The 131507-nt window shown below is 39.0% G+C and overlaps 9 protein-coding genes across 9 annotated transcripts in view; 4 read left to right on the top strand and 5 right to left on the bottom strand.

Annotated features, from left to right (window-relative positions):
• Positions 1 to 10686: 10686 nt before the first annotated feature.
• Positions 10687 to 14590, bottom strand: LOC143030072 (uncharacterized). The gene is made up of 5 exons (XM_076193275.1): positions 14574 to 14590; positions 14326 to 14439; positions 13736 to 13789; positions 11471 to 11863; positions 10687 to 11227 (listed from the first exon to the last, which is right to left on the bottom strand). The coding sequence occupies exons 1-5, from the start codon at positions 14588 to 14590 to the stop codon at positions 10936 to 10938; spliced, it is 870 nt and encodes a 289-aa protein (XP_076049390.1). The 3' UTR covers positions 10687 to 10935.
• A 12895-nt stretch (positions 14591 to 27485) lies between these two features.
• Positions 27486 to 29447, bottom strand: LOC143029506 (uncharacterized). The gene has a single exon (XM_076192164.1). It carries the CDS (start codon positions 29295 to 29297, stop codon positions 27669 to 27671), a length of 1629 nt encoding a protein of 542 aa, XP_076048279.1. The 5' UTR covers positions 29298 to 29447; the 3' UTR covers positions 27486 to 27668.
• Positions 29448 to 47822: 18375 nt separating this feature from the next.
• Positions 47823 to 52359, top strand: LOC143029887 (uncharacterized). Its single transcript, XM_076193056.1, has one exon. The coding sequence runs from the start codon at positions 49116 to 49118 to the stop codon at positions 50151 to 50153; it is 1038 nt and encodes a 345-aa protein (XP_076049171.1). The 5' UTR covers positions 47823 to 49115; the 3' UTR covers positions 50154 to 52359.
• An 8951-nt stretch (positions 52360 to 61310) lies between these two features.
• LOC143030071 (uncharacterized) lies at positions 61311 to 62795 on the top strand. The gene is made up of 2 exons (XM_076193274.1): positions 61311 to 61438; positions 61877 to 62795. Exons 1-2 carry the CDS (start codon positions 61311 to 61313, stop codon positions 62793 to 62795), a joined length of 1047 nt encoding a protein of 348 aa, XP_076049389.1.
• Positions 62796 to 76738: 13943 nt separating this feature from the next.
• On the top strand, positions 76739 to 86498 carry LOC143029886 (uncharacterized). The gene is made up of 2 exons (XM_076193055.1): positions 76739 to 76846; positions 85015 to 86498. Exon 2 carries the CDS (start codon positions 85125 to 85127, stop codon positions 86493 to 86495), a length of 1371 nt encoding a protein of 456 aa, XP_076049170.1. The 5' UTR covers positions 76739 to 76846; positions 85015 to 85124; the 3' UTR covers positions 86496 to 86498.
• Positions 80227 to 82009, bottom strand: LOC143030070 (uncharacterized). The gene is made up of 3 exons (XM_076193273.1): positions 81771 to 82009; positions 81203 to 81428; positions 80227 to 81062 (listed from the first exon to the last, which is right to left on the bottom strand). Exons 1-3 carry the CDS (start codon positions 82007 to 82009, stop codon positions 80385 to 80387), a joined length of 1143 nt encoding a protein of 380 aa, XP_076049388.1. The 3' UTR covers positions 80227 to 80384.
• Positions 86499 to 88402: 1904 nt separating the features above from the next.
• On the top strand, positions 88403 to 95705 carry LOC143029885 (uncharacterized). Its single transcript, XM_076193054.1, has 2 exons — positions 88403 to 89797; positions 92427 to 95705. Exon 2 carries the CDS (start codon positions 92866 to 92868, stop codon positions 94156 to 94158), a length of 1293 nt encoding a protein of 430 aa, XP_076049169.1. The 5' UTR covers positions 88403 to 89797; positions 92427 to 92865; the 3' UTR covers positions 94159 to 95705.
• Positions 95706 to 114651: 18946 nt separating this feature from the next.
• Positions 114652 to 123274, bottom strand: LOC143029505 (uncharacterized). The gene is made up of 2 exons (XM_076192162.1): positions 123130 to 123274; positions 114652 to 118102 (listed from the first exon to the last, which is right to left on the bottom strand). The coding sequence occupies exon 2, from the start codon at positions 118063 to 118065 to the stop codon at positions 117271 to 117273; it is 795 nt and encodes a 264-aa protein (XP_076048277.1). The 5' UTR covers positions 118066 to 118102; positions 123130 to 123274; the 3' UTR covers positions 114652 to 117270.
• Positions 123275 to 131025: 7751 nt separating this feature from the next.
• Positions 131026 to 131507, bottom strand: part of LOC143030069 (uncharacterized) — a 9539-nt gene continuing 9057 nt past the window's right edge. Inside the window, exon 3 of the mRNA XM_076193272.1 lies at positions 131026 to 131194. Coding sequence (XP_076049387.1) covers positions 131026 to 131194 — 169 coding nt within the window. The remainder of the gene's footprint in view (positions 131195 to 131507) is intronic.

Here is a 131507-nt window from a genome sequence, read left to right as displayed (position 1 = left end):
ATTGAAGGAGAAAGAAATATGGATCCATTGGTGCTTGCGTATGCTGACGATATAGCTGTAGTTGCAAACAGTTGGGAAGATCTACAAACTGAAATGGACAAATGGAATGATGTGCTGAATCGATATAAGATGCAGATGAATGTTACAAAAACAGAAGTAATGTGTGTCGATAGAAGGCGAGTTCAGGGGAGAATCGAAGTTGAAGGACAACAATTAAAACGGGTCGAACATTTTAAGTATCTGGGAGTGGAATTCTGTGAAAATAACCATCAGGAGACTGAAATAAACAGCAAGATTACAAAATATAACAACACCCTAAATATTTTGTACCCACTATTAAAAGAAAAAAGCATCCCACTTCAGTGCAAGAAGACAATCTATGTCTCAGTGTTAAGACCTGTGTTAACATACGGCAGTCAAGCCTGGTCCCTGAACACAAAATTCAAATGCCGCATCCAAGCAGCCGAAATGAAAGCCCTGAAGAAGGCTTAGCTGAGCCGAAATCCGGATCGGAGATTATGACCCCCTACGCACTAGTTCTACAGAGTTTAGACCATGCAACACGGTGATTAGCGAGATCTTTAGAAAGTATCAGCAATATGTGTTGAAATATAAATATTTGTTATTGTGCATCTTGTGTTGTTTTTTATTGAATGTACAATGCAATGTATGGTAAGAATTTTGTCATTTCATTTATTGTATAATCTGTACTTAATTTGCATGTATAACAAAGTTCAGTTGCTAGGCCTGAGAGATTTCCCGCGCTAAAGGAGACGTTACTCCATTGCAGGTTAGTCATGGTGGAGCCACGGTGTGGAGAGGTTGATGTATATATTTTTGTCTGAACATAAACTTATTTGTGTCATGTGCATTGTGCCTTTGAAGAACAATAAACAGTTAAGTGCTTTTCTAAGCGTTTACATACCCATAACTTAACAGTATGCCCCTCCCAATTATATAGAGGCGGTATTTCTCATATTTGGCGAGTAATTTTAGAGTACAACCTACTTACTTTAACCCCATGCACAAGTATCCTTCAGTTTAGTTTTCTCGGGTAAAGGATCAACACAATTAATTTTCTCCGCATAGAACTGGAAATTATTAGCAACGTTGCACTGACGACCTCAATTCATTCCAATCTTCAATTGCAGCACTCCAACCCCTACCACAATGGGAACTCCTTCTAGCTCTAATCCATCATCCACATTAATCACAGGAGTTAGGAATGATCTAAGTTTACCGAAATGCAATGGTCAAAATATACCCATCTATTCCTTACCTAAACATACATTCTTCTTTCGGTGCAACCACAGCATCTACTTATCAGGATTATGTACTGTTAGGTTAAGAATGTTTTATAGATGTTCTTTTATACATAATTATTACTTATGTACCTTGCTAATTTGCTATCACAAATTGATATTAGTATTAAGTCGTCATAGTCTTATAATCGTGGTCCTGTCCTTATAAAATTATTAGGAACTGGGTTCCATGATTTAAATATTCCTGATAACAGCTACGGCAGCATCACCGAGCAGTATTGCATTGCACTATTGGTACTGCAGTATAAAATGGAAAATGCCACACTCAGAATTGTGGGACCTGGAGATAAAGAAATTGTAAAGAACTTGTGCTAGCAAGACTGGTGACACATTAAGCTTGTCTGTCAGCACAGGGAGATAAAAGGATTTGCAAAAGGAAAAGATAGAAGTTCAGAACTAAGAATGCCAAATTCAGAGGTTAGAACTGAATTACATTAAAGTATAACAAAGGTCAAATAAACTAATCAGAAATAAATTTGCATAGTTTAAATGTTATAAAGTCATTACGTACAAATTAAATAAGGTACAAGATCGATTAGGAAGTAGAGAGAATAAAAGAAAAAGTAGAAATGGGTAACACAATGAGTCTACTAACATAATCACAGGAGGAGTGGTTGATCAAGGGCTGTAGGCACGTGTGGAAATTGTGTTTGTAACTGAAACATACTAGGGTGTATTTTTGTTGTGTTGGATATATATATGAGAACTTGACGCTGCCTTCCAACATACATATATTTATACATATACATAAATATATGAATAAATTTGAAAACAGATGAGGACATGGGACGAAGAGTCAGCGTAGAAGCGTTGAAACACTTTTATTGCCTTGACGTTTCGATCAATGGGGTCAGCTTCAGAAAGCTAATAATACAAGACATGAACTAGTAATTGGTTGAATGATCGAAAACAGTTGTTTTAAATGGCAAAACTTCTAGATGGAAAAGTGTTACGAGTGGAGTTCCTCAGGGTTCCGTTCTTAGGCCACTTCTTTTCATAGTATATATAAATTATATAGACCACGGACTAAGATGATACAAAACTATGTGGAATGACAAATGATCACTTAAACCAATTAGATATTCAAGAAGATTTAGATAAATTACAGCAATGGTCTGAAAAGTGGCTAATGAAATTTAACACAAGTAAATGCAAGGTAATGTACATAGGTAAAAATAACAGTAAGTACGATTACAAGTTATTTGGAAATTCGTTAACAAAAGTGGATAGTGAAAAGAATCTCGGCGTAATTATCAGTAACGATCTCAAATAATCTAAGCAGTGTATTTCAACCTCTGAGAAAGCAAATAAGATTCTAGGACTGATTGCACGATCTTTTGACTTCAAAAGTCCATCTCATTAACAAGCTATATAAATCGTTAGTTCGTCCACATTTGGGATATGCTGTTTCCGTATGGTCATCGAATCTCTAGACATTGACGGATTGAAAAATGTACAACGGCGAGCCACAAAATTTATTCCAAATATCAAAAATAAATCATACGAAAATCGACTAAAACATATGAATCTGTTTTCCCTAAAAAAGCGTAGACTCAGAGATGACTTGATAAGGTCTTTAAGATTCTAAAGGGAATTGACAACATCAATAGTGACAAAATCTTAACACTGAATGAGAATCCGACAAGAAATAATGGTCTCAAACTGTCAGGAAATATATTCAATTTGGGAGTGAGTAGAAACAACTTCGCCAACCATATAGTTAATGAATGGAATGAACTTCCTGCAGAGGCAGTGCAATGTAGTTTAGTTCGAAGCTTTAAGATTCGTTAAACACCTAAACAAGATGCTGTAGTGACTGCCATTTATTATATATCATTTGTTTATTTGGTTGTTATCATTTGACTGTTTATTTATTATTTGCTTAAGTTTCATTTATTGTTAGTTAAATGTCAATTTATTATTATTTACTATTTACCTCTTTGTTTGCTATCTAACTATACCTATGCATTTATCTTATTTATTATTTATATTATAATTTTATTTATTTATCATTATTATATTTTTCGCGTCCGACCTAGTTATGGACCAAAAGGTCTCATGTCGGCATGCTCCACCTTTGTTTTATATGGGCATGAACTCGGAAAGGTAACCCGAGGGAGGGGGGATTGCGGGGAAACCAAAGTAAAGAAACGTCGCCGGATGGGTCAATTCATATTGTGGCCAATTGTCTTATCTTTTTTCGTCAAGAATACTTCTTTGTCGCGGCTAGTGCCGCTTAAATTGTTTTTATCGGCTTAAGAAACCTGCACAGCGAAGCTATAGCGGTAATCCCCTACCACACTCCTGGCCAAATGGCCACTTCCGGAAGGGAGTGTGTGGTTGGACATTCCGCATAAATCATCGGAAATTTAAAATTCCCGGCTCTGTGCAGGTGGCGCAAGCGTCTACAACCCCACCTCCCCCTCCCTATCCCCTCCCTTCTTACTCGGCTGCACGGATTGAGCCGTCACTTCAATGAGAAATGAAGGCTTCGCCTGTGGGAGGAGGGAGGGACCCTAAATCTGTGCAGGTTTCTTAAGCCGATAAAAACAATTTAAGCGGCACTAGCCGCGACAAAGAAGTATTATCGGCTGAGAAGAAACCTGCACAGCGAAGCTAAGCATGAGACGAGGATAGGTGGGAGGAGAAGGTGAAGCCCAAATTGTAGTCGAGGACAGGGCTCAAGCCGTTATTACGTGTGTCTCGTATGGGAGACTATTCATCTTATCATTCAGTAGAGGGGAGACAAAAAGCATCAAGTACTTATATCGATATCAATATCAATATATATATATATTCATTTGTTTATTTTTTATAAAAATAATATTGTACAATTTACATAGTGCATAAATTCTATGTAGAATATTGTATCTTGCTCAGCGGTTCCTGGGCCTTCCCCTACCCCTCGGTCGCCCTTTGCCCCCCTTCTTTTGCGAAGAGAGGGGTGGAGCCGTTCCCATGGCGACACATGGGACAGGGGTGATCGAGTGGTAGAGATACCGTGTCTTGAAGGAAGTTGCTGATGCCCAGCCCCCGAGGTCCTGCACCAGTTCCACAGAGTGGGTGCGGAGAAATGCCAGCGATGCCGCGAGGCCTCTGATGTTGTGGGCGTGGGGGGCATGGCCCGGGTCGGCCTTCTCTATAATGCGGCAAAGTAGACGCGCCAGGGACCTCGGGGTTAGGGGGTTCCGAGATTTCGAATTGTAGAAGAGATGATCCTCGGACACCCCTTCCGTGCGTTCCACGTAGTCTTTAAACGCACGGACCGGGCACAGCGGGTGTGGGTTTCCTTCCTCCAGGAAGGATGGTATTCTGATAGGGCCAATCATGTCGTCCGCCTGCTCATTCTTGGCTAGGAATGTAGGTGATGGAGCGAGAGTTAGGGCAGAGCAGTCCTCCTCCAGGTTGGAGAAGGACTGGTGGCGGGTGATCGCCGCCAGCTGTGACGCCCTATAACCCGTAGCCAGGGCGAGCAGAAAGACGGCACGTTGAAGGAAGTGTTCCCCCTCCATGATGGTCCCTTCGAACGTCAGGTACTGCAGAACACGATGCAAGGACCAGGCTAGGACCGGCTGACGTCTCGGCTCTCTCGAGGCGCGGATCCCCTTCATTAGAAGGTTTCGCTCCCTTTGTGGCACTCTGATGTTCATGCCGAAGCAGAGTGGATCAGCGAGGGCTGCGGAGTGAGCCGAGATCGTCGCCGGTGCCCTGTTGGTGGTGTCAGCTAGCCAAGACAGGAAGTCCAGAACTGTGCTAGCGGAGATGGTCACTATCGCGTGTCTCCGAAGGTTGGGAGGGTTGTTGGATCTGGATGACGGTCGGGACCGTAGCGAAGACGCGGTCTGTCGCTTCCTGGTCGAACAGACCACGGGAAAGGGGAGCTGCTCTCACCACGCCCCGGCGAGCTATCTCCGGGGCCGACCGCGTTGCAGACTGACGAGCTGCCAAACGAGCCGCGGTGAAGGCCCTCGCTGCTGGGGGTAGGGCTGATGACGCCATGTTGGCTGTACCCTCTGCCACGGTAGAGAGTGCCGCCAGGGTGTCTCTGCATACAGAAAACACGCGAATCAAATTAGTAGGGCGAGAAGGATCCCGATCCCCGGAGGGTGTAATAAAGTCACATCGCTCAATTGTAGAACGTATAACATATGCGAGGCCGAGGTCGTTTCCGAACGACCTCGTCCTCGGGCGCTAGTCAAGAGGCTCCGTCCTGGGTGAAGACGCTACCTGAGCGTCTCTCGCCAGGACAGGTCTGGACCCTCTGTATAGATTGAAATATCCCACTCACCTCAATTCTTCCCGCGGGAAGTCCTCAAAGCTCGTGGCGAGCGTCGTCAGCCAGTTCCTCATCATCGCGATTGCCGTGACGGTCGAGATGGTAGAGGCAAGGTCTTGTCTGGTCGAGGCCTCCGTCGTCAGCAACTTAGCCTCCGGTTCACTAAGTTGATGGGGGAGGGCGGGGTCCCTGCCCGAGTGCCATAAGCAATCGCGCAGGCCCTCCGGCGCGAAGGGTGGTGGCAGGACGACGGGGAATGATGAAGGGATATGCCGTCGAGGAGGAACCGTCTTGGGTTGGTCTTGGGCCCGCTCGAAGAGAGCAGGGATGTCTAAGGCCTTCTCCCCTTTCTCCTGCGGGAACCAGGCGTTTGGGGAGAGTGCTACCGCCGGCGAGTCCCCCGACCTGTCGACAAACATATGCCCATCAGGGTTTAAACGAGGGTTCTCCAGGAGAGCACCTAATGCGTCCAGAGTGTTAGAGGTGGAAATCCTGGAGGGCGTGGAGGCCGGGGCGGAGAGGGGTCGAATCTTATATAGAACCTTTGCCCCCTCCTCGTCGTTGGCCCACTTTAGGATAACGTCATCTCGCCTCCTCCAGCCCTCCGGTAGCGAGTAGTCGGGAGACCAGGCCACTAGCTTGTGGCCTTCTCCAAACGAGTACTCCCAGGACCGGGGAAGGTCACACCATGAGAAGGGGCGGAACTCAAAAGAGTCCGTCATGGTAGGAGGATAAGGTAAAGAAGAACTGTAGTGGTCCTCCACCCCGTCCAACCCGACGGACGTCTGATTGGGGGGTTCCTCCTGAGAGGGGCCTTCTAGTCCTATACCTGTCGCCGGCACGGAGGGGCGGAGGGAAGGACCAGGAGGGAGAGTGGGAGGGGGGGCTAGAGCCGTAGGTTCAATAGGAGGTTGCTCTGGAGAGGGGTGCGTTATGATTTGCGCGGCCTGAAAGGCCGGATAATGTGATAGGGCCGATTCAAGGACGGGGCCTATCAGGGACGGAAGGAGGGCAGCCACTTGGGCAGCCAGAGTTCCCTCTCCCCTCGTTTCGTCCTCCGGCTCCCTGCCCTTGTGGGATTTACGGCGAGGAAAAGGAGAGCGAGGAAGGGAGGGTGAGTTGGGGGGAGAGGCTGTGGAGGGTGGGGACAAGCTGAGCGTCCTGGACCTCGGTGAGGCAGACCTCTTTTTCGAGCGAGATTTCCTGCCGGGTTCACGCGAGTGAACTAGGGAGGAAGACGAGTTCGTGGGGGTGCTTGACAAAGCAAGCCGTAAGGGTTTTAAGGACCCTTGATGGTCGGATGTATGGGGCTGCCGAGAGGCCTGAGGACGCTCGGGGACACCATACTCCGCAACATCAGACTCGTCCCCTTGTACTCCGAGAGGCCCAGGTTGTGCACCAACGGAAGTCTCGGAGACATAGGGAGACGGATGGCGAGGGCGAACGAGGCCCAATTCCACGCCTAACGCCGGATCCGCCCACACTAGGGGGGGGGGGTCGTCAGCGGATTTCAATTTCCGAGCTCTGCGCCATGCCTCCCGAAGGAGTTCGAGGGCAGCTAGCTTGGAACGGGTTTTGGGAGGAGCAGCACGAATCTCCTCAACCCGCGCTTTGCACACAACGCCAGCTTGTGAGAAACAAGGGGTATGGCGGGAGCAGAGGTCGTGGGGGTGCTTGACAAAGCAAGCCGTAAGGGTTTTAAGGACCCTTGATGGTCGGATGTATGGGGCTGCCGAGAGGCCTGAGGACGCTCGGGGACACCATACTCCGCAACATCAGACTCGTCCCCTTGTACTCCGAGAGGCCCAGGTTGTGCACCAACGGAAGTCTCGGAGACATAGGGAGACGGATGGCGAGGGCGAACGAGGCCCAATTCCACGCCTAACGCCGGATCCGCCCACACTAGGGGGGGGGGGGTCGTCAGCGGATTTCAATTTCCGAGCTCTGCGCCATGCCTCCCGAAGGAGTTCGAGGGCAGCTAGCTTGGAACGGGTTTTGGGAGGAGCAGCACGAATCTCCTCAACCCGCGCTTTGCACACAACGCCAGCTTGTGAGAAACAAGGGGTATGGCGGGAGCAGAGGTCGTGGGGGTGCTTGACAAAGCAAGCCGTAAGGGTTTTAAGGACCCTTGATGGTCGGATGTATGGGGCTGCCGAGAGGCCTGAGGACGCTCGGGGACACCATACTCCGCAACATCAGACTCGTCCCCTTGTACTCCGAGAGGCCCAGGTTGTGCACCAACGGAAGTCTCGGAGACATAGGGAGACGGATGGCGAGGGCGAACGAGGCCCAATTCCACGCCTAACGCCGGATCCGCCCACACTAGGGGGGGGGGTCGTCAGCGGATTTCAATTTCCGAGCTCTGCGCCATGCCTCCCGAAGGAGTTCGAGGGCAGCTAGCTTGGAACGGGTTTTGGGAGGAGCAGCACGAATCTCCTCAACCCGCGCTTTGCACACAACGCCAGCTTGTGAGAAACAAGGGGTATGGCGGGAGCAGAGGTCGTGGGGGTGCTTGACAAAGCAAGCCGTAAGGGTTTTAAGGACCCTTGATGTTGCGGGGACACCATACTCCGCAACATCAGACTCGTCCCCTTGTACTCCGAGAGGCCCAGGTTGTGCACCAACGGAAGTCTCGGAGACATAGGGAGACGGATGGCGAGGGCGAACGAGGCCCAATTCCACGCCTAACGCCGGATCCGCCCACACTAGGGGGGGGGGGTCGTCAGCGGATTTCAATTTCCGAGCTCTGCGCCATGCCTCCCGAAGGAGTTCGAGGGCAGCTAGCTTGGAACGGGTTTTGGGAGGAGCAGCACGAATCTCCTCAACCCGCGCTTTGCACACAACGCCAGCTTGTGAGAAACAAGGGGTATGGCGGGAGCAGAGGTCGTAGTGGCCGTCTGACGAGATCCTGGCTGTGCAGCCGGATTCCACACACAAGCGTTTGGTCTGAAAATAGAATAATGGTAATCATAGACGGGGTGTCCCAAAGGTGTCTGGACACAACACCGAAGGGGAAAAACTGCAGGAGAACAGGTAGGTCTCCCTACGAGAACACGAGCACGAGCAGGAACCAGACTTACCTGCATGAAAAGAAGGTGGGTTGTTGAGTGACCGACTCGTCTGGTTCCGCGATGCTAAGTGACGGCTCAATCCGTGCAGCCGAGTAAGAAGGGAGGGGATAGGGAGGGGGAGGTGGGGTTGTAGACGCTTGCGCCACCTGCACAGAGCCGGGAATTTTAAATTTCCGATGATTTATGCGGAATGTCCAACCACACACTCCCTTCCGGAAGTGGCCATTTGGCCAGGAGTGTGGTAGGGGATTACCGCTATAGCTTCGCTGTGCAGGTTTCTTCTCAGCCGATAAATAAAGTGTTTGATATCTTTGCCAAGCTTATGAAGCCTTCCCTGTCGTTTGTGTTTTTGGAGGTGTTCATGTTGGCGGTTTAATTTTTTTTTTTTTTTTTCTAGTGTTTCTCTCTAGTCCTTTTTGAAGAACTTTGGCTTTATTCCAATTAGGTAGATGTCCAAATTTGTAAGCTTGGAGAACTAGGGAGTTTGAAGTGCAGTGCTCTTTAAGGTCGTTTTTATGTTTGTTTAAGCATTTTAAATGCCTCTGCTTGTCTCATTCTCACCATGATAAGCAGAAGCACAACCGTTGCAAGGTATGCGGTAAACAATACTGTTATAATTTTCTTGGTGTATTCTGCTTTTTATCATCTTAACATAGCGAGACCATTTAGTTGGAAGTATTCATTACCTAAAAAGGTGAAAGCACAAAGGAAAACAAGGGATAATACTTCTTTGTCGCGGCTAGTGCCGCTTAAATTGTTTTTATCGGCTTAAGAAACCTGCACAGCGAAGCTATAGCGGTAATCCCCTACCACACTCCTGGCCAAATGGCCACTTCCGGAAGGGAGTGTGTGGTTGGACATTCCGCATAAATCATCGGAAATTTAAAATTCCCGGCTCTGTGCAGGTGGCGCAAGCGTCTACAACCCCACCTCCCCCTCCCTATCCCCTCCCTTCTTACTCGGCTGCACGGATTGAGCCGTCACTTCAATGAGAAATGAAGGCTTCGCCTGTGGGAGGAGGGAGGGACCCTAAATCTGTGCAGGTTTCTTAAGCCGATAAAAACAATTTAAGCGGCACTAGCCGCGACAAAGAAGTATTATCGGCTGAGAAGAAACCTGCACAGCGAAGCTAAGCATGAGACGAGGATAGGTGGGAGGAGAAGGTGAAGCCCAAATTGTAGTCGAGGACAGGGCTCAAGCCGTTATTACGTGTGTCTCGTATGGGAGACTATTCATCTTATCATTCAGTAGAGGGGAGACAAAAAGCATCAAGTACTTATATCGATATCAATATCAATATATATATATATTCATTTGTTTATTTTTTATAAAAATAATATTGTACAATTTACATAGTGCATAAATTCTATGTAGAATATTGTATCTTGCTCAGCGGTTCCTGGGCCTTCCCCTACCCCTCGGTCGCCCTTTGCCCCCCTTCTTTTGCGAAGAGAGGGGTGGAGCCGTTCCCATGGCGACACATGGGACAGGGGTGATCGAGTGGTAGAGATACCGTGTCTTGAAGGAAGTTGCTGATGCCCAGCCCCCGAGGTCCTGCACCCGTTCCACAGAGTGGGTGCGGAGAAATGCCAGCGATGCCGCGAGGCCTCTGATGTTGTGGGCGTGGGGGGCATGGCCCGGGTCGGCCTTCTCTATAATGCGGCAAAGTAGACGCGCCAGGGACCTCGGGGTTAGGGGGTTCCGAGATTTCGAATTGTAGAAGAGATGATCCTCGGACACCCCTTCCGTGCGTTCCACGTAGTCTTTAAACGCACGGACCGGGCACAGCGGGTGTGGGTTTCCTTCCTCCAGGAAGGATGGTATTCTGATAGGGCCAATCATGTCGTCCGCCTGCTCATTCTTGGCTAGGAATGTAGGTGATGGAGCGAGAGTTAGGGCAGAGCAGTCCTCCTCCAGGTTGGAGAAGGACTGGTGGCGGGTGATCGCCGCCAGCTGTGACGCCCTATAACCCGTAGCCAGGGCGAGCAGAAAGATGGCACGTTGAAAGAAGTGTTCCCCCTCCATGATGGTCCCTTCGAACGTCAGGTACTGCAGAACACGATGCAAGGACCAGGCTAGGACCGGCTGACGTCTCGGCTCTCTCGAGGCGCGGATCCCCTTCATTAGAAGGTTTCGCTCCCTTTGTGGCACTCTGATGTTCATGCCGAAGCAGAGTGGATCAGAGAGGGCTGCGGAGTGAGCCGAGATCGTCGCCGGTGCCCTGTTGGTGGTGTCAGCTAGCCAAGACAGGAAGTCCAGAACTGTGCTAGCGGAGATGGTCACTATCGCGTGTCTCCGAAGGTTGGGAGGGTTGTTGGATCTGGATGACGGTCGGGACCGTAGCGAAGACGCGGTCTGTCGCTTCCTGGTCGAACAGACCACGGGAAAGGGGAGCTGCTCTCACCACGCCCCGGCGAGCTATCTCCGGGGCCGACCGCGTTGCAGACTGACGAGCTGCCAAACGAGCCGCGGTGAAGGCCCTCGCTGCTGGGGGTAGGGCTGATGACGCCATGTTGGCTGTACCCTCTGCCACGGTAGAGAGTGCCGCCAGGGTGTGTCTGCATACAGAAAACACGCGAATCAAATTAGTAGGGCGAGAAGGATCCCGATCCCCGGAGGGTGTAATAAAGTCACATCGCTCAATTGTAGAACGTATAACATATGCGAGGCCGAGGTCGTTTCCGAACGACCTCGTCCTCGGGCGCTAGTCAAGAGGCTCCGTCCTGGGTGAAGACGCTACCTGAGCGTCTCTCGCCAGGACAGGTCTGGACCCTCTGTATAGATTGAAATATCCCACTCACCTCAATTCTTCCCGCGGGAAGTCCTCAAAGCTCGTGGCGAGCGTCGTCAGCCAGTTCCTCATCATCGCGATTGCCGTGACGGTCGAGATGGTAGAGGCAAGGTCTTGTCTGGTCGAGGCCTCCGTCGTCAGCAACTTAGCCTCCGGTTCACTAAGTTGATGGGGGAGGGCGGGGTCCCTGCCCGAGTGCCATAAGCAATCGCGCAGGCCCTCCGGCGCGAAGGGTGGTGGCAGGACGACGGGGAATGATGAAGGGATATGCCGTCGAGGAGGAACCGTCTTGGGTTGGTCTTGGGCCCGCTCGAAGAGAGCAGGGATGTCTAAGGCCTTCTCCCCTTTCTCCTGCGGGAACCAGGCGTTTGGGGAGAGTGCTACCGCCGGCGAGTCCCCCGACCTGTCGACAAACATATGCCCATCAGGGTTTAAACGAGGGTTCTCCAGGAGAGCACCTAATGCTTCCAGAGTGTTAGAGGTGGAAATCCTGGAGGGCGTGGAGGCCGGGGCGGAGAGGGGTCGAATCTTATATAGAACCTTAGCCCCCTCCTCGTCGTTGGCCCACTTTAGGATAACGTCATCTCTCCTCCTCCAGCCCTCCGGTAGCGAGTAGTCGGGAGACCAGGCCACTAGCTTGTGGCCTTCTCCAAACGAGTACTCCCAGGACCGGGGAAGGTCACACCATGAGAAGGGGCGGAACTCAAAAGAGTCCGTCATGGTAGGAGGATAAGGTAAAGAAGAACTGTAGTGGTCCTCCACCCCGTCCAACCCGACGGACGTCTGATTGGGGGGTTCCTCCTGAGAGGGGCCTTCTAGTCCTATACCTGTCGCCGGCACGGAGGGGCGGAGGGAAGGACCAGGAGGGAGAGTGGGAGGGGGGGCTAGAGCCGTAGGTTCAATAGGAGGTTGCTCTGGAGAGGGGTGCGTTATGATTTGCGCGGCCTGAAAGGCCGGATAATGTGATAGGGCCGATTCAAGGACGGGGCCTATCAGGGACGGAAGGAGGGCAGCCACTTGGGCAGCCAGAGTTCCCTCTCCCCTCGTTTCGTCCTCCGGCTCCCTGCCCTTGTGGGATTTACGGCGAGGAAAAGGAGAGCGAGGAAGGGAGGGTGAGTTGGGGGGAGAGGCTGTGGAGGGTGGGGACAAGCTGAGCGTCCTGGACCTCGGTGAGGCAGACCTCTTTTTCGAGCGAGATTTCCTGCCGGGTTCACGCGAGTGAACTAGGGAGGAAGACGAGTTCGTGGGGGTGCTTGACAAAGCAAGCCGTAAGGGTTTTAAGGACCCTTGATGGTCGGATGTATGGGGCTGCCGAGAGGCCTGAGGACGCTCGGGGACACCATACTCCGCAACATCAGACTCGTCCCCTTGTACTCCGAGAGGCCCAGGTTGTGCACCAACGGAAGTCTCGGAGACATAGGGAGACGGATGGCGAGGGCGAACGAGGCCCAATTCCACGCCTAACGCCGGATCCGCCCACACTAGGGGGGGGGGGTCGTCAGCGGATATCAATTTCCGAGCTCTGCGCCATGCCTCCCGAAGGAGTTCGAGGGCAGCTAGCTTGGAACGGGTTTTGGGAGGAGCAGCACGAATCTCCTCAACCCGCGCTTTGCACACAACGCCAGCTTGTGAGAAACAAGGGGTATGGCGGGAGCAGAGGTCGTGGGGGTGCTTGACAAAGCAAGCCGTAAGGGTTTTAAGGACCCTTGATGGTCGGATGTATGGGGCTGCCGAGAGGCCTGAGGACGCTCGGGGACACCATACTCCGCAACATCAGACTCGTCCCCTTGTACTCCGAGAGGCCCAGGTTGTGCACCAACGGAAGTCTCGGAGACATAGGGAGACGGATGGCGAGGGCGAACGAGGCCCAATTCCACGCCTAACGCCGGATCCGCCCACACTAGGGGGGGGGGGTCGTCAGCGGATTTCAATTTCCGAGCTCTGCGCCATGCCTCCCGAAGGAGTTCGAGGGCAGCTAGCTTGGAACGGGTTTTGGGAGGAGCAGCACGAATCTCCTCAACCCGCGCTTTGCACACAACGCCAGCTTGTGAGAAACAAGGGGTATGGCGGGAGCAGAGGTCGTGGTGGCCGTCTGACGAGATCCTGGCTGTGCAGCCGGATTCCACACACAAGCGTTTGGTCTGAAAATAGAATAATGGTAATCATAGACGGGGTGTCCCAAAGGTGTCTGGACACAACACCGAAGGGGAAAAACTGCAGGAGAACAGGTAGGTCTCCCTACGAGAACACGAGCACGAGCAGGAACCAGACTTACCTGCATGAAAAGAAGGTGGGTTGTTGAGTGACCGACTCGTCTGGTTCCGCGATGCTAAGTGACGGCTCAATCCGTGCAGCCGAGTAAGAAGGGAGGGGATAGGGAGGGGGAGGTGGGGTTGTAGACGCTTGCGCCACCTGCACAGAGCCGGGAATTTTAAATTTCCGATGATTTATGCGGAATGTCCAACCACACACTCCCTTCCGGAAGTGGCCATTTGGCCAGGAGTGTGGTAGGGGATTACCGCTATAGCTTCGCTGTGCAGGTTTCTTCTCAGCCGATAATATGTCTTTGGAAACGGCAAAACCTCAGTGGGCAATTTGCTCACAGCTCTTTTTGTGGCCTCTAATGCACCTTCCATAGAAACGTTAGTAGATAAGGCTTTTATATCGCAGTTAACCAGTTTCTTGTCATGAAGTTCTTTATGATGTGGATGAGGTCAGAGGAGTTATTAAGGTGAGCATCGCTGGTCTCATAAATGCGATGAAAGGATTTCGCCAAACATTTTGTTAATTTGTGGTGTGTTTCCAATACCTGAGGTGATAGGTCTCATGGGAACCCTTGCCTTATGCGCTTTAGGGAGGCCATACATCATGGGTGGTCTACGTGCCTCCTCTAATAATCCTAACAAATTCTTACCTTTGGCATATTTCCGTAAGATTCTTCTAGCTTCTGTCTTGAACTTTTCAGCTTCAGTACCTTCACTGCAATTTAACCTTTTTCATAAGTTGTTTCATCATTCAGGAGGTGTAGCATTTTTGTTTCCAAATAATCACTTTTATTTCATATCTATCCACAGTGGCCATAGTAATAAGTGTTCGAACACATCTCCACTAACTCTCCAGCTATCCACATCCTTATATACTTATATATATATATATATATATATATATATATATATATATATATATATATACATACATATATGTATATATACTTATATATATGTATGTATATGTATATATATATATATATAAATATATACATATATGTATATATACTTATATATATGTATGTATATGTATATATATATATATATATATATATATATATATATATATATATATATATATATATATATATATATATTACAAAGGATTACAATGGCGGAGCATGCCGACAGGATACCTTTTGATCCATATCTAGGTCGGATGCGAAAAAAAATCATATTAATAATAAAATAATAAATAAAAACTATGATAATGTAAATAACAAATAAAATACATAAATAAATGCATAGGTATACAGTAGTTGAATAATAAACAAACAGGTAAATAGTGAATAATAATAAATTGACATATAACTAATAATAAATGAAAATCAGACAGACAAATGATAACAAAACAAAAACAAATAATATAAGATAAATTATAATCATTACAGCATCTTAGGTATTTATCTAAATGATTCTTAAAGCTTCGAACTGAACTACATTGCACTACCTGTGCAGGAAGTTTATTCCATTCATAAACTACACGGTTGGCAAAGTTGTTTCTACCTACTTCCAAATTGAATCTATTTCCGGAGAGTTTGAGACCATTGTTTCTTGTCCGATTCTCATTCAATGTAAAAATTTGGTCACTTTTGATGTTGTCAATTCCCTTTAGAATTTTAAAGACCTGTATCAAGTCACCTCTGAGTCTACGCTTTTTTAGGGAAAACAGATTCATATGTTTTAGTCGATTTTCGTATGATTTATTTTTGATATTTGGAATCAGTTTTGTGACTCGCCGTTGTACTTTTTCCAGTCTGTCAATGTCTTTAATGAGATTCGGTGACCATACGGAAACAGCATATTCCAAATGTGGACGAACTAACGATTTATATAGCTTGTTAATGAGTGATGGACTTTTGAAATCAAAAGATCGCGCAATCAGTCCTAGAATCTTATTTGCTTTCTCAGAGGCTGAAATACACTGCTTGGATGATTTGAGGTCGTTACTGATAATTACGCCGAGATCTTTTTCACTATCCACTTTTGTTAACGAATTTCCAAATAATTTGTTATCGTACTTACTGTTATTTTTACCTATGTGCATTACCTTGCATTTACTTGTATTAAATTTCATTAGCCACTTTTCAGACCATTGCTGTAATTTATCTAAATCTTCTTGAATATCTAATTGGTTTGAGTGATCATTTGCCACTCCGCACAGTTTTGTATCATCAGCAAATTTGGAAACAGTAGATTTTAGTCCATGGTCTATATCATTTATATATACTATGAATAGAAGTGGCCCAAGAACGGAACCCTGAGGAACTCCACTTGCAACACTTTTCCATCCAGAAGTTTTTCCATTTAAAACAACTCTCTGTTTTCGACCATTCAACCAATTACTAGTCCAACCTAATAGGCTACCACTTATTCCATGCAAAGCTAATTTAGTAAGTAGTCTTTCGTGTGGGACGGTATCAAAAGCTTTTGCAAAGTCTAGATATACTTAATCTATATTGTTTCTTTTGTCATAATTCGAGATAACTGTGTTGTAGAATTCGAGTAAGTTAGTCACGCAAGAACGTTTCCGTCTGAAACCATGCTGGCTATCATTTATCAAACGGTTACTTTCTAAATGATGTTCGATAGCATCTCTGATGATAGTTTCCATTATTTTTCCTACGATTGAAGTCAAACTTATAGGCCTATAGTTATTTGGTTTCTTTTTGTCACCTTTTTTAATATGGGAGTAACGTTAGCTAGCTTCCATTCTCTTGGGACATCTTCGGATATGATGGATTTCTTGAAAATAATTTCTAATGGAACAACAATCTCATTTTTCATTTCCTTTAAGATTCTTGGATGCCAACCGTCAGGCCCTGGTGTATTATTAACTTTGAGTTTGTCTATACACCTTTTAATTTTTTCTTTTGTTATATTTACCGTAGTAAGTTTACCCTAGACTTTTCACAGGTTTCAGTTTGGAATTCACTTTGAGGTGTTTCGTTTACGAATACCGAACTAAAATAATTGTTTAAGATATTACACATTCCTTCATTTGAATATTCAAGTTGACCGTCAGCAGATAATAGTGGACCAATGTGATTCCTAACAACCTTTTCATCTCTAATGTAACTATAGAATTCTTTGGAATTCTCTTTGGATTTGTTAGCCATGTTTATTTCGTATTGTCGTTTTTTTTATTGTCTTCTTTAAATCTCTCTGTATTGATACATAACTTTGATAGTCGTTAGATGCAACCGAGCACTTATATTTCTTATAAGCCTGTCTCTTTTTAGCAATACTTTTTTCAGTTTCTTTGTCGAGCCACTTTAGGCGAGCCTGATTTGGGGGACGTCTGTCCTTAAAAGGAATGTAAGTTTGAATCATCTTAGTGAGCGTATTTTGAAATATTTCCCACATCTGATCTACAGGTCTTTCGTTTAATTTTGCCTCCCAATCTGTAAGCTGAAGCTCCTGACGTAGTCCTATGAACTGAGCTTTACTGTATATATATGTATATATATATATATACAGTATATATATATATATATATATATATATGTATGTATATATATATCATATATATATATATATATATATATATAGAGAGAGAGAGAGAGAGAGAGAGAGAGAGAGAGAGAGAGAGAGAGAGAGAGAGAGAGAGAGAGAGAGAGAGAGAGAAAGAGAGAGAATAAATGACAAATGATAGTTTAGGTGGTGGAAGTAAAATGAAGATATTTTCGGAATAGACTTCATTCTTTCGTTACGACCAACTTGGTCTTCTTCAAGTTGGTCGTAACGTTAGAGTGAAATATATTCCGAAAACATCTTCGTTTTATTTCCACCATCCAAATTCACACACACACACACACACACCCTTTCACCGAATGGACGGCGAGAACTGGTGTTCCAAAGAAAAAGGAAAAAGTACGTGGATCTCAACATCCAGAGAAGTGTCTTTTGTATTTATAGGGAGGGGGAGTGCTCGTGGAATAGTGGGGAAGTGATAGGGAAGGAGAAGGGAAGGGATATTGAGGGAAATGGAAGGAAATGAGGAAGGGGAGGACTTGGTCCAAGAGTCAAGGCGGATTGTAAACAAACGCCGAACGGATGACTTGGATCTCGATGATGGGACTAACAAAATTGTAAAGTTCAGTTACATAGATAAAAGCAGTTCAATGGAAGGTGAGGATAATAATTTTCAAGGATTTAATGAGGGGGCGGCGGATACTAACCTCCCCCGACTGGCAAAACTGGAGGAAAAACTTGAACAAATGACTGAGCATTGGGAGATTAGGTTTGGCAAGATGTCAAAAATTGCCGAGAAGTTTGAAAAATTGGAAGAACTAGAGAAGGCGAACAAAAACTTAACTGATGAAATAGAAGAACTAAAAAGACAATTAAGAGAAGTAAAAGTGGAGAATGAAGAATTAAAAAGGAACAATAGAGACAATAAAGAAACAATAGCAAAAGAGGCAGAGGGGTGGAGGAAGATACAAGAAAATAGTAAAGTTGCATTCTCTGATATAATTAAACAGCAAATGAAAGAACAAACTGAAGACTCAGTTATCAAAGTGATGAGACAGAAGGAGAATATTGTAAGAGACTTAGCAGACAAAAAGAAATGTATAATTATATTAGGAATGGAAGAGAAACATAACCCAGATAGAACCACAAGAATCAAAGAGGAAAATGAAAAGGTAAAAAACTTACTAGAATTAGTTCAGGAAGATGAGCCAGAAATAATGAAACAAATCGAAGAGAAATTCAGACTCGGGAAATATAGTACAGACAAGACCAGACCAATTAAAATTAAATTCAGGTCACAAACGACGGCAGAGAATATCTTGTCCAAAACAGGGAAAGTAACAACAAGTGAACAATATAAAAAGGTATGGATAAAAAGGGAAATGAATAAAGAGGAAAGAGAGGAGGAAATAAGGAAAAGACATGAAGCTAAGAAAAAAAAAACGAGACCAGAACGGAGACAGAAAAACAAGAATTCTACTGGAGAGTAGTGAATATGAAATTGAAGCAATGGAAAATAACAGAGAGAAACACAAAAGAAACAGAGAATACAATGGAAATAACAGAAAGTTAAAAGTATCCTACACAAATATAGATGGATTAATAACAGGACTGAATGAACTGAACAAATATCTGAAAGAAAAAGATCCGGACATAATGGGAATTGTTGAAACAAAATTTAAAGGTCCACTACCACCCAACAGCATAGGACACAATGTATATAATTATTGGATTAGAAACAGAGAGAAAAAACAAGGGGGTGGAGTTATGTTCCTGACTAAGAAGGATATAAGCGTGAAGAGTGTCACATATGGGAACAATAGAGTAGAGATGATCATGATAGAAGTAGAAGATAGAGATAAGAAGAGCAGAAAGTTTGTAATAAACTACGTGCCCCCAAAAACAGCCTCGTGGGAAGAGAATGAACATAAAAGCATGTTAGAAGACACAAGAATAACACTAAACAAGATAATGGAAGATGGAGGAAGAATAGTTATGATGGGCGACTATAATTGCAAAGAAATATGCTGGGAAGAGATGACAGTAAAGGGTGGAGAAGACTCATGGGGAAGTGTTCTACTTGAGATGATTACTGACCACACAATGACACAATGGATCCAAGAGAACACTAGGTATAGAAATGAAGAAGAACCATCGAGACTAGACCTAATAATCACATCAGAACCTGAAATAGTGGAAAAGATAGAATACCAGGCACCAATAAGCAAAAGTGACCACATATTGATAGAACTAGAACTAAATGAGAAAAAATACATGAAAAGAAATGAACAATATAGAAAAGGAAGATTGATGTATGAAAAAGCAAATTTTGATAAAATAAGAGAATTCTTCCAACAAGAAAACTGGGAAAGAATACACAAAGAAGATACAACAGTAGAAGAGAAATGGAATTTTTTGACAAAAATCTATAAAAAAGGAGTAGAAAAGTATGTCCCAAGACAAAAACAAGAAAAAGAATATGTAAAGTGCTGGTACAATAAAAGTTGTAGGGAGATAAAAGACAAAAGAGACAAAGCCTGGGCCAAATTGAAGAAAAACAGAAGACCAGAAAAATGGAAAATATATACTTGTTATAGAAATGAATATGTACAAGCGTGCAAAGAGGAAAAGAGAAAATATGAAAAAGATGTCATAGAAAAGTGTAAAGATCAACCAAAACTATTCTACAGATTTGTAAACAACAAACTGAAAAACAAACAAGACTTGGAGAAATTAAGACAAGGAGTTGAATACACAGAGGAAATTGAAATGGCGGAAATTATGAACAAACATTTTAAATCTGTGTTTACAAGGGAGAACATACAACCTGAAGAGATTGAATGGAAAGAGAAAGTCCCCCCTATGAAAGAAATAGAAGTAACAAAGAATGAAATATTGAACCACTTGAGTAATCTTGATGTCAGAAAATCACATGGACCAGATGAAATAGCAAACTGGATTCTGAAAGAGTGCAGGAATGAACTGGCAGACATAATACATAGCATAATAAACAGTTCCTTGAAAGAAGGTAAAGTTCCAGAAGATTGGAAAAAAGCAAATATAGTACCTATATATAAAGGAGGAAATAAAGAAGACTCTAACAACTATAGGCCAGTCTCTCTAACAAGTACAATAGCAAAAATTTGTGAAAGAATTGTCAAAAATAGATGGGTAAAATATTTAGAAAAAAAAAAACAACGTACTAAATCCAAGACAATTTGGATTCAGACAAGGACGATCATGCGTCACCAATTTAATATGTTTCTATTCAAGGCTAATAGATATAATACAAGAAAGAGATGGATGGGCTGATTGTGCATTTCTAGACCTAAAAAAAGCTTTTGACAAAGTACCACATAAGAAGTTGCTTAAGAAATTAGAAACTGAAGGAGGAATACAGGGCAAACTGCTAAATTGGATGGAAGACTTTTTGCAAGAAAGAAAAATGAGAGTAGTGATAAGAGACCAACACTCAAAATGGGATGAAGTAATAAACGGTGTTCCACAAGGAACAGTTCTGGCCCCAATAATGTTTGCTATATATATTAATGATATGGATGAAGGAATTGAAAGCTATATGAGCTTCTTTGCAGATGATGCAAAACTATTGAAAAAAGTGAACACGGAAGAAGATTGTGAATCACTACAGAGAGATCTAAATAAAGTACAGGAATGGAGTAGGAAGTGGGAGATGGAGTTCAATACAAAGAAGTGTAGTATAATGGAATTTGGAAAAAGTAAAAACAGAATAACAGGATCATATAAATTGGGAGAAGGAATAAAAAAAGTAGAAAATGAAAAAGACCTGGGAGTCATTGTTATGAATAATATGTCACCTGAGAAACATATAAATAAGATTTTTGGAGAAACCTATAATTTGATAAGAACAATCAAAGTTGCATTTACATACCTGGATGAAGAAATGGTGAAGAAAATTCTAATCACCCTGATAAGACCAAGATTGGAATATGCAGCAACGATATGGTCACCAAGTACAAAAAAATGTATAAAAAAAATTGAAAGAATACAAAGAGCAATTACAAAATTGGCACCAACACTCTCAAAACTATCATATGAAGAGACTAGCAAAACTTGAACTACAGACACTAGAGCAAAGAAGAGAGAGAGGAGATTTGATAGCTATTTACAGAATCATGAAAGGCATAGAAATTACTGATAGAGAGAATCTGATAAAATGGGATGATAGAAATACAAGAGGACATGGAAAGAAAATAAAAAAAGACAGCTATAGAAGAGACCTGAAAAAGAACAGCTTTCCTCACAGAGTAATAGAGAGTTGGAACAAGTTAGATGAGAAAGTGGTGTGTGCAAAAACAATACATGAATTTAAAAATAGTTTAGATAAAACGAGATATGAAAACGGGACAACACGAACATAGCTCCCCTTCCCGTAGAATACAACTAGGAAAATACTCACACACACACACACACACACACACACACACACACACACACTTCAACGAATGGACGGCTTAGAAGACGTTCTGAAGAAAAGTGAAGTCTGTGGATCCCAACGCAAAGAGAAGTGCCTAGTGTTTTTGCAGGGTGGGGGGGAAATTGCTCGTGGAGTAGTGGGAACGTAGGGAAAGAGGAAAAGGGGAGGGATTACTGAGGGAAATGGAAGGAAATGAGGAGGGAGTAGACTTTGACCAGCCAGACAAGCGGAAGGTAAACAAAAGACTTAGCGAGGATCAAATGTCTAATAAAATATAAAGATTAGAAGTATAGAGAGGAGCAATACAGAAGAAAGTGACGAGAATATGTTCCAGGGATTTAAAGAGGGTGGGGGGGACACAACCCCCCCCCCCCCGACTGATAAGACTAGAGGAGAGAGTTGATAAGGTGATCGAGGACTTGGAGCGTAAGTTAGGTAACGTAGACTCCATTTTTCAAAGAATTGAAAGGTTGGAACAACTAGAGAAGGCTAACAGAAACTTAACTGAAGAAATAGAGGACCTAAAAAGACAGTTAGGAAATGTAAAGGAGGAGAATGAGAAATTGAAGAAGAATAGTAATGAAAACAGAGAGAAACTAGCTACAGAAGCTAAAAATTGGAGAATAACTCAAGAAGGGAATAAGGTTTCATTCACTGACATAGTCAAACAGCAATTGAAAGAACATAATGAAGACTCAGTTATTAAAGTGATGAGACAGAAGGAGAATATAGTAAGAGAATTAGCTGACAAAAAGAAATGTATAATTATATTAGGAATGGAAGAGAAACATAACCCAGATAGAACTGCAAGAATCAAGGAGGAAAATGAAAGAGTAAGCAGTTTATTAAAATTAGTCCAGGAAGATGAACCAGAAATTATAAAGGAAATTGAGGAAAAATTCAGACTCGGAAAATATAGTACAGATAAGACCAGACCAATTAAGATTAAATTCAGGTCACAAACAACAGCAGAGAAAATTCTATCCAAGACAGGGAAACTAGCAACAAATGATCAATATAAAAAGGTATGGATAAAAAGAGAAATGAATAAGGAGGAAAGAGAGGCAGAAAAGCAGAAAAGAATTGAAGCTAAGGCAAAAAACGAGGAAAGAACGGAGTCAGAGAAAGAGAGATTCTATTGGAGAGTAGTGAACATGAAAATAAAGCAGTTCGACATACTAAAGAAAAACATAAGGGAAACAGAGAATACAATGGAAGTGGCAGAAAACTAAGAGTGTCTTACACAAATATAGATGGATTGATAACAGGATTGAATGAACTGAATGATTATTTGAAAGAAAAAGAACCGGACATAATGGGAATTGTAGAAACAAAATTAAAAGGCCCACTACCACCCAACAGTGTAGGACATGATACATACAATTATTGGATTAGAAACAGAGAGAAAAAACAAGGGGGTGGAGTTATGTTCCTGACTAAGAAGGATATAAACGTGAAAGGTGTCATATATGGAAAGAATACAGTAGAGATGATTATGATAGAAGTGGAAGACCGAGATAAGAAGAGCAGAAAATTTGTGATCAATTATGTGCCTCCGAAAACAGCCTCATGGGAGGAGAGTGAACATAAAAGTATGTTAGAGGACACAAAGATAGCATTAACTAAAATAATGGAAGACGGAGGAAGAATAGTTATGATGGGCGACTTTAATTGCAAAGAAATCTGCTGGGAAGAAATGACAGTAAAGAGTGGTGATGACTCATGGGGAAATGCTCTACTTGAGATGATTACTGACCATTCAATGACACAATGGATACAAGAGAACACTAGGTATAGAAATGAAGAAGAACCATCGAGGCTAGACTTAATAATTACATCTGAACCTAGAATAGTGGACAAGATTGAATATAAAACACCAATAGGTAAAAGTGACCACATATTGATTGAACTGGAACTTAATGAAGAAAAATATATGAAAAGAAATGAACAATATAGAAAAGGAAGAATGATGTATGAAAAAACAAACTTTGATAAAATAAGAGAATTCTTCCAACAAGAAAACTGGGAAGAAATATACAAAGAAGAAACAACAGTGGAAGAGAAATGGAATATTTTGACAAAAATTTACAAAAAAGGAGTGGAAAAGTATGTCCCAAGACAAAAACAAGAAAAAGAATATGTAAAATGCTGGTACAACAAAAGTTGTAGGGAGTTAAAGGACAAAAGAGACAAAGCCTGGAACAGATGGAAAAAAGACAGAAGACCTGAAAAATGGAAAATATATACTGGTTATAGAAATGAATATGTACAAAAGTGCAGAGAGAAAAAAAGAAAATATGAAAAAGATGTTATAGAAAAGTGTAAAGATCAACCAAAACTATTCTACAGATTTGTAAACAATAAACTGAAAAACAAACAAGACTTAGAGAAATTAAGACAAGGAGGAGTTGAATACACTGAGGAAATGGAAATGGCAGAAATTATGAACAAACATTTTAAATCAGTGTTTACAAGGGAAAATATACAACCTGAAGAGATTGAGTGGAAGGAAAAAGTCCCCCCTATGGAAGAAATAGAAGTAACAAAGAATGAAATATTGACACACTTGGGTAATTTTGATGTCAGAAAATCGCATGGGCCAGATGAAATAGCAAACTGGATTCTGAAAGAATGCAGGAATGAACTGGCAGACAAAATACATAGCATAATAAGCAGTTCCTTAAAAGAAGGAAAAGTTCCAGAAGATTGGAAAAAAGCAAATATAGTACCTATATATAAAGGAGGAAATAAAGAAGAACCTACCAACTATAGACCAGTCTCTCTAACAAGTACAATAGCAAAAATATGTGAAAGAATTATCAAAAGTAGATGGGTAAAATACTTGGAAAAAAACAACGTACTAAATCCAAGGCAATTTGGATTCAGACAAGGACGATCATGCGTCACCAATTTAATATGTTTCTATTCAAGGCTAATAGATATAATACAAGAAAGAGATGGATGGGCTGATTGTGCATTTCTAGACCTAAAAAAAGCTTTTGACAAAGTACCACATAAGAAGTTGCTTAAGAAATTAGAATATGAAGGAGGAATACAAGGTAAATTGCTAAATTGGATGGAAGACTTTTTGCAAGAAAGAAAAATGAGAGTAGTGATAAGAGATCAGCACTCAAAATGGAATGAAGTAATAAGCGGTGTCCCGCAGGGAACAGTTCTGGCCCCAATAATGTTTGCTATATATATTAATGATATGGATGAAGGAATTGAAAGCTATATGAGCTTCTTTGCAGATGATGCAAAATTACTGAAAAGAGTGAAAACTGAAGAAGATTGTGAATCACTACAGAGAGATCTAAATAAAGTACAAGAATGGAGTAGGAAGTGGGAGATGGAGTTCAATACAAAAAAGTGTAGTATAATGGAATTTGGAAAAAGCAAAAACAGAATAACAGGATCATATAATTTGGGAAAAGAAGGAATAAAAAAAGTAGAAAATGAGAAGGACCTGGGAGTCATTGTTATGAATAATATGTCACCTGAGAAACATATAAATAAGATTTTTGGAGAAACTTATAATTTAATAAGAACAATCAAAGTGGCATTTACATACCTGGATGAAGAAATGGTGAGGAAAATCCTAATCACCCTGATAAGACCAAGATTGGAATATGCAGCAACGATATGGTCACCAAGTACAAAAAAATGTATAAAAAAACTTGAAAGAATACAAAGAGCAATTACAAAACTGGCACCAACACTCTCAAAACTATCATATGAAGAGAGACTACAAAAACTTAAACTACAGACACTAGAGCAAAGAAGAGAGAGAGGAGATTTGATAGCTATTTACAGAATCATGAAAGGCATAGAAATTACTGATAGAGAGAATCTGATAAAATGGGATGACAGAAATACAAGAGGACACGGAAAGAAAATAAAAAAAGACAGCTATAGAAGAGATTTTAAAAAGAACAGCTTTCCTCACAGAGCAATAGACAGTTGGAACAAGTTAGATGAGAAAGTGGTGTGTGCAAAAACAATACATGAATTTAAAAATAGTTTAGATAAAATGAGATATGAAGACGGGACCCCACGAGCATAGCTCCCCTTCCCGTAAAATACAACTAGGTAAATACAACTAGGTAAATACACACACACACATATATATATATATATATATATATATATATATATATATATATATATATATATATATATATTATATCATATATAAGAAACACATAACTCGTGTTCAGTTATGCAAAAGTGGCCATTGAGAAAGAAAAAACAAACGAAGCAAAACTTTCGTATATTACATCTTCAGTGTACTAAAGGTATAATAAGCAAAAGCGTTTTGTTTCATTTTTCCAGTAGTCACTTGCATATATATATAGACACACACACACACACACATATATGTATATATACACACATATATATATATATATATATATATATTATATATTACACATATATATATATATACATATATACATACATATATATGTATGTATATATATATATATTTATATATATGTATATGTATATATATATACACATATATATTGTTTGTCAATCGTGTTATGCTGATTAGTGAAGCGGCTGATAATCTGGAATTATTCAATCCATATATATTGTAATGCCAGCAGTAATGATATTTTACCGGGCACTCATAGAACTCGAAATTGCAAGTGTCAAACGCAAGCTAATACTAAAATATTTACCTGTGTTATCTTTGTTTATTTTATTAAGTATTTTTCTCATTAATCAACGTCAATGAATTTACCAATCTTTGTTTCCTGGCACCCTATGGCTAAAATCTGTCCATGAATGGTAAAAAATGGAAATTTTAATTATTGGCAAGTAAACAGAGTTGAAAGGAATCTTAATTTGGCATGAGAACACATCAAAATTGAAAATACATTTTCTTGAGGTAATTACACCAACACAACAAAAAGAAGACATAGTACAGTTCATTTGAATAAAAGTTTATTCCAGTTATATCGACACTTGTCTTATGATACTTTAAAAAAAAATCAATTGAGGTTGGCACTGAGGCAGACCCTGCACACCACGTTTGGCATGAAGGAGTGTCCCTTTTTGCTGTATTATTTGCATATCCTACAGATCATATGAATATGAGGCTAGGTATGATAGATTGGAGATTAAGAGACAGGAACCCACGAGCATTGCTCCTTTCCTATATACTACAATTAGGTAAATACAATTTGGTAAATACTGAGGTATAGACCACGATCACATTCACCTGTTCCCAGACAGGCTTGGGGACACTGGACTTCCACGGAGGTGTTGAAGTTGACCAGAGCTCTTGTAAGGAGAGATGTAACTGGTTCCTGGTTGCTAGCACCTTTCAGCACCTGGATCTTAAGTTTCTTTTAATGATAAGCCATTCACAGACACAGCCTTGTTAGAAACGTGCAATACAATATTACACTAGAAAGGTTTCTCTCTTACGTGGGTCATCACGTGACATTTGAAAGTACTTTATGAGAAAACTGCATAAAACAAATCACACTGGAAAGGTTTCATCCCTGTGTGGATCATACGCTGCTTGATATTACTCATTTGTGAGAAAGCTGCACTGTACAGATCACAGTGGAAAGGCTTAGATCACCCTTTTGTGAGAGAGTTGCATGTAACAGGAAACAGTGCTCCAGAGGCCATTCTTTGGTGTGGCCCATCACAAGATATTTGAGAGCATCATTTCATGAGGAAGCTGCATCACACAGGTCACACTGGGAATGCTTCTCTTGAGACTGGGTAAGCACGTGACGCTTGAGATGACCCTTCCGCGAGACAGCTGCATCGCACATGTCACACTAGAAAGGACTCTAATGAATGTGGATTATTATATTCAGTTCAATATATTTCGTTTGAAATGAGAATCGCACAGTTCACACTGAAAAGGTTTCTCTCCTTGTGGGGTAAGCATGTGGCGTTTGAGATAAATGTTTAGTGAGAAAGCTGCATCGCACAGGTCACAGTGAAAAGGTTTTTCACCAGTGTCACCACGCATCACATAGATCACTCTAGAAAGGCTTCTCTTCAGTGTGGGTATCCATGTGACGTTTGAGATGACTCTTGAGTGAGAAAGCTGCATTGCACAGGTCACACTGGAAAGGCCTTTCTCTTGTGTGTCTCATCACATGATATTTGAGAGCATCCTTTCGTGAGAAAGCTGCATCGCACAGGTCACAATGGAGAGGTTTCTCTCCTGTGTGGATAAGCACGTGGCGTCTGAGACTACCCTTTAGTGAAAATACTGCACCGCACAAGTCACACTGGAAAGATTTCTCTCCTGTATGAGTCATCACGTGAGATTTGAGATTACTCTTTCGTGAGAAGGCTGTATTGCACAGATCGCACTGGAAAAGTTTCTCTCCTGTGTGGGTAAGCATGTGACGTTTGAGGATACTCTTTTGTAGGAAAGCTGCATCGCACAGGTCACACTGGAAAGGCCTCTCACCCGAGTGGATAAGCGTGTGAAGTTTGAGACGACTCTTTTGGGAGAAAGCTGCTTCACATAGACCACAGTGTAATTTTTTCTCTCCGGTGTGTGTCATTATGTGATATTTGAGACGACTCTTTCGCGAGAACGCTGCATCGCACAGGTCACACTGGTAAGGCTTCTCTCCTGTGTGGGTAAGCTTGTGGCGTCTGAGGTCGTTCTTTAGTGAGAAAGCTGCATTGCAGAGGTCACAGAGGAAAGGCTTCTCTCCAGAGTGGATGTGCATGTGGGCTTTGAGACTACTCTTTTGTGGGAAAGATGCATCGCAGAGGTCACACTGAAAAGGCTTCTTTCCAGAATGGGTGTACATATGACCTTTGAGACTAGTCCTTTGTGAGAAAGATGCATCACAGAGATCACACTCGAAAGGCTTCTCTCCTGTGTGGGTGTATATGTGACCTTTGAGACTACTCCTTCGTGAGAAAGTTGCATTGCACAGGTCACACTGGACAGGCCTCTCATGAGTATGAGTCTTTATATGCAATTTGAGATCATAATTTCGTTTGAAAGCTCCATCACACATGTCACACCGAAAAGTTTTCTCTTCAGTGTGGATCACCATGTGAGCTTTGAGATTACCGTTTCGCGAGAAAGCTGCATCGCACAGATCACATTGGAAAGGCTTCTCGCCTGTGTGGATCATCATGTGAGGTTTGAGATGACGCTTATATGAAAAGGTGGCATCGCACAGGTCACACTTGAAAGTCCTTTCTCCAGTGTGGATCACCACATGAGATTCGAGATGACTCTTTCGTGAGAAAGTGGAATCACACAGGTCACACTGGAAAGGTTTCTCTCCAGTGTGGGTCATCACATGACCTTTGAGATGATCCTTTCGCGAGAAAGCGGCATCACACAGGTCACACTGGAATGGCTTCTCTCTAGTGTGGGTCATCACATGAGATCTGAGATTACTCTTTTGTGAAAAAGCTCCATCACACAGGTCACATTGGAATGGCCTCTCTCCAGTGTGTGTCATCACATGATATTTGAGATGACTCTTTTGTGAGAAAGCGGAATTACACAGATCACATTGGAAAGGCTTCTCTTTGGTATGAGTCATCACATGAGATTTGAGATCACCCTTTTGTGTGAAAGCGGCATCGCACATGTCACATTGGAAAGATTTCTCTCTGATATGGGTCATCATGTAATATTAAAAATCACTCATGATATAGCTATGCCACAGATGTCACACCGAAATCCTCTTGTTGTATGACTGATAGTCCTTCCAAAGAAATGATGATAGTTACTCATGTCCTGAAAGAAAATATTATAACGATAAGATATATATACATTTTAGATTATACAATAACAAGAGTTTGCACACTTTTTACACAAACCAATTCATACCTAAGTCCCTTTGTACATAAATCAATCACACAGCTGCTCCTTGTCTATCGTGTAGATGACCCCAAATAGACCCTTTGTGTTTACTATCCCCTAACATTAAATAAGAACACTAATATAGATGGCGCTACGATATGCCCCACCCTATAGTTTTAGTATGTGCACTGAAAAATCACCTAACAGCTACATGCATATTCACACCACAATGACCAGAGTGACTAAATTTTGCTCTCGCTTACTCTCGTTTTTTTTTTTTTTTTTTTTTTATCTGGTCACGAAATCTGAAAGGAGGAAATGGGTTAGCTGGCCACAGTGGTCGTATTTTGATATAGCTTCATAACATTCTACATTTGCGCTCACAAGGCCTGAATTTAATCAACATTTCGCTCATCTGACTCGAATGAGTGTTGCGAGTCAAATTGTTTAAGACACACCGGTAAATAGTGCACCTGTGCTCGTTTTAACAAAAGGAATGAATAAAATTGATCTAACAACCTGCTGGGGTACTATCCATATATTTTGTCACATTTAGTAAAATACCACTTCGACTAATAGGCATACTTAGTAATGTCGACAATTATAACGTACTAAGGCTCACACTTATATCAATTGTGCAATTCCAGTAAACATGGAGGTAGAGAGATGGTGTATAATGTAATGGGAAAACTAGATATTTAACGTTTTCGGTCCAAAGGTCATTGAAACACGGAAGATATATGCATAACCCAGTTATCTTTCAGGATGTTTGGGACATATCCCTAATTGGATGCAATACTCTTGCGAGATAATACTGAGAAAATCTCTATGGAACCTTTATTTTATATTAACATTATCTCAGTTTAAAAGGTGCCCCTGTCTATCAACCTAAACCGACACATTGTTGGTTGTTCTGTGAGTTTTAGTCTCATTTGAGTGTCTTCCACATTACTTCTCAAAAGGACGCTTATTATGTGACCACTTTCTAAATAATAATAATAATAATATACAGGTTGACCTTCAAAAAATCCGTCCATTGATAATCCGGTTCCTTCAGATTTCTGGAATGTATTTCGGAGCAAATTTTTATATTTACATTATATCAGCTTACACCTGCTTATTTCTTCTCATTTTATAATCTATTTGCTGCTATGTAGCTCCATTATGGGTTCAGCAAAGAAAAGAGGTGGCGCAAAACGTAAATATCGTCTGTTGCCGACCGCAGAGAAATTAGAAGTGATAAAAGAGTTTACAATGGCATGTCTGTGCAAACCCTGTGGTAGGGGAGAAAGACTACTGCCACCTAGTGTTCCCACTTGAGTCGTAAAAGGCGACAAAAAAAAAAAAAAAGGGACGGGGATAGGACCAGGCATCCTACTCTCTGTAGCCCCAAAGGGGTCATCCCCCCCCCCCAAAAAAAAAAATGCAAAGGCATAAGAGGGCTTGGGAGGAGTTTTCCAACCAGAACCTTAAAATGTGGGGATGAAATGGGTGGGGGTGGATTTATGCCTTTGACTTTGGCTACTTCCTTTGTAAAGGGGAAAATGCCATTGGTACATGTACAGTATATGTCAGTGCAAACCATTTGGGGATTGGCTTTTCATTTAGTGTTTAATTTTCTATCTTTAAAAGAAGTTATTACAGGTAGTAATTTTCTGTTAAATATATATACAGCATATACTTATATAACCATCCAAAATCCGGCATTTTTGAAAACCAGATTTTTAGATTTCAATATGTAGTACGTACATACCTATAGGCCTTTTCCCCCCTAAGAGATGGCAGTCAAAGCACCCACTTTTCACCCATTCCACACTCATTACTTTTTCCTTCTACCTTAGCTCCTTGAACCATACAGTAGTTATCACAAGTCTAAAGCTATTGCTGAAACAAATTGTCCTTTCTTTTTGACTGCTCATGAAGATACTGGTATCATCTCTGTGGTGGTCTACCATAAGCCTCCTTTTTTTCTATTCTTTGTCACTTCACCTCGCCAATTAAACCAAATTTTTCTTAAATTAATACCTTCACCAAATTCTGATTTTCATTACATAATTTTCTTTGCATTCTGTATACATGCTTACATGCTCCCCTTTCTCACCCAACATGAGCATCCATGTAAGATTTCTTCTTTCCAGTTCTTTATTCTATTCTATCATGTATCATACCCATCTCTATTGCTTGTGTCCTGTCTCTTCATATTGTTTATTCATTCACTCTTCCTTTGCCTTATTAATTACTTGATAATTTCCATTCTCCCAGTCTGTTTTTCCAGTTTCTGTGCTCCCTCATCATTTTTAGTACTGTATTTGTTTAGCATATGTGTGCTGGTAGCATGATCAGAAGCATGCTGGTCTTGCATTCACATAGTTGTGGGTTGAAATCTCGTGCTTCTCTCCAATTCCCAATAGTGACTGTTCCCTGCCCCAACAGTCCAGGGCCATATGGCAAAGGTAACAAATTTGGCCATATCCACACACCTCTTTGCATTGAATCCTCACCTTCCTTCTTCTGCTTCATGCTAAAACTTCCACAAAGGTCCACCACCCATCTTCCAATCATGGATGACAGATATCTATGTTTTTTTTATATTGTTCCTGTGATTCTGATACTGATATCTACAAGGGGATACATTAGCTTTAGTAGAAATAGCACCAAAAGCCCATGAATGAAAATATAAATGTTGATTTATAGCATCCTTGAGTGAAAAGTAAATTACCTTATAAACCTGTCTACCTATGTGGGGTTAGGCATACATAGCCATAACTTTTTGGCAATTTTGGCTTTGTAATCATACAATGAATCTTGATATTCCAAATTTTGTCTAGTTCATTTTCATTATCTCATAGTTCTTGCTTCAACCACTAATCTGAGTAATGTGTTTCAGCTGTTCACCACCCTAACACAAAGAGTTCTTTCTTTTACCTAACCTTACTCTCTTATAAATCTTCATGGGATGTCCTCTGGATGATTGATATTGTCTCAACACAAAAATATCCTCACACAATTTTTGATAATATACACTACACAAGATATTAAGTCTTAACCATATCTTTTCTTGCTCTTCATCTGTATGATAGAGTTGGCAGCCTTAGTTTCTTTAGACTTTCATCAAAAGTTTTTTAATGTGGGCACCATTCTTCTTGCACATCTTTGAACATTTTCAATTGCCTCCACATCCCTAACTAAATATGTGCCCCATATCTCATTAGCATCTCCTGAAATGGGTCTCACATTGGACATGTACAGAGACTTATACATTTCCTCCTTATCAACCCAACCATTTTGTTAGCTTTGTTCACTTTTTCAGCAATATCTTCAGAGAATTTGAACTTGTCAATAACAATACCTATATCTCTCATTAGTGATCTCCATTAACTTGCCATTCAAATTGTATCCTTCACATCCATTATTTTCCTGCATGCATAGTCATATATATTTTCATTTGTCTGGGTAAAACTGTATTTTAATATCATTGATGTCTTGTTGAAAATGGTCAGCATGTTGTCTATCATTTATCTACTTATATATTTTTCTATCATTATCAATACAAATAGCTGCCATTGTCAGTACTTGGCAAATCATAAATAAATACGACATATTATAAAGGTCTCAACACTGAACCCTGAGGAACCCCACTTCTAACTTCATGCCATTCTGACACTTGCCCATTTACCACCACCTACTGTTTTCTATCACCCAGAAAGGTTTTAAGCCATTTCAGTTAATTTTCTTTAAAACCATTTTTTTTTTTTTTTGCAATTAATATCTTATGCAATACTTTGTTAAAAGCCTTTATGAAGTCACAGTAAACTATATTCACTCCATCCCTTTCATTCATTGCTCTAGTCCAGTTATCTAGTACTGTGCCTTTATCAACTGATGGGATATTGATCTTCCAGGAAGAAATCCAAACAGCTGGCTACTCAACACTTTGTGTTCACATAGATGCTCTTGTAATTTTTTCTAATCAGTGACTCCATTAACCATACAACACTAGTTACGCTCATTTGTCTGTAATTCATTGGATCAAATTTATCTCCATGTTTAAATAATGCTGTAATATTGGCAATTTCACAATCTTGAGGTAATTCAACACTATTGAATATTCATATAAAATATTTAATGGTAAAACTAACTTATCCCCTTCCTTAATTAAACACGAATGTAATCAGTCTGGCACTGCTGACTTATTTTTCTTCATCTTCTTAATGCCTTGTTTTATCTTGACTTTTGAAAACTGAAGGGTTGATATTGCTGGTATATCCACTGGATTGAATAACTGGGACATCACCTACTGGTTCATCTGTAAACATACTGGTAAAGTGCCTTGCTAAAATATAAGTTTTTTCCTTATCTAATACTACCTTATTCACTTTCTCACCAACACTGTAAAGATATGGAATACCACACATTTCAACCAATTTATTTTGAACCTCTATGTACCAATGGCTTTTTCTCCCTTATAAGAGAAATAACCAGGTCAAAAGGCACATACCCACTCCATCCTTTCCTCCCTCTCATCTTAGCTCCGAGAGGGAATATCTGAGAAATATGGTAGGGGATACAAGGTTGGATAGAGTGAGAAATGAGGAGGTGAGGAGGAGAGGGGTGGAAAAGGAGATGACAGGGTTGATGAAAGAGTATTGGGATGGTTTGGACATTTGGAAAGAATGAGTGATGAAAGAGGGTTGGAAGGTAGAGGTAGGTGGAATGAACATAAAGGGACGACTGAGAATGAGATGAACAGATGGGGGTGAATGGGGTGTTGAGCAAGAGGGGAATAGCTGTTGAGAAAGGTAGAAGGCAGGAGATACAGGCGAGTGGAGAATGACTGCATATAGATGATACTGTGATGCAAGGAAGGGAGGGGGCAGGGGATGGAGGAATAGCAAGTGGTTATGTGTGAATGATATTTTGGCACAGCTAGAAAGGATGTCTTCCAATCTTCTCTTTTTCTGCATGAGGGCACTGAGATGGGGGATTGCTAAATAATGAAGCAGCCTTGCTGTAGATGTACAGTGTATTTTGAACATACTTCCCAAAAACCTTGGGGTTATCTTCAACTACTTTTGCTATATTTCTTTCCTTATTTTTCAAAGTCTTCCTTGTCTCTACTGTAATTAGATTACCGGTATTCATTTTTCTGTATTCCATTTTCATATCTAAAAATTCTGTCTAATTTCTGTCTAAATTTTCATTAATCTATCCCACAAACATTTCTTCCTTATATTTTTCATCCACAATATCTTATCCATAGGTTCTTGTTCTCTGCACTGCATTTTCTTTGAATTCCCTTACACAACTGCTTGGTTGTTTCTGGCACTGCAATATCAGTCATATGATGCTGCTACAAATATTCAAATGTGGCAAACATGGTAGGCCAAAACATTTATATTATGAATACAATTTTAGTGGTAAAGATAATCAAAAAGTATCCAAGATGTTAGTGTGGAAATAGTGAATGGGGTGAACTAGTAAGATAATCATAATAAAAACATTCAAAAGTGGTGTTAATAATTTCTTTAAAAGACCAGCGTTCTCTACAAACATGAGTACCTCATGTCCCAGGGAAAGGGCTTCCTTTCCAAGTATCTGTGAGATGCAGAATATTCCATCCTCACCACAACAACGGAATAGGTATTATTCTTGCAGGTCCACCAGACAGGGACACTACTAGAAAGTGTCATATTGTTAGGGGGACTAAGCAGTCATCATTGAATGATTGTGTTTTCCAGGACATGAAGTAACTATACATGAGATGTGTGTGGCCCGAGCAGAGAGGGGCGCCCTTGGACATGTTCATATGTCCACAGATGGAAAGCAAGAGGGGTTATCTCCCCCATCTTTGTGGAGGTTATCAGAGCCTCCCACCTATTCTGCCAACTGGCAAGAACTGCCACCCATATAGTTGAGTACATGTCATGAAATGGAATGGGGTTGGAAGGAGGAATTACAAAGGATTACAAAGGTGGAGCATGCCTACAGGAGACCTTAAGTCCATATCTAGGTCGGATGCGAAAAAAAATCATAATAATAATAAGATAATAAATAAAAACTAAAGAGTTGCTGCCTCTTTAGCCAACCTGTCGGCCTTCTCATTCCCTGAGATTCACACATATTCTGAGACTTACCAAAACCCAACTTAGTAGACTCTACTTCAAATTAGTTGGTAGAACTCGAAAGTTATACACATCTCAAAATAACACAGACAGTGAATATAATGATGTAAAAGTACAGGTAATAGCAGCATACAAACTTATGCTGGAGGCTCATAGGTTTAACTTCAGAAATTTGATAAAATCTTCCCAAGGGACATACATAAAGTCTAATACACAGATGGCTAGGTATGGAGATAGGTGACTGAAAGCCAAAAATACAGACTCATTTGTTAATTTAAGAGAAATAATGTGGCTAGAACAATTAAAAAAACAACTAGGTTGGTCGTGACAATGATCTTGTCTGCATCACCCATTAAAGCCCTTACACCATTTCAATTCCCCTATTAGATCTTTCTGCAGTATCCTGGGGTCTTCCCCTGAACTAATTTGGCATCCTATTTCAATGTTATCTATAAACTTAATACATACATATACCAAGGCCTTTTCCCCCTTCCAAGGGAGGTAGCCAAAAAGGGAAAGGCATAAAAACACTCCCACCCATTTCATCCCTAAATACACTCCACACCCCTCCCACCCTTCCTCTCATCTGAGCACCTCCTGGATGACGGGTCATCGCTGCACCCTGCCCACCGCCCTGGGTCAGAAGCAGTGTCGCAAGACACAGTACATCCACAGCAAGGCCGCTTCATTTAATCGGCGACCCCCCCTCTCCGTCCCCCTTTGCATATAAGGCGAGGACGGGGAGAAATCCCTTCGGGCTGCGTCAAAAATTACTCACACATACTACCCCACCCCCCATCCCCCCGCCCATTCCTCCTCATGCAGTCACAACATCATCCATATACAACCATTCTCCACTCACCTCTGTCTTCCGTCCTCTCCCTTCCTTCCTCAACAGACATTCCCCTCTTCCCCAAAGCCCCCTTCACCCCATCCATCCACCTCATCCTAGGACGTCCCCTCATGTTCACTCCCTCCACATCTGCCTTCCATACCTCTTTTACTAGTCTTTCTTCACTCATTCTTTCCATGTGTCCAAACCATCCTAATATTCTTTCATCAACCCTATCTCCCAAATCCTTTGTCACCCCTGTTCTCCTCCTCACCTCCTCATTTCTCACTCTATCTAGCCTAGTAACCCCCACCATACTTCTCAGACACCTCATCTCAAACACATTCAAACTCCTTCTCTCTTCTTCTCTTATGTTCCACGTTTCTGCCCCATACAGTGCTGTTGGCACAATCACTCCTTCATACAGTCTCCTCTTCGCATCCATTCCCAAATGTCTATTCCTCATTACACTCTTTAAACCACCAAGGCATTTACTCGCTTCTCTCAATCTACATTCTACCTCCACCTTCACTCCACCTTTTCCTGCTACACTTGCACCCAAGTATCTAAAACTATCCACTTCCTCCAGTCGCTCTCCCTTAATGTTCACTTAATAACATCACTAATAACACAACGTAACATTTTTTTTCAAAAGTTTTGTTTATTGTATTTTTTTTAGAGTTTATTAATCCATTTTTCCTACTGATTTCAAATATGCAATTATTTTTTCTGTAGAAATACATATAATTTCAATGTTACCATGTATATTTTGGAATTGTTATGTGGTCTGCTACTAAATGTTTATCTAATTTTCTCTTTCAGATCAATGACTGAACTATTTACCTGTTAAGATGGCTACTAGAGGATGTGAAAATTCTCCTGATACATTTTGCTATGTGTGTGGTTATTATATTGGGAAAAAACAAGTACTACATAAGATCGTGAGAGGTGCTAAAGTGTGGATAGCGTACAGACTCTATTTCGGAATGCCCATGGGTGACCAGGACAAGCCATGGGCACCTCATGTGATATGTGGAAGCTGCCGATCTACTCTAGAAGGATGGCTGAGAGGTAAAGGAAGGGCAATGCCTTTTGCCATTCCTAGAATATGGAGAGAGCCGAAGAACCATCACGACGACTGCTACTTTTGTATGATTGATGTGACGAAGTACAGGAAAGTGAAAGGAAGACAAGCTCTGCAGTATCCAGACATACCATCATCTAGAGCACCTGTCCCACATGATGATAGCTTACCAGTACCACAACCACCAGAAAATGCAAGTTTATTTTTATCATACTCTCTTTACTTTTAATTAACTTCAATATTAATTACTTAATATACATTCACTTTCCTAAAGATATATGGAATACTAATACTATTCGTCTTTGTTGAAGTTGCTATATTTAGTTATTTCTTTCTTTCCAGATGGAAGATGCAATGGAAATTTCATCTGAAGGGTCAGCAGGTAGCAGCAGCCATGAAATGGGAGACGAAGATTTCGCACCAAGAACGACTTCGGAGCCTCACTTTCCAAGTCAGAGTGAGCTAGATGACTTAACCAGAGACTTAGGTCTTACTAAGTCAGGAGCTAAGCTTCTTACATCAAGGATGAAAGAATGGAATCTACTAAGAGAAGACTGCAGGACATCTGTGTACCGGAAACGACATGAAGAATTTAAAATTTACTATGACTTTAGTGATGATATGTGTTATTGTAAGGATGTTACTGGTTTGTTTATAGCCCATGGACTCGAACATGATCCTGCAGAATGGCGACTGTTCATAGATAGCTCAACACGAATTCTCAAAGAAGTATTGCTCCAAAATGGAAATAAAAACCCATCTTTGCCTACTGCACACTCAGTACAGGAGAAAGAAAACTATCATAATGTCAAACAGCTTCTTGAAAAAATCAATTATGCTGAATTCAAATGGGATGTTTGTGGTGATTTCAAGATGCTAGCCTTTTTGCTTGGCTTACAAGGGGGATACACAAAGTATTCCTGTTTTCTTTGTTTATGGGACAGCAGGGCTGATGATGATCATTATAATAAAGTTCATTGGCCCCCAAGAGTTGAACTGCAGCCAGGAATGTTAAATGTTCTCAGACAGCCTCTAGTAGATTCGAAAAAAGTTTTATTACCCCCACTTCATATCAAGCTAGGGTTAATTAAACAGTTTGTGAAGGCTTTGGATTTTGGAGGCAAAACTTTCCAAGAAATTTGTCTCATGTTTCCCAAGCTATCTGAGGCTAAGCTCAAAGGTGGTATATTTGTTGGACCCCAGGTAAACAAAATGTTGAAGTCGGAGAAACTGGAAAGAGCGATGACGAAAGTTGAAAGAGAAGCTTGGTGTTCATTTCGTGATGTAGTTCGTGGATTCCTAGGAAATCACAAGGACCCTAATTATAAACAAATAGTGGCAAAGCTTATTGAGAACTTCAGGAAACTTGGTTGTCGTATGTCCTTGAAGATACATTTCTTGCATTCTCACCTAGATTTCTTCCCCAAAAACTTGGGGGCTGTCAGTGAGGAGCATGGCGAGAGATTTCATCAGGATATCGCAACTATGGAAAGAAGATATCAAGGACGATGGAATACTGCTATGATGGGAGATTACATATGGTCACTAGTCAGAAAAGACGAAAGCATGCATTCTAGAAAATCTTGATCGTCAAAGCACTTCTAATCATGAGAAGAGTCATCAAAACACTTGCAGTGCAAAGTTGTGTTGTTTATTTTGTTCTTACTAATATTGTAGCTCTTAAATACACTTCATATTATGAAAAAAATACTAGATGTTGTATAATTATCCTTAGAATGCTAAAGTAGATTGAATCAATTAACTACTGTAGAGAAAGGTTGCGTATATAACAATAAAATATAAAATCAAGAATAAATAAAGAAATATCGATGTTACGTCAAAACTAATGTGATATTTCGATTCAGTGACACGAAATACATATATAAACATGAAAAAATACAAATAAACAAAACATGTGTTACATTGTGTAATTCAATTGTTGTTTATATACAAAATGAACAATAAGGGACCAAAAACAGAGCCCTGGGGAATTCTACTAGTAACACTCCCTCATTTGGATTTTACACCATTAATGGTGACCTGTTATTTTCTATGACTAATCCATGCTCTAATCTATTCACTTTTCCTCCTATGCCATGGACTTTAACTTTCTTTAGTAATCTCTGGGGGCACCTTGTTGAATGCTTTGTTAAAGTCAAAGTAAATATCATAGATATCATTGTTATCTAACATTTTGTAGCCATTGGTATAAGAAGATAAAATATTAGTTACACATGACCTACCCTTGGTGAACCCATGCTGTGAGTCATGAATCAAATTATGTCTCTCAATGTGATCTCTGATTATATCAGCTGTTAGATAGATAGACTTTATTTGGCAATGAATCAATGTACATTTAGTGCAAATAATGACAAGAACACGTAGTTCAGAATAATAAATGCAAATTGCCGAGGATAACACAAAAAGCATGTACAGTACGCTTATTTCCATTGTGGTCCTCATCAGATTGTTATTCTACACTAAGTCACACTGACAACATACATAGGGGGTTAAGGGGACCAGAGACAATCATGAGTAATATCAGTCAGAACACATATGACACATAAACATTGTTATAGTTTAGCTAATATTACTAAAATGTTTGTACACATAGGAATATTGAGACCAAAAATTTGAGCACCATCACAAAAAGGAACATTGCAATAAGCAAAGGAACAACAAAATAATATTAAACTGTAACAAAACAGTATGAGTGAGTACTATATCAGAGTAGTACCATTAATGATATATTGAGACAAAAAATTTGAGCACCATCACAAAAAGGAACATTGCAATAAGCAAAGGAACAACATAATAATATTAAACTGTAACAAAACAGTATGAGTGAGTGCTATATCAGAGTAGTACCATTAATGATATACTGCATTATTCTACAGCTGTATCAACATGCATGAGTGAGTACTATATCAGAGTAGTACCATTAATGATATACTGTATTACAATATTCTACATCTGTAACAACATGTAGTTATAGTGAATGCAACACTGCAGCTAGGGTCACCTATTAATTAAATCTAACATTTAACCTGAATCTCGGGACAGAGTGGGCAATTAGTATGAGCACTTGGGAGTAGTACATTATAACCTGAAGCATCAGGGGTAGGGTACAGGGGACCAGTACTCGAATGAGTAAAACAACAAGGAGAATGATGAAAAAGGTCAGATCATAACTGTTCTCGGACCCTACCTGAGACATATGCCATATTATGACTGGTAAAACAAAGGTGGAAACCAATTTGTAAACATCAATCATTGTTATACTAAACTAAACTTCTGAAGAACAAAAAAGAGGGGAGAGGTCAGAACAGTTATGAGTGAACACAGATTTGGATGGTATTACTCATGGAATCAGGTATCCCTCACTAAGCTAGTAGTACACAAAATCAAGGCTGTTCTCTGTCCATAGCTGAGACATATAGTAACCCTTGACTTTTTTCTTGAAGGTAACCTTACTATTTGACTTCTTAATGGACACAGGTAGTGAGTTCCATAATTGAGCACCTGTGAAGTGAAAACTGTTTTTGGTGAAGGGACCTGCATGAGGTACAATAAGGGACTCTAGACTGTTCCGCGTTCGGTTCTCAGCTGATAATGTAAAATTACAGCTCACATATGAGGGAGCAGAATTATGAACGACATTGTAAACCTGGTTTAGTTTCAATTGCTGGACACGATATTTTACAGGTAACATTCCTACATTGCTAAATTCTTCAATACCAATATGACTACGTTGAGGTAAATTTAGTATGAATCTAATTATCTTATTTTGTGTAACCTGTAGCCGGGACTAGTTTTTTCTGCTCAGACTACTGTACCAAGAGCTACAAGCATAATCAAAGTGATGTTGTAACAAGGCTGAGACCAGAAGCTTCTTTGTTTCCAGATCAAAATTTCTGGCTTTTCTGTACAAAAATTTGACTTTATGTGAACACTTGGATACAATCTTATCCGTTATGGCATTCCCTGAGAGGGACTGATCTAAGGGTATTCCAAGATAGGTTACCTCTTGTTTTGACTCCAAGACATTATTGTTTCTAAAAATTTACCTACAATAGACATCAAACTTATTGGCCTGTAGATGTGCATAGACAATTTATCACCTTTTTGAAAACAGGAGTAACCCCAAGAAAACATGAGCCTGTCCCCAAGAAAGAGACATGAATCCAGTGTCTATGACTCACTAAATACTTCCTTTAACTGGTCACAGATTTCAAATTTACACTCTTTAAGCACTCTCCCAAAAATTTCCTCTGGGCCCAAGGATTTTGTAATTTTAAGTCTATCAATTTTTTTTGACTACTTCTTCCTTACTAATGCTGGTGTTAGTCTACTTCCCTCATCCCTACTAAAGATTGGGTCAGTCAGGTATCATATCTAACCTCACCTTTGTAAACAAATAATGATAACCCCTAGAGGAAAAATAGTAGAACTTCTATTGAAATTAAGGAGTTAGCAGTGAAGCATGAGATTGGTACACATGTAGGTGATCTTGCATCATTTTAAAAGATGGTCAGAGTAGACACCATGTGAGGATGGTTTCTGTGTCTGGAAAAGCTTAAACAAGTAAAACATTGTACATTTAACAAAGATTCCTTCCTCACATAGTGTCTACTCTGACCATTCTGTCAGCAATTGCCATTTGAAATGGTTTTATAAGATGCACAAGTCCAATGTTTGTACAATTTTTAAAAATAAAGATCAGTATAAAATGGCAGAAGTGGGTACAGGTATTAGTCATTTATCATGCAAGCATACCCAGGCTATGATGGAAAAACTCCTCCTAGTCTGGACAAACAAAAAACAAGGGCTGGTGATGAAATATCTGAGAATATCATTTGAGAGAAGGTGATGTGTCTCCATGCCAACTTAATGAAGACCACGCAGTCTACTGGCAACCTCACAGAGGAGTTTCGAGCTAGTATAGGCTGGTTTTAAATTTTCAAGGAGACTGGTATCCATAGTGTTGTAACACATGTGGAAGCAGCCAGTTCTAATGTGCCAACAGCAGAATTCATATGAGAGTTCAGAGAGTATGTCACAGAGGGGGGCTTCATTTTGCATAAAATTTCTAAATAAAAGATGGGTATCTTTTTCAAGACATACATTATAAGGGAGAAAAATAACCCAGGGCATAACTCCATGAAGAATTACCTGACTTTTCTTTTGTGTCATTGCAAGTGGTAATTGTAAAGTTAATCCTTTACTGGTCTACCACTCACAAAATCCTCAGGTGTTCAAGAAAGATGTCAGGATAACTTGAATGTAATGTGGCACTCAAATCCAGACATGGTTCACCATCTTTTTTTTTTTTCTTTTTTTTTTTTTTTTTTATTGGGTCACCGAGATGTTCACCCCTCGAATGAAGTTATACCTTTGAAAGCAGTCTTCCCATCAAGGATTTCTTATGATATATAATGCCCCTGTCTATCATTTTGGTTCTTGGTAGAACATGACTTTATTATGATAAAGTTTCTACCCCCTGATACCCTCCCCCCTTATCCAGCTCATGGACCAGCAAGTCATGTGTAACTTTAAGAAACTCTACACTAAGAGCATGTTTAGAAGATACTTTGACATGATGAATGTGACCAATTTGACTCTCAGAGACTTCCAAAAGGATCACTTCAACACTCTTCATTCCACCCAGATCATCATCAAATCCTGGGCCGTTGTGACCACCAGATCATTAAACTTTGCCTGGAGGAAGTTTTGGCTGGAATGTGCAGCTAATCATACTTTAAGTGCTTCCAGGAAGAACCTGTTGTTCCTGCCACAGCATCTCTGGGGACGTCCATGGGCCTGGAGATGAATGCCAATGATGTGGAGGAGCTCCTAGATGAGCACAAGACAGAGCTGACCACAAATGAGCTCCAACACCTCCTTGAGCAGAAAAAGCAAGAGGGTGATGATGTCTCTCCTACAGAGAAGAAAAACAGAACAACTTGCCTTCTAAGATCAAGAAACTCCTCAGCCATTGGTAAGCAGTGCAGGCCATTGTAGAAGAGATTCCCTAAAAAGGCAGTTTCAGACATATGTTTGACACTTCCAATGATAATGTTATAAGCCATTGCATGAACATTTAGAAGGGTCATCCATGTCTGGTTACACTTGAATGCTGGATTAAGCCCTCTACAAATAGCACCACTAAAGAATGGCTTTCAAAAAGCAATAGATGCCGGAACCCAACATGAACCTTCCTGACGTTCTTCTGGTTCAAAAACCTAGCTCCCTCTCCTCCAATTAAGCCCATCATCAAGCCTCCTTCTGGTGAATACACTTAAAACCCTTTTAACTTTCTGCCTTTTTTCTTTTACTTTAAAGTTTATCAATTTTATTAACTATCATTACTAATCCTTTATCAAACTAATGAAATTGGAATTATATAATTTGTATAACCAAAGCATATTTCAAAATACAAATTCCAGTTTGGGGGGTTCCAGAATGGATTATTTCTATTTCTATTGATTTAAAGGCAATTAATTAGTTTGTTAATTGAACTTTTTGTTAGTTGAAACACCTCCAAGAATTAACTAAATTCAAGTAACAAGGTACCACTGTATATCAACTGACTTGCTTTCTCCTGAAACACTGCCATTTTTCTTCAATACTACCTTCACAACATTTCTTCCCAATATATGTCCAATTTCTGTCTTTTTCGATCAAAATCTGCCTTTTTGTGGATGTCTTAAATGACAGCAATTTGTCTTTTAATGATCAAATAAATAATGTGGTTAGAATTGCTGGTGACAATTTAAGAAATATTCCATTTATTAAGAAAAATATTGATATAAGTTCTATGAAAAAGATTGTAATTAACTGTGTTGTTACTAGACTTTATTATTGTAATTCTACATACTGTAATCTACCACATATTCAACTTAAGATGTTACAAAATATTTTGATAGGGCGATTAATTAAAGGTATCTCATCTTGATAGCATTACATCTGTATTAATTGATTTGCACTGGCTTCCCACAAAAGCTAGAATTAAGTATAAAATATGTGTGATAACTCACCAAGTTCTACAAACTGGAAAACCATCATACTTTAGGAGTCTATTGAAGGTGGTCTACCTTACTGAGGAAGGCGTAAACACCCATCAAGCTGACTCAGGTCTAACACTATTTGAACCCCCAAGTTGTATCATGTGTTGGTTTTCGCTCTTTTAAGTCAGCCTCCCCAAGATTTTATAATAGTCTCTCACTCAATCTACAATGTACTGTCAGTATCCAAAGCTTCAAGAATAAACTCAAGATGTTCCTGTTCTCTGAATGTTACGATATGGAAGACCTCAACATCAAAGAGGATTACAAATTATAAGGAAGTAGATTTTTACTGATGTGAGGGTCCTGCAGAGCACCATTAGTGGAGTGGGACCAGATAAAAAAGAATTACAAGTAACAAGTAAACTTGTTGTTACTTTTTTTCTGCACATCAGTATTAATACAGGAAGAAATACAAATATGATCACTTCCTCCAAGGTGGTAACATAGTTCAATATCATTCAAAATTTCTTCATCATTACTATTTCCAACACCTAAACCCCTATGCCTGGTAGTTTTCTTTATTTGTTGTGTCAGAAACCCATCTTGTGTACACTCAATAAACTTATAGATACCATTTACTCCAGTACTGGTGATGTAATTTTTCCAATTAATTTCTGGAAAGTTGAAATCCTCCACAATTACCTTGACACTCATTCATTTCCTTGATTAATTTCAGAAACTTGTTGTTTTCTTCATGGTACTAATAGGAAACCTACATATCAAACTAAATAACAAGGATCTCACCCCATTTTTCACCTCAATTATATTTTCACCATACTTTTATTAACATAAATATCTTCCTCCCACTGTATTTACTAAATACTTTGTCTGTCAACTCATATTGTATTATGCAAAGTACTCTTTCAAACCTACCATGCTTTGGATGCAATTCCTGTACAACAATCACATGATAAACATGATTATTTTCCAATAATCTCCCTATCAGCTCATTTGTCAGTTGTAAATATATCTACATTACTGAACATTACATTCAAGTTATTTACACTATATACAATACATTGGACCTGATCTATTATTGACTGTGATCACTCACTGACTGAGCAGTTAGAGGAGTTTTCTTCTTCTGCAGTTTTACCTAGTACCTGCTGCAATGACCTCACCTTATCACATAAAAATTTCCTGAGTTCTTCTCCCCCTCATCCATGTTCCTTTCCCTAGCCTCTTCCATAAGATTCTTTTCTATTCTCTTTTCTTTGCTCATATTGAGTGAGATAGCCACTTTCTACTTCATCTTGTGTATTCTTAAATTTGTATGCATTCATTATTCTGGCCTTTATACCATTTTTCAATGTCACCAAAATTGGTCTTCCACTGTGATTTGGTTCCTCTTAGTCCTCACGAACTTGCACAGCCTTATATTTCTATCACAACTAACACTACAATTGGACAAAAGGAAAAGTTGAGTTTTGTCTGACTAGATGTTAGTTGTGATTTACAAATGTGTTACTACATTTCTCACCAGTGGTTATATTTCTATATTCATTCTATTTGTGTAATATTATCATAAAAAAAATTCACATCATCTCGCTACACATTTCCTTACCATAGTATCCTGTTTAATACTATAATCCTATTTTAAACTTCATTAGTAGCTTTCTTTATTAATTCACTTTCATTTACTTGACTCCTTGCAGCAATATAATTTCAATTTTGTGTTTGGATTCATATTACCTCCTGGTAAAATTCCACATACATGCAAGCACGAATATTTGACATGAAACTCCATTGGCTAATAGCTCCTAACCTAACCATTCCATAGAAAAAATAAAACTTTCAAGTGAAAAGATAAATAAAAAAGGTGAAATATGCATTTGTATGTTATTGAAACAGAACCCACTGCCTTTCACACTTTATCTTTATATCCAAAACATCTGTAAAACTAACTGTAATACCCACTATCAGAGAAAAGAAAAAATACAGATATTATGATTACTGGTATAAACCCACCAACCCTAATGTAAAACTACACTGTAACACTGAAGAGGATCACAGGCAATGATCATAATATCATCTCCAATTCATCATCTTGAAATTTCCTTTGTGTCCATCTCCACATTTGCCAACATAACCTTACTAAAATTCCACAAATATGCAAGCAGATATTTGACATGAAACTTTCATCAGCTCCTAACACTACCATTCTATAGGAAAAATAAATAAAATGCTAAAAAAGAAAGTGAAAAATGCATTTGCAGGTTACTGAAACAGAACCCACTGCCTTTCACAGTATGTCTTTATATCTATAACATTTATAAAATTAACTATAAATCCCACTATCAGAAGAAAAAAAATTGTACAATGATACATAGTATTATTTTATTTGACGCGTTTTTACCAGCGCATCAGAATATCAAACGCTATCAAAACTGTTTGATGTTCTTGCTTGGTTTTATCAAACGACTGGGACAGGCGTTTGATTAGGCGTAGTGTTCTCGCGGCGAGTAAATTAAAACAGGTCACCCCTTACTAAAACATGTGTTTCAGTTTTCTATATCAAATCACATATTAGGTTTTGAAAAGCCAGGAAAACAATGAGAATTTGTATTGACGCTTATGTAACGACTGGCAAGAATATTTAAGATTCTTGGGACATATATGTGATCCAAAAGTGTCATCGAATTTGAAAGTACAGCAGTCATACAAGGCAATTAGCAAACGCTCGTCAGTTGTTTGCATGTATTGATTGTGTGGGGTTATATTTCGTTTGTTCCTTGGTTTATGATGCCTGGTTTTATGGTGTTCCGGTCGCTAATGGCCACTATCAATTTCGGAAACCGAATGAAGGTTTCCCAATAGGCTCATGTAATGTTTATATTCTCATATGCTAGGCATAAAACGACAAGATACAAAACTACAAACTAGCGAACGCGTTCTAATGCAAGCGTATTCTCGTTTTATAGGGGTTACATATAATATTTGTGCATGAACTACTCCAAATACAATGAAAGCCTTATCTCACAATAGGTATCAGCTTCCTAAAATATAATCACATACATTATATTGGAAGGTTTCATAAATAGTGTCATTCAACATAAATCTAAATTGAAAAATCTTCCGTATTCTCTGATATATGAGTAAGATGGTCACAAAAATTTCACACAAATTTAAGTAGCTCACTTGAAGAGCTTGTCCAGCCATAACACATTGAGCAATTCCACCTGCTTGTGTTGGTAAGGAGGTGTGTGTGTGTTGGGACGGAGGGCGTAGATAAAGGTGATGACAAGTTGGGATAGGTTGGTAGAGTAATTTACTTATCACTCAAGGATGTCAGAAATCAATATTTCATAGTTTTAATGGGTTTTGGTGTTATTTCTACCAAAATTCAAAGGAGTGTCACTTGGAGAAAATATTAGCAGCAGTAATCAACTATAGATTCACATGAATCATACTTTCAAACATTGTTATCTTACATCCTTGAATAGTTGATGGGTTGTGGACTTCTGTGGAAATTTTACTCATGAGGAGGAAGATGAGGCACAGAGTTTGAACCCACAACTAAACAAATACCATACTAACCTATTTCCAATATCTTAAATGTAACAATGGATAGTACCTCTGCAATTTGTTATATCAATTTGGTTGATTATGTTTTGTCAAAATATCACATTTGCACCAGTTACCAGTGCATCTAATGATATGACTCACATAATTTATTTTAGTGATATGAACTAGATGATTCTTCCTAGAATAAGTCCTATTTAAATTTGGGTTTTGTGAACCCAAGCATAGAATACTATGGATTACATTTAAATACAACCACTGTGGCCAGATAACCCATTCCCTCCTTCTGTAATTTGGGAACAGGTGAAAAAGCTAGAGCAAAATTTAATTCACTTTGGTTGTCTTGATGTTAATATGCATTGGATAATTTTTAACACATTTCCAATTTTAAAAAAATGGAATGCAGCATATCAAATCACCATATCTTTTAGTATTTCTGCTTATTTTATGTTACAAAGGATTTTTTTGGTACAAAAGAACTTGTACATGAAATTCTGTGTGTAGAAAACATCCACACTCCTGTTATTACACAACCTCAAAATGTTGGATGTAGAGTTTATAATTATTATCTTTTTTTTTTTCCAGGACAAAGAGCAACCATCAACATTTCTTTTGAAGAACTATCATACAATAAAGAGGACCCGGTATGCCATCTGCAACCCAGCTATCTCAAAAATTATTTAAGATATCACATTATTACTCACACAGGAGAGAAGCTTTTTCAATGGGACATATGCAATGAGGCTTTCTGAAGATATGGTGACCTCAAACATCATGCAGTGACTCGCACAGGAGAGAAGTCATTCCAGTGTGATCTGTGTGATGCAACTTTCTTACAAAAGAGTAGCCTCAAAAGTTGTGTAGTCACTCACATCGGTGAGAAGCTATTCCAGTGTGATTTCTAGCAAAGAGTCATCCCAAACATCACATGATTACCCACTATTGAAAGAAGTCATTCCAGTGTGATCTGTGGGATTTTGCATTCTCACAAAAGTGTGATCTCCCACAGGATATCATGACCCATACTCATGAGAGGTCTTTCAAGTGCAACCTATGTGATTCAGCTTTCACATTAAAGAGTGGTCTTAAACGTCATATGCTTACCCACACAGGAGAGAAGCCTTTTCAATGTGACCTGTGTGATTCTGCTTTCTCACTAAAGGGTAATCTCAAAAAACATATAATGACCCATACACGTGAGAAGCCTTTCCAATGTGACCTGTGTGATGCAGCCTTCTCACGAAAGGGTAATCTTAAAGCTCACATGGTGACCCATACACGAGAGAAGCCTTTCCAGTGTGATCTATGTGATTCAGCTTTCTCACTAAAGTGTAATCTCAAAGTTCACATGATAACCCACACAGGAGAGAAGCCTTTTCAGTGTGACCTGTGTGATTCTGCTTTCTCATATCAGGGTGATCTAAAAAAGCATGTAATGACCCACACTCATGAGAGACCTTTTAAGTGTGGGTTGTGCGATGCAGCTTTCTCACAAAAGAGTATTCTTAAACGTCACATGGTTACCCACACAGGAGAGAAGTCTTTCAAGTGTGACTTGTGCAGCGCAGCTTTCTCACTAAAGGGTAATCTCAAAAATCATATAATGACCCATACACATGAAAGGCCTTTCCAGTGTGACCTGTGTGATGCAGCCCTCTCACGAAAGGGTAATCTCAAAGCTCACATAATGACCCATACAGGAGAGAAGCCTTTTCAATGTGATCTATGTGATTCAGCTTTCTCACTAAAGAGTAATCTCAAAGTTCACATGATGACCCACACAGGAGAGAAGCCTTTCCAGTGTGACCTGTGTGATTCTGCTTTCTCATATAAGGGTGATCTAAAAAAGCATGTAATGACCCACACTCATGAGAGGCCTTTCAAGTGTGGATTGTGTGATGCAGCTTTCTCACAAGAGAGTATTCTTAAACGTCACATGGTTATCCACACGGGAGAGAAGTCTTTCAAGTGTGACTTGTGCAGCGCAGCTTTCTTACGAAAAAGTAATCTCAAACGTCACGTGCTGACTCATGCTAATAAGAAACCCTTCTGATGTAAGACGTGTAATGCAGCCTTCTCACAAAAGTAATTTCAGAAGTCACATGTTTACCCACACATGAGAGAAGCCTTTCCGGTGTGATCTATGTAATACTGCTTTCTCAAGAAAGAATGTTCTCCAAAACCATGTGATGACCAATGTGATTCAATTTTCCCTTGAAACAGTAGTCTCAGACGTCATGTGGTAACTCACACAGGAAAGAAATCATTCCAATGTGAATTGTGTGATGCAGCCTCCTCACAAAAGAGTAATCTCAAACACCATGTACTTACCTATACAGAAGTCTTTCCAATGTGACCTGTGTGATGCAGATTTCTCACAAAAGGATAATCTAAAACAACATATTCATGAGAGACCTTTCAGAGGTGACCTTTGCCATACAGACTTCCCATGAAATAATTCCCTCGAACATCATGTGCTTACCTACACAGGAGAGAAGCCTTTCCAGTGAAACCTGTTACATGCAGCATTCTCACGAGATGCTTTCAAAAGTCATGTAATAATCCATTTCATAAGAAATACTGGAGATATGTAGGGAGATAGGCCACAGTGAATACACACTGTGTATATAATGCCTCTCTGTTTTAATGACCTGTGGATTGAAAATGTTAAAACACTCTCCCATTATACCAGTGCATCTCACTACCTCAAGATTTACTGGGATTGGACATTTGATAGCAATTTGTGCCCCATTATACCAGTGCATCTCACTACCTCAAGATTTACTGGGATTGGACATTTGATAGCAATTTGTGCCTGCTTATACCATGATTGCCGAGACTATTTAGAGGGTATTTCTGATAGATTTTTCCAATTAGACGAACAGGTATTTGTTAAATGTAACAATGAAAATTATGGATAGCACCTCTGCACTTTATTATATCAATTTGGTTGATTATGTTTTGTTAAAATAACATTACATTTGCACTACTTACCTGTCTAAAATGATGTGACTCACATTACTTATTTGAGTGAGATGAACTTCCTAGAGTTAGTCCTATTTAGATTCAGGTCACGTGAGCCCAAGCGTAGAATGTTATAGGGTTATATTGAAATATTACCACAATGGCCAGCTGGCCCTTTCCCATTGTTGTCTCTCTGTCACCTGTCTTGCCACTGTTAACTCATGTCACCACTGTTAGTCTTGTCACCACTGTAGCCACTGTAATTACACTTGTGATTCTCACTTATGGATATGGCAACTTCTTTTAATTATAATATTCTGTCTAAGAGAATGAAAATGCAGAGTTTTTCTTTATATTTCTTCTGTTGACCCTTATACGGCATATGCCCCACGATTCTATCACAAGAGCACATCTGCAAGATCCTAAATGAGCTTTTGCAGTGACGGAGTGATTTCCTTAGTCCAATGATCTTTATAATTAAGATCCTCCCCAAAGAGCATGATCTTACAATCATGAACCAATTCAATTGTTTCCTCCACCCTTTCATCAATCAGATTCTTTGTTTCAAGTCTATATGGCAATATTGTTTACTTAGAATAATCTCATGTCTCTGCATAAATCTCACTTAAGTTACAAAGGAATGCCATATCATCAGTACACTCAAGCTTCCAGCTCCTTTCTACAAACAAGGCAGAAAGGCAGACTCCGGCAGCTTACTCAGTTATATTATTACACAACATACCTATAAAATTCAACAAACTATCTTCTTCCCCTCTTTCTACCAGCCTGTTACAGTGCTCAGCAGCTACCACTTTGTTGTCCTGAACAACTCTTTTCTAGCCTCTTACAGGGCTTCAGCAAATGTTGGATTTTCTTTAAAGCCTTCATTCTTTTGATTACAATAAATTATGTTGAGGCAGCGACAACTAAGGAGGACAAAAGAATAAAAAAAGAAAAAGAAATATACCGTTGTTATTATAAGAATTTTTTATGTTTGACCCTAATGGATGTAGCTTTCTTATTTTCAAGAATGGTGATTTTCTGGGAAGATAATGTTGATATCTGTTAGGTATGTTTTATCAGGGTGTTAGTAATGGTGTCCCTGCATGTAAATCACACTTATAAGAAAATGAAATTGGACCTTCAACTGATTTTAATTTAGGACCTAATTCAGGACAAATAACAAATACAATGGTTTTATTTGGAAAAATAGGAAATGTAAATTTCCGTTATGTATCTAGCTTACAGACATATTCTTATCTTGTGAAACTTCACAAGAATTTTTCAATGCTTCACAGAACACAAAAAAACATAATCTTACAATACTTAATGGAGATGTTTTTATACATGCCTATATAACTGACCAAGGCTCCAGGTTGCACAGAATTTTTCCTCTACTGTTGTTTCCTCCTTGTGTATTCTTTCCCTGTCTGCTTTTTGAAAGAATTCTCTTATTTTATCAAAATTTGTTTTTTCATACATCAATCTTCCCTTCCTATATTGTTCATTTTGTTCATGTATTTTTCCTCATTTAGTTCCAGTTCAACCAATATGTGGTCACTTTTACTTATTGGTGTCTTATATTCAATCTTGTCTACTATTTCAGGTTCTGATGTGATTATTAGGTCCAGTTTCGATGGTTCTTCCTCATTTCTATACTTTGTATGCTCTTGAATCCATTGTGTCATTGTATGTTCTATAATCATATCAAGTAGTACATTTTCCCATAGGTCGTCTCCACTCTTTACTGTCATTTCTTCCCAGCAGATTTCTTTACAATTAAAGTCACCCATTATAACTATCCTTCCTCCATCTTCCATTATCTTATTTAGTGTTATCCTTGTGTCTTCTAACATACTTTTGTGTTCTTTCTCTTCCCACGAAGCCGTTTTAGGAGGCACATAATTTACTACAAACTTCCTGCTCTTCCCATCCTTATCCTCCAGTTCCATCATAATTATCTCTACTATATTTTTTTTATATGTGACATTCCTCACATTTATATCTTAGTCAGTAAAACAACTCCACCCTCTTGTTTTACCTCTCTGTTTCTAATCCAATAATTATATGCACCATATCCTACACTGTTAGGTGGTAGTGGACCTTTCAATTTTGTCTCTACAATTCCCATTATGTCCAGTTCTTTTTCCTTCAGGTAATCATTCAGCTCCTTCAAGCCTGTTATTGACCCATCTATATTTGTATAAGACACTTTTAATTTTCTGCTACTTCCATTGTGTTTTCTGTTTCCCTTCTGTTTTTCTCTGCTATGAACCATTTCTTCACTTATATATTCACTACTTTCCAATAGAATTTCTCTTTTTCTGACTCTGTTCTTTTCTCGTTTTTTCCTTACCTTCTATTATTTTTGTTTACTCCTGTCTTTCCTCTTTATTCATTTCTCTTTTTATCCATACCTGTTTATATTGTTCACTGTCTGGTAGTTTCCCTGTTTTTGCTTTAGATATTCTCTACTGTCGTTTGTGACCTGAATTTGATCTCAATTGGTCTGGTCTCATCTGAATTATATTTCCCTAGTCTATATATTTCTTCAATTTCTTTCCCTGTTTCTTGTCCATCCTCTTGAACTACTTCTAATATATTGTTTACCTTTTCCTTTTCCTCTTTTACTCATGTGGTCCTATTTAGATTATACTTCTCTTCCATCCCTAATGTAATTATACATTTCTTTTTGTCCGCTAAGTCTCTTACTACATTCTCCTCTTCTCTCATCACTTTAATAATTGTGTCCTTAGCTTGTTCTTTCATCTGTTGTTTCACTATATCTATCAATACAGCTTTGTTATTCTCTTGGACTTTTCTCCAACCCTGTGCTTCGTTTGTTATGAAATCTTTATTCCCTTTATTATTATTCTTTAATTCCTCATTCTCATCTTTTACTTCTTTTAACTGTCTTTTTGATTCTTCTATTTCTTTAGTTAGGTTTTGGTTCTCCTTCTTTAGTTCTTCCAATTTATCAACTCTCCGTAATCCGTGTGAGTTGGCTGAACCTAGCCTCCCAATGCTTGGTAATTTTTTCTAGTGTTTCCTCTAGACTTGTTAATCGGGGGAGGTTGGCTTCCCCCCTCATTAGATCCACGGAAATTATTATCTCCACTTTCTATTGTGCTGTTCTTATCTATATTTCTAAACTTAATGCTTTTACTGATATTTTCGACTTCGCCTGCGTCGTCTGCAGCCCTCTTGTTGACATTTCTCCTGGCGTCCGGGGGAACCCCTTCGTCACCTTCCTCATTTCCTTTCATTTCCTTCAGTAATCCCTTCCTTTCTTCTTTTTCTTCACCTTCCCACTACACCACGAGCTTTCCCCTTCCCTATTAATACAACAAAGATACTCCCTCGTTGAGATCGATGAAACTTGAAGTTTTCTTGGAGTTCCAAACTTCGTTATCACTTCGACCGACGTGTTTTTGTGTGTGTGTGTTTGTGCGCGTGTGTGTAAGGTCACATCATTACCCATAGATTGGTCATATATGACCTCTCATCCAGGAGGGTAATAGCTGTCGATCACGAGTCCAACATGTTATCAAAGACCATGGTGAAACACACACACACACACTTACGTCGAACAGACGGCGAGGATTGACGTCCTGAAGAAAAAGTGAAATTTTCGTTTATCTCAACGCAAAGGAAGTACCTATTGTATTTGCAGGGAAGGGGATTGCTCGTGGTGTAGGGGGAAAGTGAGGAAAAAGGAGAAGGGGAGGGATTACTGAGGGAAATGAGGAAGAAGAGGACTTGGTCCAGGCAGGCAGACGCCATGTAAACAAACGCGGACCGGATAAATTTAGTGACGAAGGGTCTAACAAAAATGTAAAGATTAGAAACATAGAAATGAGCAGCACAATAGAAGGTGAGGATAATAATTTCCATGGATTTAATGAGGGGGGGGGCGGATACCAACCTCCCCCGACTGGCAAGACTAGAGGAAAAACTTGAACAATTGACCGAACATTGGGAGAGTAGGTTCGGTAGAATGTTAGAAATTGCGCAAAGGGTTGAAAGATTGGAAGAACTAGAGAAGGCGAACAAAAACTTAACTGAGGAAATAGAAGAACTAAACAGACAGTTAAAAGAAGTAAAAGAGGAGAATGAAGAATTAAAGAGGAATGATAAAGAAAACAAAGAGGCCATAGGAAAAGAAGCTAAGGGTTGGAAGAGAATCCAAGAAAACAGTAAAGTTGCATTTACTGACATAATCAGACAGCAAATAAAAGAACAAACTGAAGACTCAGTTATTAAAGTGATGAGACAAAAGGAGAATATAGTAAGAGACTTAGCAGATAAAAAGAAATGTATAATTATATTAGGAATGGAAGAGAAACACAACCCAGATAGAACCACAAGAATCAAAGAGGAAAATGAAAAAGTAAGCAGTTTACTACAATTAGTTCAGGAAGATGAACCAGAAATAATGAAACAAATCGAAGAGAAGTTCAGGCTCGGAAAGTATAGTACAGATAAGACCAGACCAATTAAGATTAAATTCAGGTCACAAACGACGGCAGAGAATATCTTATCCAAAATAGGGAAACTAGCAACAAGTGAACAATATAAAAAGGTATGGATAAAAAGGGAAATGAATAAAGAGGAAAGAGAGGAAGAAAAAAAGAAAAGACTTGAAGCTAAGGAAAAAAACGAGAAAAGAACGGAGTCAGAAAAAGAGAGATTCTATTGGAGAGTAGTGAATATGAAACTAAAGAAAGTCGACATACAAGAGAAAAACAAAAGGGAAACAGAGAACACAATGGAAGTGGCAGAAAACTAAGAGTGTCTTACACAAATATAGATGGATTAATTACAGGATTGAATGAGCTGAATGATTATTTGAAGGAAAAAGAACCGGACATAATGGGAATTGTAGAAACAAAATTAAAAGGCCCACTACCACCCAACAGTGTAGGACATGATGCATATAATTATTGGATTAGAAACAGAGTGAAAAAGCAAGGGGGTGGTGTTATGTTCCTGACTAAGAAGGATATAAACGTGAAGGGTGTCACATATGGAAAGAATACAGTAGAGATGGTAATGATGGAAGATGAAGACAGATAAGAAGAGCAGAAAGTTTGTGATAAATTATGTGCCCCCGAAAACAGCCTCATGGGAAGAGAGTGAACATAAAAGTATGTTAGAGGACACAAAGATAGCATTAAACAAGTTAATGGAAGAGGGAGGAAGAATATTTATGATGGGCGACTTTAATTGCAAAGAAATCTGCTGGGAAGAAATGACAGTAAAGGGTGGAGACGGCTCATGGAGAAACGCTCTACTTGAGATGGTTACTGACCATACAATGACACAATGGATACAGGAGAACACTAGGTATAGAAATGAAGAAGAGCCATCGAGACTAGACCTAATAATTACATCTGAACCTAGAATAGTGGACAAAATTGAATATAAAACACCAATAAGTAAAAGTGACCACATATTGATTGAACTGGAACTTAATGAAGAAAAATATATGAAAAGAAATGAACAATATAGAAAAGGAAGAATGATGTATGAAAAAACAAACTTTGATAAAATAAGAGAATTCTTTCAAAAGGAAAACTGGGAAGAAATATACAAAGAAGAAACAACAGTAGAAGAGAAATGGAATATTTTGACGAAAATTTACAAAAAAGGAGTGGAAAAGTATGTCCCAAGACAAAAACAAGGAAAAGAATATGTAAAATGCTGGTACAACAAAAGTTGTAGGGAGTTAAAAGACAAAAGAGACAAAATTTGGACCAGATGGAAAAAAGACAGAAGACCTGAAAAATGGAAAATATATACCTGTTATAGAAATGAATATGTACAAACGTGCAGAGAGGAAAAGAGAAAATACGAAAAAGATGTCATAGAAAAATGTAAAGATCAACCAAAACTATTCTACAGATTTGTAAACAAACTGAAAAACAAACAAGATTTGGAGAAATTAAGACAAGAGAGAGTTGAATATACAGAGGAAATAGAAATTGCAGAAATTATGAACAAGCATTTTAAATCAGTGTTTACAAGGGAGAACATACAACCTGAAGAGAACGAATGGAAAGAGAAAGTCCCCCCTATGGAAGAAATAGAAGTAACAAAGAATGAAATATTAACACACTTGAGTAATCTTGATGTCAGAAAATAGCATGGACCAGATGAAATAGCAAACTGGATACTGAAAGAATGCAGGAATGAACTGGCAGACAAAATACATAGAACTAAACAGTTCCTTGAAAGAAGGAAAAGTTCCAGAAGATTGGAAAAAAGCAAATATAGTACCTATATATAAAGGAGGAAATAAAGAAGAACCTACCAACTATAGACCAGTCTCTCTAACAAGTACAATAGCAAAAATTTGTGAAAGAATGATCAAAAGTAGATGGGTAAAATATTTAGAAAAAAAACAAAGTGTTAAATCCAAGGCAATTTGGATTCAGACAAGGACGATCATGCGTCACCAATTTAATATGTTTCTATTCAAGGCTAATAGATATAATACAAGAAAGAGATGGATGGGCGGACTGTGCATTTCTAGACCTAAAGAAAGCTTTTGACAAAGTACCACATAAGAAGTTGCTTAAGAAATTAGAAACTGAAGGAGGAATACAGGGCAAACTACTAAATTAGATGGAAGACTTTTTGCAAGAAAGAAAAATGAGAGTAGTGATAAGAAACCAGCACTCAAAATGGGATGAAGTAATAAGCGGTGTTCCGCAGGGAACAGTTCTGGCCCCAATAATGTTTGCTATATATATTAATGATATGGATGAAGGAATTGAAAGCTATATGAGCTTCTTTGAAGGTGATGCAAAACTACTGAAAAGAGTGAAAACTGAAGAAGATTGTGAATCACTACAGAGAGATCTAAATAAGGTACAAGAATGGAGTAGAAAGTGGGAGATGGAGTTCAATACAAAAAAGTGTAGTATAATGGAATTTGGAAAAAGCAAAAACAGAATAACAGGAGCATACAAATTGGGAGAAGAAGGAATAAAAAAAGTAGAAAATGAGAAGGACTTGGGAGTCATTGTTATGAATAATATGTCACCTGAGAAACATATAAATAAGATTTTTGGAGAAACTTATAATTTAATAAGAACAATCAAAGTGGCATTTACATACCTGGATGAAGAAATGGTGAGGAAAATCCTAATCACCCTGATAAGACCAAGATTGGAATATGCAGCAACGATATGGTCACCAAGTACAAAAAAATGTATAAAAAAACTTGAAAGAATACAAAGAGCAATTACAAAATTGGCACCAACACTCTCAAAACTATCATATGAAGAGAGACTACAAAAACTTAAACTACAGACACTAGAGCAAAGAAGAGAGAGAGGAGATTTGATAGCTATTTACAGAATCATGAAAGGCATAGAAATTACTGATAGAGAGAATCTGATAAAATGGGATGACAGAAATATAAGAGGACACGGAAAGAAAATAAAAAAAGACAGCTATAGAAGAGATCTGAAAAAGAACAGCTTTCCTCACAGAGTAATAGAGAGTTGGAACAAGTTAGATGAGAAAGTGGTGTGTGCAAAAACAATACATGAATTTAAAAATAGTTTAGATAAAATGAGATATGAAGACGGGACACCACGAGCATAGCTCCCCTTCCCGTAAAATACAACTAGGTAAATACACACACTTCAACGAACGGACGGCTTAGAAGACGTTCTGAAGAAAAAGTGAAATTTCGTGGATCCCAAAGCAAAGGAAGTACCTATTGTATTTACAGGGTGGGGGGAAATTGCTCGTGGTGTAGGGAAAGTAAGGAAAAAGGAGAAGGGGAGGGATTACTGAGGGAAATGGAAGGAAATGAGGAAGGTGAGGACTTGGCCCAGGCAGGCAGACGAAATCTAAACAAACGAGGTCCGGACCAATTTAGCGATGATGAAATGTCTAACAAAAATGTAAAGATTAGAAGTATAGATAAGAGCAATACAGTAGAAGATGATGAGAATATTTTCCAGGGATTTAAAGAGGGTGGGGGGGACACAACCCCCCCCCCCCCGATTAACAAGACTAGAAGAGAAACTCGATAAGATGATCAAGCACTGGGAATTTAAGTTCGGTCATGTTAACAACATTGTGCAGAGAGTTGAAAATTTGGAAGAACTAGAGAAGGCGAACAAAAACTTAACTAAGGAAATTGAAGAATTAAAAAACAGTTAAAAGAAGTAAAAGAAGAGAATAAAGTCTTAAAGGAGAATAATAAGGAGAACAAGGAGGGTTGGAAAAAAATCCAAGAAAATAGCAAAGTTGCATTCACTGACATAATCAGACAGCAATTGAATGAACAAACTGAAGACTCAGTTATTAAAGTGATGAGACAGAAGGAGAATATAGTAAGAGCCTTAGCAGACAGAAAGAAATGTATAATTATATTAGGAATGGAAGAGAAACATAACCCAGATAGAACCACAAGAATCAAAGAGGAAAATGAAAAAGTAAGAAATTTACTAGAATGAGTTCAGGAAGATGAACCAGAAATAATGAAACAAATCGAAGAGAAATTCAGGCTCGGGAAATATAGTACAGACAAGACCAGACCAATTAAGATTAAATTCAGGTCTGTGGTGTGAGCGTGAGTGTGTATGGCGCGGACGGGGACGGACGGTTGGCACCCCCTCCCCCTCTTTCTGGGGGGGGGGAGGGGTCAAAGGGCACGGCGCTGGTATCCCCCTTCCCACCCGAATGTGGGGGGGTGGCCTCACGTTGGCTTGGGTGGCGCAGTGCCGAACAAGGACCGTGCGTGGGTGGTGGTGAATGCGAGTGTGAGTGGAGTGTACAGTACCCAGAAAGGGGGATATAGTAAGCTAGCATTAATGGTTAGGAGGTAGGGAATTAGGCTAGAGAAGTGGAGAGTGTGCCGCAAAGGAATGTAAGGGCCCACCCAGGAGCGACCGAAACCGAAGAACCGACGTCATCGACGCACAAGTAAGTACTTTTGAATCACAAGCTATCTAGGCACTGCAAAAATGACTACGCCCGCAAGTGGAAACGGGCCGTCAATGTCCGCACCTGAGAGTGAAAACGAACCGTTCAAGGTGAATAGTGTCACCTTAAGGCCGTTTGACGGGACAGGAGATGTCTCCGTGTGGCTAACAAAGGCAGCCTTGGTCGCGCGGCTAACGGGAGTGAAGGATGTGGCGAGTTACATCGCGCTAAATTTAGAGGGCGCGGCTTTATCCGTCTACATGGAGATGGCAACCGAAGATCAAAAGGAAGTGGAAAAGGTGAAGGAGAGGTTACAGGAAGTTTTTGGCGAGAGTCCCTTTGAAGCGTACCGCAAACTACGGCGAATGCGGTGGACAGGAGAACAGGTTGACGTGTTCGCAAATGACATTAGGCGATTGGCAGGCCTGATTAATCTCGAAGGCAACTCCCTGGAGATGGTAGTGAGGATGGCTTTCGTGAATGGGTTTCCGGATTACATATCGACTGGGCTGCAGGCAATGGAAAATGCAGCAAAGGCAGACATGAGCGAACTTATAGCCCGCGCCAGGCTCCTGACTAAGGCTAAGGATGAAGGGCCGATGGTGGCTGTGGCCAACGAACAGACACAAAGGAGAGTGCCCTCGGCGGGAGAGGGCGCGCGGGCGAGGACAGTGGCCACTGACCGAGAAGGGAGAACGGGTGAGCTCGGGGGTGACTACAACAGATGGCGCGGGCTGTCGAGGGTCCGTTGTTACGAGTGCCGGAGACTGGGTCACCTGGCAAGGGACTGTAAGGAGGTAGAGCTTATCTGTTACTCGTGCAATCAGCCAGGGCACATGGCCAGAAATTGCAGTCAGGGAAACGGGACATCGGCGGCCACTATGCAAGGGGCCGCCGAGGAAATGTAAGGACACCGTTCAGTCGTATGCCGATCGTGGATATTTGGGTGAGAGGGAGACGCGCGAGGGCGCTGATAGACTCTGGCTGTTCAACCACGATCGTGAGGACCGATATAGTTCAAGAGTTCAGACGGGGAGATGTGGCCCTGACGACAGTCGACGGGAGAGAGACGATATGCGATGGCGACCAGGAAATTGAAATGATAGTGGAGGGTATCCCGATACGACTAAGAGTGCTCGTCATTAGAACGATTCTGGAGGGAATTGACGTGGTGCTGGGAATGGACGGAATTACCCAGCTTGGAGAAGTCACGTTCATCGGTGGGCTCGTACGGATTGGAATGAGGCAGGACTCGGAAGAGAGGATGAAGAACCGACCGAGGCCGGGTGAGGACGTAGGAATGGCAATAGGAGCCGCGGAGGGCGGTGCTGGCCCGAAGCTCGACCCTGGGGAGAGGGCGACGCCGTGCACGATTGAGGACGAGGACTTCCGGGCGGAATTTGACGGCCGGAAGTGGGAAGTAGAGTGGTATCCGAAGGAAAGCTCGCCCGTCTTGAAGAACAAAGTCGACTGCTACACACGGACCCTCAGAGAGGGGGTGAGGGAGGACTTTGACCTCGAAGTGGAGCGATGGATCGAGGAAGGAATCTTGAGTCCCTGGGAGGAACCAGTGGAGGGGGAAATCCTGCCCTTGATGGCAGTGGTGCAGCCGACCAAGAGAAAGGTACGACCGGTGCTGGACTTCCGAGAGCTGAACCAGTTCGTGAAGTGTCATACTGGCGACGATTTTGTATATGTATGTAGTGAGACCCTACGCAGGTGGCGCCGAAGGAGGGGGGCGTCCGCCGTTGTAGACTTGCGGGCGGCTTACTTGCAAATTCACGTGACTAAGAAGCTATGGAAGTACCAGCTAGTAAAATACAAAGGGAGAATTTACTGCTTGACCAGACTAGGTTTTGGGCTCAGCTCGGCCCCGAGGATCATGACGAGAATCCTGAAGACGGTACTGGAGAAGACTGAAGCGATGAAGAAGGGCACTGACTCGTACCTAGACGACATACTGGTGGACGATGGCATAGTATCAACGTCGAACGTGGTGGAACATCTGGCTCGGTACGGATTGACAGCTAAGGAACCGGAGCCGTTGGAGGGAGGAGCGGTGTTGGGACTGCGACTGGAAAGGAACGCGGCAGGAACGCTGATGTTCAAGCGAGGGAACGAGATCCCGAAGGTGACGGACGAAATGTGTAAACGAGAACTTTTCTCCCTTTGCGGCAAATTAGTGGGCCACTACCCGATCGCCGGATGGCTTCGTACGGCATGTAGCTACATTAAGAGGAGGGTGGGATCGAAAGATTGGGGAGAGAAGGTTGATGAGGACACGCTAACCATGATACGCGACGTTGTCCAGAGGACGATGCACGATGATCCTGTGAGAGGACAGTGGAACGCGCCCCAGCAGAGCCATGGCGTAGTATGGTGCGACGCGAGTAGTATCGCAACCGGCGCCGTCTTGGAGATAGGGAACGTGATAGTCGAAGATGGAGCGTGGCAGCGGAAGAAGGACGACTACCACCATATTAACGTGTCAGAGTTGGACGCGGTCATAAAAGGAACAAATTTGGCGCTGAAATGGGGGCTGCGTGAGATCGAGATCAGGACGGACTCAGCCACGGTAGCGGGGTGGATGAGCTCGGTGCTGACGGCTGAAAAGAAAGTCCGCACGAAAGGAGCTGCAGAGATCCTGGTGAAGCGCCGCCTCGGGATCCTGAGAGAGTTAATCGACGAGTTCGGCATGAAGATAAGGGTGAGGAAGGTATCCTCGGAGGCGAACAAAGCGGACGCGCTTACCAGAGTAAAGAAGAGCTGGCAGAAAGCGAAGTAATAACAGGAAGAGAAGCACGAGATGTGCGCCGCTGGGTCCTTTCGTGCGAAAGAGTTGCACGAAACGCATCATCTAGGGGTCAATAGGTCATTGTTCCTGGCAAGGAAGGTTAACCCGAACATATCAAGGGAAGAGGTGCGGCATGCGGTGAGGGCGTGTGCCCGCTGTCAGTCCATAAACCCAGCCCCCAGACCGCATTCAGCGGGGGAGCTCTGCGTGGAAGAGAACTGGGGGCGGCTGGCAATTGACGTAACCCACTATCAAGGCACCAGATACTTATCGATGGTCGACTGCGGCCCAGGGCGGTTCGGCATTTGGCGAGAACTGAAGGCGGAGACTGGAGAAGAGATTGCGCGGGTGATGAACGAGGTATTTTTGGAGCGGGGCCCAGTGGATGAAGTCCTGATGGACAACGGCACGGCGTTTCGGTCGGAGGCACTGAAAGGTACATTGGACAAGTGGAACACAAGACGCTTCTTCCGGGCAGCGTACCGGCCGAGCGGAAATGGGATAGTAGAACGACACCATCGTACAATTAAGGCCATAGCTGAGAGGGCGCGAATACCGCCGACGGAGGCAGTTTTCTGGTATAATATCTCCCCCAGGTCAGGCCAAGACGACCGCTCGGTTCCGCAAAAGGCTGTGTTCAAATATGATTGGCGGCATCCGCTGCAGGGACCGAAACTGCCGGCCAATGCCGAAGAAGGCCCCGCCTCAGTGCAGGTGGGGGAGGAGGTATGGGTGAGACCAAGGGACAGGAAGTGCACGTCACAGTGGACGAGAGGGACAGTGACGGAGGTGAACTCCCGGAACAATGTTTCTGTTGAGGGAGTGCCGCGACATATCTTGGATATACGGCGGGTAGTGAGTGAAGGAGAAGATGAGGAGGAAGGCCACGGGGCGACAACAGAAGAGGATGGGGTGTCTCAGAGACCCCAGCGCGAAAGACGCCCGCCAAGGTGGCTACAGGACTACGATGTAGAGGAAGGAGAAGACGAGGAGTAGGTTGATCTCTAGATCAAGGTGGGGGTGTGTGAGCGTGAGTGTGTATGGCGCGGACGGGGACGGACGGTTGGCACCCCCTCCCCCTCTTTCTGGGGGGGGGGAGAGGGGGTCAAAGGGCACGAGCGCTGGTATCCCCCTTCCCACCCGAATGTGGGGGGATGGCCTCACGTTGGCTTGGGTGGCGCAGTGCCGAACAAGGACCGTGCGTGGGTGGTGGTGAATGCGAGTGTGAGTGGAGTGTACAGTACCCAGAAAGGGGGCTATGGTAAGCTATACCCGTTGCATTGAGAAATGGCCGTTAGGGCGGAGCAATGGGAGTCCCCCTGTGGTGCCACATATAATTATTTCATAATTTTATTTTATCTTATAATTCTATTTTATGATTTTATAATGTTGCCACATATAATTATATTATAATTTTTTGTCACACACCACCACTGAAGTAAAAATCAAAGCAATGTTTTCTATACAAAGGTTTCGTTTCCTCGAGTCTAGACATGGCATATCAGATGGAGAGAGCGACGTTGCGGCTACATCTAATCTCTGGCCCCGCCCCCCTCACACTGCATTCAGAAAACATTACATCCACACGCACGTTCTCGCCATGGATGCCCATGTGTGGCAACACCGGGAAATCTCCTAGCCACGCCTTAGCGGTCATTTCTCGTTGCGTTGACTATAGCATTAATGGTTAGGAGGTAGGGAATTAGGCTAGAGAAGTGGAGAGTGTGCCGCAAAGGAATGTAAGGGCCCACCCAGGAGCGACCGAAACCGAAGAACCGACGTCATCAACGCACAAGTAAGTACTTTTGAATCACAAGGTCACAAACTACGGCTGAGAATATCTTATCCAAAACAGGGAAACTAGCAACAAGTGAACAATATAAAAAGGTATGGATAAAAAGGGAAATGAATAAAGAGGAAAGAGAGGAGGAAATAAGGAATAGACATGAAGCTAAGAAAAAAAACGAGGCCAGAACGGAGACAGAAAAACAAGAATTCTACTGGAGAGTAGTGAATATGAAACTGAAGAAATGGAACATAAAAGAGAGAAACACAAAAGAAACAGAGAATACAATGGAAATAACAGAAAGTTAAGAGTATCCTACACAAATATAGATGGATTAATAACAGGACTGAATGAACTGAACAAATATCTGAAAGAAAAAGATCCGGACATAATGGGAATTGTTGAGACAAAATTAAAAGGCCCACTACCACCCAACAGTGTAGGACACAATGCATATAATTATTGGATTAGAAACAGAAAGATAAAACAAGGGGGTGGAGTTATGGTCCTGACTAAGAAGGATATAAACGTGAAGAGAGTCACATATGGGAACAATAGAGTAGAGATGATAATGATAGAAGTAGAAGATAGAGATAAGAAGAGCAGAAAGTTTGTAATAAACTACGTGCCCCCAAAAACAGCCTCATGGGAAGAGAATGAACATAAAAGCATGTTAGAAGACACAAGAGTAACATTAAACGAGATAATGGAAGATGGAGGAAGAATAGTTATGATGGGCGACTATAATTGCAAAGAAATATGCTGGGAAGAGATGACCGTAAAGGGTGGAGAAGACTCATGGGGAAGTGTTCTACTTGAGATGATTATTGACCACACAATGACACAATGGATCCAAGAGAACACTAGGTATAGAAATGAAGAAGAACCATCGAGACTAGACCTAATAATCACATCAGAACCTAAAATAGTGGAAAAGATAGAATACCAGGCACCAATAAGCAAAAGTGACCACATATTGATAGAACTAGAACTAAATGAAGAAAAATACATGAAAAGAAATGAACAATATAGAAAAGGAAGATTGATGTATGAAAAAACAAACTTTGATAAAATAAGAGAATTCATCCAAAATGAAAAAAGGGAAAGAAAACACAAATAACAAAAAACAGAATAAGAGAAATGGAATATTTTGACAAAAATCTATAAAAAAGGAGTAGAAAAGTATGTCCCAAGACAAAAACAAGAAAAAGAATATGTAAAATGCTGGTACAACAAAAGTTGTAGGGAGATACGAGACAAAAGAGACAAAGCTTGGACCAAATGGAAAAAAAACAGAAGACCAGAAAAATGGAAAATATATACTTGTTATAGAAATGAATATGTACAAGCGTGCAGAGAGGAAAAGAGAAAATATGAAAAAGATGTCATAGAAAAATGTAAAGATCAACCAAAACTATTCTACAGATTTGTAAACAACAAACTGAAAAACAAACAAGATTTGGAGAAATTAAGACAAGGAGGAGTTGAATACACAGAGGAAATTGAAATGGCGGAAAGTATGAACAAACATTTTAGATCGATGTTTACAAGGGAGAACATACAACCTGAAGAGATCGAATGGAAAGAGAAAGTCCCCCCTATGAAAGAAATAGAAGTAACAAAGAATGAAATATTGAACCACTTGAGTAATCTTGATGTCAGAAAATCACATGGACCAGATGAAATAGCAAACTGGATTTTGAAAGAATGCAGGAATGAACTGGCAGACATAATACATAGCATAATAAACAGTTCCTTGAAAGAAGGTAAAGTTCCAGAAGATTGGAAAAAAGCAAATATAGTACCTATATATAAAGGAGGAAATAAAGAAGACCCCTAACAACTATAGGCCAGTCTCTCTAACAAGTACAATAGCAAAAATTTGTGAAAGAATTGTCAAAAATAGATGGGTAAAATATTTAGAAAAAAACAATGTGCTCAATCCAAAGCAATTTGGATTCAGACAAGGACGATCATGCGTCACCAATTTAATATGTTTCTATTCAAGACTAATAGATATATTACCTAAAAAAAGCTTTTGACAAAGTACCACATAAGAAGTTGCTTAAGAAATTAGAATATGAAGGAGGAATACAGGGCAAACTACTAAATTGGATGGAAGACTTTTTGCAAGAAAGAAAAATGAGAGTAGTGATAAGAGATCAACACTCAAAATGGGATGAAGTAATAAGCGGTGTTCCACAAGGAACAGTTCTGGCCCCAATAATGTTTGCTATATATATTAATGATATGGATGAAGGAATTGAAAGCTATATGAGCTTTTTTGCAGATGATGCAAAACTATTGAAAAAAGTGAACACGGAAGAAGATTGTGAATCACTACAGAGAGATCTAAATAAAGTACAAGAATGGAGTAGGAAGTGGGAGATGGAGTTCAATACAAAAAAGTGTAGTATAATGGAATTTGGAAAAAGTAAAAACAGAATAACAGGATCATATAAATTGGGAGAAGAAGGAATAAAAAAAGTAGAAAATGAGAAGGACCTGGGAGTCATTATTATGAATAATATGTCACCTGAAAAACATATAAATAAGATATTTGGAGAAACCTATAATTTAATAAGAGCAATCAAAGTGGCATTTACATACCTGGATGAAGAAATGGTGAAGAAAATTCTAATCACTCTGATAAGACCAAGATTGGAATATGCAGCAACGATATGGTCACCAAGTGCAAAAAAAATGCATAAAAAAACTTGAAAGAATACAAAGAGCAATTACAAAATTGGCACCAACACTCTCAAAACTATCATATGAAGAGAGACTACAAAAACTTGAACTACAGACACTAGAGCAAAGAAGAGAGAGAGGAGATTTGATAGCTATTTACAGAATCATGAAAGGCATAGAAATTACTGATAGAGAGAATCTGATAAAATGGGATGACAGAAATACAAGAGGACATGGAAAGAAAATAAAAAAAGACAGCTATAGAAGAGATGTGAAAAAGAACAGTTTTCCTCACAGAGTAATAGACAGTTGGAACAAGTTAGATGAGAAAGTGGTGTGTGCAAAAACAATACATGAATTTAAAAATAGTTTAGATAAAATGAGATACGAAAACGGGACATCACGAGCATAGCTCCCCTTCCCGTAAAATACAACTAGGTAAATACAACTAGGTAAATACACACACACACACACTTCAACGAATGGACGGCTTAGAAGACGTTCTGAAGAAAAGTGAAGTCTGTGGATCCCAACGCAAAGAGAAGTGCCTAGTGTTTTTGCAGGGTGGGGGGGAAATTGCTCGTGGAGTAGTGGGAACGTAGGGAAAGAGGAAAAGGGGAGGGATTACTGAGGGAAATGGAAGGAAATGAGGAGGGAGTAGACTTTGACCAGCCAGACAAGCGGAAGGTAAACAAAAGACTTAGCGAGGATCAAATGTCTAATAAAAATGTAAAGATTAGAAGTATAGAGAGGAGCAATACAGAAGAAAGTGACGAGAATATGTTCCAGGGATTTAAAGAGGGTGGGGGGGACACAACCCCCCCCCCCGACTGATAAGACTAGAGGAGAGAGTTGATAAGGTGATCGAGGACTTGGAGCGTAAGTTAGGTAACGTAGACTCCATTTTTCAAAGAATTGAAAGGTTGGAACAACTAGAGAAGGCTAACAGAAACTTAACTGAAGAAATAGAGGACCTAAAAAGACAGTTAGGAAATGTAAAGGAGGAGAATGAGAAATTGAAGAAGAATAGTAATGAAAACAGAGAGAAACTAGCTACAGAAGCTAAAAATTGGAGAATAACTCAAGAAGGGAATAAGGTTTCATTCACTGACATAGTCAAACAGCAATTGAAAGAACATAATGAAGACTCAGTTATTAAAGTGATGAGACAGAAGGAGAATATAGTAAGAGAATTAGCTGACAAAAAGAAATGTATAATTATATTAGGAATGGAAGAGAAACATAACCCAGATAGAACTGCAAGAATCAAGGAGGAAAATGAAAGAGTAAGCAGTTTATTAAAATTAGTCCAGGAAGATGAACCAGAAATTATAAAGGAAATTGAGGAAAAATTCAGACTCGAAAAATATAGTACAGATAAGACCAGACCAATTAAGATTAAATTCAGGTCACAAACAACAGCAGAGAAAATTCTATCCAAGACAGGGAAACTAGCAACAAATGATCAATATAAAAAGGTATGGATAAAAAGAGAAATGAATAAGGAGGAAAGAGAGGCAGAAAAGCAGAAAAGAATTGAAGCTAAGGCAAAAAACGAGGAAAGAACGGAGTCAGAGAAAGAGAGATTCTATTGGAGAGTAGTGAACATGAAAATAAAGCAGTTCGACATACTAAAGAAAAACATAAGGGAAACAGAGAATACAATGGAAGTGGCAGAAAACTAAGAGTGTCTTACACAAATATAGATGGATTGATAACAGGATTGAATGAACTGAATGATTATTTGAAAGAAAAAGAACCGGACATAATGGGAATTGTAGAAACAAAATTAAAAGGCCCACTACCACCCAACAGTGTAGGACATGATACATACAATTATTGGATTAGAAACAGAGAGAAAAAACAAGGGGGTGGAGTTATGTTCCTGACTAGGAAGGATATAAACGTGAAAGGTGTCATATATGGAAAGAATACAGTAGAGATGATTATGATAGAAGTGGAAGACCGAGATAAGAAGAGCAGAAAATTTGTGATCAATTATGTGCCTCCGAAAACAGCCTCATGGGAGGAGAGTGAACATAAAAGTATGTTAGAGGACACAAAGATAGCATTAACTAAAATAATGGAAGACGGAGGAAGAATAGTTATGATGGGCGACTTTAATTGCAAAGAAATCTGCTGGGAAGAAATGACAGTAAAGAGTGGTGATGACTCATGGGGAAATGCTCTACTTGAGATGATTACTGACCATTCAATGACACAATGGATACAAGAGAACACTAGGTATAGAAATGAAGAAGAACCATCGAGGCTAGACTTAATAATTACATCTGAACCTAGAATAGTGGACAAGATTGAATATAAAACACCAATAGGTAAAAGTGACCACATATTGATTGAACTGGAACTTAATGAAGAAAAATATATGAAAAGAAATGAACAATATAGAAAAGGAAGAATGATGTATGAAAAAACAAACTTTGATAAAATAAGAGAATTCTTCCAACAAGAAAACTGGGAAGAAATATACAAAGAAGAAACAACAGTGGAAGAGAAATGGAATATTTTGACAAAAATTTACAAAAAAGGAGTGGAAAAGTATGTCCCAAGACAAAAACAAGAAAAAGAATATGTAAAATGCTGGTACAACAAAAGTTGTAGGGAGTTAAAGGACAAAAGAGACAAAGCCTGGAACAGATGGAAAAAAGACAGAAGACCTGAAAAATGGAAAATATATACTGGTTATAGAAATGAATATGTACAAAAGTGCAGAGAGGAAAAAAGAAAATATGAAAAAGATGTTATAGAAAAGTGTAAAGATCAACCAAAACTATTCTACAGATTTGTAAACAATAAACTGAAAAACAAACAAGACTTAGAGAAATTAAGACAAGGAGGAGTTGAATACACTGAGGAAATGGAAATGGCAGAAATTATGAACAAACATTTTAAATCAGTGTTTACAAGGGAAAATATACAACCTGAAGAGATTGAGTGGAAGGAAAAAGTCCCCCCTATGGAAGAAATAGAAGTAACAAAGAATGAAATATTGACACACTTGGGTAATTTTGATGTCAGAAAATCGCATGGGCCAGATGAAATAGCAAACTGGATTCTGAAAGAATGCAGGAATGAACTGGCAGACAAAATACATAGCATAATAAGCAGTTCCTTAAAAGAAGGAAAAGTTCCAGAAGATTGGAAAAAAGCAAATATAGTACCTATATATAAAGGAGGAAATAAAGAAGAACCTACCAACTATAGACCAGTCTCTCTAACAAGTACAATAGCAAAAATATGTGAAAGAATTATCAAAAGTAGATGGGTAAAATACTTGGAAAAAAACAACGTACTAAATCCAAGGCAATTTGGATTCAGACAAGGACGATCATGCGTCACCAATTTAATATGTTTCTATTCAAGGCTAATAGATATAATACAAGAAAGAGATGGATGGGCTGATTGTGCATTTCTAGACCTAAAAAAAGCTTTTGACAAAGTACCACATAAGAAGTTGCTTAAGAAATTAGAATATGAAGGAGGAATACAAGGTAAATTGCTAAATTGGATGGAAGACTTTTTGCAAGAAAGAAAAATGAGAGTAGTGATAAGAGATCAGCACTCAAAATGGAATGAAGTAATAAGCGGTGTCCCGCAGGGAACAGTTCTGGCCCCAATAATGTTTGCTATATATATTAATGATATGGATGAAGGAATTGAAAGCTATATGAGCTTCTTTGCAGATGATGCAAAATTACTGAAAAGAGTGAAAACTGAAGAAGATTGTGAATCACTACAGAGAGATCTAAATAAAGTACAAGAATGGAGTAGGAAGTGGGAGATGGAGTTCAATACAAAAAAGTGTAGTATAATGGAATTTGGAAAAAGCAAAAACAGAATAACAGGATCATATAATTTGGGAAAAGAAGGAATAAAAAAAGTAGAAAATGAGAAGGACCTGGGAGTCATTGTTATGAATAATATGTCACCTGAGAAACATATAAATAAGATTTTTGGAGAAACTTATAATTTAATAAGAACAATCAAAGTGGCATTTACATACCTGGATGAAGAAATGGTGAGGAAAATCCTAATCACCCTGATAAGACCAAGATTGGAATATGCAGCAACGATATGGTCACCAAGTACAAAAAAATGTATAAAAAAACTTGAAAGAATACAAAGAGCAATTACAAAACTGGCACCAACACTCTCAAAACTATCATATGAAGAGAGACTACAAAAACTTAAACTACAGACACTAGAGCAAAGAAGAGAGAGAGGAGATTTGATAGCTATTTACAGAATCATGAAAGGCATAGAAATTACTGATAGAGAGAATCTGATAAAATGGGATGACAGAAATACAAGAGGACACGGAAAGAAAATAAAAAAAGACAGCTATAGAAGAGATTTTAAAAAGAACAGCTTTCCTCACAGAGCAATAGACAGTTGGAACAAGTTAGATGAGAAAGTGGTGTGTGCAAAAACAATACATGAATTTAAAAATAGTTTAGATAAAATGAGATATGAAGACGGGACCCCACGAGCATAGCTCCCCTTCCCGTAAAATACAACTAGGTAAATACAACTAGGTAAATACACACACACACACTTCAGCGAATGGACGGCTTGGATGACGTTCTGAAGAAAACTGAAGTCTGTGGATCCCAACGCAAAGAGAAGTGCCTAGTGTTTTTACAGGGTGGGGGGGAAATTGCTCGTGGAGTAGTGGGAAAGTAGGGAAAGAGGAAAAGGGGAGGGATTACTGAGGGAAATGGAAGGAAATGAGGAGGGAGTAGACTTGGCCCAGCCAGACAAGCGAAAGGTAAACAAAAGACTGAGCGATGATGAAATGTCTAATAAAAATGTAAAGATTAGAAGTATAGAGAGGAGCAATACAGTAGAAAGTGACGAGAATATGTTCCAGGGATTTAAAGAGGGTGGGGGGGACACAACCCCCCCCCCCCGACTGATAAGACTAGAGGAGAGAGTTGATAAGGTGATCGAGGACTTGGAACGTAAGTTAGGTAATGTTGACTCAATTTTCCAGAGAATTGAAAGGTTGGAACAACTAGAGAAGGCAAACAGAAACTTAACTGAAGAAATAGAGGACCTAAAAAGACAGTTAGGAAATGTAAAGGAGGAGAATGAGAAATTGAAGAAGAATAGTAATGAAAACAGAGAGACAATAGCTAAAGAAGCTAAAAATTGGAGAACAACCCAAGAAGGGAATAAGGTGACATTCACTGACATAGTCAAACAGCAATTGAAAGAACATAATGAAGACTCAGTTATTAAAGTGATGAGACAGCAGGAGAATATAGTAAGAGAATTAGCTGACAAAAAGAAATGTATAATTATATTAGGAATGGAAGAGAAACATAACCCAGATAGAACCGCAAGAATCAAGGAGGAAAATGAAAGAGTAAGCAGTTTATTAAAATTAGTCCAGGAAGATGAACCAGAAATTATAAAGGAAATTGAGGAAAAATTCAGACTCGGAAAATATAGTACAGATAAGACCAGACCAATTAAGATTAAATTCAGGTCACAAACAACGGCAGAGAAAATTCTATCCAAAACAGGGAAACTAGCAACAAATGATCAGTATAAAAAGGTATGGATAAAAAGAGAAATGAATAAGGAGGAAAGAGAGGCAGAAAAGCAGAAAAGACTTGAAGCTAAGGCAAAAAACGAGGAAAGAACGGAGTCAGAGAAAGAGAGATTCTATTGGAGAGTAGTGAACATGAAAATAAAGCAGTTCGACATACTAAAGAAAAACATAAGGGAAACAGAGAACACAATGGAAGTGGCAGAAAACTAAGAGCGTCTTACACAAATATAGATGGATTGATAACAGGATTGAATGAACTGAATGATTATTTGAAAGAAAAAGAACCGGACATAATGGGAATTGTAGAAACAAAATTAAAAGGCCCACTACCACCCAACAGTGTAGGACATGATGCATACAATTATTGGATTAGAAACAGAGAGAAAAAACAAGGGGGTGGAGTTATGTTCCTGACTAAGAAGGATATAAACGTGAAAGGTGTCATATATGGAAAGAGTACAGTAGAGATGATTATGATAGAAGTGGAAGACCGAGATAAGAAGAGCAGAAAATTTGTGATCAATTATGTGCCTCCGAAAACAGCCTCATGGGAAGAGAGTGAACATAAAAGTATGTTAGAGGACACAAAGATAGCATTAACTAAAATAATGGAAGACGGAGGAAGAATAGTTATGATGGGCGACTTTAATTGCAAAGAAATCTGCTGGGAAGAAATGACAGTAAAGAGTGGTGATGACTCATGGGGAAATGCTCTACTTGAGATGATTACTGACCATTCAATGACACAATGGATACAAGAGAACACTAGGTATAGAAATGAAGAAGAACCATCAAGGCTAGACCTAATAATTACATCTGAACCTAGAATAGTGGACAAGATTGAATATAAAACACCAATAGGTAAAAGTGACCACATATTGATTGAACTGGAACTTAATGAAGAAAAATATATGAAAAGAAATGAACAATATAGAAAAGGAAGAATGATGTATGAAAAAACAAACTTTGATAAAATAAGAGAATTCTTCCAACAAGAAAACTGGGAAGAAATATACAAAGAAGAAACATCAGTGGAAGAGAAATGGAATATTTTGACAAAAATTTACAAAAAAGGAGTGGACAAGTATGTCCCAAGACAAAAACAAGAAAAAGAATATGTAAAATGCTGGTACAACAAAAGTTGTAGGGAGTTAAAAGACAAAAGAGACACAGCCTGGACCAGATGGAAAAAAGACAGAAGACCTGAAAAATGGAAAATATATACTGGTTATAGAAATGAATATGTACAAAAGTGCAGAGAGGAAAAAAGAAATTATGAAAAAGATGTTATAGAAAAATGTAAAGATCAACCAAAACTATTCTACAGATTTGTAAACAATAAACTGAAAAACAAACAAGATTTGGAGAAATTAAGACAAGGAGGAGTTGAATACACTGAGGAAATGGAAATGGCAGAAATTATGAACAAACATTTTAAATCAGTGTTTACAAGGGAAAATATACAACCTGAAGAGATTGAGTGGAAAGAAAAAGTCCCCCCTATGGAAGAAATAGAAGTAACAAAGAATGAAATATTGACACACTTGGGTAATTTTGATGTCAGAAAATTGCATGGGCCAGATGAAATAGCAAACTGGATTCTGAAAGAATGCAGGAATGAACTGGCAGACAAAATACATAGCATAATAAGCAGTTCCTTAAAAGAAGGAAAAGTTCCAGAAGATTGGAAAAAAGCAAATATAATACCTATATATAAAGGAGGAAATAAAGAAGAACCTACCAACTATAGACCAGTCTCTCTAACAAGTACAATAGCAAAAATTTGTGAAAGAATTATCAAAAGTAGATGGGTAAAATACTTGGAAAAAAACAACGTACTAAATCCAAGGCAATTTGGATTCAGACAAGGACGATCATGCGTCACCAATTTAATATGTTTCTATTCAAGGCTAATAGATATAATACAAGAAAGAGATGGATGGGCTGATTGTGCATTTCTAGACCTAAAAAAAGCTTTTGACAAAGTACCACATAAGAAGTTGCTTAAGAAATTAGAATATGAAGGAGGAATACAAGGTAAATTGCTAAATTGGATGGAAGACTTTTTGCAAGAAAGAAAAATGAGAGTAGTGATAAGAAACCAGCACTCAAAATGGAATGAAGTAATAAGCGGTGTCCCGCAGGGAACAGTTCTGGCCCCAATAATGTTTGCTATATATATTAATGATATGGATGAAGGAATTGAAAGCTATATGAGCTTCTTTGCAGATGATGCAAAACTACTGAAAAGAGTGAAAACTGAAGAAGATTGTGAATCACTACAGAGAGATCTAAATAAAGTACAAGAATGGAGTAGGAAGTGGGAGATGGAGTTCAATACAAAAAAGTGTAGTATAATGGAATTTGGAAAAAAGCAAAAACAGAATAACAGGATCATATAATTTGGGAAAAGAAGGAATAAAAAAAGTAGAAAATGAGAAGGACCTGGGAGTCATTGTTATGAATAATATGTCACCTGAGAAACATATAAATAAGATTTTTGGAGAAACTTATAATTTAATAAGAACAATCAAAGTGACATTTACATACCTGGATGAAGAAATGGTGAGGAAAATCCTAATCACCCTGATAAGACCAAGATTGGAATATGCAGCAACGATATGGTCACCAAGTACAAAAAAATGTATAAAAAAACTTGAAAGAATACAAAGAGCAATTACAAAATTGGCACCAACACTCTCAAAACTATCATATGAAGAGAGACTACAAAAACTTAAACTACAGACACTAGAGCAAAGAAGAGAGAGAGGAGATTTGATAGCTATTTACAGAATCTTGAAAGGCATAGAAATTACTGATAGAGAGAATCTGATCAAATGGGATGACAGAAATACAAGAGGACACGGAAAGAAAATAAAAAAAGACAGCTATAGAAGAGATTTGAAAAAGAACAGCTTTCCTCACAGAGTAATAGACAGTTGGAACAAGTTAGATGAGAAAGTGGTGTTTGCAAAAACAATACATGAATTTAAAAATAGTTTAGATAAAATGAGATATGAAGACGGGACCCCACGAGCATAGCTCCCCTTCCCGTAAAATACAACTAGGTAAATACAACTAGGTAAATACACACACACACACACACACACATATATATATATATATATATATATATATATATATATATATATATATATATATATATATATATATATATATATATTATGGGAAAGGTGGAGGAGGAAACACGGGTCTTTATCTGAATATCGGGTTTATTCCTGACCGGTTTCGCTTACAATAACTATTGTAAGCGAAACTGGTCAGGAATAAACCCTATATTCATATAAAGACCCGTGTTTCCTCCTCCACTTTTCCCATAATTTGTCCCAATATCTCTACATATATATATATATATATATATATATATATATATATATATATATATATATATATATATATATATATATATATATATATATAATATATATTATCATGTGTGTGTGAAATTCAAACAACAATCACACAAGTAAAGATTTTAGAATTAGCTTGTATTAGACATTTTGAATGTATAATTATATGAGTGCCTTGTAAAGGGTCAATACTGCGAACACTGCAATATATATGTATACAAAAAAAATCCATATTCTCAGCCACTTTATTCCTGAATATAACAAAACGATTGACAAGAACGAAATGGCTATCTAGAAGGCCCCTTACGATGCCACTCACTCATGTCAGTACCCAAAGGATATTTGAAAATAAATCTTGGAATTGTAACGATATACGACTCCATCGACTTTTGATACCTCGGGAAAAAAATTATATTGTTCTCAGTGCCAGTAAATTAAGAGAAGTCACCCCTTAATAAAATGTGTATTTGAGTTTTCTATATCAAACCTCAAGTTTTGTAAGACCATAAGTAAACATTGTCAATTCGTATCGACGCTTATGTAAAAGCTGGCAAGATTCTTGGGACATAAGGAATCCAGAAGTGTCATCGAATTTGAAAGTACAGCAGTCATACAGGTAATTAGCAAGTACTCGTCAGTTGTGTACATGTATTCATTGTGTGTCAGAGGGTATATTTCTTGTGTGTTCCTTGGCTTTATGGGGTTCCGGTCAAATATGGCCACTGCCAATTTCGGAGGCAGAATGAAGGCTTGGTAATAGGCTCATTTAACATTTACATTCTCGCAAATTTGTGAACACGTTTCTAATGCAACTTTATTCGCGGTCTATAGGGATTACATATAAAATTTGTGCTTCGATTACTCCAAATACAGTGAAAGCCCTGTCTCACAATAGGAATCGTTGCTTCCTAAAATACAATCAGATTACTATTATACTAGAAGGTTCATAAATAGCGTCATTAAACATAAATTAAAACTGACTTATGTTGTCTCAAATTTATGAATGAGATTGACACATTGCACGACTTCATCACACATTCAAGTAGCTCAATTGAAGTCCAACCATGTTCTTTTCATTATCTGCACTTCATGTATATTGATTCAGTGCCAAGTAAACTTATTATTATTATAATTATTATTATAACAACACAATGAGCAATTTCACCTGCTTGTATTGGTATGGAGGTGGGTGTGGGAGGACGGGGGGTGAGTCTAACGTAACCCCATGTATATTAAGGTGATGACTGGTTAGGATAGGTTGATAGAGTGATTTACTTCATACTGAAAGATGTTAGAAATCAATATTTCATAGCTTTGTAGTGGCGTTTAGTATCATTTCTACCTAAATTAATTAGGAGTGCCCATTGGAAGATATATCGCCAGCAGTAGGAATCAACATTAGATTCACATGAATCATACTTTCAAACAATCTTACATCACTGAATAGTGGACGGGTGGTGGGCCTATATGGAAATTTTACCATAGAGAAGGAGTCGGATGAGGCCCACACCAGGAGGCTCTTTGCTGCAGCCAAAGCCATCGCTTTTGCTCTATCATGCACTTGTACTTCTGGGAAAGATAACCGTCACTGCTCGGAGTAGGAGGCAAGTGCGGGGTATGAACCCACAACTAAACAAATACGAGACCAGCAGTGCACAAGTACTACATAGCTAAACTAGAAAGAACAACAAAAGAGTGTGGGATGAATGAAAGGTATATAATTTGACTCGGATACCCTGTTTTTATGGGAGAAAGGGCCTATTGGTTTGTATGTATGTACTATATTAAGTTCATTTATAATATCTGAGCAGTGTAGTGGGACTTAACAGACCATTAATAAGAAAAGATCTGGATCACAATACCACAATCATTGACAGAGAAAGAGATCACCGAAGGTTGCTACTCCTTGAAGCACTCTATATCCAAGCAAAGCAGCCATCAATCAACATCCAGGTGGAAGACCTACAGATCTTGCCATCTATGAAAAGAGTGAGTGCTAAGAGGCCAACGAACCCCATCGCATCGCTTAATCGGAGAGCCCACCGCGAATTAAAACAACGCACGCTCATTGGCTACCATTAACCAATGAGCATCCAAATTTTCCACGATATAGTGTCCATGATCCGCACATCCCATATATAATCAGCGCAGAACACTTGACACAACAATAATAATAATAATAATATCGCATGTAGCCCATTAACTGACAGGCTACAAGAATATACAAACAGCTCAAACCTAACCTGGGGTAAAACAGGAGTTCTCATGCCTTACCTGGGGCTAATCAGGAACGCCCTCTACACGCGGGAAGTGAAATCTACTCACTTCCCGTAAGTTACACACACACACCTCTCACGAACATAGCCACGTCCCACGCATAAAACATCTACACTTACTTTTTCTTCGACTAAAATTCGCTTCCTTTCTAACTTTCTCTTATACTACATCTTCTCATTTCAATTTACCTCCCACTAAAGATTTTTCCGTTTTTCCACCTTTCTCTCCAACTACGTCTCCTACCATTTTCTGAACTTCTGGTGATATAATCTGCTCTACCTCCCGCCATTGACGCCGCCGTCCAAGCTCCCAGTCCAGTTCTCCCGAGCCACGACCACCAACAAGCCCCTAATCGCTCGCAATTCGCCCGGTGGCAATAGCCCTCTTTTATACGCTACTGTCTTTTCATTTTCTTACAGACATTCTTCCCCTCCCACAAAAACTATCCCGCGCAAGCGGGTGGTCTTTCCTAGGAATCCAGAATCCAGAATTCGCCCTTGAAGATGGAACAAGAGAGTTTCGAAACGTCGGCCAAGATAAGAGATCTCCTAAGCAAACTTACAGAAAATTATAAGTCAAATGTTCGTCGTATAGAGACTATACGCAAGAAGATAATCAAAAATGAATCTTCAATAGCTTTTAACCTCATCTGCCTACAAGAAAATATCCTACCTGGCTATATATATATATATATATATATATATATATATATATATATATATGTAATATATATATGTATATTATATATGTATATATATGTGTCAAACTGTCCGGAAATAGATTCAATTTGGAAGTGGGTAGAAACAACTTCGCCAACCGTGTAGTTAATGAATAGAATAAACTTTCTGCAGAGGCAGTGCAATGTAGTTCAGTTCAAATCTTTAAGAATCATTTAGATAAACACCTAAGCAAGATACTGCAATGATTATCATTTATTGTATATTTGTTTTTGTTTTATCATTTGTCTGTTTGATTCTCATTTATTATTAGTTATCTGTCTATTATTATTTTCTATTTACCTGTTTGTTTATTATTTAACTATACCTATGCATTTATTTATGTATCTTATTTGTTATTTACATTATTATAGTTTTTATTTATTCATTTATTATTACTATGATTTTTTTTCGCATCCGACCTAGATATGAACCAAAAGGTCTCCTGTCGGCATGCTCCGCCTTTGTAATCCTTTGTGTGTATATATATGTTACGCGTAATGTGGATAATTGCCTAATGTTCACATTAGGCAGAAAATTGCCTAATGTTTACATTAGGCAAGCAGTTTGCATAAAGTTTACAATTTGTTAACATTAGGCAAAAAATGCCTATTGTTCACATTATGCCGCCCAATTTTGCCCGATGTGAATTGGACTGCCTAATCTAAACAATGAAAATTAATCGAACAGACAACCTAATCTAAACAATGAAAATTAATCGAACAGACAACCCACAGAAGCCACAAATAATGTAATTTAAAGAATTCCAACGTATTTGAACACATGCAAAACACAATGAAAACAAACTGCCTAATCTAAACGATGAAAATTAATCAAACAGACAACCTAATCTAAACAATGAAAATTAATCGAACAGAAAATCCACAGAAGCTACAAATAATGCAATTTAAATAATTCCAATGTATTTGAACACATGCAAAACACAATGAAAACAATTTGCCAGTTTGTTTTCAATCACAAATTTTTACATGATCTGCCCGGGTGACAGCGCGAGTTGCACTTGAGCTTTTTTCTAAGGCAGCTGCACCGTTGTGAAGTACACTGTGTCGTACACTGGCACTTTACATAGCCTTGCCCACCAGTGCCTCTTGCTGTCGCAGTTCTGATTGATAGGCAGATATCGGGAACCTCTACAGGCTTTCACAGGGGCTGTTTGATTGCACATAGATCAGGTGCTGTAAATTTTGGCCCAATAATGCCCTCCCGACAACCTACAGTGTGAAGTCCATCATTTTCCTTAAGGACGACCACTAACAGATTTTTAGGATCTGTTGGACCGCGATCGACATCTGGAACCCTCAGCGTAGCACACTGACCAACAGACAATGGTTTGAGCAGGTATTTGCCGCGTCTTGTCATCCGTGTTGCTGTCTTGGATTGCCCTAGAGTAGCTGAAACAGGGATCTTTTGGAAATTCGTAGCTACTGTTTCTGTCTCTGCATCTGCTTCTGTCACTACCCCTGTCTCTGCTTCTATTTCTGTCTCTGCTCCTGCTACTGCCCCTGTCTCTGCTTCTACTTCTGCTTCTGTCGCTGTCGCTGTCTCTGCTTCTATTTCTGTCTCTGCTCCTGCTACTGCCCCTGTCTCTGCTTCTACCTCTGTCTCTCCTTCTACTGCTCCTGTCTCTGTTGCGGCCGCTGCTCTTGTCACTGCTTCTGCCGCTGCTCCTGTTTCTGCTTCTGCTTCGGCACCTGTCTCTACTTCTGCCGCTGCTCCTGTCTCTGATTCAAGAAATGACTCAAGATCTTCCTCAGTAAAAACATTACAGAGGCTGTACTTGGCAGGATAGATGACCCTAATCCAACCTGCGGATCTTGTCTAAATGTAATTTTGAATGGGCTGTGGCCAGTTGTTTCATGGTGGCTGATATTATCTTGCCACTGAACAAATTTGAGACCTACTGACCATTTTCTGCTGTTGTTTTCCCTCATCCAAATAGTCAGGTTGTCCTGTATCACTCCATTTAGACGTTCAACAGCACCTTGGCTTTGAGGATGACGTCCAGTCACCAACTTCAGCTCTGGCCATAGCACTGAAAGTTCGGCAATTATGGCATTGACAAACTCCCGTCCATTGTCAGACTGTAAAATAGCAGGTGCTCCAAATGTCAGTAAAATATCTAGCAGATTTGCTGCAACCTCTTCTGCTCTTTTTGATGTAAGTCGCCGCAACGCACAAAATTTGCTGAAATGATTTGCATGTCATGATATACTTGAAGTCTCCATCAGGTAATGTTTGAAAATTAATAAGATCTGCCTGGCATCTTGAAAGGATACCATGACTGCGTACTGGTTTTACTACCAAACCCTTTGGAATTTTTCTAGCTTTCTTTCGATGGCAGTGCTCACAGAATGAAATGTAGAGGTAGCATACTTCTTGTGTGATGTTTGACCATTTCTTTTTCACTTCCACAATTTTTTTTTTTTTTTTTTTTTTTTTTTTTTTTTTTTATTACCACCTCCATGGCCAATTGCTTCATGGTCTGTTTTAACAATACCAAACACTTCTTCTAGAGATGCCACAAACTTGAACTCATGTTCATTTTTATCTTTTCTTTTCCGAATGAGTCGGTCAGCATTGCCAACACGCAGGACTTCATAGCGTTTCTTGAGGTTATAGTCAAATGCAGAATGAGCTCCATAAGAATTTATTCTTAGCAAATCCCGGATGTACTTATGACGTTGGATGGTGGGCTGGATGACTGCATTCTCAGCCTTGCCTTCCAGTGTTTGACGCAGCTTACGTTCAAAGGCAGCTTGATCCATAGTGCATAAACACAAACTGAAACAAACAAGACAAGATAAAGAAAATACCTAGTCTGGAAATAGGACAGTGATTAGTTATTCAATTCATATTAGATAATGGCAAGCAGTAAAAGAAATAAGCATTTTAAGAACAATAAGAACAATGAGAACGACTTGGGCGCCAGAGCACACACCTGCTCTCTGCTGCTGTGGCTGCCAGACTACCGGCCAGCCGGCTCAGCGCCGCGACCGTCCATTGGGTAAAACACACGCACAAACTTCAGCTGGCGCGGCCTCGTCATTCAGTCAACATTAGGCAAAATACCCTTGCCTAATATGAAAATCTTGCTTAAAGTGAACATTAGGCAAGTGTTTTGCCTATTGTGAACATTGCGCAAATTAAGTTGCCTAATGTACATATTAGGCAATTTTCCGGCCTAATGTTCACATTAGGCAATTATCCACATTATGCGTAACATATATATATATATATATATATATAGATATATATATATAGATAGATACTAGACCACCCGTGACCCGTTGGGTCAAATAAAATCTTAAATGGCTCCTCTTTTTAAAGCAGGTTACTATTAGCTTAAAACTTACCAGTTGTGTGCGGTCCTCGTGCTCTCTCGAAGGAAAGTAAACTGGATATAGGCAGTCTCAAGAAATTAAATAAGGAGAGCCTCCTTAATTATGCTTATGTTATGTCACGTCTCGTCATCCCACTCCCAATCCCAATCCCACTCCCACTCATTACCATTCAGGGAGTCCCATGGGACTTGAGTGAGTAGCAACGTTTTTAAATATAAACTTTATGATAGATATACCATGTCACTATCACCGTATAGTATAAATCACGGAAAATAAGTTTCTATATCAAATTGAGTATAATTTAGAGCTCTTACCTCTATTTAGTAGACGAAGGCAGTGACTTGATTAGTTATAAGAAGTGAAATGCTGAAGATTGTGACGTCATATCGTTGCTTGGAAAAATACACATCATATGATTCATACGGTTCGTAATATTTTAATAAACTCATTATGCCTCATAGATGCTAATTCAGGAGTTGACTATACTTTTAGATACTGAATATGAAAATTTTAGATATTAATGGTCATAAAATATGTAATCGGAAAATTGTGACGTCATGTCGTTGCTTGGAACACTACGTAATATTTTAATATACTCATTATACCTCATAGATGCTAATTCAGGAGTTGGCTATACTTTTAAATAATGAATATTAAAATTTTGAATATTAATAGTCAGAAAATATGTAATCGGAAAATTGGAAATTAAAAAATTGGCAAATTGGAAAATTAGCAGTCGTGACGTCACGCCCTCAGAGCTGGGGTTCCTTAGGACCCAGAGAGCTGATGTCGTGACGTCATATCTCTTCTGATTGGCTAGTCCTCAGTCGTGACGTCATATCTCTTCTGATCTCTTCTTATGATTGGCTGGTCCTCAGTCGTGACATCATATCTCTTCTTCTGATTGGCTGGTCCTCAGTCGTGACGTAATATCTCTTCTTCTGATTGGCTGGGTGACGGTTTCAAGCAAGCAAGCGTGATGACAAACAAGATTATCAGACTTTTATAAGTACAGACGCTCCTCTACTTACGTTCATTCGTTTTACGTTTTTTCGATTTTACGTTTGAACCGATTGTAAAAAAAAATGGTAAAAAAAAAAAAAATAGTGAATTTTTTTAGTTTAGCGCGCTCTCCGTAGTTCAAACGATACTTACGCATGACGCTGCGTCCATTGTTTACATGGCACAAACGACAGAATGAACGTGCCTTGCCTCTCTTCCTCCTCCCCCTCCTCCTCCACCATCTCAATTTATGTTGCTTGAATTTGATATATTTGAAATTAATGTTACAGTAAACTCGCGCTTATCCGAACGCGTTTTAACCGAATAATCGCATTAACCGAACATTTTCTCAATACGGTAGCCATCGCTTCAACCGAACGTATTTGGATCTCAACCGAACATTCAAACACCCCGCTGCCTCTTCCGCCACCCCCGCGCCACCCGCAAGCTTCACTAAGTGCTCACACGGTGGCAGCACACTCCATGTTTACACCTCATCGGCCGTTTATACTCTATAGAATATGTTTATGAACTATTATAAACATTTCCATGTGTATGTTAAGTTTACAGGTACGGATATTGCAGCTGACATCACCGCATAACTATCTACGGGAATGAAACATACAAAGTAGGATTAGCAGAAGGCTTTTCCTCTTACACGGGGGTCAGCCAAAAAGAAGAAGACATAGAAACACCTCCCACCCATTCCATTTCCTATATATTCCACTCCCCTCCACCCCACTCCCTCCCTCTTATCTTGGCACCTCCTGGATGACGGGTCATCCCTGCATCCTGTCCACTGCTCTGAATCAGAAGCAGTGTCGCAAGACACAGCACATCCACAGCAAGGCCGCTTCATAAATTCGGCGACCCTCCCCTCTCCGTCTCCCATGCAGAAAAGGAGAAGACAGGGAGAAATCCCTTCGGGCTGCATCAATTTTTTTCTCATATATATTTCTTCACCCCCCCATCCCCCACCCACTCCCCCTCATGCATCACAGCATCATCTATACACAACCCCTCTCCATTCACCCCTATCTTCAGTCCTCTCCCGCCCTTCCTCCAGACATTCCTCTCTCTCTCTCTCTCTCTCTCTCTCTCTCTCTCTCTCTCTCTCACACACACCCACACACACACACACACACACACACACATATATATATATATATATATATATATATATATATATATATATATATATATATTTCAGGGATGTCACTACCGAATAGGGAGATGTTCCAGGCTTCCTAAAAGATGGTCGGGCTTGTGTAAACAATGTGTTTCAGTGACTTCTGGGTTGAAAAGCTTAAAACACTAGCTATTCCATTATACACATTTGATAGCAGTTCATGCCTGCTTACGTTATGATCGTTGTTATTACAAAATATCAAAGAATTATATATGGATCTTATAATTACATTTTTCAGGACAAGGATAACTATCAAAATTTCTTAGGAAGAACTATCACCAGATTCCGTATGTTTCTTATACGGTCTGGCGTAATATCTGAAGTACAGCTACCTCATGAGTCAAATACATGATGACACACACTGGAGAAAAGCCTTTCCAATGGGACCTATGTGATAAATCTTTCACAAGAAATGGTGACCTCAAACATTCCGCAGTGACCTACACAGGAGAGAAGCCTTTTCAGTGTGACCTGTGCGATTCTGCTTTCTCGCGTAAAAGTGATCTGAAAAGACATATAACGACCCACACTTGTGAAAAGCCTTTCAGGTGTGACCTGTGCGATTCAGCTTTCTCACAAAAGGGTAATTTCAAAGTTCATATGATGACCCACACAGGAGAGAAGCCTTTTCATTGTGGCCTGTGCGATTCTGCTTTCTTGCGTAAAGGTGATCTCAAAAAACATTTAATGACCCATTCTAATGAGAGGCCTTTCAGGTGTGAACTGTGCGATTCAGCTTTCTCCCAAAAGGGTAATCTCAACGTTCACATGATGACCCACACAGGAGAGAAGCCTTTTCAGTGTGACCTGTGTAATTCTGCTTTCTCGGGTAAAAGGAATCTAAAAAATCATATAATGACCCATATGACCCACACTCCTGAGAAGCCCTTCCAATGTGACCTGTGTGATGCAGCCTTCTCACGAAAGAGTAATCTGAAATATCATGTTATGACCCACACTGGAGAGAACTGTTTCCAGTGTGATCTGTGTGATTCTACTTTCTCACAAAAGGGTGTATTTTCCCGACATATGATGACCCATACTGGCGAGAGGCCTTTCAAATGCGACCTGTGCGATTCAGCTTTCATAAAAAAGAGTCGTCTTGAATGTCACATGTTAACCCACACAAGAGAGAAGCCTTTTCAGTGTGACCTGTGCGATTCTGCTTTCTCGCGTAAAAGTGATCTCAAAAGACATATAACGACCCATTCTAGTGAGAAGCCTTTCAGGTGTGACCTGTGCGATTCAACTTTCTCACAAAAGGGTAATCTCAAAGTTCACATGACGACCCACACAGGAGAGAAGCCTTTTCAATGTGACCTGTGTGATTCTACTTTCTCACAAAAGGGTAATCTCAAAGTTCACATGATGACCCACACAGGAGAGAAGCCTTTTCAATGTGACATGTGTGATTCTGCTTTCACAAGTAAGGGTGTTCTAAAAAAACATATAATGAGTCACACTCAAGAGAGGCCTTTCAAGTGTGACCTGTGCAGTGCAGTTTTCTCACAAAGGAATCTTCTCAAACGCCATACGGTTACCCACACAGGAGAGAAGCCTTTCAAGTGTGACCTGTGCGGTGCAGTTTTCTCACAAAAGAGTAATCTCAAATGTCACATGGTTATCCACACAGGAGAGAAGCCTTTCCAGTGTGACCTGTGTGATTCTGCTTTCATGCGAAAGGGTGATTTAAAAAATCACACAAAGACACATACGTGAGGGGTCTTTCAAATGTGACCTGTGCAATAGAACTTTCTCACGAAGGAGTAATCTCAAAGCTCGCATAGTGACCCACACAAGAATGAAGACTTTCTAGTGTAAACTGTGCGACACAGCTTTCCCACAAAAAGATAATTTGAACAAATTCGTGAGAGGATTTGCAGCTTTCGCATGAAATATTTCTCTCAAACGTCACGTGCTTACCCACACAGGAGAGGAGCATTTCCAGCGAAACCTACATGCAGCTTTCTCACGAGATTCTTTTCAAAAGTCGCGTGATAACCCATTTCATAAGACTGGAACTGTGTGAATGCGACACACTGTTTGTTTATATAATGCCTCTGTTTTAATGACCTGTGGGTTAAGAATACTAGCTCTCCCATTATATCGGTGCATATCACTGGGTCCACATATACTGTGATTGCACATTTCATAAAAGTCCGTTTGAAAGTGGCAGTACGACGTCTCGCTTGTTACAGCTTTTTCAAGTAATAGACGAAAATAAACATCGACAAAACGCCAAAAAATAAAGCCGACGTTTATCGGATTCCGTGTTCGGGGATGTGAAAAATCCTACATTGAGGAAACATCACGCGATTTAAAAACCCGGATACGAGCTTACCGATACGATGTCCGCCATATCATCACCAACGCGTGTGATGCACATAGGAACAGCAGCAACCACTTGATGGACTGGGAAGATGCAGAACTTCTAGTACATGAACCCGACAAGATCAGTAGAAAATGTTTGGAAGCAGCCATCATACAAGGAAGTAACACAATTGAACAAAACAAGGGCATGTTCAATATCTCACCCCACCTAATTCTTTTAATACCCATTGCCGGGCGCGCCCTTGCATGTTGTCCACACGCCTGAATTGATGTCAGTAGCGTGTGGAGTGCGGTACGACAAGCATGGCGCCTAGCATTTTCAAGAAGATATTGTACACCGTGATAATTGCTTTGTGTCTAAAGAATAAGAAACGAATATGGTATAAAGATTGGCTGCTGTGGGCTCACGACATTAACTTGCGTTTGGCAGGGTCGAAGCTCCAGCTATCGGGCCTTAGTGATTTCGCTCGACGAGTACTCGGGCAACTTGACCGTTTGCCCGTCAAATATGCCCGTTAACGGGCATGCCCGCCAATCAGGCCCGCTCGTCTGGTCAGGCCTTTAAACAACGAAACTCACATCACTTATTTGAGTGAGATCAAGTTCCTAGAGTAAGTCGTGTTCAGATTCAGGTCACGTGAGCCCAAACGTATAATGTTATGGAGTTATATTGAAATATTATCACGGTGGCCACCTGGCCTATCCCCCCCCCCTTCCAAATCTTGTGACCAGATAAAACAACTAGACCAAAATCTAAGTAATGTTGGTCATTGTGATTTGTGAAAATATTGATATGTAAGTAACGGCGCTGTGGCAATGTCATACACACACCAGTAAAGTAGTTTTGTTGGACGATTTATAAGGATGGATATCAAGATGTAAAATTTGTCATCTTATTGTATATTAATTGAAACGATAATGCATTCTTAAATTCAATGCTCAAGGTGTAGCAGAAATTGAGGCTACTTTTATCTTATTGCTGTCACTTCTGTGTCAATCATGCATTTTTTAAGGGATGTGGCTCATGAAAATTATGTTTTGAGACAAAACTACCAGCCATGTCTTTGTCGTAATTTAAATGATACTGATACCATAGGAGACAGAATGTATAGACATGGAAATTATGTTGGTAAACGGATCATACGAGCTTATGTATTAAGTCAAGTAATACATATGATTACATTCATGATAGAGTGGCCAGTACAGTTTCCAGTGTAATTGTAATTTCCCCATTTTTAATTTTTTTTTTTTTTTTTTTTTTTTTTTTTTTTTTTTTGCAAAATTAATGGATTTTGTATCACTAGTAGTATCACCTTAATTGATTTGATAGTTCTAATAGTGGATTTATACACAATGTATAAGGTTTATTGTTTGAGGTCCCCTCCTATATAAGTAGGTCATAGAGTTAGTGGAACGCTACTTGGTATATACAAAATATGAATAATATTATTAAATAGATAAAAATAAAGAATATTGTTTACTACAACGCCTAAACTCATATTTTACCGGCCATGATAACTTAATCATTCATTTGCTCTTTTATTTGTTTCTGGGGTCGTGACTCGAACCAAAGCCCAGACAGTTCCTGGTCCACTCCCAAACCCACTGCGACACGGAGCAACATATCAAAAATTCACCGACCACATGAAACTCACTAGGAGGGGCACGACTGTGCTACAATCCCAACCTCAACTGCACATGAAATATCATAAGATAACTGCGTTTGACTGGAATAATTTTGACTTAATTGGTGTGTGCCATGTCTTTTTATGTTTAAATTATGACTAGGTAAATATAAAGTAATTATTAACTTGATAGTAAGTGTATTAAAACAGTCATACATATCCTTTGCATAGACACGATAGGGAAAAAACAAGATAAAAGAAAATAATTATAAAGATAAAAAGGCATAGCACATTTTAAGTGAATAATCTTTTATTCAATTGATAAGTGCTATGTCTGTTATTTTCATACTTTGTTTTAGCTTATTATTGGTATCGTTTTCCATCGTATCTATATCATTGAAAGTGTAAAGGCAGGCAGGAAACCAAATTTGGTAATTTCATACACCTTGATTTACAAGACAGTATACACATGTACGGTCTTTCACCCAATGTATTTTGTGTGTGCGTGTGAAAAATCAAACAACAATCACAGATTTTAGAATCACCTTATAATAGATATTTTGAATGTCTAATTCTATGAATGTTCGGTAGAGTATCATCACTAAGAACACTGAAGTACATACAGTATGTAAGCAAAAATTCCATATTCTCATCCGCTTCATTCATAAAGGTAACATACTGACAAGAACGAAAAAGTTAACTGGAAGGCCCCTCACGATACCACTTATGTCAGTACCCAAAGGAGATTTGAAAATATATCTTGGAGTTGTAGTAATATTTGAATCTCCATCGGCTTTTGGCACTTAAGGATTTTTTTTCCAGGGAAAAAATAACGGCCCCTCAATATTGTTCTCGCGACGAATAAATTAAGACAGGTCATCCCTTAATAAAACATGTGTTTCAGTTTTCTGTATCAAATCGCATATTAGGTTTTGAGAGACCGGGATAAAACTATGTCAATTTGTATTGACGCTTATGTAACAACTGGCAAGAATATTTAAGATTCTTGGGACGTATATGGGATCCAGAAGTGTCATCGAATTTGAAAGTACAGCAGTTATACAGGTAATTAGCAAACGCTCGTCAGTTGTTTGCATGTACTCATTGTGTCAGAGGTTATATTTCGTATGTTCCTTGGTTAATATTGCCTGGCTTTATGGTGTTCCGGTCGCTATTGGCCACTGCCAATTTCGGAAACTGAATAAAGGCTTGCCAATAGGCTCATGTAATGCTTATATTTTCACATGCTAGGCATACAACGACCAAATACAAAGCTACAAATTAGCGAACGCGTCCTAATTCAACTGTATTCTCGTTTTATAGGGGTTACATATAATATTTGTAGCTAGGTCAATATGAAAATGGAATTCCTGATATTTGAGCTGAAGTAGTTCTCATGGGATGGAAAAAGTCGCTATGAGTATAATGCAATTTGATTTATCCATCTAGCTGTCCTAGTTCTCGAGATATTGCATTTTGAATGGAATTAAATCGGGCCTATTTTGTCCGAGGAAATCGGGCCGAAACGTGCGGTCTGACTGATCGCCGATCAAACGTAAACAATGACGGTTTTTACTGACAGGCACAATTTTATATAAAAAATTAGCATATGGTTGCATTATTTGACCTATTTTCTATAAGATGTGTGATTTCCATGTAATTTGATCATATAATTACGTTTTTATCCTCTGCAAAATTACCCACCACAGCTACGAATACCGTAAAATTACATGAAAATCACACATTTTAAAGAAAATAATTTGAATAATTCAATTATATGCAAGGTATTACGCTAATAACCCAATAGTAACTAACTTAATAGTGTAGTTTGATCCATACCACCAGTGATCATAGATAGCGGGCAGGACGAATCGTAGCTGTGGTCCGTAATATTACGGAGGATGAAAACGTAACTTCTCTTCGATCAAATTACATGAAAATCACACATTTTAAAGGAAATATTTAAAATAATTCAACTATAAGTCTATTACACTAATAACATAATAGTAAGAGACTTAATAGAGTGAAGTTTGGTCCATATCACCAGTGAAAGATAAGATGGCGGGATGGATGTTGATGTTGTTATCCGATAATCCGACCCGATAGAAAAAAAAAACTAATTTTAACAACCAATTTCTCAGCTCTACCGTAACATACTGACTTTATTTTGGTATTAGAATAATCCACGATACTAGTAGTTTTGGTTAATTATGGTCAGTTGCCCGCACAATAAATTTGTTAGCTCATTTTTTACGTTGAAACATATACCAATTTTTTATATACTGCTGAATGCAGGCCGCCATGTTTATCTAATGTTTTTATTGACCGACATGTAACTGATGATGTGAATGTTTGAAATTTATTACGATCGTAGTAAATACACTCACGCAACATTTTTATTAATTAAATTTCCCGCGGTATGTAAATTTGGCCGTTTGAACGGCGTGCGCATAAAATGACGCGCTATTGTGCTCGTCATCGACGGTGGCGCCTCTGGTGGTGTTTGACCTACCTAATATTTGTGCATGAACTACTCCAAATACAATGAAAGCCTTGTCCCACAATAGGAAACAGCTTTCTAAAATATAATCACGTACATTATATTGGAAGGTTTCATAAATAGTTTGATTAAACATAAATCTAAATTGAAACATCTTACTAAAATTATTCTCTAATTTACGAGTAAGATGGCCATCAAAATTTCACACAAATTCAAGTAGCTTATTTGAAGAACTTGTCCAACCATAACGCATTGAGCAATTCCACCTGCTTGTGTTGGTAAGGTGTGTGTGTGTGATGGGGTGGTGGGGGGCGTGAGTCTAACCTAACCCCACATAGATAAAGGTGATGGCAAGTAAGGATAGGTTGATAGAGTAATTTACTTATCATTCAAGGATGTCATAAATCAATATTTCATAGTTTTAATGGATTTTGGTTTTATTTCTACCAAAATTGATTCGAAGGAGTGTCCCTTGGAGAAGATATCAGCAGCAGCAATCAACTTCAGATTCACATGAACCATATGTTCAAACATTGTTATCTTACATCCTTGAATAGTTGATGGGTTGTGGACTTCTGTGGAAATTTTACCCATGAGGAGGAAGGTGAGGCATAGAGTTTGAACCCACAACTACACAAATACCATACTAACTTATTTCCAATTTCTCAAATGTAACAATGGATAGTACCTCTGCAATTTGTTATATCAATCTGGTTGATTACATTTTGTTAAAACATCACATTTGTACCAATTAACAGTGCATCTTAAATGATGTGACTTGCATAATTTAATGATTCTTCCTAGAATAAGTCATGTTTAAATTCTGGTCATGTGAGCCCAAGCATAGAATACTATGCATTACATTTAAATACAACCACTGTGGCCAGCTAGCCCATTCCCACCTTCCTTAATTTATAAACAGGTGAAAAAGCTAGAACAAATTTTAAGTCACTCTGGTCGTGCTGATGTTAATATGCATTGGATCATTTTTAAGCGCATTTCCAATTTAAAAAAATGGAATGCAGCATATCAAATCACCATATCTTTTAGTATTTCTGCTTATTTTATGTTACAAAGGATCTATTTGGTACAAAAGAACTTGTGCATGAAATTATTTGTGTAGAAAACATCCACACTTCTGTTATTACACAACCTAAAAAAGTTGGATGTAGAATTTACAAAAAAAATTTCCAGGACAAAGGCAACCATCATTATTTCTTTGGAAGAACTATCACCAGATTCCATATATTTATCATACGACAAAGAGGATCCGGTGTGACATCTGCAACTCAGTCCTCTCACAAATAATTTTAGATATCTCATTATTAATCAAACAATGGGACAGATGCATTGAGGCTTTCTGAAAATATGGTGACCTCAAACATCATGTAGTGACTTACACTGGGGAGAAGCCATTTCAGTGTGATCTGTGTGATGCAACTTTCTTACAAAAGAGTAGCCTCAAAAGTTGTGTAGTCACTCACATCGGTGAGAAGCTATTCCAGTGTGATCTGTGTGCTTTTTCAGCAGTCATCCCAAACATCATATGGTTACCCACTACTGAAAGAAGTCATTCCAGTGTGATTTGTGCGATTTTGCATTCTCACAAAAGTGTGATCTCCTACAGGATACGATGGCCCATACTCGTGAGAGGCCTTTTAAGTGCGACCTATGTGATTCAGCTTTCACATTAAAGAAAAGTCTTAAATGCCATATACTAACCCACACAGGAGAGAAGCCTTTTCAGTGTGACCTGTGCGATTCTGCTTTCTTGCGAAAGGCTGATTTAAAAAATCATATAATGACTCATACGCGTGAGAGGCCTTTCCAATGTGAATTGTGTGATGCAGCCTTCTCACGAAAGAGTCATCTTGGAAGTCATGTGCTTACCCACACTGGAGAAAAGCCTTTCCAGTGTGACCTGTGCAATTCAGCTTTTTCAATAAAGTGTAATCTGAAAGCTCACATGCTGACCCACACAGGAGAGAAGCCTTTCCAGTGTAACCTGTGCGATGCAGCTTTCTCACAAAAAGGTCATCTCAAATATCACGTGATGATTCACACAGGAGAGAAGCCTTTTCAGTGTGACCTGTGCGATTCTGCTTTCTCACGAAAGGATAATCTCAAAAACCATATTAAGATCCATACTCATGAGAAGCCTTTCAGGTGCGACGTCTGCGATTCAGTTTTTACATTAAAGAGTGGTCTTAAATATCACATGCTTACCCACACAGGAGAGAAGCCTTTTCAGTGTGACCTGTGCAATGCAGCTTTCTCACTAAAGGGTAGTCTCAAAGCTCACATTGTGACCCACACAGGATATAAGCCTTTCCAGTGTGACCTTTGTGATGCAGCTTTCTCTCAAAACTGTCACCTCAAATATCACATGGTGATTCACACAGGAGAGAATCCTTTTCATTGTGACCTATGTGATTCTGCTTTCTCACGAAAGGGTGATCTCAAACAACATATGATGACACATACTCGTGAGAGGCCTTTTCAATGTGACCTGTGTGATGCAGCTTTCTCAAAAAAGATTTATCTGAAATACCATGTAATAACTCACACTGGAGAGAATCCGTTTCAATGTGACCAGTGCAATGCAACTTTCACACGAAACGGTAGTCTCAAACGTCACATGGTGACTCACACTGGAAATAAACCATTCCAATGTGAGATGTGTGTTGCAGCCTTCTCACAAAAAAGTAGTCTCAGAAATCACATGCTTACCCACACAGGAGAGAAGCTTTTCCAGTGTGATATATGCAATGCAGCTTTCTCAAGAAAGAGTCATCTAAAAAATCATATGATGACTCACACAGGAGAAAAGCCTTTCCAGTGTGACCTGTGCAATGCAGCTTTCTCAAGAAAGAGTATTCTTAAATGTCACATACTCACCCACACTGGAGTAGCTGTTCCTGTATAACATGTGCAATGGAATTTTCCCACAAAATACAAGTCTCAAATGCCACATGGTGACTCACACTGAAAAGAAACCATTCCAGTGTGAAATGTGTGTGATGCAGCCTGTCTTTGGATATACAGAGTGGAAAGTCAGTGAAGAAACCACTAAGTTTGACTTTGTGACGAACCACCAAATCATAAAATATCATTTTGTATTTAGAATGATTATGCATACCCTTTTATCACCCACAACACCACAGACTAGGTGGATGTATAAATAAACAAAGTCTGCTGAGAACTGGTGATAGTGACATTGATTCTATCTAGAGATATAAATCCCAACCCAGGCCCACCCAATTTTCCATGTGTTGTCTGCAAAAAGGACATTAGAGCTAATAGCCATGCCATCAAATGTGACCTCTGCTTTGAATGAACTCACACAAGGTGCAGTGATGTAAGTAGGGAGGAGCATGATGCCAGTGATGTGATATCATTCACATTTACAGGATGTATGGCAAGTCAGTTACAACAGCTGGAACCTGGTGACATCCACGAAGACGTCCCATCACCCGTTTGGGAATCAACTCTTCCTACACATGGAAACAGAGCCCACAACAAGTCACACTATAGAAATGACACCATCCCCCACGAGTTTGAGTATTTCAAAATACTGGGTCTTCTTTTTGTACACTTGACCAAGAGAAGTATACTCCCAAAATTAGATGAACTTTGTATCATCACGAGACATTCCAATGCAGTGGTCATTGGGTCACCAAAACCTGGTTGGATGGCTCGATAGAGGATACCAAGGTGGAGATACCAGGTTACATTGTGCATCTTAAAGACAGACAACGTTCTGGTGATGGTGTATGCATGTTCATTTGTAGAGACCTGGCCTTCAACCCATGTGCTGAGGTCATGAATAACATTAACACAGAAACAGTGTGGATTGAACTTCTGCCAATATCTCGCCTGTTACTGACTGCAGTATGCTATAGACTACCAAAACAAATGGACTTTTATGATTGTCTGGAGAGTGCCTGTAACAGTGATCTCAACAAGTAGAGTATGAAACCATAATCTTCGGTGATTTCAATACCAATACTTTAAAGTTAGAAATTCCTTTGATCAAAGTATTACATAACTTTATGGATGTAAATGGGCTAGTCAATTGATTAATGTATGTACCAGGTTATCTAGAACCAGTAGTTCCATCTTAGATTCAGTTATGGTATCCAATCCTAGCAAAATTTGTCAGCATGGTGTGATAAAAGTAGAGATTAGTGATAATTTGCTTGTTTATTGTTCAAGAAAATGGAAAAGATGTATTGTTAATGAGCATATTACTGTGGAAGCATGCTCACTGAAGAATTACCCTAAAGAAGATTGTGTTTACAAGCTTGAAAATGTTAGCTGATCACATATTGTGAATTGTAATAAGTGGATGTAGCCTGGAATGGTTTTAAGGGAACTGTTATAGATGTTAGTGATTGAATAGCTCCTCTTAGAATTTCTAGGATCAAACAAAAGACTGAGCCATGTATGTCTATCGAGATTTTGGATTTGATAGGTCTAAAAACAAATCTGATCATAAGAAATTCCTGCATTTTAGGAGTGAGATTAAACATTTAAAGAACAATGCAAAACAAAAATCAGAAAAAAAAAATATATGACAAACCTTAAAAGAGTTGGGTAATCTGGTGTGTTAATAATCTATAGTGGCAAATCACTTCAATGAAATCTTCACCATAGCTTTTAATCTGGTTGAAGCACTTTCAAATAGTTTAGGTAAATATGGATTTCATTTTGTTAAAGCCTTTTTAGTAAACTCAACATCAGTGAAAGAATGTTTAGTTCAGTTCATGTTTCCCATGATGAGGGGGGTCAATATTTTAGAAGACTTGAGTCCTAGTAATGTTATGGGTACAGACATACCAGCACATTTTGTGAAGGACGGTCCCTGTATAAATGCCCATCCTATAAAACATCTTTTAAATCGTTTAATCAGTTCAGGTATAGTACCAGATAACATAAAATTAGCCAGTGGTGTCACTACATAAAAAAGATTATCAAAACTGATGTGGGTAATTATAGGCTAGTGTCTGTTTTAAGCACTATATCGAAGGTCTTTTAATGCATTGTATAAAAACAAATGAATGGTTTCCTTGTGGAAAATTATCTGTATGAACTGCAATCAAGTTTTTGTACAAGATACTCAATTGATGTTTGATTTACATGATTACGTCAGACTAGAATGTAATAAGGGTAGATATACTGGTATGGGTATTTAAGATCTGCAAAAGGCATTTAATACTGAATCATGAAATCTTTCTTCAGAAAATGACTGCACTTGGTATGAATGAGCAGTGTTACAATCAACTGGTTCAAACCTTATTTATCTGATAGAAAACAAATTGTTAATATAAACAATTTCAATTCCTGTGAAAGCAATATCACCTGTGGTGTACCTCAGGGCTCAGTTTTGGGACAGCTTTTATTTCTGATATATGTGAGCAATATGTCAGCTGTTGTGAATTGTAAAATGCAATTTTATGCAGCTGACTCCATTTTGATTATTTCAGGTAGGGATACATCAGAGATAGAGGAGGTCCTAGGGCCTGAGCTTGCTGATAAACAAGAATGACTAATTAATAATAAATTGTTATTACACCTTGGTAAAACAGAATCTATAATGTATGGATCTAGTTGCAAACTGAAGCAGTGTGATGGTCTAAAAGTCAAAAGTGATAGATAAAAACTAAGAAACAGGTTACCTACTTAGGAGTGACATTAGACCAATTTCTGTCTGGAGAGGTCATAGTTGATAGAATACTCACTAGAAGTACTAACAAAAAAATTTTGTATAGAAATGCAAAAAAAAAAAAAAAAAAATTACTAGTGTATGCACTTATTCAAAGCCATTTTGATTGTGCTTGTAGCTTGTGGTATGGTAGGCTCTCTAAAAAAGATATCAGTCTAGACTTCAGGTGGCTCAAACTAGAACCATGAAATTTATGTTAGAGTTGCCTTGTAGGAGCTGATGAATTTGAAAAAGTGGGTATGTTGTCTGTTGCATACTATGTTAAACAACCGAAATTAAATCCTATACACAACATCTACAACAATAATGCTCTGAAGTACATAAAAACCAACTTCCAGCCAGTATAATTGCACAAAAAAACAGTTCAGGCTGCTACCAAAGCAGACACTTTGGCTCCTTCAGTAAAAACAGATTTTACCACACTAATACTGTTCTATGGAATGGCCTACCTTCAGGGATCAGGTTGAAAAAAAAAATCTGTTCTCAATTGTCAGCCAGAAGTCAGGAGTCTTTTATATATTATTAGGTTTATTATATGTCATGAGGCTACTTTTAATGCTTAAACATTTTTTTTTTTTATATTTACTGTTCTACTCGTATATGTATCAAGTTTTCATGTGACTGCTGTTATTATCAATATTATTCATGTTTATCTATTATTATTGTATTTTAGTATTATCATTATTTCTAGTATTGCTATGTGTATTTTGATACCTTTTGTGCCATTAGTTTTTCTTACTTTATATAATTGAGGTTGAATGCTTTAAATGGCCTTTCCCTATTACATTTCTATATGCATCAAGTTTTTATATGTATGCAGTTATTTAGTATCAGTTTTATTCATGTTTCAGTATTATTATTGTATTATTTTATATATTATCAATATATTTTGTTTAATGCCTTAATCGCCTCTAGTTTTTCTGTCTCTACATAATTGAATACTGTAAATTATTATTTTTAAGTTTATTGTGAAATACATATCATGTTTTTATAGTCAATCTTTATATTTTAATATATATAGATTATGTATTTTATGTGTTTATTTAACTGCACCTAATTGTAGGGTAAAGGAAAGGAGCAACACTTGTTGGGCACTGTCCCCTATTCTCTACTTTTATTTTATACTCAAACAGCCTCAAATTCATATAGATACTCTATTGCATAAAATTTTGTGTAAAGCTTGGTGGTTCTTGAGTGAAAATGATCTGCAAGACCCAACAGGCCTTTGTGGACAAAGCAATAGGCATCACATAGATTAGATAGTAATACAACCGCTTAAAGGTAGCCACACATTAGTGGAGAGTGAAGCATGGTCTGGTAGGCCCACAATATCCCAAAATGAGGTCGTCATTGACCACTTGATGGTCCTGGTGATCTATGATCATCAAATCATGATCAGATAAATTGCAATGAGGTGGTCATCAGCATTGGGTCCGTTCACTCCATTACAAAGGATTGCAAAGGCAGAGCATGTCAACAGGAGACCTTTTGGTCCATATCTAGGTCGGATGTGAAAAAAATCATAATAATAAATTAATAAATAAAAACTATAATAATGTAAATAACAAATAAAATACATAAATAAATGCATAGGTATAGTTAAATAATAAACAAACAGGTAAATAGTAAATAATAATAAATTAACATATAACTAATAATAAATGAAAATCAAACAGACAAATGACAAAAAACAAATAAATAATATAAAGTAAATTATAATCATTACAGCATCTTGCTTAGGTGTTTATCTAAATGATTCTTAAAGCTTCGAACTGAACTACATTGCACTACCTGTGCAGGAAGTTTATTCCATTCATTAACTACATGGTTGGCAAAGTTGTTTTTACCTACTTCCAAATTGAATCTATTTCTGGACAGTTTGAGACTATTGTTTCTTGTCTGATTCTCATTCAATGTGAAAATTTTGTCACTTTTGATGTTGTCAATTCCCTTTAGAATTTTAAAGACCTGTATCAAGTCACCTCTGAGTCTACGCTTTTTTAGGGAAAACAGATTCATATGTTTTAGTCAATTTTCGTATGATATATTTTTTATATTTGGAATCGGTTTTGTGTCTCGCCATTGTACTTTTTCCAGTCTGTCAATGTCTTTAATGAGATTCAGTGACCATACGGAAACAGGATATTCCAAATGTGGACGACCTAACGATTTATATAGCTTGTTAATGAGTGATAGACTTTTGAAATCAAAAGATTGCGCAATCAGTCCTAGAATCTTATTTGCTTTCTCAGAGGCTGAAATACACAGCTTAGATGATTTGAGATTGTTACTGATAATTACGCCGAGATCTTTTTCACTATCCACTTTTGTTAACGAATTTCCAAATAACTTGTAATCATATTTACTGTTATCTTTACCTATGTGCATTACCTTGCATTTACTGTACTTGTGTTAAATTTCATTAGCTATTTTTCAGACCATTGCTGTAATTTATCTAAATCTTCTTAAATATCTAATTGGTTTAAGTGATCATTTGCCATTCCGCACAGGTTTGTATCATCAGCAAATTTAGAAACATTAGATTTTAGTCCATGGTCTATATCATTTATATATACTATGAATAGAAGTGGCCTAAGAACGGAACCCTGAGGAACTCCACTTATAACATTTTTCCATCTAGAAGTTTTTCCATTTAAAACAACTCTCTGTTTTCGATCATTCAACTAATTACTAGTCCAACTTAATAGGCTATCACTTATTCTGTGCGAAGCTAATTTAGTAAGTAGTCTTTTGTGTGGGACGGTATCAAAAGCTTTTGCAAAGTCTAGATATATTAAATCTATATTGTTTCTTTTGTCATAATTCGAGATAACTGTGTTGTAGAATTCGAGTAAGTTAGTCACGCAAGAACATTTCCATCTGAAACCATGCTCGCTATCATTTATCAAACGGTTACTTTCTAAATGATGTTCAATAGCATCTCTGATGATAGTTTCCATTATTTTTCCTATGATTGAAACTTATAGGCCTATAGTTATTTGGTTTCTTTTTGTCACTTTTTTTTAATATGGGAGTAACGTTAGCTAGCTTCCATTCTCTTGGGACATCTCCGGATATGATGGATTTCTTGAAAATAATTTCTAATGGAACAACAATCTCATTTTTCATTTCCTTTAAGATTCTTGGATGCCAACCGTCAGGCCCTGGTGTATTATTAACTTTGAGTTTGTCTATACACCTTTTAATTTTTTCTTTTGTTATATTTACCGTAGTAAGTTTACCCTAGACTTTTCACAGGTTTCAGTTTGGAGTTCACTTTGAGGTGTTTCGTTTACAAATACTGAGCTAAAATAATTGTTTAAAATATCACACATTCCTTCATTTGAACATTCAAGTTGGCCATCAGCAGATAATAGTGGACCAATGTGATTCCTAACAACCTTTGTATCTCTAATGTAACTATAGAATTCTTTGGGATTCTCTTTGGATTTATCAGCGATGTTCATTTTGTATTGTCGTTTTAGGCTTCAGAATCTCAGCGAAGTTCGTACCAAAGCTGCTAATGATTGAGCAGAAGCAGTGCAACACAAAAGGGCGGGCCTGTGGGAAGCGGCCCATACTCATGAGAGGCCTTTCCAGTGTGACCTATGTGATGCAGCCTTCTCACACAAAAGAGTCATCTCAGAGGCCACGTGCATATCCACACTGGAGAGAAGCCTTTCCAGTGATCCAGTGTGTGATGCAGCCTTCTCACAAAAGAATGATCATAAAGTTCACATGGTGACCTACACAAGAGAGAAGCCTTTTCTGTGTTATGTGGGATTCTGCTTTCTCACGTAAAGATGATCTCAAAAAACATATAATTATCCATACTCGTGAGAGGCCTTTCCAGTGTGAACTTTGCAATTCTGCTTTCTCACGAAAGTATGATCTCAAAAAAGTATATAATGACTCATTCTTGTGAAAGGCCTTTCCAGTGTGACATATGCAATGCAGGTTTCTTACAAATGTCATCTCGGAAGTCACGTGCATACCCACACCGGAGAGAACCTTTCCAGTGTGAAGTGTGTAATGCAGCCTTCCCACAAAAGAGTAATCTCAAAGCTCACATGATAACCCACACAGGAAAGAAGCCTTTTCTATGTGATCTGTTTGATTCTGCTTTCTCACGAAAGGGTGATCTAAAAAGACATATAGTCATATAGTAAGCCATACTCCTGAGGGGCCTTTCCAGTGTGACTTATGTGATGCAGCTTTCTCACTGAAAAGTAATCTCAAAGCTCACATGGTGACCCACACAGGAGATAAGACTTTCCAGTGTGACATATGCAATGCAATTTTCCTTCGAAACAGTAGTTTCAAACGTCATGTGGTGATTCACACTGGAAAGGAACTGTTCCAGTATGAAGTGTGTGATGCAGTGTTTTCACAAATGAGTAATCTCAAATCTCACATGGTGACCCACAAAGGAAAGAAGACTTTCCAGTGTGTCATGCATTGCAATTTTCCAACGATACAGTAATCTCAAATGTCACATGGTGACTCACACTGGAAACCATTCCAATATGAAGTGTGTGATACAGCTTTACCACAAATGAGTAATCTCAAGTTTTACATAGTGACTCACACAGGAGATAAGACTTTCCAGAGTGACCTGTGGGATGTGAATTTCCTATGAAACAGTAGTCTCAAACGTCACATAGTTACTCTGGAAAGGAACCGTTTCAATGTGATGGGTGTCATGCAGCCTTCTCACAAAAGAGTCATCTCAGAAGTCACTTGTTTACCCACACTGGAGAGAAGCCTTTCCAGTGTGATTTATGCGATGCAGCTTTCTAAAGAAAGAGTGCTCTCAAATATCACGTGATGACCCACTCTGGAGAGAAGCCTTTCCAGTGTGACCTATGAGTTGCTGTTTTTACATTAAAGAGTATTCTCAAACATCATCTGCTTACCTGCACAGTAGAGAGGCCTTTCCAGTTTGACCTGTGTGATTCTACTTTCTCAGGAAAGTGGTTATCTTAAAAGCATCATCATCATATCTTGTCGCACCAGAACCGTGTCCATATAAGGGCAGTTTCATTTGCTTCCCTAAGGTCTTGGTTGGAGCAATGGGGACTCAATGGACATGTCGTCTTAAAAGCATATAATGACCCTTACTTGTGAGAGACCTTCCTAATGTGACCTGTGCAATTCAGCTTTCTGACGAAAGAGTAGTCTTGAACATCACATGTTTACTCATACAGGAGAGAAATCTTTCCAGTGAAACCAGTTTCATGCAGCTTTCTTGTTAGATGTTTACAAAAGTCATGTGATATCCCCTTTCATAAGAAAGACTTGAGCTCTGTAAGGAGGCAGGTGGAAGTGAATGCAACATACTACTTGCAAAAATGTTCTATTCTTGCTACCAGGTTGTTTCAACACAGGAGTTATGTATAAATAAGTAATCCATAAAAATGTTGAGAATCATGTAATGACATTGTGGTGAAGCCACACATACACCAATGCAGTAGTTTTGTTGGATGATTTATAGGGATGAAGCTCAATGTATAACATCTGTTTATCATCTCTGTTTATATTTATTGGAAATGGTCCAGTATACTGTACATGAAACAATATTGCATTCTTAAATTCAATGCACAAAGTGTAGCTGAAGTTGGGGGTCTTTTTCATTATCATCCTGTTGCTGTCACTTTTGTGCCAGTCATGCATATTTAACTACTACATATAGTCACTGTATTATACAAAAATTCCATATTCTCAGTCGCCTCACTCATAAAGGTAACAAAACGATTGACAAGAATGAATTAGCTAGTTGGAAGGCCCCTTATGATGCTACTCACTCATGACTGTAGCCAAAGGAGATTTGAAGGCCAATCTTGGAGCTGTAGCAATCCTTTCTCACAGTGATCATTTGAGAGGTCGAATCTTCCGTATATCACAGATCGCTCAACACTGCTCAATTGTTACACTCCATTTCTTCTTTATTTAAAAATAAGATATTTCCAAGGTAAAAAAAATACCCCCTCTCCAACACCATCGTCTCTTAACACTTCTGGGAAATATTCTAGAATAAAATCACTCCGTCAATAATTAATATAATCGTTCGCGTGGCGAGTAAAGTCAGACGGGTCACCCCTTAATAAATCATGTCTTTTAGTTTTCTATATCAAATCATTGATTAGGTTTTGTCAGACCACGTAAACATTGTCAAATCGCATTGAAAGACTAATGTAACGTCTGGCTAGATTCTTTAATATTATCGAGTCATATATGAGTTCCAGAAGTGTAATCCAATTTACAAGCACAGCAGTCATACAGGTAATTAGTAGACACTAGTCAGTTATGTACAGCTGCACAGAAAACTATCGTTAGTAAATCACGCTAATCATTTTGACACAAAACAACGAAACTATTTGAGACAAGTTGAAGTCTCCATCGGAAATAAGATTATCATATCATAGTGAGTCCATATGAACTCCGGAACTATTATTCGATTCATATTTATTCAGAAGGAATTCGAACAATTCGAACCCCAGAAATACCAACCCTTCGGTATCATAAGGTTATGTTCATTAGCGAATGTTTCGACACCCCTACTAACGATAGTTTTCTGTGTAGCTGTACATTTATTGCTTGTCAGGCTATTTTTCTTTTCCTGTCGTTGGATTATCTTGCCTGGTTTTATGGTGTTCAGGTCGCACATGAACACTGCCAATTTCGGAAAAAAAGATAAAGGCTTGTCAAAAGCCTCATTCATCGTTTACTTTCATCCCAATGACCATGGATGCAAATCTACAAATTAAGAGAACACATCCGTAATGCTACTGTATTCTCGTTCTTTACGGGCTATATTATTTGGGTTTGTAGTACTCAAAATACAGTGAAAACCCTGTCTGACAAAATTAATAATTGCACCCTAAAATAAAACTAAACATATATTGGAAGTTTAATAAATAACGTCATTCAACGTAATCTAAACTGAAAACTGTCGTATGTTGTCTCTAATTTACCAGTAAGATTGACACAGGACAGAAAATTGTCACACAAGTTCAATTGTAACTAATTTGAAGTGCGTGCTTAACCATAACCCAATAAGCTATTCCACCTGCTTGTGTTGGTATGGAGGTGGGGCGGCCTAGGGGGGGGGGGCTAACCTAACCCCACGTACGTAAGGTGAGGACAGGTTAGGATAGGTTGGTAGACAAGGTTGAGGGCTCGCGCACGATGATACGTGACGTCGTACGACGGGTAAGACACGATGATCCAGTGAAAGGACAGTAGAGTGCCCACACCAAAATATTGGTGTAATATGATGTGATGCTAGCAGCAGGAACCGGTGTAGTCCTGGAGATAGGAGGTTATGGTAGTCGAAGATAGGACATGGCAGCGCAAAAAGGATGACTACCATCATATAAACGTATCGGAGTTGGATGTGGTCGTAAAAGGAGTCAATTTGGCGGTGAAATGGGGACTACGCGAGATAAAAATCAGGAAATACTTAGCCACGATGGTGGGATGGATGAACTCATTGTTAACTGCTGGGAAGAGAATACGCCTTGAGATTCTATTTGGTACAAAAGAACTTGTGTACGAAACGTCGACACTCCTGTTTTTACACAACCTCAAAGTGTTTGATGTGGATCTTATAATTATCATATTTTTTCAGGACGAGGGTAACTATCGACATTTCTTTGGAAGAACTATCTTCAGATTCCATATCTTTGTCATGAGACAAAGGGAATCCGGTGTGACGTCTGCAACACAACTATCTCTCGAGTAGTTTTAGATATATCATTACCCACTCGGGAGAAAGGCCTTTTTCAATGGGACATATGCGATGAAGCTTTCTCGAGATATGGTGACATCAAACATTATACAGTAACTCACATTGGATAGAAGCAGTTCCAGTGTGACCTGTGTGATGCAACCTTCTCACAAAAGAGCCTCAAACGTCACGTGGTGACTCACGGCTTCCTCACGAAAGAGTGATCTCAAATATCATATTATAACCCACACTGAAGAGAAGCCTTTCCATTGTGACCTGTGAAGTGCAGCTTTCTCTGCTAAGAGTCGTCCCAGACATCAGGTGCTTACCCACTCTCGAGAACATTTATTCCAGTGTGATCTGCGAAATTGTGCTTTCTCATGAAAGTGTGATCTCCCACGGCACATGATGGCCCATACGAGTGAGAGGCCTTTTAGGTGTGACCTGTGCAATTCAGCTTTTACATTTAAGAGTGGTCTTAAACGTCATATGCTTACCCACACAGGAGAGAAGCCTTTTCAGTGTGAAATGTGCAATTCTGCTTTCTCACGAAAGGGTGATCTCAAAAAACATATAATGACCCATACACATGAGAGGCCTTTCCAATGTGACCTTTGTGAGGCAGCCTTCTCACAAAAGAGTACTCTCGATAGTCACGTGCTTACCCACACTGGAGAGAAGCCTTTCCAGTGTGAAATGTGTGATGCAGCCTTCTCGCAAAAGAGTAATCTCAAAGCTCATATGGTGACCCACACAGGAGAGAAGCCTTTTCTGTGCGACCTGTGCAATTCTGCTTTCTCACGAAAGGGTGATCTCAAAAAACATATAATGACCCATACTCGTGAGAGGCCTTTCCAATGCGAAGTGTGTGATGCAGCCTTCTCAGAAAAGAGAAATCTCAGGTGTCACTTACTTACCCACACAGGAGAGAAACCTTTTCAATGTGACCTATGCGATGCAGCTTTCGCACGAAAGAGTGTTCTCAAATATCATTTGATGACCCACACTGGAGAGAAGCCTTTCCGATGTAACATGTGCGATGCAGCTTTTATATTAAGGGGTCATCTCAAATGTCATATGCTTACTCACACAAAAGAAAAGACATTCCAGTGTGATCTGTGTGATTCTGTTTTCTCACGAAAGGATGATCTCAAAAAACATATAATGACCCATACTCACGAAAAGCCTTTCCAGTGTGACCTGTGCGATTCAGCTTTCTCACTAAAAAGTAATCTCAAAGCTCACATGGTGACCCACACAGGAGATAAGACTTTCCAGTGTGACATGTGCGATGCAATTTTCCTACGAAACAGTAGTCTCAAACGTCACGTGGTAACTCACACAGGAAAGAAACCGTTCCAGTGTGAAGTGTGTGATGCAGTGTTCTCACAAATGAGTAATCTCAAATCTCACATGGTGACCCACACAGGAGAGAAGACTTTCCAGTGTGACCTGTGTGATGCAATTTTCCTACGAAACAGTAGTCTCGAACGTCACTTGGTGACTCATACTGGAAAAAAACCATTCCAGTGTGATGTGTGCGATGCAACCTTCTCACAAAAAAGTCATCTCAGAAGTCATTTGTTTACCCACACCGGAGAGAAGCCTTTCCAGTGTGACTTATGTGATGCAGCTTTCTCAAGAAAGAGTACTCTCAAATATCATATAATGACCCACACTGGAGAGAAGCCTTTCCAGTGTGACCTGTGCGTTGCCGTTTTTACATTAAAGAATACTCTCAAACGTCACATGCTTACCCACACAGGAGAGAAGCCTTTCCAATGTGACCTGTGTGATTCTTCTTTCACAGGAAAAGGTAATCTCAGACAACATGTAATGGCCCATACTCATGAGAGACCTTACCGATGTGACCTGTGCAATTCAGCTTTCTTACGAAAGAGTAGTCTTAAACGTCACATGCTTACCCACACAAGAGAGAGGCCTTTCCAGTGTGACCTGTGTGATTCTGCTTTCACAGGAAAAGGTAATCTCAAAAAGCATGTAATGACCCATATTCGTGAAAACTCTTACCACTGTGATCTGTGCAGTTCAGCTTTCTTACAAAAGAGTAGTCTTAAACATCACATGCTTACCCACACAGTAGAGGAGCCTTTCCAGTGACACGTGTTTCATACCTCTTGCTTACAATATGCTGTTATTTCTGTGTCAGCTACCAGCCATGTCTTTGTTGTAATTTAAATATCCAATGCTGAGATCTTTACTAGAGGAGACAGAATGTATAGACATGGAAGTTTTATTGGCAAATGCATCATCATACAAGCTTAAATATTAACTAAGTCAAATGATACATTTTATTACATTCAGGACAAAGTGGCCAGTACAGTTTCCATGTGGTAGTGCATTTGTAAAACAAGTGTAGATGTAATTTAGTAATTTCTATTCTTTCTTTGTGACTTTTAGGTTTGGCAGAATGAATGACATGCTTGTTTATTTATGTTGTGTATCAAGTCGCCAGTTTACATATTCCCTTTACTGATGTAGGAGCAGATGAGAGAGCAGACTAGAGTGAAAGATATCGTGGAGGCATTTAAGGAGAGGAAGTGAAATTGGGCAGGTAAGTTGGTGCAAATGACTGATAAGCGATGGAGCAAGTGTGTTACTGATTGGACGTCGTGAGATAGGAAGCATGGAAGAGGGAGACCAGACAGAAAGTGGAGAGACGAGATAGAGAAGTTTGCAGGAGTGAAGTGGCAGTGGTTGGCACAATCATACGAATCATGGAATGCTATGAAAGAGGCCTTTGTTCAGCAGTGGACTCAGGATGGCTGATTTGATTTGATGTGATTTTATTGATCTGATGTGATAGGTCTAATAGTGGATTTATATAAAATATGTAAGGTTTATTGTTTGAGGTCCACTCCTATATAAGTATGACATAGAGCCAATGGAATGCTACTTGAAACAGCATATACCAAAAAAAGATGGATAAGGTAAATAATAAATACATGAAAAATAGAACACTGTTTTATTACAATGTCTAAACACATATTTTACAGACCATGCTAACTTCATTTGCTATTTAAATATGTACCTACCACATGAACCTTACTAGTGTAATGTTATAAACTTATGCATTGCTGCTTGGTTACCAAGTGACAGCATAAGCACAGAAGAAAGGGATATTTCTGTAGAATATATGAAAATTGTGTGACTTGGTATCATAAAGCCAAACAAATAGAAACATGATGATGGAGGGAGTTGCTAATATCTACATATGTGGACGTGCGTGAATGGTTTATTCTCTCGACTTTACACAGAAAATTACCAGCCACAAAGGAAACCTGCCACAGTGTGCTGGACAGAAAGAAAACCAGACGAGAGGATATGTGTTATGGATCACTGAAGATAAAAAAATTCTCTAATAAGACACTAAAATAGGGCATGGAGGGATCAGCATCAAGAGGGAGAAGCTGATGAAATGCAGATTTCTATAGAAAACTAAGAATCCTGAGTCCCTCCAACTCGGTTATGGATTTTATTCAAGAACAGTTGATGTACTCTTTGAGATGGGCTGTGTAAAAAGGCTTTCAATAACATCAGACGAGTAATTACGAACCTGGAAATATTCATTAGAGGGCTTAAATGGCATTCTGGAATGGATGAAGTTTCTGAAAACAGTAGTGGAGATGTCGGATTGGATGGAAGTGACTTGTGAAGTACTGCAGGGCTTGGTGCTGCCTTCTGTAATGTTCATGATATATTGCACATTAATGAAGCAAGATTATCGCCATAATATGCCTTTCCCAAGTATCCGACAAGATAACTAAGTTTAGTACATAAACTTCAATTACAGTTTTCCGCACACTCCCTGAAGAAGTTCTACGCGAACGAAACGTTAGAGTGTTCAGGGTTCCGTGCCTTCCCCTGTGTTTATGTTCTCCATCATCCAAATCAATTACCTAGTTGTATTTACGGGAAGGGGGAGCTACGCTCGTGGTGTCCCGCCTTTGTATCTCGCAGTGTCTAGTTTGCTCTTAAATTCATGAATGGTTTTTGCACACACTATTTTTTCGTCCAGTTCCAAGTGTCCACCACTTTATGTGGAAAACTGTTCTTCTTTAGATCTCTTCTATAGCTATGTTTTTTTAGTTTCTTCCCATGTCCTCTTGTGTTTCTCTTGTCCCAATTCAACAAGTCATCTCTATCAAGTATTTCTGTGCCCTTCATGATTCTATAGATGGTCAGTAGGTTGCCTCTCTTTGCTCTAGAGTCGGTAACTCCAATTTAGCCAGTCTCTCCTCATATGACAAGTTTGAAAGTGCAGAAGCCATTTTTGTGACTAATATTTTTAAATAATTTCTTCGTCCAAATATGTAAATGCCATTTTATTGATCTTAACAAGTTATAGGATTCTCCAATAATTTTGTTTAATTGTTTATGAGAGGACAAGTAGTTTGAAATAATTACTCCCAGATCTTTTTAGATCCCACTGTATTTACCTCCTTAGTTCCAATTTTATATTGTCCTGATATTCTATTTTTACCTTTTCCAAACTCCATTATTCTACGTTTCTTAATATTGAAGTCCACTTCCCATTTCTGACTCCACTTCCAAACCTTTTTCAGGTCTTCCTATAGTGATTTGCAATCAGTTTTGGTTTTTACTTTCCTTAACAATTTAGCATCGTCTGCAAAGAAGTTCATGTAACATTCCACATCCTCCTCCATGTCATTCACATAAATAGCAAACATTATTGGAGCCAATACAGATCCTTACGGAACTCCACTAATCACCTTCCAACCTGAATATTTTTCTCTGAGTACTACTCTCATCTTTCTACCATTCAGAAAGTCCCCCATCCATTTTAGCAGGTTGCTTTGTATCCCTCCCATATGTTCCATTTTTTTTAAATAAGTTTTATGTGGTACCTTGTCGAAATCTTTTTGTAAATCCCTTCTTGCACTATATTAGTCTTGAGTAAAAACATATTAAGTTTGTGGTATATGATCTTCCCTGTCTGAACCCAAATTGTCTTGGGTAGATTATATTATTTTCTTCCAGGTGTTTTACCCATCTATTCTTGATCATTTATTCACAAATTCTGGCTACAGTGCTTGTTAGTGAGACTGGTCTATAGTTAGTAGGTTCTTCCTTATTTCCTCCTTTATATATTGGTACAATGTTAGCATTTTTCCAGTCTTTTGGTATTTTTCCTTGTTTAGGGGGTCGATTTCTTCTTTGCATTCTTTTAGAATCCAATTTGCAATTCCGTCCGGGCCATGCGATTTCTTTTTTGTGTTATTATTATTTCGCTCATGGGGGGAGATCGCACTCTGTTCCTTTGTCCCAATATTGTGCCTTCTCTCTAGTGAAAACCGATTTGAAGTGATTACTCATGACTTCGGTCATTCCTAGATCTTCTGTGTATTCTATATTTCCTTGGCGTAGTTTCACCATTTCCTGTTTATTTTTAAATATACCATTTACATACCTATAGAATAGTTTGGATTACTCCTTGCATTTTTCTATAATGTCTTTTTCATAGTTCTTTTTTTCCTCTCTTCGCACTTTTACATATTAATTTATATAGTTTATATATGTTTGCCATTTTCCAGGTTTTCTATCTTTTCTCCATCTTTTCCAAGCTCTGTCTCATCTATCTTTTACCTTACTGCATCTTCTGTTGAAACTGCATTTAATGTGCCCTCCTGTTTCTGCCTTGGTACGTGCCTATCCACTCCTTCATTATAATTATCCATCAAGATATCCCATTTCTCTTCCACTTTTGTCTCTTCCATGTAAAAAAAAAAAAAAAAAAAAAAAAAAAAAAATCTCAATTTGCATTCTGGAAGAATGTCTTTAATCTTCCAAAGTCCGTTTTGTTGTACATCAGTCTTCCTTTCCTATGCTTTTCATTTCTCTTCATGTATATTTCTTCCTTTAGTTCAGTATCAATAAGTATATGGTAACTTTTTCCAAGCGGTGTTTTGTATTCAAATTTATCCATAATTTCAGGTTCCGTTGTAAATATTAAATCCAGTCTTGACGGCTTCTCATTATTTCTGTATCTGGTGTTTTCACTGACCCACTGCGTCATTATATATTCCATGGTCATGTTCAGTAATATATTACCCCACAAGTCTTCTCCGCCTTTCACTGTTATGTCCTCCCAACAAATTTCTCTGCAGTTAAAGTCCCCCATAATTAACAGGTTACCTCCGCCCATTAGTATCTCATTTAATGAATGCCTTGTATCCTCTAGCATTTTCATATGCTCGTTCTCTTTCCAAGCGCTCGTTTTTTTGGGGGCACATAAATCACCACAAACTTGCTACTTTTCATGTCCTTGTCTTCGACTTTTATCATGATAAGTTCTACATTGCTTTTGCCCTCCGTAATTTTTGTCACACTCAAGTTTTTCTTGGCCAAGAACATGATTCCTCCGTTTCTCGTCTCTGTTTTTAATCCAGTAATTGTATAGCCCTTGTCCAACATTGATGGGTGGTATTTTGCCCCTTAGTTTAGTCTCCACAATTCCCATTATGTCTGTTTTCTCTTCTAACAGGTAATCATTAAGTTCATTCAGTCCTGAAATTAATCCGTCATTGTTAGTATAGGTCACTTTTTTTTCTCCATCTTTTTTCCGTTTTTGCTTCGCTCATTCTTATGTACCATTTTCTCAGTCTCATGTCGATTACCCTCCAATAGAATTCCTTACTTTTGGTCTCCGTTCTCTTCGCGTTTTTTTTTTTTTTTTTTTTTCTTGGCTTCATCTCTTAGTGTCTTCTCTTTTTCTAATTCCTAAATACTCATTTCTCTTTTTATCCATATATTATTGTAAGGTTCACTCCTTGCCAACTTACCTACTTTTTCAAATATGTCTTCTACTACCATATGTGTTATTTAGGGGTCGATTTCTTTCCTTAGAATAATGTCCTATTCTATACACATCGTCTCTGTCTTTCTCTACTTCCTGGTCCCCATCCTTAATTTCTTTTAGGATTGCTATCACTGTTTGTGTGTGTGTGATTCACCATTGTCTTGGATCACGTGTTGAACTCGTGACCGACAGTTATTAACCTTCCGGATGGGAGCTCAGAGCTCGTATGACCGATCTATAGGTAATACTGTGACCTTACACTCACACACACACCCAACTCCCAGCCCACAAGAGCTGGAGTAACGACCCGCAGCACAGCGATACTGAAATTATTTCAGCCCTGGGCGGGAGTCGAACCAGGACCGCCGCAGTGGCAGGCGAGAGCTCTAACCACCGCGCCACGAGGTTGTGCAGTATGTGCGTGTGTGTTACATCCAAGTCAGTGTGTGACTGAACAAATTTAATATGTTGTTTAGTTATCTTAGTAGTAGTGAATAATGTCCTCACGACTCCAGTAGAGCTGCGACTTCTGTGACTTGATGAGTGAGGCGGTTTGGTGGGTCTTCTTGTTCGCGTCACCAATCCATCAGGGCTCCCACTTCTGGGGATTTGTCTCCAGATTGGGACTTTTCTCATGCATTTAGTAAAAATCTGGGGATTTTGGCTTTTGGGGGGGATATTCTGGGGAATTCTGATTGGATTTAGTGACCTGGTGGACGTGGAGTGGCGCGAGCAGGCAATTGAAAAAAGCAACACCTTGAAGACTAATGAGACTGATATTCATTTCTGGAGAGAAAGACTAAACTAAGAAAGCATGAGTGGCAAGTTGAAATATAGAAAACTTCGAAGAGTAAATGGGTGCATGATACCACTACCTTCTGTAAATGTTCCAGGTAAAAGACTGAAAGGGTAAAGCATTGTGGGACTACGCCATGGAAAACCAGTTATGGCTTTAAACGAGATAGCTCAAGGTTGTTAAAGCTTATGCAGAACGTCAGAGGTAAAGCAACAGATACTGAAACTTATGAAATCATTGCAGAAGCGCTGAAATAATGATAATACCCATGAAATGTGAAATAAATAATAAGTAAAGGCGGGATTCCACCGAGGCAACATGTAACATACGATTTGACTGGCTTTCAACAATTATGTTGAATGCTGCTTTCAATCAGGAAACATGTTGCCTGCGACAAGGCAACATCGTTGTTGCTTGTAGCATGCTACATGTTATGTTGACTGTTGAATGCCACAAAACCTTTTCCACCAATTCAACAAAAACTAAGCCAGTTGTCAACACGATGTCTCAGCAGACGGTCGTTCCTTGGCAAAATTTATATGCAGTTTCAGGAAGAACAGTGAAATGTTTATTTTATTTTGGAGAGTATGCATAATGTATTAAACACATAATGTGTATATTCAGCATTATTTTCTAGTTCAGGTATAACCTATGGAAGACTCATTTGAAGCTGCAGCTCTATTTCTACGCTTGTAATTGTGTGGCTTGATTAATAGCTTAAGCATGTTAATAATAATAAGAATAATAATAATAATAATAATAATAATAATAATAATGATAATAATAATAATAACGATGATGATGATGATAATAATAATAATAAATATAATAGTAATAATAATAGTAATGATAATAATAATAATAATGATAATAATAATAATGATAATACTAATACTAATAATGATAATAGTAATGATAGTAATAGTAAGAATAATAATAATGATGATGATGATGATAATAATAAATAATAATACCTTACCTCAACACATATTGGTTGCTCAGCCTGAGGTTCACCTTGAGATGAATAGCCAGGCCTTGGGCTGTCCACGTCCAGGAGGAACAGAAGCAGGTGGTAGGCAAACCACTTGCTTCTCTTGATGGGAGAAGATCCAGATATTGAATGGCCGTTTTGTTTTTTGTTTTTTCTGGAAAAAAAAATCCTAAAGTGCCAAGAGCCGATGGAAAGTCAAATATTACTACAACTCCAAGATATATTTTCTTGTTAATAGTTTTGTTACCTTTATGAATGAAGCGGCTGAGAATATGGAATTTTTGCTTACATATTGTATGTACTTCAGTGTTCTTAGTACTGACACTCTTCCGAACACTCATAGAATTAGACATTCAAAATATCTATTACAAGGTAATTCTAAAATCTTTGTGATTGTTGTTTAAGTTTCACACACACACATATATATGTATATACTGTCTAGTAAATCAAAGTGTATGAAATTACCAAGTTTGGTTTCCTGCCTGCCTTTAGAGGGAGTTTACACGGTCTAACGGTTCGTCGAACGCGGTTCGACAGACACGTTTACAGTGATGTGTGAACAGGGTATTTGGTATTCGACAACCAAATATCCCGTTCACACATCACTTTAAACACGTGTTATCCTCGGCAATTTGCATTTATTATTCCGAACTATGTGTTCTTGTCATTATTTGCACTTCATGTACATTGATTCATTGCCAAATAAACTCTATCTATCTGTCGAACCGTTAGAACGTGTACACCCCCTCTTACACTTTCATCGATATAGATACGATAGAAAAGGATAACAATAATAAGATCAAACAAAGTATGAAAATAACAAACCACAAATCAATTGAATAACAGATTATTCACTTAGAATGTGCTATGCCTTTTTATTTTTATTAGTTTTCTTATTTTGTTTTCCCTATCGTGTCTATACAAAGGATTTGTATGATTGTTTTAATACATTTACTATCAAGTTAATAATTCCTTTATATTTACCTAGCCATAATTAAACAAACATAGCACACGCCAATTGAATCAAAATTATTCCAGTCAAACGCAGTTATCTTATGATATCTTATAAAGCAGTTGAGGTTGGGATTGTGGCACAGTCGTACCCCCCTAGCGAGTTTCATGTGGTCGGTAATTATTTAATATGTTGCTCCGTGTCGCAGTGGGCTTGGGAGTGGTACCAGGAACTGTCTGGGAGCTCGAGTCATGACCCCAGAAATAAATAAAAGAGCAAATTAATAATTAAATTATCTTGGCTGGTAAAATATGAGTTTAGGCGTTGTAGTAAAACACTATTCTTTATTATCATTTATTTAATAATATTATTCATCCATATTTTGTATATACCAAGTAGCATCCCACTAACTATACGACCTACTTATATAGGAGTGGACCTCAAACAATAAACCTTATACATTTTGTATAAATCCACCATTAGAACTATTAGATCAGTAATGGGAACATAACTAGTGATAAAAAAATCCATTTATTTTGCCACACCCAAAAACCACGTAGAATGAATACAAATGAGGAAATTACAATTACACTGGAAACTGTACTGGCCACTGCGCCCTGAATGAAATCACATGTATTATTTGACTTGATACATAAGCTCGTATGATGATCCATTTGCCAACATAATTTCCATGTCTATACATTCTGTCTCCTATGGTATCAGTATTATTTAAATTACGACAAAGGCATGGCTGGTAGTTTTGTCTCAAAACATAATTTTCATGAGCCACATCCCATAAGAAATGCACGATTAACACAGAAGTGACAGCAATAAGATGATAATAAAGAAAAGCCTCAATTTATGCTACACGTTGAGCACTTAATTTGAGAATGCATTATCGTTTCAATTAATATAAACTGAGATGACAAATTTTACATCTTGATATCCATCCTTATAAATCGTCCAATAAAACTACTGGTGTACGTATGACATTACCACAGCGTCGTTATTTACATATCAATATTTTCACAAATCACAATGACCAACATTACTCAAATTTTGCTCCAGTTGCTTCATCTGGTCACAAAATTTGACAGGGGGAGGGGAGGAATAGGCCTCGTGGCCACCGTGGTAATATTTCAATATAACTCCATAACATTGTACGTTTGGGCTCACGTGACCCGAATCTGAACATGACTTACTCTAGGAAGTTGATCTTAAATAAGTGATGAGAGTCTTGTCGTTTAAAGGCCTGTCCAGACGAGCGGGCCTGATCGGCGGGCACATTTGACGGGTAAACGGTCAAGTTGCCCGAGCGCTCGTCGAGCGAAATCACAAAGGCGGTGCCCGATAGCGGGAACTTCGACCCTGCCAGACGCAAATTAATATCGTGAACCCACAGCAGCCAATCTTTACACTATATTCGTTTATTTTTCTTTAGACACAAAATATGGTGTCAAATATTTTCTTATTGACTATGCTAAGTGTCATGCTTGTCGTACCGCACTCCACGCGCTACTGGCATCGTCGGGCACGCCCAGCTATTCACCAATTGGGTCGTGTGGACAACTTTAAGTGCAGGCCCGGCAGAATTTGCTCGTCAACCACACTACCCGACGGACACGCCTGATTGTCTGGACACGGCTGAAGATACATAGGTAAATAATGCAAATGTAATGTTATTTTAACAAAACATAATCAACCAAATTGATATAACAAGTTGCAGAGGTCTTATACAATATTTCCACCGTCGTTTAACAAATGCCTGTTCGTCTAATAGACAAAGAAGTAATATCTTCTATACCATTTCGACAATCATGATGTAAACAGGCACGAACTGCTATCGAAGTAAAAACCATGTGAGGACAGATCCTTTATTAGTACGACGTTTAGCTTGTTACACCTTTTCAAGTACATAGCCGTAGAACACACGACCGAGATGAAATAAGAAGAACTGGGGAAATGGGGGCAGGGAGGAATGGGGTGTAGAGAAAGGGAGGTATGGGGGAAGAGGTCAATGAATATGAGGAAAGGTTATGGAGGTGGACCAAATGTCTGGGAACAGGAACGGTTAAGTATAAGATGGAAGAATTGGCTGGGCGAAGTACATTAGCTCACAACCGAGGAACAAAATGAAGAAAATAGGAAAGGTGGGTAAATGTATACTTGAGGGGGGGTGAGGGCACCTATGGATAGCTTAAAATTTTGTGGGCAATGGGTATTAAGAGAATTAGGTCAGGTGAGATATTGAACATGTGCCTGTTTTGTTCAATTGTGTCGGTTCCTTGTATGATGTCTGCTTTCAAACATTTTCTACTGATCTTGTCGGGTTCATGTACTAGAAGTTCTGCATTCTCCCAATCCATTAAGTGGTTGCTACTGTTCCTGTGTGCATCACACGCGTTGGTGGTGACATCATGGCAGACATCGTATCTGTGTCATATCCGTGTTTTTAGATCGCGTGATGTTTCCTCAATGTAGGATTTTTCATATCCCGAGCACGGAATCCGATAAACGCCGGCTTTATTGTTCGGTGTTTTGTCGATGTTTATTTTCGTCTATGTACTTGAAAAAGATGTAATAAGCGAAATGTCGTACTGCCACTTTCATACGAACTTTTATGAAATGTGCAATCACAGTAAATGTGGACCCAGAGAGATGCACTGATATAATGGGAGAGCTAGTGTTTTCAACCCACAGGTCATTGAAACAGGCATTATATAAACAAGCAGTGAGTCGCATCCACTCCGGCCCACCTCCCCACACAGTTCCAGTCTTATGAAATGGGTTATCACGTGACTTTTGAAAAGAATCTCGAGAGAAAGCTGCAGGTAGGTTTCACTGGAAATGCTTCTCTCCTGTGTGGGTAATTACGTGACGTTTGAGATTACCCTTTTCTGAGAAAATTGCACTGCACAGGTCACACTTGAAAGGCCTCTCTCCTGTGTGGGTAACCATATGGCGTTTGACAAGATTCCTTTGTGAGAAAACTGCATTGCACAGGTCACACTTGAAAGGCTTCTCTTGAGTGTGAGTTATCATGTGTTTTTTTTAGATCACCCTTACGTGCGAAAGCAGAATCACACAGGTCACATTGAAAAGGCTTCTCTCCTGTGTGGGTCATCATATGAACTTTGAGACTGCCCTTTTGTGAGAAAGCAGAATCACACAGGTCACACTGAAAAGGCTTCTCTCCTGTGTGGGACATCATGTGAACTTTGAGATTACCCTTTTGTGAGAAAGTTGAATTGCACGGATCACATCTGAAAGGCTTCTCACTAAAATGGGTCGTTATATGTTTTTTGAGATCATCTTTACGCGAGAAAGCAGAATCGCACAGATCACAAATAAAGGGTTTCTCTCCTGTGTGGGTCACCATGTGAGCTTTGAGATTACCCTTTTGTGAGAAAGCTGAATCGCACAGGTCACACCTGAAAGGCTTCTCGCTAGAATGGGTCAACATATGTTTTTTGAGATCACCTTTACGCGAGAATGCAGAATCGCACAGGTCACACTGAAAAGGCTTCTCTCCTGTGTGGATCAACATGTGACATTTAAGACGACTCTTGATCGTGAAACCTGAATCGCACAGGTCGCATCTGAAAGGCTTCTCGCCAGTATGGGTCATCATATGCCGGGAGAAATCAATCTTTCGTGAGAAAGTAGAATCACACAAATCACACTGGAAAGACTTCTCTCCAGTGTGGGTCACAACATGATATTTGAGATCACTCTTTCGTGAGAAAGCTGCCTCGCGCAGATTACACTGAAATAGCTTCTTTCCAGTGTGAGTTACCATGTGACGTTTGAAGTTACGCTTGATAGTTATCCTTATCCTGAAAAATGTAATTATAAGATCCATATAAAATTCTTTGAGATTTTGTAGTAACAACAATCATGACGTAAGTAGGCATGAACTGCTATCAAATGTGTAATCCCGATAAATGTGGAGGTAGCGAGACGAGTGTATAATGGGACAGCTAGTGTTTTAAGCTTTTCGACCCACAGGTCACTGAAACACATTGTATACACAAGCCCGGCCATATTTTAGGAAGCCTGGGACATCTCCCTATTCGATTGTGACATCCCTGACACACACACACACACACACACACACACACACACACACACACACACACACACACACATACAAACACACACACACACACAGACACATATACATATATATACATATACATATATATATATATATATATATATATATATATATATATATATATATATATATATATACATATAAATATATATATAACGGGCTCCAAGAGACATACCAAAGACCGAAAGATAACCAAATTCTTTACCAATTTGCATTTGTATGTTTCTCAAAGTGCACTCTATACCTCCTTGTATTTCATATTCATTCAATATTTCAAGAATTTGTCGGAAAAATACAGTTAATTAATTTTGAGGTCTTAATTATAAGGAAACCTTTAAATTTCCTAAATATACACTATGTAAGATGTGTTTTTTTTCGGGAGTTCCTGTTGAATCATCGTCTCCTAAAGCTCCAACCGCATTGCCTCGCGTGCTTACGGGCAGTGTGCCACCGAATGTGAGTAAGCACTGTCCAATCAGATCAGTCTTGGATATTAAACATGAAGAAAATTAAAATCTATACTTACAACGTAGGAACTCTCTCAGATGACCACAGACTGGAGAGTTTAATGGAAGAAGTAGACAACATTAAGTGGGACATCTTGGGACTGAGTGAAGTCCGAAGAGCGGGAGAAAAGCTGATACAATTACAAGATGGTCACCACCTGTTCTACTATAGAGGTAAGGACAAAGAAGGATCTAGTGGAGTGGGATTCTTAATCAACCGAGAGGTTGCTGGTAACGTAGTCAAACTCAGTAGTTTGTCAGACAGGGTAGCTTGGATTGTGATTAGGCTTAGTGTAAAAGGTACACTCTAAAAATAGTTCAAGTTTATGCACCAACTTCACAGAGTTCAGACGATGAAATTAAGTCCTTCTATGATGATTTAAGTCAGGTAATGGATCAAGAAAAGTACACGTTGGTAATAGGAGACTTTAATGCAAAAGTGGGGAAGATGGAAATGAGACGTGCATTGGGAAGTTTGGGGTAGGCTAAAAAATGACAGAGGCGAGATGTTAGTCAATTTTGCAGAGAACTACAACATGAGGATATTGAACACTTTCTTCCAAAAGCGTTTAGGTCGTAAATGGACCTGGATAAGTCCAAATGGAACAACAAAGAACGAAATAGACTTCATATTAAGAGATGAGAGCAACAGCGTTAGTAATTTTACGGTCATAAAGTCAACATAGGTAGTGACCATAGAATAGTAGGTTGCACTGCTAAATTCAATTTCAGAGCCGAGAGAAATAAACTAATTTTAAGAAAGAAAATCAGCCTTGCAAAGGTTAAGGGTAATAAGAAATTGCAGTTAGAAATTATACAGCGATTCGAAGATCTAAGAACTAACGAGGATACCGTGGAAGATATTAATTTGAATTTAGGGAATATCATTAGGGAATCGGCAGAGAAAGTAGAAAAAAAAACATTAGAGAAAACGAAAACTCCAAAGCTACAAATGACCTAATTAAAAGAAGGGCCATGGAGATTATAAGCAGGAGAGATGAAATAGAGTGGAACTAAACAAACTTATCAACAAAAGACAGAGATTAAAGAAAAGAGAGAGAAACATGGATGAAATAGAGGAAACTATTCGGAAAGGTAAAAGTATTAAAGGGACCGAGCGCAGACATGCTTTAGGAAGACAAATGATATGTTTGAAAGATAGAAATGGAGAAATTAAATGTAGAGACAGAATGGTAAAAAGAGTAGAAGAATTTTACAAAGAGCTGTACTCGTAGAAGACCGTAGTTGAGTCAGTAGACTCGTGTGTAGACGTTAGTAGTGTACCAGAGATTACAAAGGAAGTAGAATTTGCTCTAAAAACTATGGAACGAGGAAAAGCACTTGGAGAAGATGGTATATCGATAGATCTGTTGAAACACGCAGGTAAATTAGTTCATATATTAGCTCAGTTGTAAACCCAGTTCTTACGTCAAGAAAGCGTTCCTGATGTGTGGTGCAATGCTATAGTTATTTTGCTTCATAATAAAGGAGACCAGAAGGACCTTAGTAACTATCAACCGATTAGCTTGCTATCAAATGTATATAAAGTATTCTCAAGATCCTTACAAATTGACTAAGTCAAGTTTTAGATGGAAATCAACCGAGAGAACAGGCAGGCTTTAGGAGCGGTCATTCGACTCTAGACCATTTGCAGGCGATAAACCAACTAATCGAGAAAACTACATAATACAATATACCTCTCTGTTTAGCTTTTGTAGATTACGAGAAGGCCTTTGACTCGGTAGAACAAATAGCAATACTAAACTCGCTACGCAAGCAGGGTACAAATGAACAGATGAGTTTTAGGAAAGATTTATGCGAAAGGTACCGCTATAATTCGACTACATAAAGATAAAGAAAAAGGTCAAGATAGAGAAAGGAGTACGCCAAGGCGATACAATTTCACCGAAACTATTTACAGCTTGCTTGGAAGATATTTTCAGGAGATTGAGTTGCAAATATTTGAACCACCTTACATTTGCGGATGACATTATTATTTCAGAAAGAGCAGAAGACTCGCAAAATATGCTGAGTGATCTAAACAAGGAAAGTCATAAAGTAGGTTTAAAAATTAATAAAAGTAAAGCCAAAGTAATGTTCGAAACAAAATTTCAAATTAAAGAAATTGTTATTGATGATGAAAGTCTTGAAGAAGTTGAGGAGTATAATTATTTATGGCAGATAGTGAAAGTGACGAAAGATCATGATAATGAAATAAAGAGACACATTACAATTGGTTTGAAATTGTTTGGTAAGTATAATAAAATCCTGAGAGGCTCTCTACCTTTATGTTTGAAACGTAAAGTATACAATCAATAATCTACGGGTGTGAGACTTGGAAACTGACGAAGGCGATGGAAACAAAGCTAAGGACTGCACAGAAGAGAATGGAGAGATCAGTGATGGGAATAACACCGAGAGACAGAAAGAGAGCAAATTGGGTGAGAGAACAGACTAGGGTGAAGGATACTGTAGAGGCGGTAAAAGAGAGGAAGTGGAATTGGGCAGGTAAGTTAGTGCGAACGACTGATGAGCGATGGAGCAAGTGTGTTACTGAATGGACGCCGCGAGATGGGAAGCGTGGAAGAGGGAGACCAGACAGAAGGTGGAGAGACGAGACAGAGAAATTTGCAGGAGTGAAGTGGCAGAGGCTGGCATTGTCGTGTGAATCATGGAATGCTATGAGGGAGGCCTTTGTTCAGCAGTGAACTCAGGATGGCTGATTTGATTGAAGATGTGGTTTTAGAGAAAGTCGATTGAGTTGTACATGGATATTATGACGCTTGATAGTATTCGAAATATATACAATTCATGATTCAACATATTTAAAAAATATAGAATGTACCTTGTCCCCAAATGCACTGGCTCAAATCTGTTACACGCAAGTATTAACCCTGACTATAAGGGAGGGGTATCCTATACGACCTTACCTGAACTCTTCGCTCCATTCATCCGACAACACAGTCTACCTAAACCGTGAAGCATCCACAAGTGGTTTTACAATTTAAGTTATTTCACACTCAACATATACTTATCCTACATTTACCAAAATGTATTCATCTTTAAAACACATTTGAGACATTGTGTTCTCATCTGTGCGTTTCCCACATTACCCTTTCTTAAATGTTATGAATGAATGTAATATGGTACATACATACAAACCAATATGCCCTTTCTCCCATAAAAACAGGGTAGCCGAGTTTTTCTACTTTAACTATGTAGTACTTGTGCACTGTTGGTCTCGTATTCGTTTAGTTGTGGGTTCATATCCCACACTTGTCTCCTACTACGAGCAGAGACGGTTATCTGCCCCAGAAGTACAAGTGAATAATAGAGCAAAAGCGAAGGCTTTGGCTGCAACCAGGTCTCCTGATTTGCGCCTCACCCGACTCCTCTATTGTAAATTTTCCACATAGGCCCACCACCCGTCGACAATTCAGTGATATAAGATACCGATGTTTGAAAGTATGATTCTTGTGAATATGATGTTGATTCCTACTGCTGGCGATGTATTTTCCAATGGGTAATCCTTCTAATAAATTTAGGTAGAAATAATACTAAACGCCACCAACAGTCATGAAATATTCAGTATGAAGTGAATCACTCTGTCAACCTATCCTAACCTAGCATCACCTTAATATACGTGGGATTATGTTAGTTTCACCCCCGCCCTCCCACACCCACCTCCATACCAACACAAGCAGGTGAAATTGCTCATTGTGTTGTTATAATAATAATAATTATAATACAATAATTTTATTTGGCACTGATTCAATATACATGAAGTGCACATTATGAAAAGAACATGGTTGGACAGGCACTTCAAATGAGCTACTTCAATTTGTAATAAAGTTGTTCCCTGTGGCAATCTCATTCATAAATTAGAGACAACATAAGTCAGTTTTAACTTATGTTTAATGGCGCTATTCATGAAATCTCCTAGTATAATGATAATGTTATTGTATTTTAAGAAGCAACGATTCCTAATGCGAGACAGGGCTGTCACTGTATTTGGAGTAGTCGAAGCACTATAGAACGCAAATAGGGTTGCATTAGAAACGTGTTCACAAATTTGCAAGAATGTAAACACTAAATAAGCCTATTGACAAGCCTTCATCCTGCCTCCGATTTTGGCAGTGGCCATATGTGATCGGACCCCATTAAGTCAAGGAACACACAAGAAATATACCCTTTGACACAATGAATACATATACACAACTGACGAGTACTTGCTAATTACCTGTATGACTGCTGTACTTTCAAATTCGATGACACTTCTGGATTATGTCCCAAGAATCTTAATATTTTTGCTGGTCGTTACATAAGCATCAATACGAATTGACAATGTGTACTCATGGTCTTACAAAACTTATGGATTTGATATAGAAAACTCAAATACACATTTTATTAAGGGGTGACCTCTCTTAATTTACTGGCAGTGACATAAATGTAAAAAAAAAAAAATTCCCGAGGTATGAAAAGCCGATGGAGTCAAATATTGTTACAACTAGATTTATTTTCAAATATCCTTTGGGTGCTGACATGACACATGGAAAGAATGAGTGAAGAAAGACTAGTAAAAGAGGTATGGAAGGCAGATGTGGAGGGAGTGAACATGAGGGGACGTCCTAGGATGAGGTGGATGGATGGGGTGAAGGGGGCTTTGGGGAAGAGGGGAATGTCTGTTGAGGAAGGAAGGGAGAGGACGGAAGACAGAGGTGAGTGGAGAATGGTTGTATATGGATGATGTTGTGATTGCATGAGGAGGAATGGGCGGGGGGGTGGGGGTGGAGTAGTGTGTGTGAGTAAATTTTGACGCAGCCCGAAGGGATTTCTCCCCGTCCTCTCCTTATATGCAAGGGGGGACGGAGAGGGGGGGTCGCCGATTAAATGAAGCGGCCTTGCTGTGGGTGTGCTGTGTCTTGCGACACTGCTTCTGACCCAGGGCGGTGGGCAAGGTGCAGGGATGACCCGTCATCCGGGAGGTGCTCAGATGAGAGGGAGGGTGGGAGGGGTGTGGAGTGTATTTAGGGATGAAATGGGTGGGAGTGTTTTTATGCCTTTCCCTTTTTGGCTACCTCCCTTGAAAGGGGGAAAATGCCTTGGTATATGTATGTACTGACATGAGTGAGTGGCATCGTAAGGGGCTTTCTTGAAGTGGCTGAGAATATGGATTTTTGTATGCATATATATTTCAGTGTTCGCAGTCTTAATCCTTTACCGGGCACTCATAGAATTAGACATTCAAAATGTCTAATACAAGCTAATTGTAAAATATTTACTTGTGTGATTGTCGTTTAATTTTCACACACATATAATATATATATAATTATATATATATATATATATATATATATATTATATATATATATATATACCTGTATATATATATGTCTGTGTGTGTGTTTTACCATGGTCTTGGATCACGTGTTGGACTCATGATCGACAACTATTAACCTCCCAGATGAGAGCTCACAGCTCATATATGACCAATCTATGGGTAATGCTGTGACCTTACACACACACACACACTTCAACGAACGGACAGCTTAGAGGACGTTCTGAAGAAAAAGTGAAATTTCGTGGATCCCGAAGCAAAGGAAGTACCTATTGTATTTACAGGGTGGGGGAATTGCTCGTGGTGTAGGGGATAGTGAGGAAAAAGGAGAAGGGGAGGGATTACTGAGGAAAATGGAAGGAAATGAGGAAGGAGAGGACTTGGCCCAGGCAGGCAGACACCATGTAAACAAAAGAGGTCCCGACCAATTTAGTGACGACGAAATGTCTAACAAAAATGTAAAGATTAGAAACATAGATAAGAACAATTCAATGGAAGGTGAGGATAACAATTTCCAAGGATTTAAAGAGGGGGAGGCGGATACCAACCTCCCCCGACTAGCAAAACTGGAGGAAAGGCTTGAACAAATGACTGAACATTGGGAGGTTAGGTTCGGTAAAATGTCAAAACATGCAGAAAAGTTTGAATGATTGGAAGAACTAGAGAAGGCGAATAAAAACTTAACTGATGAAATAGAAGAACTAAAAAGACATTTAAGAGAAATAAAAGAGGAGAATAAAGATTTAAAAAGGAACAATAAAGACAATAAAGAAACAATAGCAAAAGAGGCACAGGGGTGAAGAAAGATACAGGAAAATAGTAAAGTTGCATTTACTGATATAATTAAACAGCAAATGAAAGAACAAACTGAAGACTCAGTTATTAAAGTGATGAGACAGAAGGAGAATATTGTAAGAGACTTAGCAGACAAAAAGAAATGTATAATTATATTAGGAATGGAAGAGAAACATAACCCAGATAGAACCTCAAGAATCAAAGAGGAAAATGAAAAAGTAAGCAGTTTACTACAATTAGTTCAGGAAGATGAACCAGAAATAATGAAACAAATCGAAGAGAAGTTCAGACTCGGAAAGTATAGTACAGATAAGTCCAGACCAATTAAGATTAAATTCAGGTCACAAACGACGGCAGAGAATATCTTATCCAAAACAGGGAAACTAGCAACAAGTGAACAATATAAAAAGGTATGGATAAAAAGGGAAATGAATAAAGAGGAAGAAAAAGAGAAAAGACTTGAAGGTAAGGGAAAAAAACGAGAACAGAACAGAGTCAGAAAAAGAGAGATTCTATTGGAGAGTAGTGAATATGAAACTAAGGAAATTCGACATACAAGAGAAAAACAAAAGGGAAACAGAGAACACAATGGAAGTGGCAGAAAACTAAGAGTGTCTTACACAAATATAGATGGATTAATAACAGGATTGAATGAGCTGAATGGTTATTTCAAGGAAAAAGAACCGGACATAATGGGAATTGTAGAAACAAAACTAAAAGGTCCACTACCACCCAACAGTGTAGGACATGATACATATAATTATTGGATTAGAAACAGGGAGACAAAGCAAGGGGGTGGAGTTATGTTCCTGACTAAGAAGGATATAAACGTGAGGTGTGTCACATATGGAAAGAATACAGTAGAGATGATTGTGATCGAAGCGGAAGACAGAGATAAGAAGAGCAGAAAATTTGTGATAAATTATGTGCCTCCGAAAACAGCCTCGTGGGAAGAGAGTGAACATAAAAGTATGTTAGAGGACACAAAGATAACATTAAATAAGATAATGGAAGATGGAGGAAGAATAGTTATGATGGGCAACTATAATTGCAAAGAAATCTGCTGGGAAGAGATGACAGTAAAGGGTGGAGACGGCTCATGGGGAAACACTACTTGAGATGATTACTGACAATACAATGACACAGTGGATACAGGAGAACACTAGGTATAGAAATGAGGAAGAACCATCGAGACTAGACCTAATAATTACATCTGAACCTAGAATAGTGGACAAGATTGAATATAAAACACCAATAAGTAAAAGTGACCACATATTGATTGAACTGGAACTAAATGAAGAAAAATACATGAAAAGAAATGAACAATATAGAAAAGGAGGAATGATGTATGAAAAAACAAACTTTGATAAAATAAGAGAATTCTTTCAAAAAGAAAACTGGGAAGAAATATACAAAGAAGAAACAACAGTGGAAGAGAAATGGAATATTTTGACAAAAATTTACAAAAAAGGAGTGGAAAAGTATGTCCCAAGACAAAAACAAGAAAAAGAATATGTAAAATGCTGGTACAATAGAAGTTGTAGGGAGTTAAAAGACAAAAGAGACAAAGCTTGGACCAGATGGAAAAAAGACAGAAGGCCTGAAAAATGGAAAATATATACTTGTTATAGAAATGAATATGTACAAGCATGCAGAGAGGAAAAGAGAAAATATGAAAAAGATGTCATAGAAAAGTGTAAAGATCAACCAAAACTATTTTACAGATTTGTAAACAACAAATTGAAAAACAAACAAGACTTGGAGAAATTAAGACAAGGAGTTGAATACACAGAGGAAATTGAAATGGCGGAAATTATGAACAAACATTTTAAATCAGTGTTTACAAGGGAGAACATACAACCTGAAGAGATCGAATGGAAAGAGAAAGTCCCTCCCATGAAAGAAATAGAAGTAACAAAGAACAAAATATTGAAACACTTGAGTAATCTTGATGTCAGAAAATCGCATGGACCAGATGAAATAGCAAACTGGATTTTGAAAGAATGCAGGAATGAACTGGCAGACAAAATACATAGCATACTAAACAGTTCCTTGAAAGAAGGAAAAGTTCCAGAAGATTGGAAAAAAGCAAATATAATACCCATATATAAAGGAGGAAATAAAGAAGACCCTAACAACTATAGACCAGTCTCCCTAACAAGTACAATAGCAAAAATTTGTGAAAGAATTGTCAAAAGTAGATGGGTAAAATATTTAGAAAAAAACAATGTGTTAAATCCAAGGCAATTTGGATTCAGACAAGGACGATCATGCGTCACCAATTTAATATGTTTCTATTCAAGGCTAATAGATATAATACAAGAAAGAGATGGATGGGCTGATTGTGCATTTCTAGACTTAAAAAAAGCTTTTGACAAAGTACCACATAAGAAGTTGCTTAAGAAATTAGAAACTGAAGGAGGAATACAGGGCAAACTGCTTAATTGGATGGAAGATTTTTTGCAAGAAAGGAAAATGAGAGTAGTGATAAGAGACAAACACTCAAAATGGGATGAAGTAATAAGCGGTGTTCCGCAAGGAACAGTTCTGGCCCCAATAATGTTTGCTATATATATTAATGATATGGATGAAGGAATTGAAAGCTATATGAGCTTCTTTGCAGATGATGCAAAACTACTGAAAAGAGTGAACACGGAAGAAGATTGTGAATCACTACAGAGTGATCTAAATAAAGTACAGGAATGGAGTAGGAAGTGGGAGATGGAGTTCAATACAAAAAAGTGTTGTATAATGGAATTTGGAAAAAGCAAAAACAGAATAACAGGATCATATAAATTGGGAGAAGGAATAAAAAAAGTAGAAAATGAGAAGGACCTGGGAGTCATTGTTATGAATAATATGTCACCTGAGAAACATATAAATAAGATTTTTGGAGAAACTTATAATTTAATAAGAACAATCAAAGTTGCATTTACATACCTGGATGAAGAAATGGTGAAGAAAATTCTAATCACCCTGATAAGACCAAGATTGGAATATGCAGCAACGATATGGTCACCAAGTGCAAAAAAATGTATAAAAAAAACTTGAAAGAATACAAAGAGCAATTACAAAATTGGCACCAACACTCTCAAAACTATCATATGAAGAGAGACTGGCAAAACTTGAACTACAGACACTAGAGCAAAGAAGAGAGAGAGGAGATTTGATAGCTATTTACAGAATCATGAAAGGCATAGAAAATACTGATAGAGAGAATCTGATAAAATGGGATGATAGAAATACAAGAGGACACGGAAAGAAAATAAAAAAAGACAGCTATAGAAGAGATCTGAAAAAGAACAGCTTTCCTCACAGAGTAATAGACAGTTGGAACAAGTTAGATGAGAAAGTGGTGTGTGCAAAAACAATACATGAATTTAGAAATAGTTTAGATAAAATGAGATATGAAGACGGGACACCACGAGCATAGCTCCCCTTCCCGTAAAATACAACTAGGTACAACTAGGTAAATACACCCATCTCCCCGCCCACGAGAGTTACCTATGTCTGAAAATGTATATAACTATGTATTTGTTGCCACTGTTTATCTTTCAAGATTTTGTATTTTTACGACCCTTCCAAATAAAAGAGTTAAAACAATTGCTTCAATAATATATGAACAAATAATTTGTAATTTCACTACTCTCAAGATCTTAATTTCAGAAAAACACAATCTTGGAGGAATTATGTAGGTTATTTAAGATAAACAAAATCAATATTCAAGTGAATCATCCTCAGATCAATGGAGTTGTAGAGAGGTTAATTAAGAAAATGATCACTTGTTTTAGAGATTTGATAAGCCCACATAGTATAACTTGGGATAATTAGATTATTTGTGTTAAATGTGCACTCAATAACCAAATCGACACAGTTACAGGTGAAACTCCACACTATATTATCTATGGGGAAGACAAAAATAAATCTTAATTGCAGAACTGAAACCATTGTATAACATAGATGATTACATCTCAAATAGGACACATACACTTCAAGCCATACATCAAAGAGTTAGAGAACACATGAAAGAATATGTACAAGAGATGAAGAAACAACATAAAATAACACACAAAATAAAATTACAAATAGAAAATTTGATCATGGCCTAAATGCATACAATTAATAATAAACTTTCACTCAGATACTCAGGTCCATATAGAATAATTGATTTTGCAGGTGGAAACAAATACAAGATCTTACACTTAGAAACTAGGGAAGTGTCAGTTAGACATGTAGATGGTTTAAAAAGGATTATGATAGAACTTAATAATGATGATAGTTGGGACAATGATGACTGTAAGACAACTCTTTTTGATGAAGAAAAACAAGATACCCACTTTATACATTCTATTGAGGAAACTTTGAGTTCTGAAGAGTATCAGGAATACATTGATCATATTATATATGAACTTAATATTAATATCACCAATTTTTACAGATAAGACTGGGTCTATGATATTAATACATATGGTGTATGCCTGGGATTAGAATCTTGTCCAACCTGGAGCTTTGGTCAGATCATGCTCTTTGGGGAGGATCTTAAATAAAAAGTTAAAGATCACTGGACTAAGGAAATCACTACATCATTGCAAAAACTCATTTAGGATCTTGCATATGTGCTCTTGTGGGATTCAGTGATAGAACCTCATGGGGAGTATGCTGTATAAGAATTAACAAAAGATAAAGAAAAACTCTACATTTTCATTCTCCTAGACAGAATATCATAATTAAAAGAAGTTGCCATATCCATAAGTGATAATCACAAGGGCAATTACAGTAGCTACAATGGTGACAGGACTAACAGTGGCGACATGAGTTAACAGTGACAAGACAGGTGATGGGATGACAGACAACAGTGGGAAAGTGCCAGCTGGCCATTGTGGTAATATGTCAATATAACTCTATAACATTCTACGCTTGGGCTCGCGTGACCTGAATCTAAATAGGACTTACTCTAGGAAGTTCATCTCAATCAAATAAGTAATGCGAGTCACATCATTTTAGGCAGGTAAGTAATGCAAATGTAATGTTAATTTAACAAAACATAATCAACCAAATTGATATAATAAAGTGCAGAGGTGCTATCCATAATTTTCACTGTTACATTTAACAAATACCTGTTTGTCTAATTGGAAAAATGTATTAGAAATACCCTCTAAATAGTTTCGGCAATCACGGTATAAGCAGGCACAAATTGCTATCAAATGTCCAATCCCAGTAAATCTGGAGGTAGTGAGATGCACTGGTATAATGGGAGAGTGTTTTAACATTTTCAATCCACAGGTCATTAAAACAGAGAGGCATTACATACACAAGCAGTGCGTTGTATTCACTCTGGCCTACTTCCCTACACAGCTCCAATCTTTTTTATGAAATGGGTTATCATGTGACTTTTGAAAGCATCTTGTAAGAATGCTGTATGTAACAGGTTTCACTGGAAAGTCTTCTTCTCTCCTGTGTAGGTAAGCACATGATGTTCGAGAAAATTATTTCATGTGAAATCTGTATGGCAAAGGTCACAGCTGAAAGGCCCCTCATGAATATGTTGTTTCAGATCATCCTTTTGTGAGAAAGCTGTATCACACGTAGTGTTTGAGATTATTCTTTTGTGAGGAGGCTGCATCACACATTTCACATTGGAATGATTACTTTCCAGTGTGAGTTACCACATGACGTTTGAGACCAGGGCCCCAACAAGGGGAGGGGCGGGGGGGGGGGATGGACAATACCCTGGGGTGGCACTTTTTTTTGGGGGGCGGCAGTTTTGGTGAAAGGAAGGTAAAGCAAATTCCCTCTAATGTACTTTTGATGCATGATTTATTTATCATGAGTTGTGTGCATTAATGATGTGCGTATAAACATTGTTTTGTGAATGACTGTTACATGTGAATCGTGCTAGTGACCATCAGATGTGGAAGGTGGTGTGTAGGGGGGGGGGCCACTTTTCGACTCACCCCGGGGCGGCACTTACCCATGTCGGGGGCCCTGTTTGAGACTACAGTTTCATGGGAAAATTACATTGCACAGGTCACACGGGAAAGTCTTCACTCCTGTATGGGTAACCATGTGAACTTTGAGATTACTCCTTAGTGAGAAAGTATTATCGCACAGGTCACACTGGAAAGGTCTCTCAAGAGTATGGCTCATCATATGCTGTGGGAGATCACCCTTTCTTGAGAAAGCAGAATTGCACAGATCACACTGGAAAGGCTTCTCTCCTGTGTGGGTAACCATGTGACATTTGAGATCACCTTTTCGCAAGAAAGTAGAATTGCACAGGTCACACTGGAAAGGCTTCTCTCCTGTGTGGGTAACCATGTGACATTTGAGATCACCTTTTTGCAAGAAAGTAGAATTGCACAAGTCACACTGGAAAGGCTTCTCTCCAGTGACTGTGGGTCATCACATGATTTTTGAGAACATCCTTTCTTGAGAAAGCAGTGTCACATAGATCACATTGGAAAGACTTCTCTCATGTTTGGGTA

Source organism: Oratosquilla oratoria, chromosome 11, assembly GCF_046742065.1.
Source record: "Oratosquilla oratoria isolate Oo_2021 chromosome 11, ASM4674206v1, whole genome shotgun sequence".
NCBI lineage: Eukaryota > Metazoa > Arthropoda > Malacostraca > Stomatopoda > Squillidae > Oratosquilla > Oratosquilla oratoria.
Note: the sequence above shows the minus strand (reverse complement) of the source record. Positions and strands in the feature narration are given on the sequence as shown.

Bases quoted from the DNA above. Each gene is read 5' to 3' on its own strand.
- LOC143030072 (XM_076193275.1), bottom strand. The intron at 11,864-13,735 runs GTAAGTCTGGTT...GTTTGTCGACAG, and splicing joins CCCACCTTCTTTTCATGCAG to GTCGGGGGACTCGCCGGCGG. The intron at 11,228-11,470 runs GTGAGTGGGATA...TTCTGTATGCAG, and splicing joins TTCCCGCGGGAAGAATTGAG to ACACACCCTGGCGGCACTCT.
- LOC143029506 (XM_076192164.1), bottom strand. From the start codon at position 29,297: ATGATGACCCATATCAGAGAGAAATCTTTCCAATGTGACATGTGCGAT.
- LOC143029887 (XM_076193056.1), top strand. From the start codon at position 49,116: ATGACCCATACTCATGAGAGGTCTTTCAAGTGCAACCTATGTGATTCA.
- LOC143030071 (XM_076193274.1), top strand. From the start codon at position 61,311: ATGGCAATAGGAGCCGCGGAGGGCGGTGCTGGCCCGAAGCTCGACCCT. The intron at 61,439-61,876 runs GTATCCGAAGGA...TTTTGGGCTCAG, and splicing joins CGGAAGTGGGAAGTAGAGTG to CTCGGCCCCGAGGATCATGA.
- LOC143030070 (XM_076193273.1), bottom strand. From the start codon at position 82,009: ATGGATCAAGCTGCCTTTGAACGTAAGCTGCGTCAAACACTGGAAGGC. The intron at 81,429-81,770 runs GTTTGTGGCATC...AAATCATTTCAG, and splicing joins AAAAATGAACATGAGTTCAA to CAAATTTTGTGCGTTGCGGC. The intron at 81,063-81,202 runs GTGATACAGGAC...AATTACATTTAG, and splicing joins CTGTTGAACGTCTAAATGGA to ACAAGATCCGCAGGTTGGAT.
- LOC143029886 (XM_076193055.1), top strand. From the start codon at position 85,125: ATGATGACACACACTGGAGAAAAGCCTTTCCAATGGGACCTATGTGAT.
- LOC143029885 (XM_076193054.1), top strand. From the start codon at position 92,866: ATGGCCCATACTCGTGAGAGGCCTTTTAAGTGCGACCTATGTGATTCA.
- LOC143029505 (XM_076192162.1), bottom strand. From the start codon at position 118,065: ATGGTAACTCACACTGGAAAGAAGCTATTTCAGTGTAATCTGCGCGAG.